A 123,406-nucleotide genomic window follows, 5' to 3' on the forward strand; every position below is an offset into this window, starting at 1 on the left:
GAAGGTCTTAAGGCTACAAAAGTCCTTGAAAAAAAGGCAGAGAGAAAAAGAAGGTGGATTAGATTTTTTACCAATACCCTAGGATGCCTTGTTCTATTTGAAGCTCACCTGGCAAGGTGGCAGAACCTCTGAGGTGCACACTGACTGTCCGCCTTGATGTGCTGAGGAAGTCGCCCATTTTTGCTGAAATGGGAGAGAGAGTGAATGAAACTTTTCAGTCTAGATGGGGTTGTGCATGTTCTAAGGGATCAGGAAGGGCCTATGCACCAGCCCATGACTGCCTGGTAGGTCCAGGAAGGGGCCAGCACATCACTGTAGACTTAAGACCTTCAGCAGGTTTAAGGACTGAGATAGGAACCCTTAAAACTGCTGAAGGTCTTAAGGCTACAAAAGTCCTTGAAAAAAAGGAGAGAGATAAAGAAGGTGGATTACATTTTTGACCAATCCCCTAGGGTGCCTTGGGCTATTTGAAGCTCACCTGGCAAGCTGGCATAAACCTCTTAGGTGCACACTGACTGTCTGCCTTGATGTGCTGAGGAAGCCGTCCATTTTTGCTGAAATGGGAGAGAGAGTGAATGATTTTTTCAGTCTAGATGGGGTTATGCATGGTTAAAGGGATCAGGAAGGGCCTATGCACCAGCCCATGATTTTCTGGAGGGTCCAGGAAGGGGCAACCCCATCATTGTAGACTTAAATCCTTCAGCAGGTTTAAGGGTTTCAATAGCGGCCCTTAAACCTGTTGAAGGTCTTAAGGCTACACAAGTCCTTTAAAAAAGGCAGAGAGAAAAAGAGAGTGGATTAGATTTTTGACCAATCCCCTTGGGTGCCTTGGGCTATTTGAAGCTCACCTGTCAAGCTGGCATAAACCTCTTAGGTGCACACTGACTGTTTGTCTCCACGCGCCGAGGAAGCTGCCCATTTTTGCTGAAATGGGAGAGAGAGTGAATAAAATTTTTAAGTCTAGATAGCGGGGTTGTACATGGTCAAAGGGATCAGGAAGGGCCTATGCACCAGCCCATGACTTTCTGGAGGGTCCAGGAAAGGGCAACCCCATCATTGTAGACTTAAAACCTTCAGCAGGTTTAAGGGTTTCAATAGCGGCACTTAAACCTGCTGAAGGTCTTAAGGCTACACAAGTCCTTCAAAAAAGGCAGAGAGAAAAAGAAGGTGGATTACATTTTTGACCAATCCCCTTGGGTGCCTTGGGCTATTTGAAGCTCACCTGGCAAGCTGGCAGAACCTCTGAGGTGCACACTGACCGTCCACCTTGACACGCTGAGGAAGCCGCCCATTTTTGCTGAAATGGGAGAGAGAGTCAAAGAAACTTTTCAGTCTAGATGGGGTTCGTGCATGGTCTAAGGGATCAGGAAGGGCCTATGCACCAGCCCATGACTGCCTGGTAGGTCCAGGAAGGGGACAGCACATCACTGTAGACTTAAGACCTTCAGCAGGTTTAAGGACTGAGATAGGAACCCTTAAACCTGCTGGAGGTCTTAAGGCTACACAAGTCCTTTAAAAAAGGCAGAGAGAAAAAGAAGGTGGATTACATTTTTGACCATCCCCTTGGGGGCCTTGGGCTATTTGAAGCTCACCTGGCAAGCTGGCATAAACCTCTTAGGTGCACACTGACTGTCTGCCTTGATGTGCTGAGGAAGCCGCCCATTTTTGCTGAAATGGGAGAGAGAGTGAATGATTTTTTCAGTCTAGATGGGGTTCGTGCATGGTCTAAGGGATCAGGAAGGGCCTATGCACCAGCCCATGACTGCCTGGTAGGTCCAGGAAGGGGCAAGCACATCACTGTAGACTTAAGACCTTCAGCAGGTTTAAGGACTGAGATAGGAACCCTTAAAACTGCTGAAGGTCTTAAGGCTACAAAAGTCCTTGAAAAAAAGGAGAGAGATAAAGAAGGTGGATTACATTTTTGACCAATCCCCTAGGGTGCCTTGGGCTATTTGAAGCTCACCTGGCAAGCTGGCATAAACCTCTTAGGTGCACACTGACTGTCTGCCTTGATGTGCTGAGGAAGCCGTCCATTTTTGCTGAAATGGGAGAGAGAGTGAATGATTTTTTCAGTCTAGATGGGGTTATGCATGGTCAAAGGGATCAGGAATGGCCTATGCACCAGCCCATGATTTTCTGGAGGGTCCAGGAAGGGGCAACCCCATCATTGTAGACTTAAAACCTTCAGCAGGTTTAAGGGTTTCAATAGCGGCCCTTAAACCTGCTGAAGGTCTTAAGGCTACACAAGTCCTTCATAAAAGGCAGAGAGAAAAAGAAGGTGGATTAGATTTTTGACCAATCCCCTAGGTGCCTTGGGCTATTTGAAGCTCACCTGGCAAGCTGGCATAAACCTCTTAGGTGCACACTGACCGTCCGCCTTGATGTGCCAAGGAAGCCGCCCATTTTTGCTGAAATGGGAGAGAGAGTGAATGATTTTTTCAGTCTAGATGGGGTTGTGCATAGTCAAAGGGATCAGGAAGGGCCTATGCACCAGCCCATGATTTTCTGGAGGGTCCAGGAAGGGGCAACCCCATCATTGTAGACTTAAAACCTTCAGCAGGTTTAAGGGTTTCAATAGCGGCACTTAAATCTCTTGAAGGTCTTAAAGCTACAAAAGTCCTTGAAAAAAAGGCAGAGAGAAAAAGAAGGTGGATTACATTTTTTGCCAATACCCTAGGGTGCCTTGTTCTATTTGAAGCTCACCTGGTAAGGTGGCAGAACCTCTGAGGTGCACACTGACCGTCCGCCTTGATGTGCTGAGGAAGCCGCCCATTTTTGCTGAAATGGGAGAGAGAGTCAATGAAACTTTTCAGTCTAAATGGGGTTCGTGCATGGTCTAAGGGATCAGGAAGGGCCTATGCACCAGCCCATGATTTTCTGGATGGTCCAGGAAGGGGCAACCCCATCATTGTAGACTTAAAACCTTCAGCAGGTTTAAGGGTTTCAATAGCGGCACTTAAACCTGCTGAAGGTCTTAAGGCTACAAAAGTCCTTGAAAAAAAGGAGAGAGAAAAAGAAGGTAGATTACATTTTTTACCAATCCCCTTGCTTGCCTTGGGCTATTTGAAGCTCACCTGGCAAGCTGGCAGAACCTCTGAGGTGCACACTGACCGTCCGCCTTGACACGCTGAGGAAGCCGCCCATTTTTGCTGAAATGGGAGAGAGAGTCAAAGAAACTTTTCAGTCTAGATGGGGTTCGTGCATGGTCTAAGGGATCAGGAAGGGCCTATGCACCAGCCCATGACTGCCTGGTAGGTCCAGGAAGGGGCCAGCACATCACTGTAGACTTAAAACCTTCAGCAGGTTTAAGGACTGAGATAGGAACCCTTAAACCTGCTGAAGGTCTTAAGGCTACAAAAGTCCTTGAAAAAAGGGAGAGAGAAAAAGAAGGTGGATTAGATTTTTGACCAATCCCCTTGGGTGCCTTGGGCTGTTTGAAGCTCACCTGGCAGGCTGGCAGAACCTCTGAGGTGCACACTGACCGTCCGCCTTGACGCTCCGAGGAAGACACCCATTTTGACTGAAATGGGAGAGAGAGTGAATGAAACTTTTCAGTCTAGATGGGGTTGTGCATGGTCAAAGGGATCAGGAGGGGGCCTATGCACCAGCCCATTTGACAGCCTAGAGGGTCCAGGAAGGGGCCACCCCACCATTGTAGACTTAAGACCTTCAGCAGGTTTAAGGGTTTCTATAGAAGCCCTTAAGCCTGCTGAAGGTCTTAAGTCTACACAAGTCCTTTAAAAAAGACAGAGAGAAAAAAAAGGTGGATTTGATTTCTGACCAATCCCCTTGGGTGCCTTGGGCTGTTTGAAAAATTACACCTTTACAAAAAATAGTAATTTTGACTGGGACCAAATTGATGTCAAATCATTTCAAGTTACTTAAGACTCAGAAAGTTCCAGTATAGACTTCTGCAATGATTAATACCAACAAATCTGTTTTTATTTCTGATGAAAATGTCAGATCATGATTAAGAAACTATTTTACCTGGGGTTTTTAACATCATGTTCTTCATACTTTTCGACAGATCTTCCATCTTGAGTAACATACAACTGCTCACATATGCAATTGAATGTTCAGCCTGTATTATCTGGAATAAGGGAAAATATCATTACTGATCATGTATTTCATCTCATTTTATTATTTGCCAAATGGTTCATTTACAAGTGTAAACTGAATATGAAAAAAAATATATCTAAACAAATTATATACAAATAGGGCACCATATCATATATTGTTTGGAGATAAAAGTTGTGTCACTTTCAATACCTGGAATTGTATTTCATACTTTTTACTTTATTTTAGCTATATATTGAGGACTGTAGTTAAGCAGTACAGAATGAATGAAAGTGTCTCAGAATCTCTGATCATATGGTTATTTTTTTCATCCAGAAAGAGGATTGCACATTCCTGAACCTCTGTCTCTCTGACACATGAGAATAAATTGAGAAAGGAAGCCGACTCAAGTCTAGAATGATTTGGCAAGTCTAAATTGCCTGAGCCCTGGGCCTGATTAACATTGTTCTAGGTGCCATTTGGATTTTATTTTATATATTTATATTACAAGCATGATAATTCTTTTTCTGGGACACCATGATAATCTAACCCCTACCAGGGTCTTGCAGTTGACCAACTTGTGCCACACACAGAGACTGTTTTGCTCCTGCGTATAACAAGTAGAGAAAGATGTATTGTATAAGTATGGAGCTTGGTGACAAGAGCATTTAACTGTGTTGGGTATGAAAGTAATAGCAAAGACAAGTCAATGTTTCGATCAGGGCTACTTTGGTACATCAATGAATGTTTCGGAGATACGCGAATTAAAGAGTCAACTGAACTCGCTTAACTTTCGATCTGCAATCGTAGGCTCGTAAATACAGGTCGTGTGATGCCCCTGCTTGTTGGTGAGGTCAGGGTTAGACTAGACATGAAACAATGAGTGCTTCTATGTTATTTAACGCCGCCGTCAGTACTATTCCAGCTATATGACTGCGGTATGTAAATAATCAAATCTGGACCAAACAACCCATGGACTGACATGAGCATCGATCCACGCAAAAACATCGACGATATACAGTAAATTGTGGCGCCTCATGCCGTGCCTTCGGATATATAAGAAGTGAAATCAGCAATTTTCTGCCAAGTTTAACTAAATACATTTCATGAAAATAAGGATATTACAAACAATAATCAAAGTATGCTTTGGTGGGACAAGATACGCTCAGTTCGATGCTTTCAACTTTTAAAAACACAGCTGTGGTATAAGGGAGACAACTCCTGAATAACTAAATCGTCTTCTGGCGATGTTTGCACGAGTCGGCATATGAATAACGAAGGAACATAATCGGGGGAACCGATCACAGGTTTCTGATGTGCCGAAGGGACGCAACTCTGCACAGCCAATCGCGGCGCGTTTAAAGGTTCTTCTGCACCAAATCAGAATCAGTTGTTCAACAAGCATTTTCGTTGCCTTCAGTGCAGATTGAATTATCTATCAGCTGTGATTGGATGATTTTGTGCGAGACTTATGGTTTTTAAATGTACATCCATCCAGTATTTAAAACTGACCACGTTTTTTTTCTATATTTAGTGCTGTCCTTTTTAACATGACATGTTTAATATAGGCCAACGATATTTTCAAGCATGTGACATTTGGTGCGGAACTCGGATGGTGTCAGGTCTTTGAGAGGCATTTATGATACACATGAGAAAGAAAATTTATGGATTGGCTTCCTTTGTTAGCTTCTACCCTTTCTACCCTTTGTTATTTTCCACCTTTTTTATGTTACATATTAATTTTGTTGTCCTTACATGTACATATATATGCTCTCTGCCTCATGGCATTCATTCACCTGACGAAGGAGTAAGCATATACTCAGAAACGTTGTTCCTCATAATAAAGAAGCTGACATCCACATATTCTCTTCCTTAGGTTGGTGTGTTCAGCTTCCTGCACTCGGAGAAGGAGCTGGCTAAGGTAGTCAGTCATGTTTATTTTTATTATTAAGGGCAGACAATGCACACACGTGCATGTAATAGCTGTTGAATGCTTAGTTATTTTGTTTTGTTATAACGTTACTGTAGAAGTCTAAGAGAAAACGTGCTTGTGTGTTACAACGACTGGGCCACCTGATACCCTATAATACGTCATCATTATTGCTGTTAAAATATGTCATAATATGACGTCATTCACGAGACCTTTAGCCGCCATGTTGTAAGGCCAAACCAGTGTACAAAAAAACAAACAGAATAAACAGTGATTACAAGCAACACAGATGTCTTTATTCCATATCAGCATTACACCACCTTTGCCCACGCATCTGGTGTTTCCTTCAAAGGGCGAAGTCCTTGCAACTTGTACCGTTCCCAAAGGAAACGCTGGACACTTTTCTTTACATTCACGTCATACCCGTGAAGATCCGGGTCTTCAGCAACCGGTCCCCGTCATAAGAGGCGTCTATGCTTGTAAGATGCGACGAATGGAACCGGGTGGTCAGGCTCGCTGACTTGGTTTATGCACATCATCGTATCCCATATGGGTAGATCGATGCTCATGAAGTCAATCACTAGACTGACTGCTCTGGACTAGACGTTATGTGGTTGAGTGCGCTGTTGAACAACAAACAAGACACAGAAATTCAGTCTCAAACACACACCCTCCCTCCCTCCCTCCCCTCCAAAAGTATACGACTTTAATATTGTTATTATATTTACTAAACTGCAAGAAGCAGCAATTTTAATCACCATTCATCAATCTTCACGCATTAACCTCACTCATCGATCTACACGCAATAACCTTACTCGTCGGTCTACACGCAATAACCTCACTCATCAATCTACACGCAATAACCTCACTCATCAATTTACACGCAATAACCTCACTCTTCAATATACACGCAGTAACCTCACACATGAATTTGTACGCAATAACATTACTCGTCGATCTACACGCAATAACCTCACTCATCAATCTACACGCAATAACCTCACTCATCAATCTACACGCAATAACCTCGCTCATCAATCTACACGCAATAACCTCACTCATCAATCTACACGCAAAAAAACTCAATCAATCTACACGCAATTACCTCACTCACCGATCGACACCCAATTACCTCACTCATCAATCTACATGCAATAACCTCACTCATCAATCTACACGCAATAACCTCACTCATCAATCTACACGCAATAACCTCGCTCATCAATCTACACGCAATAACCTCACTCATCAATCTACACGCAAAAAAACTCAATCAATCTACACGCAATTACCTCACTCACCGATCGACACCCAATTACCTCACTCATCAATCTACATGCAATAACCTCACTCATCAATCTACACGCAATAACCTCACTCATCAATCTACACGCAATAACCTCACTCATCAATCTACACGCACAAGAACTCACTAATCAATCTACACGCAATAACCTCACTCATCAATCTACACGCAATAACCTCACTCATCAATCTACACGCGATAACCTCACTCATCAATCTACATGCAATAACCTCACTCATCAATCTACAAGCAAAAAAACTCACTCATCAATCTACACGCAATTACCTCACACATCAATCTACATGCAATAACCTCACTCATCAATCTACACGCAATAACCTCACTCAGAAATCGCGAAAAAATACGCTCAACAATGACAAGCTTACAATCCAAAAGACTTTCACTTTATTGTCATCATAACATCATGTTGCTGATACGATTGTCAAGAAAGTTCATTCGAGGTATTTCATTTCGTACAACCATTAAGGCAAAACGTTAAGACGAATACAATATATTATAGTAATATATTAAGGTAAATACTGGAAGCAGCTAATCAACAATTTATGGTAACATTCGAATTGGAGGTATTTCCCAAAGTGTTGTTCGAGGCGGCACTTGTTTCGGATCTTCTTGCACTTTAAATGTCCCATGACGTCACCGGCACCAGATTCGTCTAGAACAACAGACTTGGCCTGTAAAACATCACAGACCATCACATGGGCAATTGAACAATATCTTCAAAATGTGAATTGGCAAAACTACCAGCCGTAAAAAAGGAACACTTCCCTCCAACAGACGCTTACAAGACATTGAAACAACGATACATGTTGTAAACATTTATCACATTACTCGATATAAAAATGACATATTATATTAACTTAATACTCACCGGAAGTATATTCTTCAGAGCTAGAATCATGGTTGGAAACAAATTTCACAGTGTCCTCTGAAATATGTTCGTAACATTTTACGGGTTTTTTAACGTTTTTTTGCGTTGATAATCAGGATAACAGATATAGTACTTGCACTTCGTAAAACTGATGAACACATATACCATGATTTTCCTTTCGTTTGTAAAAATAGATTTTAAAAATAATTCCTATCTTAAAATTTACCAAGTAATTTAAGGTCAATTCTGATTTTACGCCAACGCTCTCATCTGTTAGTGACTAATAGACTAAGTGTATAAACACAATTATAACAATTTCAGCAATTAAATCACTCTATTGCATTCAAATTAAAAACAAGCCAATACACCACGAGGGCGGGTGAAAGGTGCATCACCTCATGACATTGACTCGTGTAAGCACGTGAACCCTCAGGTTTGTGGTTTACGGTAATCCTCGGTATACCATAATCAGCCGTACAATGAAATTTTCAGCGTCATAAATCAAGTCTTTGTATTTGTTAACAATAACTGAATTTTACTTGTTTGCTTGTTGTTTAACGCCGCCATCAGCAATACTCCAGCTATATGACGGCGGTCTGTAAATAATCGAGTCTGAACCAGACAATCCAGTGACTGACATGAGCATCGAGCCACATAATTGAGTACAATAATATGCGAGCCTGTCCCCGATACAGTTAGTCGCCTCTTACGACAAGCATATGGGTTGCTGAAGACTTATCCTACCCGGATCTTCACGGGTCCTTGATTTAAGGGAATATGTCTGTCTCTTAGGAAAGATACACATATTTTCGTCGAGTGGCTGGTCTAGAAAAAGCATCATTAGTCGGGACAATCCCTTATTTCGTGTTGACATGTTCGACCATTCCCTTGAGGCATTTCCTAAGCTAATATCTCAATAGATTAAACCAGTTTCACAGTTCACTTACCCGCGTGTTTATCCCGACGTTTTAGTGGACGTGGAATAAAGTCGTCATCATTCGTCATCATTCCAAATAAGACGAAACGTTCTAAAAACGATCACCTTCCATTTCAAGGTTTTCCTCCCAAATTTCGGAACTTGAGACCTAAGTCTCTCGTCACACTCCTCAAACCCCAAAGGAGTTTCAATCCGGTGCTTGGGACAACACACCACCTTCTCCATATTTGGAACACATACTAACACGTGACCTCTTTTAGATCCCTTTTAATGCACGCTTTTCTCGTTTTTCTGCGTTTCGGCAAGCTTTCCTCTCTTTCGTTGTCTTCGGCACAACTTTTAAAGGGATTTGACATATTATCTTCAAAGGTTTCATTAAAATATTCGATTATTTAAAATCGTGTTTCGTCATGTTTGTTTTGACAAGAGTATAGGATGGACAATGAAACCTCGGTAATTCACGGCTCAGAAACACCTCAGCCTCGGTCATTCTCACCAACACACCAACATGACAACACGTTCACACCTGCCCGTTCAGTGGTATAAAGCGTCTTATTTGTTTGTTTGTTTGTTTGTTGTTTAACGCTGAACTCAGCAATATTCCAGCTATATGACGGTGGTCTTTAAATAATCGACCAGACAATCCAGGAATAGATATCATGAGCAACGATCCACATAATTGGGATACGATGACATGAATCAACCAAGTCAGCTGGACTGACTATACGATGCCGTTAGTCGTCTCTTGTGACAAGCAGAGGTTGCTGAAGACCTATTCTAGTCCGGTTGTTCACGGGACAGAGGCGTTTCTACGAGACTGGTTGGAGATATTGGTTGTTTCCATAGTCTGGTGAATCGATATCCGAGTACATGCTCTCTGTATCAGTTGTGAATTCTCCGTCCTGTGTATTTTGAGTGCGATAAATAGCAAGGCTAAAGAGTCTTACTTATACGTGTAAATAACCCCATAGCTCCCCATAAGGAACTTGTATTTCCAATGGACGATTGGTTGCTGCCAGCACAAGACATATAAATGTATGGCAGAACAATAATACCCGAAAGGTTTGGCACACATGCACTACTTGACACAGATAACGACACATGACATCTTTCCAAGAGGTGCTCGCTTTGAGAACGTTTGAGCCTCGAATAGGTGACGCGAGGGTCATTCTTCCGACGTGGGTTCTTGACGTATTGCACACTGGTAAATACAGGCGAGTGTAACGGGAGGTAACCGTCTGAACTTAGTGTCCCCCTTGTAAGGAATGACTAACAGGTAGCCAGCGCGTATCAGGGAAACAAGTGCGGGATTCTGAAGGTACAACGAGGCACGTGAATGAGGAGACCACATTGCATTGTCAGAACGCTGTTGTTTTAAAGGCGGACCTCACCTTTCCACACAATCGCTGCAAGGAAACCTGCGGCTGCTCGCTGCAGTCAGTCGATACGCAGGTCGAGTTTAATCAAACAGAATTACGTACCTTGGTCTTGTTTGTGTGGAACAAGGTCATGAAACTTCATGTACCTTGAATAATTGTACTCCAGTATTGATTGGTAGATGTTCGATATGATTAAACCTGTGGGATTCTGGGGTCCACCTATGTGTTCTCTGTCCATCGTGTTGTGACAGCATTATCCCTTTGTTGTCAACATCTACCTATGTTACCCCACTCATGTATCCAATTGTTGTTACTGTTAATCCCCCACCTACTAGATATATTCTCTACTTTGTCCCTCATTCAGTCTTGCTTGACAACGGTATAAGGATCTATACCGAAACGTCGCTTTTCACAGTATTAAAGAAGCTGTTATCCATAAAATTGTGTCTACCTGATCGAATCCTAAGTTTTGCCGTTATCGATGTCGAGGGATTTTACGTTCGTTTAACCATTTTCTCCGACATATCCGTTTTCTTATGTCAGACAAGCGATATCCATGAATACATGTTGTACGATACATGAGTGGTTACAGGTCTTGATCGGTTCCCAGATGAACTGTCGCATTGAGCTCAGCTGTCGCATACTGAGGAAAGTACAGGCGTACTGTTCCGGCCGCGTGTCAAGAACCACAACTCTTCACGGCCTCTGTGGCTCTTGTGTTGGGCTTGACAAAAGGAAATATACTGAACTGCAAAAGAAACGTCACCATGGATAGATATTATGAGAAACCTTCTTTGTCCAAACACTGTAAACATACTTTGAGACATATCAAAAAGATGACACTTGGCAAAACTGATAATCAAGGTTGAAATTAAAGTGTTAAATGTTCTTAAAGTGAAACACAACACTAGTCTCTGAGAAAAGGGCATCACAAGTCAGTATCTTGTGTGTCCGCCATGTGCATTGGTGACTGCTGCAAGGTCGATACATGGGATGGATGAGGCGGTTGATGAAGGCCGTAGGCACTTGAGCCCAAACTCTGAGGAACGCCTGACGCAGTTCAGCTGCAGTTTGTCGGCCTTGGCCGGACGTCATTCAGCCGTCTTTGAATCTCGTCCCACAGGTGCTCGAAGGGATTTAAATCGGGACTGAGGGCAGGTCACTGTATGGTTCTGATACCTTTCTGCAGGAGGATGTCTCTTGTTGCTCTCGCAGGGTGGGCACGGGCGTTATCATGCTGAAACTCGTGCTTGCGGCGACGTGCCAAATGAGGTATGGCGTGTGGTCTCTAGACTTGATCAAAGTACCGAGCTGCTGTGACACCATTGCCTCCCCCTGGACCGATGTTCTGTAAGACCACAGGGCCGACCCTCTGTGCAAGACCAATTCCACCCCACACCATGATGCTCGGACCACCCCACGGGTCTCTCTCAAAAACACAATAATGTTCCCCACGGCGCCGCCAGACTCTCTCTCTCTCTCTCTCTCTTTCTCTCTCTCTCTCTCTCTCTCTCTCTCTCTCTCTCTCTCTCTCTGCCATATGCTGTTGAGATACAGTAACGGCTGTCGTCTGAGAAGAGGACTCTTCTCCACTGCTGGTGGCGCCAATGCTGGTGCTGAGTTGCCCACTGAAGACGGTCCCGGCGATGACGTGGTGTCAGAATGGGTCCTCGGTGTAGCCTGTGACAGTGGAGGTGTCTGCTTGTCAATCGTCGACGCACGGTGTCCGCCCTAATGTGTCGCTGGCGTGTCTCCATGGTCTGTCGTGCAGTTTCTACAGCAGTAACAAACCGATCTTGAAGATGCTGTCGCACAATCTGACGATCCTGACGTCGGGTGGTGACCCTTGGTCTTCCACTATGTGGTCGGTCATCTGTAGTGTTGGTGGTCTCGTACCGTTCCTGGAGCCTGTATGTTGTCCAGCTTGCAATCGTCCAGGGGCTTGGTGTCGCTGATTTCTTGTCAATCTCGGCATGTGGTAGCAATTCAATAACGAATGAATGTAATCCGATCTGGATGGATTTTTATTGGGCAAGAAATGGGGCAACGTTTCAATCGTTTCAATCTATACATGTGCATCCGGTTACCATAGCCGTTGCCGGGATGCGTTTGGGCGATCGGTTATATTGTCATCTGTTACGTTTTTTTATCATCAAATTTCATTTTTCCGGACAAGGTAATGTTAAATTTTAGAAACTTTGACAAAAATTACCAAGATATTTAAACGAAATCCTTTCATGCAATGTTACTTGGGGTGACGTTATTTCGCGGTTCAGTATATTTCTCGGGAATCAACGCGTGATTTAAAATCCTGCGCGTTAGTCACATTTATTATTTCATTATAGATTTTTTTCAAATCTCCTACGTCACATGAAGCATTCTCCGTTATCAACAAAATGCCCGACTTGGTTGATGCATGTTCTCGTACCCTTTTTGCGATGATTGATGCTCATGTTGTCTCTATTATGTACAGACCGCCGTCATATAGCTGGAATATTGCTGAGTGCGGCGTTACACAGCAAAACAAACAGAAAAAAGTCATGCTTTACAACGGGAGGCCGAGTTTATTGCCCAGTAAAGCAAATATAGAAAAAATCCTACTCACTTTGGAGGAGAATGTGCTCGAGAAACAATGTTTTATTTAGCCTGACCGAAAGCCAACACGACACGTATGTGACAAAAATAACAGATTGTACACAATATGTCTTTGACAATAGTGATGAGTTTCATGAAATTGGCTCTATGTCTACCTGTACCACTTGTCAAGACCGGCCAAACCTGCGATTGATAGTAGGAGCAACATTCCATGCCGACAGGGTACTATGACACGCAATGAACAAAATCACCCAGCCTAATCACCCGATCCACTTAGTCGTTGGGAACCAAACCCAACCCGGAATCCCGACGGGGGACTTGTAAGACCCGGCATAATAGGAATGAGTGGCTGCCTTGTTCCTCCTATAACCTGCGACGTAAAACAACATTTACTCAGGGACCGGCAGTTCATGGCTTGACTATTGCAACCAAGGGGGAACACAATGTCCTGCAACCATCATGGTTTGAATGTATTATTCATTCGTTGATCTGAAGCTGCCACGATGGAAAACCATGATTCAAGATAGATATCGGATGTTGATTGAACGTCGACGTTTCAACAACATTGGAACAAACAAAAATCAATGCTATTTCAACATTAAAGCACAAAATTGATTCAACGTTATAGTGCCTGCTGGGTGATATCTTCATTAATGCACAAAGATGCTATTGTCAACTTGGATCTACCCCCCGATCATCATTGGGGGCTGAGAAACAAAATCATCTACTAAATTCCTCTCAGCCAGCATTGACAAGGAACCATTTTGGAACTGCATCCACCAGCTGATCACTGGATTGTCTGGTCCAGATTCAGTTGTTTACAGACCGCCGTCACATAGCTTGAATGAGTGCGGCAACAACAACAACAAAAATACATTAGCCATAACATACCCTTTTTTCAAAGTCTTGTCATATATATCTTCTGCTTTCGAAGATTTTACGTAGGTAACGGAATTAGCCGAGTGGACCCGAATATAAATGAGCTATGGTGGCTCATACTGCCCGTGCAGCACGAACGAAACGCGGAGGTTAGTATTAATTCAGTCAGACGGTGACCCGCCGAGGCACGTGGTAATGTCAGAGCACGAGAAGCATTAGCTCGTGCTATTCAGCGAGCAGCCAGCGGTCGAAGAAACGGCACATGACGAAAGTAAGTTTGCACAACCATGACCGCATGACCCACATACGTAGTGGAACTTGCACCTGGAATTCTACACGCGGGTGGCAGAGTTGGGGGGGCTTAATGAATTATTTCTGCATTAAGATGCGTCATTCATCCGATTTGTGTTAAATCAGTATATGATAGGGTCCTTGTTCTGGTTACATGGTCGCCTCAAGTGATTGACCTTAATGGTTGTGTGTCATCGAAGATGCTGTGGAGCGACCCAGATCTGCAGGTTGCCGTGATAGTAGAGCGACCCAGATCTGCAGGTTGCCGTGATAGTAGAGCGACCCAGATCTGCAGGTTGCCGTGATAGTAGAGCGACCCAGATCTGCAGGTTGCCGTGATAGTAGGGCGACCCAGATCTGCAGGTTGCCGTGATAGTAGAGCGACCCAGATTGGCCATCTGCAGGTTGCCGTGATAGTAGAGCGACACAGATTGGCCATCTACAGGTTGCCGTGATAGTAGAGCGACACAGATTGGCCATCTACAGGTTGCCGTGATAGTAGAGCGAGCCAGATTGGACATCTACAGGTTGCCGTGATAGTAGAGCAACACAGATTGGCCATCTACAGGTTGCCGTGATAGTAGAGCAACACAGATTGGCCATCTACAGGTTGCCGTGATAGTAGAGCGACACAGATAGGCCATCTACAGGTTGCCGTGATAGTAGAGCAACACAGATTGGCCATCTACAGGTTGCCGTGATAGTAGAGCGACACAGATCGGCTGTCTACAGGTTGCCGTGACAGAGCGACCCAGATAGGCCATCTACAGGTTGCCGTGATAGAGCGACCCAGATTGGCCATCTGCAGGTTGCCGTGATTGAGCGACACAGATTGGCCATCTACAGGTTACCGTGATTGAGCGACACAGATTGGCCATCTACAGGTTGCCGTGATTGAGCGACACAGATTGGCCATCTACAGGTTGCCGTGATAGTAGAGCAACACATATTGGCCATCTACAGGTTGCCGTGATAGTAGAGCAACACAGATAGGCCATCTACAGGTTGCCGTGATAGTAGAGCGACACAGATTGGCCATCTACAGGTTGCCGTGATAGAGCGACCCAGATTGGCCATCTACAGGTTGCCGTGATAGTAGAGCGAGCCAGATTGGCCATCTACAGGTTGCCGTGATAGTAGAGCAACACAGATTGGCCATCTACAGGTTGCCGTGATAGTATAGCGACCCAGATTGGCCATCTGCAGGTTGCCGTGATAGTAGAGCGAGCCAGATTGGCCATCTACAGGTTGCCGTGATAGTAGAGCGACACAGATTGGCCATCTACAGGTTGCCGTGATAGAGCGACACAGATTGACCATCTACAGGTTGCTGTGATAGAGCGACCCAGATTGGCCATCTACAGGTTGCCGTGATAGAGCGACACAGATAGGCCATCTACAGGTTGCCGTGATTGTAGAGCGACCCAGATAGGCCATCTACAGGTTGCTGTGATAGAGCGACCCAGACTGGCCATCTACAGGTTGCCGTGATAGAGCGACCCAGATTGGCCATCTACAGGTTGCCGTGATAGAGCGACCCAGATTGGCCATCTACAGGTTGCCGTGATAGAGCGACAAGGACACTGCCTCTCTTCTGGCTAATCAGTGGTTTATCTTGACCTGCTCAGAGGCCGACATTTGTCCAAAGCCTGCAATAAATGTCAGTAAAACTTCACAAGTTGGACTAATAAAACTGCCAAATCATGTAAACATATGAAATCAATGCAAGGCTGTAACATAATGGTAACATACCTCTGAAATAAGGAGAATAACTTCCTAAGAGGTCAAACTGTTGAACAAGTTAATGAAAGTTCCCCAATTTGCCTGCCAAGGGCACTTAGTTTGGAATCTTGGAATGCGTGTCATCATTCTGCAAAGGGATTAAACAACAAACAAACATGCCTTCTACCGGCCGCGTCAAACACAGATTTTTTAAAGATGGTACTTGTTGTTACCCTGCCTGGTGCTCGGCCTATTAAGGGGGCTGGTTCGCTCGGAGTCGGAAAACTGTGTTTGAGAGGGGTATCCGGCCTGGCATTTAGTTGATTAGCACTATAAAATCGACATTAGTCCAGACAAGGACACGCGCGCTCAACTCCCCTCATCCCTTTACCACCTTTCTCAGGGGCTTTCCTCCTACATTGAGCTGAAACGCCGTCATATTGATGAAGTACTGTCCAAAGTGGCGAAAAGCCCTGGACGCTGAATTCTTTATGTTAAGTTTGGTTCCTTTGCCGTGCCAGGATCCGCTGGTATAGGTTCGAATGCCCATGTTTAACGGGATTAGGATCTTTGGTTTGTCGTTGTTTCACCAAAGTGATACACATCAATGGCTGTTACAACTTCAGGATTTCGCCAAATTCAAAATGCCCCGTGATATTTCAGGAAACGAAATTTTGTTCAAATCAGCGCTAAAACCAACTAGCTGATCTAGCTGCAGAGTTAACTCTTGAACAACTATATGACCTTTAGCAATAATCCAGCCTTATCATGTCGGAGGACACCGTTAATGGGCTTAACACACTATCCATATAAGGAGTAGAACCCGGATCTGTGACGTAACGAGCGAACGCTTTAACCTCTTGGCGACTAGAAACGACCCACTAAATATTTCAGACAAAAGCATCGTTTCTTTGTTTACTCTCGACAATGTACATCTCAACAAAACGTGTTTATTAGGTTGTACATGTTTATTACACAACAGACACATCACGAACAATAACACACAAAAGTCAGGCGAAAAGGATTTCATCTCCTCCTACTATGGTATTCCCCATTGCACGCGTTACGTGTTTATTCGCTGCCATCTCACATATACCGCATACAAATTAACGTCGAGATATAATCAGGCGCTGTTGTCATGGTCGTGAGAAACAATACTGTAAAACTAATCTCAATGCAACGTTATTTTAACTACATCTTGATGTTAATTCTTTAAGATTTGTCGTCGTCGTTACACAATGTTCAGTGGACATTAGCATAGTGTGTGATGCTAGTTTAAAAGTGGTCACAACACTTCAAATCCAGACCATAAAATGGAGGTTGTATTGAATATGAATATGTACATGAGATCAGGTTTGTATGAGCAATTTCAGTGGTACACTCCAACATGTGTCATCAACAAATGGAGACTCTGGTCAACATATCGGGCAGGATACAAGATGTGAGCAGTTTCTTGTCATGCACATTGATGATATCACGACTGGTACTTTTTCCACATTTTGTCAAAGAACTTGTTACCTTATCAAACATCACCCTCGCAAACAATTGCAATATGTGACGTAGCGTTCAGCCTTTTCCTTTGTCAAATACCGGCAAATACCGGTTTGCAACAGTACAATCTAACCGATTTTGTACCTTTCACAACACCAACAAATCCCTTGTCCATTTGGACACTCCTGCGTTTCCATTTCTAATGTCAACATTTCTTGGTCAAACACCATGGAAACGGTACCACGATACTGACGTTGGTATCTTGTCGAGTACAAACAGTACCTTGATCGAGGACGAATCCTACCGGAGCCTTAAGACACATGGTACATTTCTATAAGGGAATAGACAGTCGAAGTTGAAGTGTAGTTTGTTCTTCTTGGTCCCGGGATGTGCTGAAGTCGTTGTGCGTTCAATTCTTTCGTTGTGGCGACTCACCAAGTCACTCACGATATGGAAGAGGCGATTCTCAGGAGCCACGTGGAGGCGGCGGAGAGTTTGGCCTTGGATTCACACACCGCCACAATGATGCTGCTCTTCGTCTTGCTGGCAATCAGGTACCGTCCACCATTGAAGGCGACAACCTGTTCTGGACATGCGCTCTTCAGACAATACGTACATCCGCTGGCACGAATTGTTTCTGGGGGTTGGTCGCTGTGAAAACACTGATTGATTGCCTGGAACGAGAGTATGAATGCTGTCGTTGGAAAATGATGGAATGAATAATTATGTTTAAAGGAGATCAATTGAATCAAAACTTCATGACATGTTAAATGGTCAAACAAAGTTCATCTTTACACACAAAAAAGTCGTATGTGATTTTATTGTTATCTGAAAGGAACTATGCAACTACCCTGATCCACAACCAGCGCGGACGCGTATCGAAATCCCGACTAACGGCTGAACTATAGCTGTGACGTCACAGTGGAGAGGCGCAGACTGTTTCCCTTTGTTTTCAGTGCATTAATCTCCACAACAATGAAGTGGTTTCCCGTTATTTTCGGAGTATGGAAGTTGTGGTATTGTGGGATCTACTGGTATGGGCTGCTTCATGACTACGTGACACTGCGAACTTCAGCTTTGAACCCACGAACAGCTCACCCTGATACGGCTAAGAGACACAACTCTGTTGTGTGACTTGACCTTCAATGGTATGCAAAATAAATGATTATCTGTGCATTATCGTAAAATTCATATCGAAACTCCAAACTACAACCTTAGCAGAAGAAAAACGCAGAACTGCCAGTTCTCATTCACTGCTGATGGAGAACGCACTTCCATATCACCCACGCACTCAATTCTAAATACAGACATGCCGCCCGAATTCCAAAACAGGGACAGCCTGTTCGCGGAGCTCTCTACACTAAGCGTTGGCATGTTGCAGCACCCCACTGTGCTAATTGCCCTGCAACCATGCATGGAGTCGAACAGCCAACTGACCGTTTGTGTACAAACTAGTGATGACTGTCGTGACGCCGAATACTCTTTCCCCCAACTAAATTAATGTATGTTTGTCTTTTTGAGTTCTATTTTCATTTCAACTATCACAGAAATGACTTTAGTGAGAGCGCAAGGAGGAAATTGGGTGTTGTTCCGTTAATATGCATTCTCGAACCAATCCGATTAAACAAACAAACGTAAATTCATCAAGGAAACATCTTCCTGGGGAGTCATGCTATGCCCAAGCATGTTCCAGTTGTGTGTTAGTGTGCCACGGCCTACTGGGCAAGAATGTGGTCCAGAGATTGCAGTGCACATGGGTCGCGTATTCATGTGTGTGCGGTACGTCAGGTGATATGGGGTTTAACGTTGCGTCCAAGATTATTGCACTCATACAGCGACGTGCATGCAGATATGTGTGGGTGTATGTGTCTGCTTGTACTAGTCCGAACTGATGCCAATATATACTGCTAGACCACTGAGAAACCATGCCGCAGTTTAACACGAATACCCAACTCAGACAAAGTACTGACTCCGAGCCGACGAGTCCTTGTTTTAGCCCCTTAATGCCGAGCGCCAGATAAGGTATCAACAGGTACTATCTAATAACGTAACGAACCCCGGACCTTTCGCTCTCCGGGCGGATGCTGTACCACAAGACCACGGAGGCGGTCCGTGTGAGATACGTATAACTGGGAACAAGTGCGTGAGTTGTTAGGTTCATTAAGAAACATGAAATAACGTGAAACTAAATCCGGCGCGTTTGTAACTTGATGTTCGGCTACTTTCTTTTCTCCATTTAAAAAAAAACTTCAAATAACTTTAATATACTGAAAAAACATAAATTGTCAGATATAAAACAAGTAAACCACTTCAGATTTATTTTCTGTTTCGATATCGAATACTTGACTGTGTATTTGTTTGTTTGTTTGTTTTTTAACACCGTACTCAGCAATATTCAAGTTATATGACGGCGGTCTGTAAATACTTGAGTCTGGAACAGCCAATCCATGGCCTGTGATTGGCATCATTAGCATCGATGGTATGCATCAACCAAGTCAGCGAGCCTGACCACCCGATCCCGCTAGTCGCCTCTTACGACAAGCATAGTCGCCAATTATGACAAGCATTGGGTGCTGAATACCTAATTTACCCTGGATCTTCACGGCCCTGTGTATTTGGATAATACATGCGTGTATTGTAAACGGTCAGAAAAAATAAGAAAATGTCAAGCTGACTCTGAACATAAACTAGTCAATCTCCTCCCATGTGGGGGAATCGAACACGAGCCATTGCTTTAACCATCAGTCTACCCAAACGCGCCTTACTTGTGTTCAGAGTGATATCTTATTTAAGAAACGTCACGCGTGTATCCTGTTTTAGACGGTGTGTTAGCTTTGTTTTTATAGGACACAAGACAGCAGGCGTATATTTCAAACCGTATATATCACTAGATTTCATGTCCTTGGTTGTGTAATCTATTAGCGGATTCAGACGTTAGAGGTCAGCTGGGTATATGCTGACAATGTACACTCATGTTTTGAAGTGCTGAGCTTTATGGACAGTGTATATTTATGCGCGACACCGATACTTTGACGTTTACTCAGTAAAAAAATAAATTGATCAACAAATTGGGCCTGTGTGAGTGAATGTTCTTTTATACCACAATGGGGTAATTTTGCAGTTTTCTGACGGCCACCTGTGCCATGTCGGGTTTGAAGCGGATAAACCAGTGGTTGATAAGTGGTGAGGTGAGGTGAGGTGAGGCGAGGCGAGGTGAGGTTTGATGGACTCTAACGTTGCCTTCGAGGTTATTGTACATGTATAACGAAGTACATGCATGTATGTGTTCTAGCCCGCACTAATTAGGTTTTATAGTAATACATCAAGGAGATGCCAAGCAGCAGACATTCAGACACAGTATAAAGTGTCTCCGAGGCGACAAATCCTTGTTTCATCCTCTTAAAGCAGAGAACCCGTGAAGATCCGAGAAAGAACAGTCTTCAGCAACCCATGCTTGCCGCAAAAGGCGACTTTGCCTTTCGAAAGAGGCAACTAATTGGATCGGGTGGTCAGACTGGCTGACTTGGTTGGTTCATGTCATCGAATCCCAATTGCGTGGATCGATGCTCATGATGTCAATCACTGCATTCTCTGGTCCAGACTCGATCATTTACAGCCCGCCGTCATATAGCTAGAATGTTGCTGAGTGCGGCGTTAAACATCAAACACACACAAAAGATACACACCATGATAGGTCGCTATTCTGAGTTGTTATAAATGGCAACATTTACCATCACTTCTTCATCTGTAAGATTGAATCCTTTGCTGCGGATTAATTTCGACCCAACATCCGGAATGATTGCCGCTTTTTTCAGCTCCATGATAGCCCCTCCTTGGGTGATTAACTTGATCCATTTCTTCCAAGATGGCGATCGGTTAGCGGTAGGATTGACACCAAAACCGAGCATACTTCTACACACAATGTCGATCTGAAACGAAACGAAATATGATTATATTTTATACATGTAAACGACTGGGAAATTAGCAGATTGAAGACAAATAATAATACATGTATGCGTCCAAACTTTAATAAATAAACACACAAATACAACCAACATAGAACTAAATCGAGCGGCGATTCGTCTACTACCACTGATCTAACCCAACTGTTGGCATTTTTGTTAGAAGCAGTATATTATTTGTTTGTTGTTTAACGCCGTACTTAGCGATATGCCAGCTATATGACGGAGGTTTAATAACAATTGAGTCTGGAACAGACAGTCCGGTGATAGACATCATGTGCATCGATCCACGCCATGCATCAACCACGTCAGCGAGAATGACCACCCGATCCCGTTAGTCGCCTCTTACGACAAGCATAGTCACCTTTTACAGCAAGCATTGGCTGCTGAAGACCTATACCATCCCGGATCTTCACGCGTCCAGTATATTTTTTCGTTCACTGATCCGCAGCATCATATCCTCCCGAATATCAAAGGGTCAGCGCTGACCATATGCATGTTGTGTTTAACTAACAACCTTCGGAATAGACAAGTTGGACGGTTTCCGAGGAAAATACTGTAAATATTGTTATCTGACAGGAAATACAATGTAACCATCTACGTTGTTTGTAAATTCATCCCAGCTCAAATATTTCAAAGTTTCCTCCTGTTCTTTTTTTGCCTTGTGTGAAGTGTTAAATATAAAATCCCTGTATTGAATCATGCTATATCTTGAAACTTTGTGTCAAAATATAATTTGTAGTATATGTAATAAAACATACATATTTACTATTATTGTATATAAGTATGTGTACCCGGATAGATATAAACATGAGTCGAACTAAACCATCCGTGCTTCAACAATAAGGAGAAAGTAGTAACCAACATTACGAATTATTTAGAAACAGATCTATAGTGATATTACCTGCGACACTTATCTCTGTGAACTTCACAATATCACGTCCCACCTGGACACCACGCCAGCGTTAACTCAATGACTTCACGGCACAGTTGCTTCAAACATGTTCCGCCTTTGAATTTAGGGAGTAATCATTTGATTTTCAGGCCCTTGTTTAAACTGAATTATATTTAAATATTCCTCGCATTGTAAAAAACCCTATTGCGCCCTTGAATTGCAGACGGTTTGTATTGAAATATTGAGAAGTCACAATTTAATTCATAACTGCTCTATTAAAACTGGAAAACTTCACACTGTAAACACGAAATAGATTTTGTCGTTACAGTTCGGTATGTTAAATCATTTGAAAAACAATCAGTGGAGCACCTGTTTATGTTGGAAACACTAATCATTAATGGGCTAATAAAATAAATGCTGATATCAAATTAGAAAACCACCCAAATCCCCATGAAAATTAGATAGTTGCTCCCTTTCAACTCCAAACATCCAGGTCACAGTGATTCAGTACGTGACATACTGAACGCACTGTCAGAGAAATAATCCGGGAAGTGTATGATTCATATGATCCAGGTCAACGTGACATTTACATCAAGGCTATAAGCAATAAATATAAATAGGCAAGAATGATCGCTACTCTTAGTTCAACTTTCATTGATTTTACGTCGTCGTGTAATTTGTGCATTGTATTTGAATTGATCGCGCGTGACGTCTCACTGCGGTTGGACGTGATACAAAGAGCGTAGTCACTCTAACCTTTGAATACCGTGACGCTAAACACGAGGAAGTGTTTGCAAACAGAAACGTGTTTAATGTCACTGAAGGTATGTGTATCTGTGTATGTTGTGTACATGTGCATGCACGTCTTCGTGCAGCACACTACCTGAACTCGATTAGCTGTCAGTAAAGAACACGAATAATTACGCACACAATGATTCATAATTTATTAGTTTATGTAAGTTAAGAAGTTTATGAAAGAGTGAATATAAAATGGGTAGAGCAAACCTATGATTATAGTGAATGTGTTATTGTTCTATACAGAGAGTGTCAGGTCAATATATTGCTAAGGGCTTTAATAACTCGCGAGGAAACTAAATCTAGAGTGCAAAGGACTTCCTCACCGAGACACCTGAAGCAATTGTCTGACGCTTCGATTTGACATGACCCGTGAAGATCCGGGTTAGAATAGGTCTGCAGCAACTCATTCTTTTCGTAAGAGGCGACTTTGCTTGCCGTAAGAAACGACTAACGTGATCGAGTGGTCAGGTTGACTTGGTTGATGAATGTCATGGTATCCCAATTGCGTAGATCAATGTTCATGATGTCAATCACTGGATTGTCTGATCCAGACTCGATTATTTACAGACCACCGTCATACAGCTGGAATATTGCTGAGAGCGACGTTAAACAACAAACAAACAAAATAAATCGATTTGACACATTGCTTTAACAATGTGATATGATGACGTAAGAAAACGAGAACATTTCAGCAAGCTGTTGAGCCTTCTACATCTGAGAACTATTAATCAAATGAATGCAGTAGTTTTGCAAACCATCTCAAGCTAACCTCAGCATGAATGCACATGTACCTTCACTCTTTCAGTGTTGTTCGTTATGCCAAAATTTGAATTATACCATCTTTGTATCAAACTAACGGAAAGACACCACTCCAGTCTGAATGAATAATACTACACAAACCAACTCAACTTTTCCCCCTATCTACTAAGTGAGTGAGGCTTGATGCCGCTTTAACAGTATTTCATCTTCACAGTGTACCAGTGTAATGCAAGAGGTGAGGTGAAATAGGGTTTAACGTCGATCCAAGATTATTGCACTAATAGCGACGTGCACGCACGTGTGTGTGTGTGTGTGCGTGTGTGTGTGTGTGTGTGTGGCTGCTTGCACTAGTGCGGACTGATGCCGATTTATAGTGCGAGCACACTCCGAGGTATTTCCTAAGCGATACAGGTCGTTGACCTTTACCAATGTGGGAGGAACGGATACGGTGCATAATACGAATTCTGATAATGATAATAATAATAAGAAGAATTCTCAATGCGCTAACTACCACGCAACAAAGCATGCTCAAAGCGCTAACAACACACATACATGTGTACACTCAAGTCGAAAGGCTACGCTGTCGGACCAAAAAGGACCCTAAAATATTAGGTAATGGGGCTGTTCTGAGGGAAATCGGAAGAATATTTCATTTCTCTGCAGTTATTTGCTTCCTCATCAATAACCCCAACCTGGACAAATCTTGGATTCAAACCCACAACCTGTGGATCCTGTTACTGCGACTGCTTGGCCACCATTTGCATCACACGTTTTGAAGTTTTGTGCCTTTTTCATGCTATTCTTCTGTTACAATACATCCTTGATTGGATGTGATGGACACTGTACTTTTGTGACCTGTGACATTTCTGATAACTAACTTCACCTTTTGAAATGATCCAACGGTAGTGTTTCAAAGCGACGCCGACCCCTACCCCACTCAGATGACCGATGAGGCAGTGGATTAACCTAGTAGTTAAAGCGTAGGCCTGTCACGCCGAAACCCTGGCTTCTATTCCCCAGATTGGCACAATGGCTGTAGCCATTTCTGGTGCCTTGATAATGCTAGAACATTTTAAAAAGAGTGTTAAGCTCAACTCACTCACTTACTAAACTTAACTAAACTACAAATAACGCTACGTAAATGGGTCATGTTGTCCAGTGATAATGTGATCGATAACACACCTGTCAAGCGTCATACGACCTTGAAAGAGCTATGGCCTTAACGCATGTTTCGTTTGTTGATAAGATTGGAGTCATGGTACAAGGTACAAATAACAACCGTCTTCGTTCACGAGGGCTTCACACAACCGTGTAACCTCTTGAGGGTCAAAGTGGTACACTGATGATACATATAAATACTTATCATTCCACAACTCCTCTTGGAGTTGTGCTCAGCTGAAGTTCCTCAATACATTGAGTATGGTTTAGCACGGCTTTTATAAATATTCAAGCAATATCACAGTCGGGGACACCAGAAATCAAACCCGTGCATACGGCGTGATGAGCGAACGCTTAACAGATTGTTTGAGGCATTGTACACATTTACAACTGTCATTATACAAGGCGATATTAGAGGCAAATCGCTCGAGTATTAAACGTATTCGGTCATCATCGAGGAGAAATTGATCTAATTGGCGGAAGATGCCCAAATAATAAGCCACATTAATAAATATGTGTATGTAAGTTCAGACCCACCACAAACTCACTCCGTGTCAAACTATACATGAATGTATACATAATCGGGGCGAACCGGGATTCGAACCAACGATCATAGGTTTCTGGCGTGCCCAAGGGACGCCTTAGACGACTGGGCCACCCGTCCCCCCAGCTAAGTATAATGCGACTACTCTATACCAAGGCAACATTTAATTCATGCAACGAAATGTGCTACATATGTCATTTTGATGTTTTAGTGCCAACGAGGAACCAGAAAATAATACCTTCCTCAATCAAGAAGTGCCGACTCGAACTAAGTGAGGACCTTCCGCGACTGAATCTCCACAGTAGTAACTAGTACTAGGTCAGACGACCGCGTCTGTGGTCTAGTGATAGAGCGTCCATCCGGAGAGCGGATCGATCCCCGACCGCGTCAAACCAAAAGACGTTAAAAGATGGTACTTGTTGTTACCCTACCTGGCACTCGGCTTTAAAAGGGGTTAAAACGACGACTGGTCGTCTCGGAGTCAGTATACTGTGTCTGAATGGGGTATTCATGTTAAAGTGCCGCATGGTTTCTCAGCGGGCTAGCACTATAAAAATCGGCATCAGTCCGGGCGAGTGCAAACAGCCACACACACACGTGCATGCACGTCGCAATATATGTGCAATAATCTTGGACGCGACGCTAAACCCCATTTCACCTAACATCTAACCGGTCAGACCAGTCGCTTTATGCTATTCAGCGCACGTTACCAACTTACTCGCTTAGCGTTGGGATTACTTTTCGCGGCTCACATTGCTCGGTTGAAATGTATATGTACAGAAAGAAATTCAGACCTTGGAAGACGGTTGGTAGGTTGCCAAGTAGATTGTGTATGGTACAACAAGATTATGGAATCCCGCAGCCAACCGTTTCCTTTACTGATACTGAAACCAACAATCCATCCGTCCTTGTGTGGAGACTGTTTGTTTGTTTGTCTGTTTGTTTGTTGTTTAACGCCGCACTCAACAATATTCCAGCTATATGACGGCGGTCTGTCAAATAATCGAGTCTGAACCAGACAATCCAGTGATTTACATCATGAGCATCGATCCACGCAATTGGGACCGATGACATGCATCAACCAAGTCAGCGAGCCTGGCCACCCGATCCCGTTAGTCGCCTTTTACGACAAGCATAGTCGCCTTTTACGGCAAGTATGGGTTACTGAAGACCTATTCTTCCCCGGAAACTTCACGGGTCGTGTGGAGACTGTGTTGAGGAAGACTGATATATGTGCCGAGGTGCTTTATTAAAGAATATTTTATATTAAAGAAACGTGAGAGAAAGAATTTGAAAGACAATGGGATTTTTCAAACAAAAGAATTTCTACAGGATTCTTGGTAGCTGAACACTTGAGTGAAACATGAACCTTTCAGGAACATATTGTGAAACATACACAATGATCTGTTGTACACATGCAATAACGTAAGGCAAAAAGCATGTATGTAGATCAACATGTCGTAACACATAACTTTAGTTGATAAGAATTAAAACAAGATAACGCTTAGTTTGAAATTGAAAGAAAGCGTTGAACTTAAACAGTATGGAATGTAGATTCATCATTATGACATAACTTGGTATGAGAGAAATATCAGGGACTGTTTAGAACAATGCATTATAACGGATATCAGGGACTATTTAGAATAATGCATTATAACGTATATCAGGGACTATTTAGAATAATGCATTATAACGTATATCAGGGACTATTTAGAATAATGCATTATAACGTATATCAGGGACTATTTAGAATAATGCATTATAACGTATTATAAGAAATGTCACTTTGACATAATGCACGTTTATTACGTGTAATAAACTACATAACTTACATCCAAATTTTACAGTATTTTTCAGTAATAGATATCATATAAAATGTCTTTACCTGTTTATTTTCCTTGTATATTAGCTTGTAAAGTTATATGGTGTACCCCTTCCCACTGCTCGTTTGCCTGATAGCGCTCGACGATAGAAGCTCGCCGCGTCTCAGCGCTCTGTATTTATAGTGCGAAGTGGGTCACGACTATTTTGGTTGACAGCCCAAGGCTTCTGGGTAAAAAGCTCACCGCTTGACGTCATAACCAAATGTGAACGTTCACCGGTTGACTATGACATTGTTCCAAGGACAATTGCTACTGTTAAAGTATAGGGATGTTGGAGACAAACCTCTGTATGACCCTGGATTTACCTTAATGAGAACCTTTAGTTATGCCCGAGGATGGGAGCTATAACATTTCACGGTGATTTAGGGGTGATATAAGTGGTAAGGACTTGGGGGACGAGTGTTTTTACAAGTAGGTTTTCATGACATAAACAGGGAGCAGCGTAACCTGTCAAGATAAGAGGTTTTGCTATATGTGTTGTACAACGACGAAATGTTTTGTGTAAGACAGATACTTCAACTATGTATATAGTATGTGTGGTTATGTCTACGACTGATACTGTAGCTATGTATAAAGTATGTGTCGTTATGTCTACGACTGATACTTCAGCTATGTATATAGTAAGTGTCGTTATGTCTACGACTGATACTGCAGCTATGTATATAGTAAGTGTCGTTATGTCTACGACTGATACTTCACCTATGTATATAGTATGTGTCGTTATGTGTACGACTGATACTTCAGCTATGTATATAGTATGTGTCGTTATGTCTACGACAGATACTGCAGCTATGTATAAAGTATGTGTCGTTATGTCTACGACAGATACTGCAGCTATGTATATAGTATGTGTCGTTATGTCTACGACTGATACTTCAGCTATGTATATAGTATGTGTCGTTATGTGTACGACTGATACTTCAGCTATGTATATAGTATGTGTCGTTATGTCTACGACAGATACTGCAGCTATGTATAAAGTATGTGTCGTTATGTCTACGACAGATACTGCAGCTATGTATATAGTAAGTGTCGTTATGTCTACGACTGATACTGCAGCTATGTATATAGTATGTGTCGTTATGTCTACGACTGATACTGCAGCTATGTATATAGTATGTGTCGTTATGTCTACGACTGATACTGCAGCTATGTATATAGTATGTGTCGTTATGTCTACGACTGATACTGCAGCTATGTATATAGTATGTGTCGTTATGTGTACAACTGATACTTCAGCTATGTATATAGTATGTGTCGTTATGTCTACGACTGATACTTCAGCTATGTATATAGTAAGTGTCGTTATGTGTACGACAGATACTGTAGCTATGTATATAGTATGTGTCGTTATGTCTACGACTAATACTTCAGCTATGTATATAGTATGTGTCGTTATGTCTACGACTAATACTTCAGCTATGTATATAGTAAGTGTCGTTATGTCTACGACTGATACTGCAGCTATGTATATAGTAAGTGTCGTTATGTGTACGACAGATACTGTAGCTATGTATATAGTATGTGTCGTTATGTCTACGACTAATACTTCAGCTATGTATATAGTATGTGTCGTTATGTCTACGACTAATACTTCAGCTATGTATATAGTATGTGTCGTTATGTCTACGACTGATACTTCAGCTATGTATAAAGTATGTGTCGTTATGTGTACGACTGATACTTCAGCTATGTATATAGTAAGTGTCGTTATGTCTACGACAGATACTTCAGCTATGTATATAGTAAGTGTCGTTATGTCTACGACTGATACTTCAGCTATGTATAAAGTATGTGTCGTTATGTGTACGACTGATACTTCAGCTATGTATATAGTATGTGTCGTTATGTCTACGACTGATACTTCACCTATGTATAAAGTATGTGTCGTTATGTCTACGACTGATACTGCAGCTATGTATATAGTAAGTGTCGTTATGTCTACGACTGATACTTCACCTATGTATATAGTATGTGTCGTTATGTGTACGACTGATACTTCAGCTATGTATATAGTATGTGTCGTTATGTCTACGACAGATACTGCAGCTATGTATAAAGTATGTGTCGTTATGTCTACGACAGATACTGCAGCTATGTATATAGTATGTGTCGTTATGTCTACGACTGATACTTCAGCTATGTATATAGTATGTGTCGTTATGTGTACGACTGATACTTCAGCTATGTATATAGTATGTGTCGTTATGTCTACGACAGATACTGCAGCTATGTATAAAGTATGTGTCGTTATGTCTACGACAGATACTGCAGCTATGTATATAGTAAGTGTCGTTATGTCTACGACTGATACTGCAGCTATGTATATAGTATGTGTCGTTATGTCTACGACTGATACTGCAGCTATGTATATAGTATGTGTCGTTATGTCTACGACTGATACTGCAGCTATGTATATAGTATGTGTCGTTATGTCTACGACTGATACTGCAGCTATGTATATAGTATGTGTCGTTATGTGTACAACTGATACTTCAGCTATGTATATAGTATGTGTCGTTATGTCTACGACTGATACTTCAGCTATGTATATAGTAAGTGTCGTTATGTGTACGACAGATACTGTAGCTATGTATATAGTATGTGTCGTTATGTCTACGACTAATACTTCAGCTATGTATATAGTATGTGTCGTTATGTCTACGACTAATACTTCAGCTATGTATATAGTAAGTTTCGTTATGTCTACGACTGATACTGCAGCTATGTATATAGTAAGTGTCGTTATGTGTACGACAGATACTGTAGCTATGTACATAGTATGTGTCGTTATGTCTACGACTAATACTTCAGCTATGTATATAGTATGTGTCGTTATGTCTACGACTGATACTTCAGCTATGTATAAAGTATGTGTCGTTATGTGTACGACTGATACTTCAGCTATGTATATAGTAAGTGTCGTTATGTCTACGACAGATACTTCAGCTATGTATATAGTAAGTGTCGTTATGTCTACGACTGATACTTCAGCTATGTATAAAGTATGTGTCGTTATGTGTACGACTGATACTTCAGCTATGTATATAGTATGTGTCGTTATGTCTACGACTGATACTTCACCTATGTATAAAGTATGTGTCGTTATGTCTACGACTGATACTGCAGCTATGTATATAGTAAGTGTGGTTATGTCTACGACTGGTACTGCAGCTATGTATATAGTATGTGTCGTTATGTCTACGACTGATACTTCAGCTATGTATATAGTATGTGTCGTTATGTCTACGACTGATACTTCAGCTATGTATATAGTATGTGTCGTTATGTCTACGACTGATACTTCAGCTATGTATATAGTATGTGTCGTTATGTGTACGACTGATACTTCAGCTATGTATATAGTATGTGTCGTTATGTGTACGACTGATACTTCAGCTATGTATATAGTATGTGTCGTTATGTCTACGACTGATACTGCAGCTATGTATATAGTATGTGTCGTTATGTCTACGACTGATACTTCACCTATGTATATAGTATGTGTGGTTATGTGTACGACTGATACTTCAGCTATGTATATAGTATGTGTCGTTATGTCTACGACTGATACTTCAGCTATGTATATAGTATGTGTCGTTATGTCTACGACTGATACTTCAGCTATGTATATAGTAAGTGTCGTTATGTGTACGACTGATACTTCAGCTATGTATATAGTATGTGTCGTTATGTCTACGACTGATACTTCAGCTATGTATATAGTATGTGTCGTTATGTCTACGACTGATACTTCAGCTATGTATATAGTATGTGTCGTTATGTGTACGACTGATACTTCAGCTATGTATATAGTATGTGTCGTTATGTCTACGACTGATACTGCAGCTATGTATATAGTATGTGTCGTTATGTCTACGACTGATACTTCACCTATGTATATAGTATGTGTGGTTATGTGTACGACTGATACTTCAGCTATGTATATAGTATGTGTCGTTATGTCTACGACTGATACTTCAGCTATGTATATAGTATGTGTCGTTATGTCTACGACTGATACTTCAGCTATGTATATAGTAAATGTCGTTATGTGTACGACTGATACTTCAGCTATGTATATAGTATGTGTCGTTATGTCTACGACTGATACTTCACCTATGTATATAGTATGTGTCGTTATGTGTACGACTGGTACTGCAGCGATATATATAGTATGTGTCGTTATGTGTACGACTGATACTTCAGCTATGTATATAGTAAGTGTCGTTATGTCTACGACTGATACTTCACCTATGTATATAGTAAGTGTCGTTATGTCTACGACTGATACTTCAGCTATGTATATAGTATGTGTCGTTATGTCTACGACTGATGCTTCAGCTATGTATATAGTATGTGTCGTTATGTCTACGACTGATACTTCACCTATGTATATAGTAAGTGTCGTTATGTCTACGACTGATACTTCAGCTATGTATATAGTATGTGTCGTTATGTCTACGACTGATACTTCACCTATGTATATAGTATGTGTGGTTATGTGTACGACTGATACTTCAGCTATGTATATAGTATGTGTCGTTATGTGTACGACTGATACTTCACCTATGTATATAGTAAGTGTCGTTATGTCTACGACTAATACTTCAGCTATGTATATAGTATGTGTCGTTATGTCTACGACTGATACTTCAGCTATGTATATAGTATGTGTCGTTATGTCTACGACAGATACTGCAGCTATGTATATAGTATGTGTCGTTATGTCTACGACTGATACTTCAGCTATGTATATAGTATGTGTCGTTATGTCTACGACTGATACTGCAGCTATGTATATAGTATGTGTCGTTATGTCTACGACTGATACTTCACCTATGTATATAGTATGTGTCGTTATGTCTACGACTGATACTGCAGCTATGTATATAGTATGTGTCGTTATGTCTACGACTGATACTTCAGCTATGTATATAGTATGTGTCGTTATGTGTACGACTAATACTTCAGCTATGTATATAGTATGTGTCGTTATGTCTACGACTGATACTGCAGCTATGTATATAGTATGTGTCGTTATGTCTACGACTGATACTTCAGCTATGTATATAGTAAGTGTCGTTATGTCTACGACTAATACTTCAGCTATGTATATAGTATGTGTCGTTATGTCTACGACTGATACTGCAGCTATGTATATAGTATGTGTCGTTATGTCTACGACTGATACTTCAGCTATGTATATAGTAAGTGTCGTTATGTCTACGACTAATACTTCAGCTATGTATATAGTATGTGTCGTTATGTCTACGACAGATACTGCAGCTATGTATATAGTAAGTGTCGTTATGTCTACGACTGATACTTCACCTATGTATATAGTATGTGTCGTTATGTCTACGACTGATACTGCAGCTATGTATATAGTATGTGTCGTTATGTCTACGACTGATACTTCAGCTATGTATATAGTATGTGTCGTTATGTGTACGACTAATACTTCAGCTATGTATATAGTATGTGTCGTTATGTCTACGACTGATACTGCAGCTATGTCTATAGTATGTGTCGTTATGTCTACGACTGATACTTCAGCTATGTATATAGTATGTGTCGTTATGTCTACGACTGATACTGCAGCTATGTCTATAGTATGTGTCGTTATGTCTACGACTGATACTTCAGCTATGTATATAGTAAGTGTCGTTATGTCTACGACTGATACTTCAGCTATGTATATAGTATGTGTCGTTATGTCTACGACTGATGCTTCAGCTATGTATATAGTATGTGTCGTTATGTCTACGACTGATACTTCACCTATGTATATAGTAAGTGTCGTTATGTCTACGACTGATACTTCAGCTATGTATATAGTATGTGTCGTTATGTGTACGACTAATACTTCAGCTATGTATATAGTATGTGTCGTTATGTCTACGACTGATACTGCAGCTATGTCTATAGTATGTGTCGTTATGTCTACGACTGATACTTCAGCTATGTATATAGTATGTGTCGTTATGTCTACGACTGATACTGCAGCTATGTCTATAGTATGTGTCGTTATGTCTACGACTGATACTTCAGCTATGTATATAGTAAGTGTCGTTATGTCTACGACTGATACTTCAGCTATGTATATAGTATGTGTCGTTATGTCTACGACTGATGCTTCAGCTATGTATATAGTATGTGTCGTTATGTCTACGACTGATACTTCACCTATGTATATAGTAAGTGTCGTTATGTCTACGACTGATACTTCAGCTATGTATATAGTATGTGTCGTTATGTCTACGACTGATACTTCACCTATGTATATAGTATGTGTGGTTATGTGTACGACTGATACTTCAGCTATGTATATAGTATGTGTCGTTATGTGTACGACTGATACTTCACCTATGTATATAGTAAGTGTCGTTATGTCTACGACTAATACTTCAGCTATGTATATAGTATGTGTCGTTATGTCTACGACTGATACTTCAGCTATGTATATAGTATGTGTCGTTATGTCTACGACAGATACTGCAGCTATGTATATAGTATGTGTCGTTATGTCTACGACTGATACTTCAGCTATGTATATAGTAAGTGTCGTTATGTCTACGACTGATACTTCAGCTATGTATATAGTATGTGTCGTTATGTCTACGACTGATACTTCACCTATGTATATAGTATGTGTCGTTATGTCTACGACTGATACTGCAGCTATGTATATAGTATGTGTCGTTATGTCTACGACTGATACTTCAGCTATGTATATAGTATGTGTCGTTATGTGTACGACTAATACTTCAGCTATGTATATAGTATGTGTCGTTATGTCTACGACTGATACTGCAGCTATGTCTATAGTATGTGTCGTTATGTCTACGACTGATACTTCAGCTATGTATATAGTATGTGTCGTTATGTCTACGACTGATACTGCAGCTATGTCTATAGTATGTGTCGTTATGTCTACGACTGATACTTCAGCTATGTATATAGTAAGTGTCGTTATGTCTACGACTGATACTTCAGCTATGTATATAGTATGTGTCGTTATGTCTACGACTGATGCTTCAGCTATGTATATAGTATGTGTCGTTATGTCTACGACTGATACTTCACCTATGTATATAGTAAGTGTCGTTATGTCTACGACTGATACTTCAGCTATGTATATAGTATGTGTCGTTATGTCTACGACTGATACTTCACCTATGTATATAGTATGTGTGGTTATGTGTACGACTGATACTTCAGCTATGTATATAGTATGTGTCGTTATGTGTACGACTGATACTTCACCTATGTATATAGTAAGTGTCGTTATGTCTACGACTAATACTTCAGCTATGTATATAGTATGTGTCGTTATGTCTACGACTGATACTTCAGCTATGTATATAGTATGTGTCGTTATGTCTACGACAGATACTGCAGCTATGTATATAGTATGTGTCGTTATGTCTACGACTGATACTTCAGCTATGTATATAGTAAGTGTCGTTATGTCTACGACTGATACTTCAGCTATGTATATAGTATGTGTCGTTATGTCTACGACTGATACTTCACCTATGTATATAGTATGTGTCGTTATGTCTACGACTGATACTTCAGCTATGTATATAGTAAGTGTCGTTATGTCTACGACTGATACTTCAGCTATGTATATAGTATGTGTCGTTATGTGTACGACTAATACTTCAGCTATGTATATAGTATGTGTCGTTATGTCTACGACTGATACTGCAGCTATGTATATAGTATGTGTCGTTATGTCTACGACTGATACTTCAGCTATGTATATAGTAAGTGTCGTTATGTCTATGACTAATACTTCAGCTATGTATATAGTATGTGTCGTTATGTCTACGACTGATACTTCAGCTAGGTATATAGTATGTGTCGCTATGTCTACGACAGATACTTCAGCTATGTATATAGTATGTGTCGTTATGTGTACGACTGATACTGCAGCTATGTATATAGTATGTGTCGTTATGTGTACGACTGATACTTCACCTATGTATATAGTATGTGTCGTTATGTGTACGACTGATACTTCAGCTATGTATATAGTATGTGTCGTTATGTGTACGACTGATACTTCAGCTATGTATATAGTATGTGTTGTTATGTCTACGACTGATACTGCAGCTATGTATATAGTATGTGTCGTTATGTCTACGACAGATACTTCACCTATGTATATAGTATGTGTCGTTATGTCTACGACAGATACTGCAGCTATGTATATAGTAAGTGTCGTTATGTGTACGACTGATACTGCAGCTATGTATATAGTATGTGTCGTTATGTGTACGACTGATACTGCAGCTATGTATATAGTAAGTGTCGTTATGTCTACGACTGATACTGCAGCTATGTATAAAGTATGTGTCGCTATGTCTACGACTGATACTGCAGCTATGTATATAGTATGTGTCGTTATGTCTACGACTGATACTGCAGCTATGTATATAGTATGTGTCGTTATGTCTACGACTGATACTGCAGCTATGTATATAGTATGTGTCGTTATGTCTACGACTGATACTGCAGCTATGTATATAGTAAGTGTCGTTATGTCTACGACTGATACTTCAGCTATGTATATAGTATGTGTCGTTATGTCTACGACTGATACTTCAGCTATGTATATAGTATGTGTCGTTATGTGTACGACTAATACTTCAGCTATGTATATAGTATGTGTCGTTATGTCTACGACTGATACTTCAGCTATGTATATAGTATGTGTTGTTATGTGTACGACAGATACTGCAGCTATGTATATAGTATGTGTCGTTATGTGTACGACTGATACTTCAGCTATGTATATAGTATGTGTCGTTATGTGTACGACTGATACTTCAGCTATGTATATAGTATGTGTCGTTATGTGTACGAGGGGTGGATGAAACGTTCTGAGACAGTACCGTAAACTACGTTTATAACGAACACGCTTATAACGAACTTACCGATATAACGAACTTATTTTTTAGTCCCGGCCATTTGTTGTATATATGTTGTATATATGCTTATAACGAACTACGGTTATTACGAACTAAAATCAGTGGTCCCTTTGAGTTCGTTATAACCGTCGTTTACTGTATATGTAAATATATAGTACACTCTTTTGCGTTTTAAGTACAATACGTTCCATGCATAAAGGCAGCATTTGAACCAAATTAGCATATATGTTGTCTACAGGCATCAAAGTGTTTTATTGATGAAAGGACAACAGTGGCTACCGCGCTGTCATCAAGTTTCTCCTACTGAAGGGCTAACCACAACAGCCAGCCACGCGGTGTAAACTTTACGGGAGTACGCTCCTTCCTTTGCCACTGTCAAGAGGGTTCAAGAGGAGAAGAGAATCAGTTAAGATGCCGATCTAAAATTATCTGCACCCCAGGTTCCAAGCCCTAAGACAAAAACGGTCCACTTCCATCACCTATACAAAGCCTGCTCCATCACCTATACAAAACCTGCTCTATCACCTATACAAAGCCTGCTCCATCACCTATACAAAACCTGCTCTATCACCTATACAAAGCCTGCTCCATCACCTATACAAAACCTGCTCTATCACCTATACAAAGCCTGCTCCATCACCTATACAAAACCTGCTCCATCACCTATACAAAGCGTGCTCCATCATCTATACAAAACCTGCTCCATCACCTATACAAAGCCTGCTCCATCACCTACCGGTGGGCTGCGTTCCGAGATGGACTTCATCATGCCAATCTGCTGACGCAATGGCGCGAGAATATCAATGCAAAACCTGTAGGTAAACTCACTAAAGATGTGTTGTCCATGTGGTACATCTGTGTTTGACATGTTCTTTGACCCAGTTAAGGTCCAGGGAAATGAAATCCTTCCTGTGCAGACACATGCAGCTGATTCTTTCTGTGTTAGTAAACCATATTATGTACAGATAGCTTGCATACATGTCTGAAAGTTTGCGTAATGACCCCGATATACACCTCCTTGTATTGTGATGTTGACCCAGCAACGAGAGCTTTCATTATCCGATATAGTTTCCCAAGTGCTGGGTCAGGAGGCGTGGACGTAACCCAGGGAGAAGGGCCTGGGGCGATGTAACTTGAAGATATACATTTAAGGACTGCACAGTGTTTGTGCAAACCCTAATGATAGCTACTTCTATCCATTCCAGGTTAGGAGGAGCCACAGTGTTGCATTCATAACCGAGATACTAGTGTTGCCTCCCTTTAGTTCAGCCTTTGGACATTCCGGGTCAGAATAGGACCCAAGGGACGAGTCGCAAGAGCTATTTAGAATGGGGATCTGTTTGTCATGCTCGGGGATATGTCGGGGATTGCTGTGGCTTCGAATTCTAACATTCATTTACTTACGATGACAGATGGTGATTGAAAGACATCTTTTATACAACTTCACGACCGTTGGACCGCAATCTCATTAAAATCATATCTAAGTTCTCGCTGCCGCTAAGCAAAGATCTGAGGATTTCCCATTACGGGTCACGTCAGACCGACCTTGGGCGAACTTTGACCGACCACTGAAACGACTAACAAGAAGTCGACATCAGCCAATTAGAAAGCAGCTTTCTCGAGCTTTACGGCACTCTTCAACCTGGCGACCTCCATTTCAGACTACGCTTGAAAAAAATGTTGACACAGGTGAACAAACGAACATTCGAGAGTGTCTAATATATGGTTGCGATTTTTGGCAGTGCTTCCCACGTTCTGTGGAACGCCTCCTCCGTTCAAATGTTTATCCCACGGGCCGTAACTGTCGTTCGGAATAACCCGTGTTAATTTTCGAGGTTGCATGATTAAAAAACACATTCCGACTTCACTTTCATGATCTGGTAAGCGACGCCTTGATTGGTCGGATGAAAGGTCGTTCTGACGTGACTAAGATCTAATTTTAATGAGATTGGATGGACCGTGAATGAATGATCCCAGCCATGTTGTCTCCAAACGTTGCTCATAGAATTTTGATACGACATTAACCTGCTTCTCTTTCTGACCTGTAGCATAATGCAGATGTGAAGCTCGCGTGAAGCTCACATGTAGCTCGCATGTAACTAACTGCACGGTTTTAGATCTCATGTAGCTGGAGTGGTCAGACTCGGTGACTTGATTGGTTGCGCGTCATCGTATCCCAAATGCGTGGTGAGATGAGGTGAAATGGGTTAAACGTCGAATCCAAGATTATTGCACTTATATAGTGACATGCATGCACGTGTGTGTGTGTGTGTGTGTGCGTGCGTGCATGCGTGCCTGCGTGCGCGCGTGTGTGCGTGTGTGTGCGTGCGTGCGTGTGACTTTGTAGTGCTAACCTTCTGAGATAACAAAATTGAAGCAACTCAGACACGTTTACTGACTCCGAGTCGACCTTAATGGCATGCACCAGGCAGGGTAACAACAAGTACCGTCTTATAATCTTTTGAGGATCAAACCCCTGACCTTCCGCTCTCCAAGATGCGTGGATCGATGCTTATGATGTCAATAACTGGATTGTCTGGTCCTGATTCTATAGTTTACAGAACGCCATATAGCTGGGATAGTGTTGAGCGTGGCGGTAACAAGAACTAAACAAATGCTATTCTGTACCACACCTGTAGTGGAGTTAAGTAGATCTCTTGCGGCTCAAACTGGTTGAAAATGTCACATTTGCCCGTTACTGAAGTTGAATATGCAGCACTACTTGGTTTGATGTATAACATACAGTCCGTTGTTTCGCATTTTTGATGATTTGATACTTTGGTGTTGCTGCGTTTTGCATATCCCAGTGGAGCTACTTTTGTGTGAATGGTCACAACAATGTAGCTCTAAAACGTGCTCTGAGAATTCCGATAGGACTTTAAACCTGTTAGTCATCCGCTGCGAAAAGCCTGGTGGCCTTTTACGACAAGCATGGGTTGCTGAAGACCTTTTCTAATCCGAATTTTCACGTGCACTTTGTTTCTTGAGCTCTATGGAATAATTGTAGATGTAACTTACTGCCACATCAGCATGCTACACATCTGACCCAGTTTGCTGAGGGGCCACAATTTGCTTGCAGAGTTGCCTGCTTCGATTCACCTATCGGGGTTCGAATCCCATATTTACCCTGATTACAATTCCAGGTTTGTCTGCCCCAAACCGATGAGTGTAGCTGCTAATAAAGTCGTGAATGTCGACGACCTGCATCGTCTTGGAGATATTTCATGCATGTCCACCAATGAAAATGTCATCGTTAGAAATACAGTTTCATCTATCTTTCCCCAAATTCAGCGCACCAAGCGACTATGTCACGTGCAGGTTTTGTTTGGGCGATACTCAACAATATAAATAAACTTCAGTGAACCCTCATTGTTTGCTTGTTGGTGGATTGGTTAACGTCACTCTCAGTACTATTGCAACTATACCACAGTGGCTTGTAAATAGTATGTGATATTTACGATTATGAGCACAGTCCTCGCCGTCTGGGTATGATGACGTCGGTCCTGACCACCCGACCCATTTAGTTGGCTTGGTCACCCAAAATACAAACATGTATTGGGACTCGAACTCTGATTTTCGGTGAGACGAGCTATACTTAAAAACTAGGATTTCCTGTTGGGTTCTTTCAAATTTGTTATTGTAAGTATGAATAATAATTGTCATGGAAGCTATTTGTACAAGACGTGTTCGGTTACAATCAGGTCAAACAACAGCCCGTCAGTTTACTGTCCCTTGTCCGAAGATTACAGTGCATGAATGCCATAGTAACGACGACATTATTTACTTTGTGTCTCAGATCTTCTCGTGATCATTAATTGTCCTACACACGAACTTGTGTCGAGGAATGCGGCCAGTGGGGTAATTGACAATACACCTGCTCTCAACACTGACCTGCTGTGGACATGTCGGTCAACACGTGACCAGGGTGCAGGGTTTCGAGACATCACGTGTATCCTCGTCATTTTTCAACAAAATCGGAGTCGAATACAAAATTCATATAAATTGTAAACAATTAAAAGTCTAAATGTCCTAAGATATAAGGTATCACTTGAAATGTTTGATGGTTGTTTAACGCCGATTTCAGCAATATTCCAGGTATTTGACAGCGTCTGTAAATAATCGAGTCTGGACCAGACAACCCAGTGAAACAGGAGTATACACACGCGGTAACTTCCCCCTGCACCTAGTCTGCAGATTCTTAATGTAATATTCCATGTTTTAGGTTGATTGTACCTGCACTTGGTTCTTCATTGAAGATACCGTGTCATGTTCATTCATGTTTTCATGGAATGTTTTGTCGAAAGTAACTCTGACCTGCTGCCGACATATCGGTCAACACCTGACCAGGGTGCTGGGGTTCGAGAAATCACGTGTATACTCGTCAGCAGGCGAGACTATGTAAACACGTATAACGGTACATATTGACCTATAGTCAGAATGCTATCATTCGGTCAGCAGGAATTAATCGTCAATAAATGAATCGGCAAATATGTTTGTATGTAAACGTCGCACCAGGTAACACGCCGACGATGGGCCACCTTATCGAATAATCTAGTTCATTATATCAAATAAAATAATTCATTATATCGAATAAATAATTCGTGATCCATGCCTGCCGTAAGAAGCGACTATGCTTGTCGTAAGAGGCGACTAACAGGATCGGGTGGTCAGGCTCGGTGACTTGGTTGATGCATGCCATCGTATCCCAGTTGCGTTGATCGATGATCATGCTGTCTATCACTGGATTATCTGGTCACTGATTATCTATCACTCGATTATTTACAGAACGCCGTCAAAGAGCTTGAATATTGCTGAGTGCGGCGTTAAAACAACAAACAAACAAAATTTAGCATAAATAGCATATTTATTTAAAAAAAGGCCCCAAAGCGATTTATTTATTGGGGCGTCTTGGTTATGTGGAGGCAAACCTGGCCCGTAAGTCATTCATTCCACCCAGTATTAGTCTCTTAGATTATTATCTGTTTAATACTAGAATTATACCTATATTTTGAAATACGTTCCTTGTCGTCACTATTTGTGTTCAGTGTTTAATTCTCCACATGTGTTTACCCTTGGTTATTTTAGTAAGTGTCTTATTTCTTATTATCCCCTCCGCTCCGCTCCGCTCCACTCCTCTCCACTCCACTCCGCTCCACTCCTCTCCACTCCACTCCACTCCACTCCACTCCGCTCCGCTCCGCTCCGCTCCACCACTCCACTCCGCTCCACTCCTCTCCACTCCACTCCGCTCCGCTCCGCTCCACTCCACCACTCAACTCCGCTCCGCTCCGCTCCACTCCACTCCACTCCACTCCACTCCACTCCACTCCACTCCACTCCACCACTCCACTCCGCTCCACTACTCCACTCCACTCCACTCCACTACTCCACTCCGCTCCGCTCCGCTCCACTCCACCACTCCACTCCGCTCCACTCCACCACTCCACTCCGCTCCACTACTCCACTCCACTCCGCTCCACTCCTCTCCACTCCACTCCGCTCCGCTCCTCTCCACTCCACTCCGCTCCGCTCCTCTCCACTCCACTCCGCTCCGCTCCGCTCCACTCCACTCCGCTCCACTCCTCTCCACTCCACTCCACTCCACTCCGCTCCGCTCCTCTCCACTCCACACCTCTCCACTCCACTCCTCTCCACTCCACTCCACTCCACCACTCCACTCCGCTCCACTCCACCACTCCACTCCGCTCCACTCCTCTCCACTCCGCTCCACTCCACTCCGCTCCACTCCTCTCCGCTCCACTCCGCTCCACTCCTCTCCACTCCGCTCCTCTCCACTCCACTCCGCTCCGCTCCGCTCCGCTCCTCTCCACTCCACTCCGCTCCGCTCCGCTCCGCTCCACCACTCCACTCCGCTCCACTCCACCACTCCACTCCGCTCCACTCCTCTCCACTCCACTCCACTCCTCTCCACTCCACTCCGCTCCGCTCCGCTCCACTCCTCTCCACTCCACTCCACCACTCCACTACTCCACTCCGCTCCGCTCCGCTCCACTCCACCACTCCACTCCGCTCCACTCCACCACTCCACTCCGCTCCACTACTCCACTCCACTCCGCTCCACTCCTCTCCACTCCACTCCGCTCCGCTCCACTCCGCTCCACTCCTCTCCACTCCACTCCGCTCCGCTCCTCTCCTCTCCACTCCACTCCTCTCCTCTCCACTCCGCTCCGCTCCGCTCCACTCCACTCCGCTCCGCTCCGCTCCACTCCGCTCCGCTCCACTCCACTCCACTCCACTCCTCTCCACTCCACTCCGCTCCACTCCTCTCCACTCCACTCCACTCCACTCCGCTCCGCTCCACTCCGCTCCGCTCCACTCCACTCCACTCCACTCCTCTCCACTCCCCTCCGCTCCACTCCTCTCCACTCCACTCCACTCCACTCCGCTCCGCTCCACTCCGCTCCGCTCCACTCCACTCCACTCCTCTCCACTCCACTCCGCTCCACTCCTCTCCACTCCACTCCGCTCCGCTCCGCTCCACTCCACCACTCCACTCCGCTCCACTACTCCACTCCACTCCACTCCACTCCGCTCCACTCCACTCCACTCCACTCCACTCCACTCCGCTCCGCTCCACTCCGCTCCGCTCCACTCCACTCCACTCCACTCCTCTCCACTCCCCTCCGCTCCACTCCTCTCCACTCCACTCCACTCCACTCCGCTCCGCTCCACTCCGCTCCGCTCCACTCCACTCCACTCCTCTCCACTCCACTCCGCTCCACTCCTCTCCACTCCACTCCGCTCCGCTCCGCTCCACTCCACCACTCCACTCCGCTCCACTACTCCACTCCACTCCACTCCACTCCGCTCCACTCCACTCCACTCCACTCCACTCCACTCCACTCCACTCCACTCCACTCCACTCCACTCCACTCCACTCCACTCATCTCATCTCATCTTACACCGGCTTTATAGTGCTAGCCCACTGAGATACCATGCCGCAGTTTGACCGTGATAACTCCCCTGAGACACAGTATACGTTTATTTGAAAAGAACAGGTACTTGCGCCAGTTCAGTTACATGCCTTAGCTTTTTCCCCTTAACACCGAGTGCAAGGCAGTGTAACAACAAGTACAATCCTTTAACGTCTTTTTATGCCAAGTGATCAGACGCTCTATCCACTAGATCACAGAGGCCGTCTATCGTCAATAGAAGAAACATACATGCTCAGTTTTGTTTGTTTGTTTGTTTGTTTGTTGTCTAACGAAGCACTCAGCAAGACTGCTGATTTATGACGACGGTCTGTAAATAACCAAGTCTGGACCAGAACATCCAGTGATTGATATCATGAGCATCGATCATCATTGGGATACGATGACATGCATCAACCAAGTCAGCGAGCCTGACCACCCGATCCCGTTAGTCGCCTCTTACGACAAGCATGATCGCCTCGCACGTTATGTATAGTCGCCTCTTACGACAAGCATGGACGCCTCTTACGACATGTATAGTCGCCTCTTACGACAAGCATGATCGCCTCTTACGACATGTAAAGTCGCCGCTTACGACAAGCATGGACGCCTCTTACGACAAGCATGGGTTGCTGAAGACTCATTATTTCTACCTGGATCTTCACGTGTGATTTAATTGGAGGAAAGAAAGAACAATTAGAACTAACAAAAGTCAAAATAAGCATAATATATATGTAGGTCAACAGACATGCCCACATATCTTCCCTATAACACAATGATACAAGCAGACCTGACTGTAATGACTGAGTTAGGGTTAAAACGTAACGTTGCAGCCATATACGAGAACAAATCGTGGAAATAAAAACATTAATGTCAATATATTGATACGGAATAACTTGCCATATTGATAATAACTAGTGAAGCGTTATTAGCAGACACGGTGGTACATGGATGTCAAAGATAGAAGCTGTGTCAATTATACCATTCACAAGAAGTTAAAGAACATCCGATTCTTTCATATTACTATAGTTACCATGCATGGCAGGTGAGCTAAAATAGATTCATGGCAATAACTCTGACATTTTAGTTTCATCATGTAATTTAGTGTATGGTTAGTTTGTACTGTTTTTCGCAATATCACAAATGTCCTTCGCGTTTTGACCATGCTCTGTTTATTCTGACGATGATCTCCTCAGTCCTGAGCCAATAACGCTGAAACCAATGATGGTAGCTAAATGTTGTTCAAGAGGTTCGAATCCAAATTTCAGTACGGGGGCCACAGCTGCCATATGTATATAACCTTCTTTTGAACTGTTTTTGTTTGTTCGTTAAATATTTAGTGTTAGCTTTTGGTCCTCAGTATTTATGCAGAAAATGTTTGAATATCAACGCTGACAGCAAGTTTTATTGTGGCTATCTTTGTTGACATCAAAAACTGTTAAGGTATCCAGGTGCACAAAGTTTTCTAAATAGTGTGTACACCGTCACGTATTGACTTCGCTGCTACAGACGATGGAATGTGTATTTCACCTCGTTATATTTCATTACATTATCAGTTAACCTGTTAATAAGTAGACATCCGAAGGGATTAGAACTTGTCTCCAGACACTTATGCTTGTCATAAGAGGCTACGAAAAAGATCGTGTGGCCAGACTCGGTGATTTGGTTGACTGCGCATATAATCGTTTCAATCACTGCATTGCCTGGCCCAGGACAATGTGTGCAGCCCGCCATCATAGAGCTGGAATATTGCTTTGTGCGGTGTTGGACAACAAACTAACCAAACAAAACCATATCAATAAACATAACCGTATTTGTTTGTTGTTTACTCTAAAGACACACTATTTTAATTTGTTGGTTGCTTTACGCCACAGTTATCAATATTTATTTTGGTGTTTTAGGCTACAATCATCAATATTTGTTTGAATGTTTTACACTGAAGTCATCAATATCTATTTGATGTTTCACGCTGCAGTCATCAATATTTATTTGGGGGTATTACGCTGCAGTCATCGATATTTATTTTGATGTTTTACGCTGAAGTCATCGATATATCTATTTGATGTTTCAAAATTTATTTGGGTGTTTTTCGTTGAAGTCAGTATTTATTTGGGTGTATTCCGCTGCAGTTATCGATATCTATTTGGGTGTATTACGCTGCAGTCATCGATATCTATTTGGTAGTATTATGCTGCAGTCATAGATATGTATTTGGTAGTATTACGCTGCAGTCATCAATATTTATTTGCGAGTATTACGCTGCAGTTATCGATATTTATTTGCGAGTATTACGCTGCAGTCATCAATATTTATTTGCGAGTATTACGCTGCACTCATCAATATTTTATGTATGTTTACCGCTGCTTTCCATCTATATCAGAGCGGGCTGTAAAGACCAGTCTGACCATTCTGACCACATCGATCCCCACTGTCCTTGCATCTAACGAAGCATGGGGTACTGGGGATCCACCACCCAGAATATAAAATAGTCGGTCTCTTCATACGCTACACTGACAATTACCGAACAAGTTCCTGTATTAGATATTGATGTAGCTGATAGTATATATCCGCTTGTTTTCAAGGTTATGCAATCATGTTGACAAATTCCTACGTATTGCACCTAGCTTATTATATTAGATTTACGCCATGTACAGATTGTGCTTAAGAGATATCATCATTGTTACTTCCAAGGGTCAAACACCCTGTTTTCAAAACCCAGTTCAAAGGTACATTTGTCAGCACAATCGCGTGCCTTTTGGGTTTCGCCTAGGTAGTCGACATCTGAGCCCTACACCCCCTGCGGCTTCTGGAAGTAGTGTTAGGGAAACTGTAGCTAGGATTATACAAGGAAGCTTTCGGTTTCATATGCCATATAGTGTTAGAAGACGTGTCGAAAATTAAGTCAACGACGGACGGTCGGCAACCGGACGGACAGCACAACATGAAATAAACTCGCTTTACATCAAGTCAGATAAGATGAAAACAATTTTCCAAACATCATCATAAAAATACCAACCAGTTAAGTGCGGGGTACTGATGGCCCGGTCACCTGACCCCTGACGTCACTCCATTGTTCCCGCTGACAGTTTCCTGACCTACTTTCATCAATGCAAACTTTAAGCTCATGCATTCATTCATTCAAAGCGCTTAGTGCTCAGTCACACATTCAGGATTTTTACTGCCGTCCTTGATAGGACCATTCCCGATTAATATTGTCAAAAGTCAGATCAAGATCCTGCGATTCGTGGCGGGAAATTCACAAATTTGTAAAAACATTTATTTAATCACGACAACAATCAGATATTGTTGTATTCCGCTAGGTACAAAACAACGGAATCTGTCCCGACAGCGTCCCGATTCTCCCAATTGCGATCCGACAGAGATGGGCAGTGACTGGACAGTGAACCGACAAAGACGGTTCGCATTCGGCAAAATCTGGACGCAATCGACAAGAAACGGCAACGAACAATTTCTCCAAATCATGCCCGTTCATCCCGACAGCGTCCAGATCCACAGGACATCGTCCAGACAACACAGGGCATTGTTACGATTTTGATCCGATGCAGCAGAATCTGTCTCGAATAGTCACGATTGTAAGCCGACTAGACAAAATCGGCTGAGTTTCCCGAATGGTACGGGACGCACCATACTGTCGGGAGTGCTTGGCCGACCTCTGTGGACCTTTCCCGATCCGTAGGACTCTGTTACGAACGTAAACGACTGCTTCAGACAATGATAGGATATTCCAGATCGTTGAGGATAGTAATCCGACTTTTTCACTTTTCGTGACGTTGCGCTCCAACGGGGGCCATAATCGGCACTGGGTGAACGCAGCCTTACTGAATGGTTCAAATGCGGACGGATATTGAAGCAAAAATTTAAAGAGTGCAGTAAATTTGTTTTTAAGTTATTTATTGAAGTGTTTTAACTCCGATTACTCTGTATTTTTTACTTTAATGCTGTATTCTAAGTCAGATAACATATAGTCAGGAAACTTCCTTGCCTCGGGAAGATGGGATACAGTAGATCCTCAGCAACGTGTGCTGGTCGTCAGGGGCGACTAAACTGAACGGGGGAACTGGCTCGGTGATTTGGTTGACTTGTGTGTCGTCGCTCTTAGACGGCATGACACGTTGCTCATGCTATCAATCACTGGCTTACTGCTGTAATATTGCGGCATTAAACAACAAACAAACAAATGTTAGGAAAATGACATCCAGATTTGTACCAGAATCCTCACCGACTCTTGGCGTGGCGCTGGAAGGACGGTACACGGTATAGGTAGAACGATTGTATGAAACGGCGCGACATCCTGGCGATAGACTGCATGTCACGCCACACTCCAGGAGGAAACAACATGTGTGTGTCCCAAAACATCCAAACTCTCTTCAGTGTCCATTCATACATAAACCCTCCTGCACATGCAGCCTGTACCCCAAACATCAGATAACCACAGACTGTAATTTGCTGCATCGTAGACAGCGTCCTGCACATGCAGCCTGTACCCCAAACATCAGATAACCACAGACTGTAATTTGCTGCATCGTAGACAGCGTCCTGCACATGCAGCCTGTACCCCAAACATCAGATAACCACAGACTATAATGGGCTGCATCGTAGACAGCGTCCTGCACATGCAGCCTGTACCCCAAACATCAGATAACCACAGACTGTAATTTGCTGCATCGTAGACAGCGTCCTGCACATGCAGCCTGTACCCCAAACATCAGATAACCACAGACTATAATGGGCTGCATCGTAGACAGCGTCCTGCACATGCAGCCTGTACCCCAAACATCAGATAACCACAGACTATAATGGGCTGCATCGTAGACAGCGTCCTGCACATGCAGCCTGTACCCCAAACATAAGATAACCACTGACTATATTGGGCTGCATCGTAGACAGCGTCTTGCACATGCAGCCTGTACCCCAAACATCAGATAACCACTGACTATAATGAGCTGCATCGTAGACAGCGTCCTGCACATGCAGCCTGTACCCCAAACATCAGATAACCACAGACTATAATGGGCTGCATCGTAGACAGCGTCTTGCACATGCAGCCTGTACCCCAAACATAAGATAACCACTGACTATATTGGGCTGCATCGTAGACAGCGTCTTGCACATGCAGCCTGTACCCCAAACATCAGATAACCACTGACTATAATGAGCTGCATCGTAGACAGCGTCCTGCACATGCAGCCTGTACCCCAAACATAAGATAACCACTGACTATATTGGGCTGCATCGTAGACAGCGTCTTGCACATGCAGCCTGTACCCCAAACATCAGATAACCACAGACTATAATGAGCTGCATCGTAGACAGCGTCCTGCACATGCAGCCAGTACCCCAAACATCAGATAACCACAGACTGTAATTTGCTGCATCGTAGACAGCGTCCTGCACATGCAGCCTGTACCCCAAACATCAGATAACCACTGAAAAGTCCAGTTTCCACCCTTGCCGAACTAGGCTGGAACGACCGTAGCGCCACCGGTGGTTATTACGAGTTATGTTCCTTCTAAGCCTCTCCTATGGGCCTATCAGATTCCACCTCTCGTATCACTTGCATTTGTTTCAATCAAAATGGTGGCGCCCAGTCAAAACGATCTGACTGATAATCAAGATCTATATTGTGATAAAACGGTTCTTACATATCGAAGTGCATAAAATCACGTGAGCACCTTGATTAAAAACATGAAAAGACTTGGGAAATATCTATTGACAACGAGTTGGCGGTGCACATGCTTTGCAAATCCTGCAATAGACAGAAATCTGCACGACATTTTACAAACCGGATTTCGATTTCGGTGCGCGATTTTTGGACTATGCATAGACTCGTTAGCCCAGCCAAAATGTAACTCCATAATACCAGCCTAGTTCGGCAAGGGTGGAAACTGGACTTTCATAGCCAGTTAACTCACTTGCCTCGGGAAGATGATTTCCCTCGACTGCAGTGTAGTACATGAAGCTAGCCTGGCCAACGTTAGTTTGTATGTTGACTGATTCAGTCAATGACCAGTTAAAAAATCGAGGGAGGGAGGCGGGGGCGGGGGTTAATGACCCTTGAGTTATCTATCGTACAAATTCAACTTGATTTAAGTTAAACCCACTTTCACCTCACCTCTTATATACTGTAATATGAGATATCTATGCGATACATCTCAAAGTGCAACGAAGAACGAAGCGTTCTATTATTCTATCATGGCGTCATTTCTGGAGATTCGACGTCATATATTGGACGACATTATTTTAATTTTTAGAGGGAAGTGCCTATTGAGTTGTTCTCCATAGATGTAGCTGGGCTACGCTGACAAACGCAGTGGCCAAACGGTCGCATCCGCAATTGGGCGGGATAAGACAATCGGTATTAGGAAAAAAAAGGTTCAGATCATCGACGTGAGGATTGTGACAAAATTAGGGATATACCAAACTTAACCCACCTGTTCCTAAAATGGATTTGTCGGACATTGCCGAGATCGGATTCTATATGTGTAGGGAGTCATCATTAGTAAAGCTAAGGTAACTGTTTTTTAAGCCTGCACATTTTATAAACATCCTTAAAGAGGCAGTACATATTTTTTTATATCCAATGGTTCATTCTCCTTCGTCTTTTATTTCTTAAAAATGAAAAATGTATAACTAGGTGTATAGAAGGGCATATTTACAAGGTCAGCATACACCATTTGCTCGCTTCACCCACCTTTTCTCAACCCTACCTAATCCAAGTGAAAGGCTTATAAAAGAACTCGAAACACTGTATTATCGTTTTATCTGAAAATATAAACCAGACAAAATCAGAAGAAATATTATGCTGAAACCTTATGAAGAGTGCCTGATATTAAAAATGCAATCAATGCTCAAAAGATATCTTGGAATAAACGTTTGTTCCATTCACATCCACACTCTGAACTTACCACTCTTTTGAGTAATAATATATAACTCCAACACAAACTGATTTTCTGCAAAAACTGCATTTCTATGTTTCGGTGTATTAAATAAAGTATCCAACAATATAATATCCCGAAAATACATTCAAAGATGAAAACTTGATCTTGGCCTTAACATAGGCCAAAGGATTGGCAAACGATTTAGCACCCACAGATAGAATGTGTCCTCAAAACAAAAATGGTTCCAATACAGTATCATTCTTAGAATTGAATTATACCAACAAACGAGTTACTGTACAAAATGGGACATAAAGAATCATTTCTTTGCATTTTTTGCAAACGAGAAAAACAAACCTTAGTGCACATGTTCTTTGAGTGCAAAATTGTCAAACATATCTGGAACAACCTTGCAAAATGGATTAAAGACAAAACTGGAATAGAACCAGAATTTTCAAAATTGACAATCTTATTAGGATATCAACAAAAACGAAATGAGTGAGTGAGTGAGTATATTAACTGTAACAAAGCAAAACATATTCAAATCAAACATTTCTGACTCCAAACTACATTTCCCACACATCAAACAAGAAATAACCGATTCATATTACATCGTCAGAAATATATAATATTCCCAATGTAAATACACAGAGTTAATGACACGTTGGTCTCTCTGTCACAACCTATTCGTGTTAACCCATGAACTTGCACAATCCAACAATATGACACTGGAATAGTTTTTGTTTGTTATCATCTGTAGATATACTTTGAAACGTCAATTTACAAATCAATAGCGTGTGTCCACCTCTGGTTACGCGCGGCCTGCCACTCCGAGGATGGTCTCTGATTGCATTCGTCTGTTGCCAACGTTGCCATAAACACCAAATGGTGTTTCTGTGGACGTTAAATGTTCTTGCAACATCACGTTTACTCGATCCTGCTTCAAGCATACAAAGGCTTGCCGACGCTCATTTTCAGACAGGCGTGGCATTTCGTAATGTTGAATAATTGCGTAATTTTGTTGTTTTTCTGAGTGGTTGTTGTCAGAACGATGCTAAACAATGCATATGGAATCCCGTTAACGTACATGTTTTTATGCCCATTCTTGGGTAGTGAAACGTTACTTGTTTGAAAATTACTCTAAAATATTGGTGTCACAGGAACTTTTGTTGTTGAGTATATGTTCTGTAAACTTATTGTTTGTGTACTCCAAAAAGAAATAATATCATAAAAAAGATGAATTATTTCAATATAAGAAACATACAGTGTGAATCGTGAAACCAATCAATAAAGTGTCCCACGGTCGACAGAATAGATTTACGCATTTTTTATTATTTTAGATATACGAGATTTAAAATATAATGATTTTTTATTACAAATTCAATTAAATATTTTGGTTCAAAGTTCACAATCTAAAACCAATCTCTAAGTTCCGCCCTACCATGAAAGGACAGCTGAGTCAATTCACACTTCAAAATAAATATTGCCTCCAGATCAAATAGTTACTCCCAGTTTACCCTGTAGATGTAAAAGTCGGTCCTTTATCTTTGGTATAAGAATATTGCTGAATTTTATAAAGGTAAAATCCTGACTCCATGGAGGATACATTTTGGGGTCTTTACTCGCCCGGTAGTGATGCATTAGAGCGACTTTTGGACTAACAACATACATCTTCCTACCAGGGAGGAACTTTTCCATTTCGTGAACATGAATCAGGTTCACGACCTCGGGTTTCACGAGAATTTTTGATCTGTCGCCAGGCTTATTGATGCAAGACCTGTAGGTATGCAGAAATGCATGCATTTTGAATTTCTTCGCATCTTTCTTTTCAGGGAACTTGACTTTTGTCTCACTTTCATAGATTGGGAAGAATGCATTTTGGAACATGAGGGCCCCATACACATTTTGAGGATCAGGTTTTTTTGCATTCAGTAGTCTGTCAGCCAGAGCTACTAACGAAATATGTTTCTTGGGCACAACAATTTCATCAACATCTGCAAGGAGGACGTACTTGGCTACCCCAAGCTGAGAGAAGACACAGTCATGGATACTCGCCATCTGACCCCAGTAGTGGATCTGGTCTGGGGGGAAGGGAAGCTTCCAGTTCCTCATCTCCACAATGCCTTCCCTCTCATAGTGCAGCAGGACTTTGTTGACTTCTTCTGGTATGCTGTAGTTGTAGATGAGGAACTTGTCTGTCCCGAGGTATCTGCTGGTCTCCAGTGCTGTGACAAGTGTGTTGACGTCAGTGAAGTTTCCATGCAGGGCAGGGTAACAGTGGGTTAGGCGGTTATAGGGGGGTCCGGGATAGTTGACAGGGAGGATGTTGAGGGGGGAGGACATCCGGGCAGTGAGGACAGAGATGAACGCCGGGTAGGAGCCGTGAGGTACTGGGCAGTGAACAAATCCACATCGATTACTGAAAGGAGAAATCAAAGAAGACGGCATAGGATTTATTTTGTTTTATTTGTTTGTTGCCTCACGCCGCACTCCGCAATGTTACAACACTATGGCAGCGGTCTGTAAAAGTCTAAGTAGTAATAAAAGTACAAGTATATAACAACTGTATAACTGAGTCCCCTATTGAAACATATAATATACTGAACAACATTGAAAACGCACCAGCATGAAAATGGATGTATTTTTATTTTTATTTTATGAAAATATATAAGTGAATGAGTAATATACGACGTTCTGGACGACGCATGAAGAAAAACAGCTCGTCAAAACACATTCCTAATTTTTTTGTGAGAGAAATCGCCAAAACGCAACAAAATGCGTGCACATCATGGAAAACGTGTTTTGTTTCACGGGAAGGATGCAGAATAGGGATATAAAAGACAGACTTTTAAAAGACACATCACTTGTTGCTGCAGACGTAAAGGATACTGGCACAAGAAATGCCAAGATTAACAGCAGAGGAACGTGAACGTGCCTTGTCCAAGTTGGTACGTCAAGTAGAGTGGCTGCACAACGGTTTCAATGCCATCATTCAACAGTCCTCAGGCTACTGAGCAGATACCAGCAGACAAGAACCACCAGAGATCGACCACGTCCGGGTCAACGTCGTGTAACTACACCACGTCAGGATCGCCATATTGTTCGTCGGCATCTTCGTGATCGTACACTTCCTGCTACCAGGACAGCAAAGACCAGTTAGACCTAGGTGCAGCTCCACCAGCAAGAATGAGTGAGTGAGTGAGTGAGTTTGGTTTTACGCCATTTTTAGCAATATTCCAGCAATATAACGGCTGGGGACACCAGAAATGGGCTTCACACATAGTACCCATGTCGGGAATCGAACCCGGGTCTTCAGCGTGGCGAGCGAACGCTTTAACCACATGGCTACCCGACCGCCCCCCACCAGCAAGAAAGCGTGTGTACAAGGAGATTGACAGTCGACTTTCCAGACTGAAGGATCAGCTATCCCAGGTTGTCAAGACACTACCCCAGTTCGTGGATGCTGTTGGCAAACTTCTGAAGATGGATTAAGGTTGTGTCAGTGTGACAACCTCGATGTGAACTGTGATATTAACTTTAACTGAACTCTAAGCGGCGAATAAGTTAAAACAATGGGTTTAAGGGATGGATGAATTAAAATATTGAATGAAATAAAGTAAAAGAGGGTATCAAGCATCTTGAGTCATTTCTTTTGTCTATAATAAGACAAGTCCATTTTCATGATAGGGGTTAATTACCTGATTAACATGTGCAACCAGGTATGACATTGCTGTTTAAGGTTTCTCAAATAATATTCAATCCAATGTTTCATTACCTACGTCATCAACCAAGCAGTATATTCGTACACTATAGCTACATACGTGTCTGTGTATTCGTGCAGCTTTCTAATAACTTGGATCACTTATGAAACTATAAATAGATTTATACTCACTTGTAAGTACCCCATCTACTTGGAGGGATGTGTTGGAAATGACCTTGAACCCAATAACCTTTGTGTGACCTTGTTCTCTTCAATACGCAAACGAAAGAAACAGGGTGGAATGGTTCCGGAACGAGGATAAGTGTTCGCACTGACGAGTGAGTATTTTCGTATATTGCAGAATATATAAAGATTCGGACGTCCACTTGCTGAAACTCGCTTTGGTAAGGCCTCCTAGGTGGAAACCTGTTTTCAAGTCCGCCCTCTCCTAAAACGGCATAAAAACGACTCTTATTGAGGAATAGTTGACCTGAACTGTTATCAGTTTGCTGGAGCATCTGAGGAAGTCGTTCATTGCGTCGTGTGGTCGGCGTGGGTGTGTTTCTGTACAAAAGAGACGCTTCTTGTTTTGAATGGATCACTGAATTGATTGCACCCTTTTGCACAGTCGCGATGATGTCCTCAGTAGTTTTCTCGTGGTCTCTGGAAGTCAGTGCAAGAAGCATCCTTACCCTCGGGATAAATTCGGTATAATTATAATAAATCAGTAGGCTGACAAGACAAGTGCCTAGGATGAACACCGCCATTACTTTAACCTGGTTCATTTTCCTCATCTTCTCTAATTTTCCCTGTATATAACAAAAGGAAACAAGAATATATTTCTTAACAGAGAGCAAACCTACTTAGATAAGAATGAAGAACCCATAGCTTTCAATTTTTTCACGATAATCTGTTGGGGACCAACTTGAGAGTTCACTGATCATTTGCCCTGTGTCAGTATACCAAGGTAACAGCTATGATTTGAAACGACAAAAATGTAAGAGAAGGTAATTATTCAAATTAAATTCGGCAATATTATTTTTTTTCTGCTTTTATAAGTTTATTTTTACTCAGATCGCGAAATCACTAGTGAATCGTTATTTTCTAAATTAATATGTTTGGAACGTATTTACTTACCAAATGTCTAAACAGATTTGAATATCTGTATGGTATAGGAATTCCTTGTCGGGTACGTAGGGGAGGCCTTTACGAATGTGATTGTCGTTGGACAGCAAAGTTGTCCAAAGTTACGGTGTACTATTCCAGCTATATATGAGATTGCATGTTGAAAAATACCCTAATATGACAAGCATGTGTTGCTGAAGACTTATTCTACGCCGGATCTTCACGGGTATGGATATTTGAAGTCAGCCAGAGGCACATGATTGTGTGTTTATTATACAGGTTTCTGATTTTAAGTTGTGCAATTATACATATCTTTTCGGTACTGCACTATTTTCGTTTGCCCACCAACATGGAGGACACAAAAAAACCACCGATGTGACGATTGATTTCGGCGATTTTGCAGATGGAAATTTCACATCTGTTTTCCAGGATGGGATGTCAAGATCTTTAAACGTTAGGAAATATATTACAAGTTTATGACGTTTCTGTGTACCTTCTTGTATCGATAGTAAATCAACAAAGTCAATACGAATTGGAAAATCTATGACTATTCATAGAATAGAAAAGGTCAATAAAATTCAGTGATTGCACGTAACTCCAATTGAATAGATCTGTATAAAAAGTATTTATCTGGAAACTTAACAATGTGTTTCTCGGCATGTTGACAAAAGTAAAACAACTTGGCCTTGACATCAATATCGCATCCTATCATGAGGCCATTTCTCGTGGGGATATGTCCATAAATTGGGGAATGTCAGTCTGTAGATACACCAGCCAATCCTCAGCGCAAAGAATGGTTTGCCATCACATTGGCGTTTGTTCGCCGGGGTTGCGAAAATCAAAGATAATTATTTCTGAATCCGTTTATGGTTGAAACTGACGATGTGAGGGTAGATCTCAATACAATGATATATATTCTCTGAAGCTACACAAAAATCATCCAGGGGGGTACATGACACAGGCAGCCGAAACCACGCCTATATACCACGCCTATATACCACCAGTACATCCTCGTGCCCTGTGGCACCCCTTTCGGAAATATTATTCGAAAATACACCTCTCAAATCCAGCTTTCTTTCAACATCATCGCGAACTTGCCAGTGATTCCGATTCCATTTGGTACACTTTGAAGCCACTAGGTCACAACACACTTTTAAAATCTACAGAATCGCAGTTGAGCACAATTTACACCAATCGCAGTTGAGCACAATTTACACCAATCGCAGTTGAGCACAATTTACACCAATCGCAGTTGAGCACAATTTACACCAACGTTAACCACCGTGTAAGAGCCACCACGGTGACCCTTCTGTCGCATGCGCGTGAAAATAATAAAATGGGCACAAAAATCTAAATTCGTACAACACCGACTCTTCGTCAGGTCAATAGCGCCTCCACTCTCACAGGTTTCTTAAATAACTACTAATTGTACTGACTGTGTGGCTGACAATTACAAATAAATCCACTCTGCCCTCACGCCGATCACAAATTAATCCTATTAGCGCCAATATTCAACCAAGTGTTAGCCAAACAACTGTAGTACAGCTATAAAAAGGGAGATAGGTAAAAACAACACTTTGACAAGATATGGACGCAGAGCGTCGACTGTCAATTTTGTCGGCTCCGATCAATTAACACCTGAGTCAATTAACTCCACACTCTTATTGGTGGATGATCTCGGCTCAATAAACAAAGGGGAAATAAACACCGAGAGCTTATCCCTAAAATCAGTCACTTCGACTACAAAAATAGACGAGTTCGCCTCTTTTAGAAATAGTCTCTATCGACTTAAGTTTCTGTCACTCGACTGAACAAGGAAATTATAAAGTTCCCAAATAATTAGTTAATCACGGGAAGGTTGGTTACCCACGTATTGATAGAATAACTGAGTATTAGAAACACTAGTTACTAAGAGTTTAGAAATCTCGGGAAAGTTCGTTATGCACGGATTCCTAGCAAAACTCAGTATTTCAAACCCTTGTTTCTACGTTGTAGTTCAGTACAAGCAGTCTAAGTCTAAGAATATAGATCGACGGAGCCCCGAACCCACTTACTGACGAAGCATGAGTTTCGAACGTGACCTCTCCAGTAGCGAGACAATCGTGAACGATTTAACAAAGCCTGGAGGGTGATGATGATGATGATGATGATGATGATGATGATGATTTAACGAGCCCTTCCTCATGTACCGATTTCGCACTGGAGGGTGAAGACACGAGATCGAGAAAGTCTATAAATACCCCTGGCAATGACCTCATGTTACCATTCATACATGAGAAATGTCTGAAGTTTTGACAACTTTGGAGATATAAATTGCGAAACAATAATATTGTGAGGGAACTAGCCAAGCGGGATCAGTTGCTTGTAGACCTCTGCGGCTTGGAACCTTTTCCACAAATCAAACAGCTGGATTTGGCTGAAATATGTCCGAATTGTTACCTTGTTTCGTTTTGTCGCTGTGTGTATATCGGACTGCACTTCGTAACTGACTGTCAACGTCTCTTAGACCAGGCTTAGAGTAGCTTCCCTTTGATAATGCAGGCGTCACACTGCCCCGAACTTGGCACCAGATGGCCATACGAATATGGAATTTTGAATTTTGCGCGAAGATGGCCCCGAACTTGGTCAACAGCCAATTAACAGCCGAAGCAAGTACGATGCCTACAGAAGGTCACGCGATGGCACCCGAACCACACACGAAGGCAACACGATGACACCCGAACCACACACGAAGGCAACACGATGGGACCCGAACCACACATGAAGGCAACACGATGGGACCCGAACCACACATGAAGGCAACACGATGACACCCGAACCACACACGAAGGCAACACGATGGGACCCGAACCACACATGAAGGCAAAACGATGGGACCCGAACCACACACGAGGGCAACACGATGGGACCCGAACCACACATGAAGGCAACACGATGACACCCGAACCACACACGAAGGCAACACGATGGGACCCGAACCACACATGAAGGCAACACGAATATGTGAATTTTTATAGTAGTTTATACCCCCAGACACATGAAGGCCACACGATGGCTACACGACGTCGTATTGAGAGTACGATGCGTTCGAACTAGGTCATAATAATCAGAGACAGTTCCAGAAACATAATCAGAGACAGTTCCAGAAAAAATCCGAAAAAATCACACAGAAACTTGAGATTCCATATAATAAAAATTGTCACTGATATTTTTCAGACTTTGTTCTTTTTCTTGGTCCTTTATCCTCACTTTACAATGCAAGTTATTCTAATTTATATGTTAAAGTAGCATGGGACTTTACATTATGGAAACTTGAGATTTTTAAACTATCTACATGTTGGGCCTTTAATTTATTAAAAAGTGGAAAAAAGAACAAGTATTTTCAATCAGAATTTCAAAAACAAAACAACAGTTTGCTTTAAGTTACAACGCAATGTGTGAAAATAATTTGTCCATCATCACAATGTTACTGTCTCTGTATTCTTTTTACTGTACAGTAACTGGTTGTTGGTGGTGGCTGGAATCTCAGTCTGATGAGATAGTGAAGGATCACACAAGTTGTGATGATATTTCTGCATGTCTCTGGCCTCTGGTTCATGGTCCTCACTCGGAACTATACTACAGGCATTCTCCACTACACGCCTGGCTCTGGAGAGTCTGTAGTTAAATATTCTCTCATGTTTCTGATTGAAAAGATCCCAAAAGCATTATCCCCTTCCATGGAGTATGGGACAGGAACGTCTTCACCAGGTAGAGACTTCTCTTCAGGGAGATTGAAAATGTTGTTCGGACTCTCCAGGCCTTCCTTCAGTTCTGACCCATTGCAGATACTGGCATCTTTGTTGGAACCATCAGAGCCGACATCAGTTCAGAGAACCCTAACTTGTCTGCGTCCTCCAGGGCCATGCGGACAATGGAGAAGAAGCCCTTGTAGTTTCTGTACACAGAGCCAGTATTCCAAGGACAGGTGACTGCCACATGCATTCCATCCAGAGCAGCATAGCACTGTGGAAATTGCCAATTCTTCTCAAACTGCTCAGCAATGGCGACCCACTCTTCAGTTGTAGGACACTGGATCTCTCAGCAAACTCGGTTTTGATGACATCGCAGACTTCATTAATGACGAGGGAGATGGTGTTTGGAGCAACTCTGAAGTTGTAGGACATGCTTGGATAATTGTCAACGCAGGCCAGGTGTCGTAGAGGGATGGACAGCTTGAGACCAGGAAGAGGAGGTGCTGGACCTGTAAGAGCTGCTCATCACGTTCCCTGAAGTGCATCAAAAGAAGCAATGCTGCTGGCTTCTTTTTCCTGGTTGTCTCATCATCAAAGTATGCCATTCTTTAGGAACTGAATTGTGATTAATTGTGACTGAAGCTTTGGGAGTTACACACGCCTCTGCTCTGTAGAGTTGGTCTGGAATGACTGAGGAAGATGCTCTGAGGTTGGCCTTTTGTATGTCCACGTTACCATGACACATGGGAAACGCTTGAGCTACTCAATTTCGACTGTCTCCGCCAACACCGTGGTCCCATGTCGATGTCATCGTACTATAATACGATGGCTACACGACACCTTGCGAGGGCTTCACGTAGTCGTGTTGCCTTCCTTAAACAATCGGGCAGCTTCTTGTTTCCTTCGTATTGTCTTCGTGAGGCGAAAAATGGCCGATGGCACCGATAATCACACGAAGGAAAAACGAGGATGACACGATTTGACGCCCTCACGAATGGCCCGGTGGTTTTACGATCAGAGCCGAACTTGAACATTTCCTTTATCGTGTATCCATCTGATGTCAATTTCGGGACAGTGTGACGCCTGCATAAAGGGCAGGTACTCTAGCGGACAGATCGACGGATTGCCGCGAAAGGCCAGGAGAAACAATTTGTGTGGGCAACTGTTGATCGCGTGAGGAAGGAAAATGTCATCCTCTGTACCAGAGGAGGAACAACATTTACATATTCTGTTCTTTAAGGGAGCTTTCGCCTCGAAAAGCGACGCAATTCTATTTCCATAGGAGTGCCACATCTTAATGTAGCCAATGAACTGCGCAAAGTACATAATGAGAAACAATTAGCGTAGTTTTAAATAACCTTTATGTTCTAAGTTTATTACCATTTGTGACAACAGCATCGTTCCACAGTTGACTGTACCAGTTTTCACGATCTATGATTTCAAGTCTATTCTGATCTAAAAAGAAGCACTACGTGGTGGATAGATACGAGAAATTTGAAATTTATCATTTATTCACTGTCTTACTGCTACTGCTAACTTCTCATTTATCCACTGTCTTACTGCTACTACTATACTACTCATTTATCCACTGTCTTACTGCTACTGTTACTACTAGACTACTCATTTATCCATTGTCTTACTGCTACTGCTACTTATAGACTACTCATTTATCCATTGTCTTACTGCTACTGCTACTGCTAGACTACTCATTTATCCACTGTCTTACTGCTACTGCTACTACTATACAACTCATTTATCCACTGTCTTACTGCTACTGCTACTTATAGACTTCTCATTTATCCATTGTCTTACTGCTACTGCTACTGCTAGACTACTCATTTATCCATTGTCTTACTGCTACTACTATACTACTCATTTATCCACTGTCTTACAGCTACTGCTACTATTAGACTACTCATTTATCCACTGTCTTACTGCTACTGCTACTTATAGACTACTCATTTATCCATTGTCTTACTGCTACTGCTACTGCTAGACTACTCATTTATCCATTGTCTTACTGCTACTACTATACTACTCATTTATCCACTGTCTTACTGCTACTACTATACTACTCATTTATCCACTGTCTTACTGCTACTGCTACTTATAGACTACTCATTTATCCATTCTCTTACTGCTACTGCTACTGCTAGACTACTCATTTATCCACTGTCTTACTGCTACTGCTACTTATAGACTACTCATTTATCCATTGTCTTACTGCTACTGCTACTGCTAGACTACTCATTTATCCAATGTCTTACTAATACTGCAACTACCACTAGACTACTTATTTATCCACTATCTTACTGCTACTGCTACTACTAGACTACTCATTTCTCAACTGTCTTACTGCTCCTGCTCCTGCTACTACTAGACTACTCATTTATCCACTGTCTTACTAATACTGCTACTACCACTAGACTACTTATTTATCCACTATCTTACTGCTACTGCTACTACTGCTAGACTACTCATGTATCCACTGTCTTACTTCTACTGCTACTGCTAGACTACCCATTTATCCATTGTCTTACTAATACTGCTACTACCACTAGACAACTTATTTATCCATTCTCTTACTGCTACTGCTACTACTAGACTACTCATTTATCCATTGTCTTACTAATACTGCTACTACCACTAGACAACTTATTTATCCACTATCTTACTGCTATTGCTACTACTAGACTACTCATTTATCCACTGTCCTGCTGCTACTGCTACAACTAGACTACTCATTTATCCATTCTCTTACTGCTACTGCTACTGCTAGACTACTCATTTATCCACTATCTTACTGCTACTGCTACAACTAGACTACTCATTTATCCATTCTCTTACTGCTACTGCTACAACTAGACTACTCATTTATCCATTCTCTTACTGCTACTGCTACTACTGCTAGACTACTCATTTATCCACTGTCCTGCTGCTACTGCTACTACTAGACTACTCATTTATCCACTGTCTTACTGCTACTGCTACTACTAGACTACTCATTTATCCGTTGCCTTACTAATACTGCTACTATCACTAGACTACTCATTTATCCACTGTCTTACTGCTACTGCTACTACTAGACTACTCATTTATCCATTGTCTTACTGCTACTGCTACTACTAGACTACTCATTTATCCACTGTTTACTGCTACTACTGCTAGACTACTCATGTATCCACTGTCTTACTTCTACTGCTACTGCTAGACTACCCATTTATCCATTGTCTTACTAATACTGCTACTACCACTAGACAACTTATTTATCCACTATCTTACTGCTATTGCTACTACTAGACTACTCATTTATCCACTGTCCTGCTGCTACTGCTACAACTAGACTACTCATTTATCTATTGTCTTACTGCTACTGCTACTACTAGACTACTCATTTATCCGTTGCCTTACTAATACTGCTACTATCACTAGACTACTCATTTATCCATTGTCTTACTGCTACTGCTACTACTAGACTACTCATTTATCCACTGTCTTACTGCTACTGCTACTACTAGACTACTCATTTATCCGTTGTCTTACTAATACTGCTACTACCACTAGACTACTCATTTATCCACTGTCTTACTGCTACTGCTACTACTAGACTACTCATTTATCCATTGTCTTACTGCTACTGCTACTACTAGACTACTCATTTATCCACTGTTTACTGCTACTACTGCTAGACTACTCATGTATCCACTGTCTTACTTCTACTGCTACTGCTAGACTACTCATTTATCCATTGTCTTACTGCTACTGCTACTACTAGACTACTCATTTATTCACTGTCTTACTGCTACTGCTACTACTAGACTACTCATTTATCCATTGTCTTACTGCTACTGCTACTACTGCTAGACTACTCATGTATCCACTGTCTTACTTCTACTGCTACTGCTAGACTACTCATTTATCCATTGTCTTACTGCTACTGCTACCACTAGACTACTCATTTATCCACTGTCTTACTGCTACTGCTACTACTAGACTACTCATTTATCCATTGTCTTACTGCTACTGCTACTACTAGACTACTCATTTATCCATTGTCTTACTGCTACTGCTACTACTACTAGACTACTCATTTATCCACTGTTTACTGCTACTACTGCTATACTACTCATTTATCCACTGTCTTACTGCTACTGCTACTAATAGACTACTCATTTATCCACTGTTTACTGCTACTACTGCTAGACTACTCGTTTATCCACTGTCTTACTGCTACTGCTACTACTACTCATTTATCCACTGTTTACTGCTACTACTGCTAGACTACTCATTTATCCACTGTCTTACTGCTACTGCTACTACTAGACTACTCATTTATCCACTGTTTACTGCTACTACTGCTATACTACTCATTTATCCACTGTCTTACTGCTACTACTGCTAGACTACTCATTTATCCACTGTCTTACTGCTACTACTGCTATACTACTCATTTATCCACTGTCTTACTGCTACTGCTACTACTAGACTACTCATTTATCCATTGTCTTACTGCTACTGCTGCTACTAATCATTTATCCACTGTCTTACTGCTACTGCTTCTGCTACTGCTACTACTAATCATTTATCCACTGTCTTACCGCTACCGTTACTGCTACTACTAGACTAATCCTTTATCCACTGTCTTACTGCTACTGCTACTACTAGACTACTCATTTATCCATTGTCTTACTGCTACTGCTGCTACTAATCATTTATCCACTGTCTTACTGCTACTGCTTCTGCTACTGCCACTACTAATCATTTATCCACTGTCTTACTGCTACTGCTACTGCTACAACTAGAGTAATCATTTATCCACTGTCTTACCGCTACTGCTATTGCTACTACTAGATTTCTCATTTATCCATTGTCTAACTGCTACTGCAACTGCTAGATATAAGGCATCACTTGAAATGTTTGTTTGTTTGTTTTATGCCACAAACAGCAATATTCCAGCTATATGACGGCGGTCTGTAAATAATGGAGTCGATATGTAAATAGATGCCATATGTCGCAAGGTCGATATCACACATTATACACTTTTCTTAATATATGGATTAAGCGAAACCGGTCTGTTTTACACAACAATGAGCGATATAATACATATGTATTGAATAATATTTACGTCAAATTGCTAAGTTAAGGAATGGGACATTCACTTCAACCTGCAAGAGGTCACGTGTCCTGACATCAGTATTGACAAAGCCCAATGTTCGATAAGGTGAGTTGAGGTGTCATGGGTTTCAACGTTGTGTTCAATATTACCGCACTTATACAGCTAACAGTGCGTGACTGACTGAGACCACATGGTTCAATTCATTTTAATTACCCTTTTTAATCGAATTCGGAGTCAAATAGCCCTACAGCTAAGCGCGACAGCGGTTTTTGTTCGACCAAATCAATGGATCGTTTAACGTTCAACGTGTCCCATGCTTTAAAACTCTTGCAGAAAGGTTTTTACAAAATTGTTTTATATTAAGTAAGGTGATATCGAAAACAAAATTGTCACATGGAATGCTTGAAATATTCAGGCCGTTGAGAGACAAGAAATTGTCTGCCACAAAAATACTTTGTTGCAAGATGTTGTTTTTTCAAAAGAATATTTAGGTCCATAGTTTTAATTAAATCTAAATATTGTAAAATTTACGGTACATCTCTAAATGTATCCATGTGACATTTAAACATGCTGATATTGTAACGTATATATTGTTTTGTGTCCACGAACACACGATCACAGATTTCTGGCGTGCACAAGGGACGCAAATCTGCACAGCGAATTGCGGCGCCTTAGACGACTGGGCCACCCGTGCCACCTGACGATCCATGACGTCCCGGGGGTGTTCTATGGAGAACATGTCTGAGGAGCGAAGCAGCTGTTGTAGAGATGGTAGGACAATCGGACGAAGAATGTCATCCATGTAACGCTGAGCTGTCAAATTTCCGTTACGATGACTAATGATGTTTTCTCCTGCCCACAAATTCCTACCCACACCATCCCGCCCCTTCCACCACACGACACGACCTCCTGAACGCACCATGCTGCCTTTCGTTTTCCTGTTCGGAGGTAAACACACTGTCTTCCATCAGCTCTGAACAGACAGAACGTTTTTCATCACATCCCGGACCCATCTCAATGATATGTTTGACGATGTTGTTGCGCTGTCAATAACTTTCCTCTGCAAAGTATTTAAGCCCTGATCCCCTGAGCCCTTAGTCGCTTAGCCAATGTCTGTCGGCTAACCACATGCCCCGTTGACGTCACTGTCAGGAATCGATCCCGGAGATGCAAAGTATTTGTCCGTTAGTACCGCTCTTCATTGGGTGTCGTTAGCCTGGGTCTGCCTGTTCTTGGCCTGTCTGATGTCTGTCCTGTCTGTCTGTTTCGTTGTATCAGGTCAATTACAGCAACACGGAAGCAACCAAAAGTTCTAGCAATGTGGGCATGGGTAGCTCCCATCTGTATCGTAGGCAGGGCCCGGGCCCGTCGTTCGATGTCAGTCGTGGCATTTCTGTGGTGTGTTTTTTAATCAGTGTTGAGTGTCCGTGTCATTTATATACCTTTTCGGCTGCCCGTTTGTCACTTTTCCGCATTTTCTTAAAAAATGAAAATGAAACGTGCCGTGGACATGTATCACTTTCTCCATAGAACATTGTTGTGTTCGGACGACGTCTTTTGAACTGATTTAGTTTGAATTTGTGTTTTTGATTTTTTGCAAATTTCATTTTGTAAGTGGTAAAATTGCTTATGGCTGTCAGTTTATCATACATCTATTCATATATGTATGGTAATTTACAAACGTCGATAGATTTGTTTGAATAAACTGAACTGATAGTGTCCACGTGGTATCATGTGAAAGCCTAATGGTACCCTTTTGGTAGCATTAATTTCTCGTTATTTCAATTATTTTATCAAAATTTCGAGTTCAATCTCGTTGTTTCCAGCTTTTTCTCGTTGCTTCGATTTATTTTTCGTTATTTCGATTATTTTCTCGCTATTTCAGGTCGGGGGTATATAGTTATACCAAGGTTCCGTCCGTCCGTCCGAAAACTTTGTCCACGCGATTTCTCTTAAACTATTCAGTGGATTCATCTAAAACTTAGTACATATAATCTGTGTCATATGGAGGGGTGCAGTCAAAGAAAAGAAATGTTTTTATTAATTTTCCATTTTTTTATGATTTGTTCAGACCCTAACCCTATCCATTTTCTAATGAAACAGAGTGACTTCCGTCAGGCATCTCACACAGAGCGTGATGGACTGGTTCTACAGCCACCTCTACAAACTCAGGCTGAGCGTGATGGACTGGTTCTACAGCCACCTCTACAAACTCAGGCTGAGCGTGATGGACCGGTTCTACAGCCACCTCTACAAACTCAGGCTGTATCTGGAGATGGGAACTGTCAGCAAGTCATGTATTTTATGAATATCATAGCTTGATGATAGTTTTAACCTAAAATTTGTGGATTAACAATACATTGGCAAATATCAGATGTAAACTGCATTCATGTTTTTTTTCTTCTCTATATTGTGGTACTCTTTTTTACAATAACAGGGTAAATGTATAAAAGTTTAACAATCAGGGGTATTTGTAGGCTCGATCCGGTTAGATTTTTACTAATTCATATTAGTACTGAGAAAATAGCTTACATGACTAAAGCAGAGTTGACACTGAAAAGGTTGAAGTTGGGGGAATTAGTAAGCTCTGCTTACTTTTTCACTTTTTCAGTTATTTGACTGAAACTTGGTATTTCTATGCGAGCCACAGGGCCACGCCTGGCACTATTTGTAAGCTATTTAATTTGAAACTACTGACACACTAGGCGGGTCGGGGGTATTAGTGAGCCACGCTCATTTTTGGCCTTGTTAATATTAAATATAGTCTAATATTTAATCAACTTCTCTTACCTTCTCTTCAGCTGGGTTGTCAACAAGCGAATGATACGGAGGAACAATGTCTGTGCAGGCCGTAACCGTGAATGGATGCCACATGTTGCCAATTCGATATCATGCATTCTATACAACCATTAATGTCTGTATCAAGAGAAATTGGAAATCATCAGTCCAACATAAGGTATTGAAGTTGATGAGCATTAATTTTGCTGAGAAAGTTTTGGGTTTTTTGCAGTCAATATAGCTTCAATCGCTCCTAAATGAGCCGTCTCTACAAAAGATGTTAAATTGTGCATCATCCTGGTTTACTCGATGAAAACTGTGTGTGAATTTTTACAAACCTTCAATTGTTAATTTTAGAAATTCTAACTGTTCTTTGTCTACTTCTATAGAAAATTCTCCTCTGTACAAATACTTACGTTTGTGGCTTAATGGATATCTTGACATGAATTGTACCGCATAAGAAGTTGCTAAATCTGCTAATCGGTCTATTTTCACGATAACTGTAAAATTAGAAAGTTTTTGTGGTATGCCCTATGGTGTTCTTAAAAAGCTCTAAGACAGTCTTGTACAGCCAGTTGTGTTTCAGTGAGGCAATATGGGGTACTCTAGACTATAGCTGTATCAACACAGTGCAAAACCGAACCTGTAGAATTTATTTTGGCAAGACCACCCGACTTGGCCACAAGTGTTTGTTTGTTTTTGTTTAACGCCGCACTAAGCAATATTCCAACTACATTGCATATGACAGCAGTCTGTAAATAATTGAGTCTGGACGAGACAATCCAGTGATTGACTTAACAAGCATCGATCTTCCCAATCGGGATACGATGACATGCATCAACCAAGTCAGCGAGCCTGACCGCCTCTTTCGACAAGCATAGTGGCCTTTTACGGCTAGGGGTTGCTGGATTGTCTGGTCCAGACTCGATTATTTACTCGAGTGTCATACAGCTGGAATATTGCTGAGTGCGGCGTTATACAACAAACAAAGACAAGTCTATTTGCACGTGTTGATATTGATATCACAAACATGTCGATTAGCATCGACAGTATAAAGGGTGAAGTGTTACAAAGGACACTAACAAGAGGCCCATAGAGCCTGTATCGCCCACCTGAATATTTACGCAATCATGACAAAATATACATTTGCATTGTGCATGCATATAATACTGCAAATATTTCATAATTTTCACTCTGCTTGCATTTAAAATGGGCGAATGGCAAATCTGACAGCATGAACAAGATAAAAATGTAGCAGAAAGATCTGAACCGTTTCCATTTCATGATCCAGGATAAATCCTATTAAAGGTATTATTCCCTTCAAAACAAACAAATGTACACAATGTGTCTGTTTATTATTGGGTGGGAATAACAGTCGTTTGCATGTTATGGTCAAGGTTCTTAGTCCTTTGGGAGTGCCGGACAGATGAACACATGGCAGCATATGTGCATTCCTCTAATTATACTCTTCACTGTACAACTGTACATATACTCTTAACTGGTTATACGGTGGGGATCTAAACTGTGTCCAAGTTATAAACTCTTTTTGGTCCCGCCCCTCACTCCCCGGGGGAGGGGGCAATGTTAGCCCCTCCATTTGTACTATTGTCAATTCCCACCACCTGAAAATACTTCCAACCAAATATGGTTGATGTCCATCTGTTACATACAGAGAAAAAGTCATTCAAAACAATATTGCCAAATTTAAATGTATAAAGAAATGTAGCCAAATTACCCCTATTTCGCCCCGCCCCTAAGCCCCTTGGGAGGTGATCATCCCTTCTATTTGTACAATTTTAAATTCTCACCACCGGAGAATGCTTCCAAACATATATGGTTGATATCTATCTCTTAGTTCCAGAGAAGAAGTCGTTTAAAGCAATAACGCCAAATTACCCCTATTTGGTCCCGCCCCTCAGCCCCTTGCGGGGTCAGCCCTACCATTTGTACAAATTTGAATCCACACCACCGGAGAATACTTCCAACCAAATATGGTTAATATCTATCTCTTAGTTCCAGAGAAGAATTGGCCCCGGCCCTAAGCCCCTTTGGGGGTCATCCCCTCCATTTGTACCATTTTCAATCCTCACCACCTAGGGATGCTTCCAACCAAATATGGTTGACATCTATTGCTTAGTTCCAGAGAAGAAGTCGTTTAAAGCATTAACTCCAAATTACCCCAATTTGGCCCCGCCATCGGACCCGGTGAGCTAGTAAATTGTATGGTAACTTGTGCCAAGACAATGGCAAGACACTTATCTTCTTTTTAAAAATGTATCTTTTACCGATGAATATAGAAAACACATGTCCTCGAGGGAAAACCAAGGTATTTTAGCAAAGTTTCGATGTGATACCCTTCTGCTTGAATGTTAACTTGGCCGTTATAACCGCCACACATCCCCTGTAGAAAATAGTTTATGAAAAAATTGTAATTTTAACGCTGTTGAAGACGACTAACCCTTTTTAGTTACGTGCCCATTTTAATGGGATTTAAGATATGATCTACACTGGCAATTTTACACAGGATGAGGCACATGTTTCTTACACTATAAAACAGTCTTTTAATGTTCTAAGGGACGTCTGTGTCTGTGATGGCACTGTGCCAAAGTCAGTACCGGGTGTTACCACCACGAGCATCGATCACAGCTCTGCACCGCCTGGGCGTGGACTGTATGAGTCGTCGAATCTGGCGTTGTGGAATCCTTCTCCACTCATCCTGCAATGCATGGTTCAGCTGTTGAAGCGTCTGTGGTTGAGGCTGTCGGCGTCGTACACGTCTGTATAGCAGATCCCACAAATGTTTGATAGGGTTTAGGTCAGGCGATTTGGAGGGCCATGGCAGCACAGTAACATTGCTGTGGGCAAGATAATCCATGGTAACACGTGCAGTATGCGGTCTTGCGTTGTCTTGCTGGAACATCTCTCTTCTGACGTCAATGGCGGGAATAAGGTGACGTTGAAGGATTTCATCACGGTAGCAGCAGTTAAATTTCCCTGCACGTGCACCATTCACGGATATGCCTGCCCACATCATGACACTTCCACCGCCGTATCGGTCGACTTCATGAAAACAGTGTCGAGTGAAGCGTTCATTTCTCCGTCTGTAGACGCGCATCCTACCATCATGGCGATACAGTATGAACCGCGACTCATCACTGAACTATATCCTTCTCCACTGCACTAGGGTCCATGGTCGAACATTACTGCTCCATTGCAGACGTGCACGACGATGATGTTGCCGCAGAACGGGCGCTGAATATGGTCTCATTGGGCGTATCCCATGCTGTCTTAGACGATTTCTGATGGGTTGCGCTGAGACTCTACGAAGACCAGGAACATTGTTAGCTGTGTATGCTGCACTGATTGTCCGGTTGCGAAGATGCAAAACCCGGATGAAGCGGTCCTGCGCCGCAGTTGTGACCCTGGGTCTTCCACTTCTCGGTCGATCTCTTTTAGAGTTGTGGAGTCTGTAGCGCTGCCACAGACGAGAAATGGTACTCGCCTCACGTTAAACTTTTCTCTCTATGCAGGCTCAAGATACATTTTCTTATGTCATGATTTACGATCTATTTTCATAATCTGTTGCCGCAACACTTTGCAAAAATGTATTAACATAAACGTCTGTAACAAGCCCAGTACATCCATCTCAACTTGCTGAGGTAAACCCAGACATCAGTACGTACAGAACTAAATAGTAAGAAGATGGTATTTGTTGTTACCCTGCCTGGCGCTCGACATTCAGGGCCAAAACAAGAACAGGTCGGCTCGGAGTCAGTATACCGTGTCGGAGTGGGGTTTTCATGTCAAGCTGAGCCATGGTTTTCAGTGGTCCTAGCACTATAAAAATCGGCATTAGTCCTGACTGGTAAAGGCAGCTTTATAAGTGCAATAATCTTGGACCCCATTTCACCTCACCTCACAGAATGCAAACGCGGAATGCTTAAAAGCGAAGGAAGAGCTCGTAAAATACACAAACTACTCCAGCAGTTCACGTTAGCGAATGTGTTGTCCTTGAACTGGTAAACAGAATACCGTGGAAAGTTGTATCGCCAAAATTATAAATATATTTATAGGAGAAGTGTTTGTTTGTTTGTTTGTTTATTTGTTTAACGCCGCACTCAGCAATATTCCAGCTACATGACGGCGGTCTGTAAATAATCGAGTCTGGACCAGGCAATGCAGTGATTGATATCATGAGCATAGATCCATGCATTTGGTATACGATGACATGCACCAACCAAGTCAGCGAGCCTGACCTCCTGGTCCCGTTAGTCGCCTCTTACGACAAGCATAGTCGCTTCATAAAACAAGCATGGTTTACTTAAGACCAAATCTAACCCGGATCTTCACGGGTCGACCTTGTAAACGAGCTACTGTGCACAGGCCAATGCTGGGCAGGCAATGGCGGTGTCACAAACAGGTGCAGTGCTTCCTTAAAGTAAGGAGTACGAACCGTCGCCAAGAAACCTAACGTGAGGAATTGTGCCACGTTTGAAATGCAGAAAAGGTAAACACTGGTAACTAATGACTGCGAGAAGTGACTATGTTTCTAAATCGGCAAATAATTAACTGTATGCAAAATACACTTTCACGTGAGCACGTTAATCCTTAACTGAAGCAATAATACCAACAAATATACTTGCTGGATTACCATAGGTTAAATAAAAATGACAACAGACAAGCACATATTCGTTATTGCATTGCATTGTTCACTATTGTGAAAAAACACTGTTACACTTCTATTCTATAACATTCTGAAATATCATCAAGTAATTATAGTTTGTGACTGACTGATAGATACATAGCATTTTCAGTTGATTCTAAAAGAATATGGTTGGCCAAATATGAAAATGTCTGACAGTGTGTATTTTTCTAATATTAGCGATCTCACTCAAACAGCTGGTATTTTATCAATTTCATAAACATGTCTATGTTTACGAAGTATATAAAAATATAAACAGGTCATGTCTTAAACATATATGTTATACGACTTTATTCATTGACTTAAACAAGAACAAATATTTTGTAAACAACCAACACATGCCGGTAAATCCTGAGTGTGCGCGTGGACGGAAGGCGATGTCCCATATGCCGAAGACCGGCTCTGTGGTCTAGTGGTAGAGCGTCCGCCCGAGTAGCGGAGGGTTCGACGTTCGATCCCCAGCCGCTTCATGCCAAAAGACGTTAAGAGATGGTTCTTGTTGTTACCCTGCCCGAGACTCGGCTCGGAGTCAGTATACCGTGTCTGAGTGGGGTTTTCATGTTATACTGAGGCGTGGCATCTCAGTGGACCTAACACTATAGAAATCGGCATTGCTCTGGACTAGTACAAGCAGACACACACACACACACGCACGCACGCACGCACGCACGCACGCACGCACGCGCGCATGCAAGTTGCTATGTAAGTGCAATAATCTTGGCCGCGACGTCAAACCCCACCTCACCTCATCTCACCATATGCCGAAACCAGGACGGATAACCAGGTTGTAAGCCTGTGTTTAAGTATGGGAGCTACGACCACCTTAGCGCTAAGATCGCTTTGTGGAACTGGGTCCTCACACTGGACCATATATTGCACTAAAATATAATATTGATTATATTCTTACACCGTGTGCTCACCGGTTTTTACGTTGGTACCTCCTTAAGCGCAACAATTATTCAAGTCAATTCAATGGAATAACATTCATTCGTAAGATTGGTATTGTTTTCAACTATGTGGCTTATTTTTCAAAGTCACACTCAAACTTAAATAGGTTTTGCATATTTTTGTATTTCGATTAACGATCAGCTATATTGTTTATATGACTTAAATTATTTTTGTATTTCAGTACATGTACTAACAGGAAATAGACGTCGAATAAGAGGCTATTGGAGGCATACCGCGGTGTTTGAGATCGACTTTGCAAACATCGTGGCATTAGTGTATACAATAAGTGCTTCTTTCGTACACTCGAAAACAATGGCGTGCTATCTGATCTTTCAAAATTCTACGACTTAATAAATGGCAAACGGTTATTGAGATATGAATGAAGTAATAGTGTAAAATGTGTAATGAAAAATATCAATAACATGTGCATTTATAATGCTCCAAATTCCGTTCACCAAGCGGATACTCTTAGCATTAGAATTACCCCGGTCATAGGATCATTGTGCATTTGATTTGCATCTAGCTCCCTGGGGAGTATGCAAGTCACGGTGCGTGATGATGAGTGACGTGGCGTTATTGCTTATCGGACATGCTCGAAGTTTGTTTGTTTGTTTGTTTGTTGATTAACGCCGCATTCGGCAATATTCCAGCGGTCCTTAAATAATCGAGTCTGGATCAGACAATCCAGTGATTGACATCGCGCATTGATCTACGCAGTTTGGAGACGATGACATGCATCAACCAAGTCAGCGAGACTGACCACCCGATACAGTTAGTCGCATCTCACGACAAGCATGGGTTGCTGAAGACCAATTCAAACCCGGATCTTCACTAAATGTACGTAACGGCGCGACATCTATTGTGATATATATGACGATATAGTTAGACATCGACTGGTTGATGAAATAGTTTAACATGGAATGATGGAATAACAGATATCTGTGATGAAATAGTTTAACATGGAATGGTGGAATAACAGATATCTGTGATGAAATAGTTTAACATGGAATGATGGAATAACAGATATCTGTGATGAAATAGTTTAACATGGAATGATGGAATAACAGATACGTGTAATGAAATAGTTAAACATGGAATGATGGAATAACAGATATCTGTGATGAAATAGTTAAACATGGAATGATGGAATAACAGATATCTGTGATGAAATTGTTAAACATGGAATGATGGAATAACAGATATCTGTGATGAAATTGTTAAACATGGAATGGTGGAATAACAGATATCTGTGATGAAATAGTTAAACATGGAATGATGGAATAACAGATATCTGTGATGAAATTGTTAAACATGGAATGGTGGAATAACAGATATCTGTGATGAAATAGTTAAACATGGAATGATGGAATAACAGATATCTGTGATGAAATAGTTTAACATGGAATGATGGAATAACAGATATCTGTGATGAAATAGTTTAACATGGAATGATGGAATAACAGATACGTGTAATGAAATAGTTTAACATGGAATGATGGAATAACAGATATCTGTGATGAAATAGTTTAACATGGAATGATGGAATAACAGATATCTGTGATGAAATAGTTAAACATGGAATGATGGAATAACAGATATCTGTGATGAAATTGTTAAACATGGAATGGTGGAATAACAGATATCTGTGATGAAATAGTTAAACATGGAATGATGGAATAACAGATATCTGTGATGAAATAGTTTAACATGGAATGATGGAATAACAGATATCTGTGATGAAATAGTTTAACATGGAATGATGGAATAACAGATACGTGTAATGAAATAGTTAAACACAGAGTGATAGACAGACAGATGTTTGTGACGAAATACTTTAAAACTGAGTGATAAATTTTACAAATACGTACATATTATGAGGTTGACATGAAGTTATAGATTAACATTTATGTATAACGTAATCGTTTAACATTGAGTGAGAGATTAACAGATACGTGTGGCGTAATACTGAATGACAAGACACAATATTGTTTCATACCATGACGTACAATTCGATGGCCCGATATCATGTATTAGCAAAAGAATGGCGAAATATTCGAATGTCTTCAAGTTGCAGCTGTAAGAGTGACAGGTACATACACGGGAAAATATCTTGAAGTCGATTGATAAATGACAAGATGAAATTATTGACAAAATTACCGTGGTGTCATGTTATATGTGTTTGTGTGTTGTTAAACGCCGCACTCAGCAATATTACAGCCATAATCATGTTATGATACGCAATAGGACAACTCAGATCCATGCGTTTCTAAGATTGGATCAATGACCCACTCCACTTGGATTAAAGGATGTCAGCCTTCATCTGGTGGTACACAAAACAATTCCCTTTTTTCTGAGTTGTCTCCAAATGTCATATCTAAAAAAACATACATAAAAGCGGTACTTCACCCGAGTTTTTTAAGCAGTCCAAGCAAGTTTAACCCAAATAAATCAAAATCATGTTTGTTTTTCTGTTACCAACACATATTTAAAGCCTACACCCCCAGGTCTTACTTTATCATTTGCCAACAAATATGTATCCCTTTTTCAATTGAAAGTAAATTTTGAATAAGGATTCCAGATCGAAGAGGATCGAATGGTTGTTGAAAACAGGATAGCGGCCCGTGAAACAACTACTGGGATTCTGTTCGACCAGACACGCTTATTCAAAGTTAACAAATACTTGTATTTATTTGAAGGTGTGAGCGCTTTCAACAATATTCCAGTTATATCACGGCGTATCAGCTTAATGTGGAAAGCCCGAAGTGATGCAGGTCTCAGACGTTTACCACTTTGGTGAAACCCACGAGCAGGGGTATGGTGCTGACAAACCTGGAAACACAATCGGGGCGAACCGGGATTCGAACAATCATAGTTTTCTGGCATGCCCAAGGGACTCAACTCTGTACTGCCAATTTGAAAGTGATCGAGGAATAGGCATTTAGGTTTTTAAACAATTATATTATTTGCAGCCAATCGCAGATGTAGAAATGCGTTGGAAATGCTACAGAGTACCTTGGCACATTGTCAGAGTGTCGATCCGTACCCCCAGTTGTTACATGCCGGACGGCTGATATTATAACGGTAACGCTATTTTTCAGGGTATTATCATTTGCAGAAGCCCGAGGTCTTCCATTAAGTGCCCGAGGGAGGAGGGCAGTTGAAAAGAGCGAGGACTTCTGCAAATGATAATGCCCTGAAAAATAGCGTTACCGTTATTAAAGCTAAAATGGATAGAATTTGTTATCAAATAAAAATAAATGACAATAACAATGACACATGGCACTAATAGTCGTAGCCTGTAGAAGCCTCTAAAGAAGCAACCCCATTAAGACCGATTCCAATATCAGCCTTTCATGGTGTATATTGAACTAAAGATATATCAAAAGATATTGTTTCAAAAACATGAACAAAACAATCGTGTTTGACAAGGTGTGACAAAACAACGATTTGGTAATTACTGTTGTCACAGACAAGGAACACAACCATAATAAACACATCCAATTCCTTGCCAATATTCGTAGTATGGCACTGGGGAACACCCCTTTCATGGCACCAACGGTGGTCGGTAGATTAAACTGGTCTCAGCTGACGGACGTTCTGTCTCAAATGCGGTCACAAGAGGAGGTTATCAGAGTAATTCTGTGCTATCTTGGGACTCCTTGAGGTAAGCCAAAACGTTGTCATGACCCCCTTTCCCTGGAACAATAACATTGAATAAGAAGTGGTGAAGGAGAAACAGAAGCGTCACGAAGATGAGGGATCAACTGAAAGGATTTCGAATTACATGCTTCTAAATTTGCAACTCGGCCTTCACTTTCCGTCCTTTCCTCCCACTCACACATCTGGTCACACCTTACAGTGTTCACTTGTTCACTTCAGGACCGATTGTATCCAGATGCGATATATTTGCAGCCAAAGCAACAAAACCAGATATTTTTTATTTAAAACTATGAAAAAAGGACACAGTTTTTAAATGAAAATCTTGTCAATGTGCATATTTTAGGGACTTGCCTTTCATAATTGGGAGGGAGGGGGTCATTGTCTAACATGTATTCGGGTGGGACCATGGCAAAATGTAACATAAAATGGTGGTGTATGTGTGTGTGTGTGTGTTGGGAGTGGTGTGTGTGTGTGCGGGGGGGGGGGGGGGGTGGTGGAGTGTGGGGGGGGTGTGTGGTGGTGGTGGGAGTGGTGTGTGTGTGGGGCTGGGTAGGGTGGTGAGGGGAGTGGTGTGTGTGTGTGTGTGTGGTGGGGTCGTGGGAGTGGTGTGTGTGTGTGTGGTGGGAGTGTGTGTGTGTGTGTGTGGTGGGAGTGGTGTGTGTGTGGGTGGGGGGTGGTGGGAGTGTTGTTTTCGTGTGTGTGTGTGTGTGGTGGGAGTGTGTGTGTGGTGGTGGGAGTGGTGTGTGGTGGGAGTGGTGTGTGTGTGTGTGTGTGTGGTGGGAGTGGGGGTCGGGGGGGGGGGGTCGTGGGAGTGGGTGTAAAATGACAACTCCTTATAGATTAATCATATAATTACCTTTACTTCAAGAGACCCTCTTAGTGTGATGTTGAAGCCTCCGTGAACTAGCAAGGCTTTCTGGGTTGACTCTGTAATCTGGATGTGAAGGGCTGGAAGAAAGTTGCAACATTTTCGTTCAGCAATGGTCGAAGGAAAATGCACTGAAATATTGGGGTATATAAATCAGGAAAAGGCAAGCTTTCGTTACCTTTCTGGATACCTTCTAATGTCAGATCCGGAAAGTTTCTGGGATGTATACATTCAAAACACATTTATATAATCTTAATTCAAGAGGACATATTTAACAAAGCCACAAAATAACATAGTTATATTTTGAACGGTGATTGTTGTATTTTAAAACAAGGTAATTTTACAATATGTTTGCATAAACTATGATAAATCCAGCGAAAGAAATTCATTTTATCGACATGTTTTGCGAAGAAGGTTAACTGACCAATATTCGATCACCAATAAAAATGAGCCGCCACTTTCAAATTGTTAGAAAATGTAACTATCAAGTCAATATCGTCAAACTGCGATGCAGGATCTGACACGGCGCCGAGCAGAAACAAGTCAGTCGTCTAATGGCGCGCACAGTAATCAGACGCCATGTTGCCTGCAATGCGTGTGCTAACGCCACTCTTGTCTGACGTGGCTGACGTTGGCTAATCTGTCGTCCCAGGTGGTCCTACAGATGTTCTATTGGAGACATGTCAGGAGATTTTGCCGACCAAGAAAGAATGTTCACGTTGTTGGCGTTGCAAAATGCTCCGGTAATGCGGACTATATGAGGCGTGGCGTTATCTTGCTGGAATAACGTTCGCGGGTGACTTTGAAGAAATGGCAGTACAACACTTCACTATATGCAGCGTGCAGCGGTAAGATTGCCATCAATAACAACCAGATCCGTCTTCATGTCTCCACAATTTCCACCCAGACCATCACACTGCCACCACTGTATGGTTCAATTTCCTGCACGCAACGACGTGCCGTCCGTTCCCTGGCAGCCGATAAATACGCACCCCGCCCACTGCTTGAGAAGAAACCTGCTCTCATCACTGAACAGTACACTGCGCCAATTTCCCTGCTGCTGTCGCTCGACATTCTTCACCGACCTCATTCTCGGACCTCGATGTCCGCGCGTTAACGTCATGCCCTTGAACGGTCGGTAGACTCTCAAGCCAGACTGACGAAATGGTCTGGACACAGTCTTTCTGATGATGGGATATGGGTTATGCCTTTTTCCGAACAATAGGGGCAATTTCACACCCAGCACGTGCATCTTTCGCATGTCAGTAATAGGAATGAATAAGTTGCGTTGAGGCGATATATTAATCTGTGTTTAAAGGTATTTTGACATTGGTTGAAAATATATTGAAAAAACGTTTCATATGACTTTGAGTTTATTTGGTTTATATATATCATTTGTTTGTTGTTTTACGCCGCAGTCAGCAATACTCCAGCTATATGACGGTGGTCTGTAAATAATCGAGTCTTGACCAGACAATATCCAGTGACTGATATCGTGAGCATCGATCCAGGCAATCGGAATACGATTACATGCATCAACCAAGTCAGAGAGCCTGACCACCCGATCCCGATAGCTACCTCTTACAACAAGCATGGCCGCCTCTTACAGCCAGCATTTGGGTGATTAATATCACAATAGAATAACAAATTGTGATTAAATTGAGAAACTGTATCAACTGTTACTTTGTATTCCTGACAAATGTATTAACACCCGCGGGCCCATTAAGCATAATTATGTATAGTTATGAAGATAAATTCCAAAACTGGACATTCTTTAAAAATAAATTAATCTGGATGGCAAAGTAGATCATGTTTTATTCTGTATATCGAAAAACGAGAGAAAGAATTTCAACCCGGTTCGAAGACTAACGGTGTAACTTTTGCAGCGAAGAACCAATTCCAGTAGATATTCAAACATTGCCAGTCAGAGTTTGCCATTTATGCCAATATTGAAAGATTGCTTTTAAAGGCAACAAATGGGAAGGAATACAGCGAAAGACTGCAGAATGTCGACCAGAGAGAAACGTACATGCAACTCAAAACCCTGGGGGTGAAACTATTCAACACTAAAACATCTACGAGGGCTGGTCAAAAAGAAATTAAACTAAGAATAACCTATATCTTGATGATGCCATATAAACTGTTAAATATGGAGGACAGTACCTATATCATCTAACTGATTCAGTTGTTTGCGAATCCGCATGACTGGCTTGTGAACCGCGAGCGACACACTTCATACCTGCATTGTCTAACGACGTTCGTATGGTATGATGCACTAGATACGACGGCTGGTCAAAAAGATCTGAGCCTGACTAACTTTCAACTACGGGCCATAACAAAGCGAACTAGTTAATGTAGGACATTGTTTGAGTAGTTCATTCCAAGTGCATTTGGTCTCTTGAGGCCGTTTGTATATTTGTGACAGCCAGTTGAATGTGACAGGGGACACAGAAATGGAAAAGAACGAGTTCCGAGCAGTCATCAAGTTTTTGACTTTGGAGAAAAGTACTTCCCAAGACGTTCATAACCGCATGTTACAAGTGTATGGGGATAAGTGCCCCAGCTATTCCACTGTTAAGCGTTAGGCATCTCTGTTTAAGGCAAGGAGAACACGCCTTGATGATGGTCTTGACGTCGCTCAACGTGAAGATTCAATGGAGATAGAAAAACTTCTACTGACGGACAGACATTTTACCATGCATTGGTGAACTTGAGGAAGGTCTAAGCCATGGATCCATTGAACTTTGACTCATAAACATTTTTCAAATGAATAAGATATCTGCTCGTTGGGTGCCAAATTTTCTAAATTCTGATCTTTAGGAAAAAAGAACTGACATTGCAAGAGAAAATTTACCGCTAATTGAAGAGGATGGCGTTAAATTCAAAAAGAGATTAGTAACGGATGATCAAACATGGGTCTACCACTATGATACCGAGTCAAAACGTCAATCCATGGAAAAGCACCATTCCACTTCTCAGGCAACAAAGAAATATTCAGGATCAATGAAGAAAGTTATGACAGTGGTATTCTGGGATGCAAAGGGTTGATTGTTGATTACTTAGAAAGTTAAAAGACGATTACCGATGCCTACTATGCTGATGTGCTTCATCGCCTGATAGATTCTATCAAAGAAAAGCGGCGAGGAACGGTGACTGCTGGAATTCTACTATATCATGACAATGCCTCTTCTCACACCTCTCGACATGCAAAGGTGACCGTGCGACAATGTGGGTTCGAAGAGCTTCCTACCCTCCATATTCGCAAGACCTGATACCAAGTGATTTCCACCTGTTTCCTAAACTGAAAGAACACATTCGTGGAAAGCGCCATGACGACAACGATGACCTCAAAGCTGCCATGAATGATATTTCAAGTTGGTTTCAGAAAACATATCCCTGACTGGAATTGAAACGCTTCACTATCGATATGAGACGTGTATTGAAAAGCAGGGAGTTTATGTTAAAAAATATAGTTAAAATTAAAAACACTTTCACGGTTGTTGGGTTTGTTAGGTTTAGAACTCTTTGACCAGCCCTCGTACTGATCTGTCAGTCAGCTGGTAACACGCATCTGAAACTAAACGTGCAATGTCATTCACCTGTGTGGGAGGAGTAGAGAACTACTTGAGATCTACACTGGGTCAAGGCCGCCTGAACAATGTGGACGGCTGCACGTTAATCGAGACTTAGCAGATGGGCATGATGGACGAATGAATTTCCCACCGGATATGAACACTACTGAATAGCTGTGTTTGGAAGATCCCCCCCCCCCCCCCCCCTTCCCCCACATACTCTGAGAAACGCTCCTACAGACTTGATTACAACATTGAATAATAAAAACAGCTTTGAGCATATTTGAACTGTTCCAGATCAATAAATAACACCTTGTTCAGCCTGAAGCAATCGTTTCATCTTGAAGGTCAGGTTCCTTAGTGCGTACAAATATCAGCACTGAAGACGTACACTGAAGATAGAATCTCGATCTATGAATCTGTTTCAGTTACGCGAGGAGTATTTGCCAAGGATCTGTGCTTTGTGAGTAAATGCCAAGGTTCGAGCCACCATTGGGATCAGAAATCCTCTAAACCATATCCCATTATTTGTGTGTGCGTGTGTGTATATATATGTGTATGTGTGTGTGTGCCTGTGTGTGTGTGTGTGTGTGTGTGTGTGTGTGTGTTCATACAGTTTGGCCCTCGCTCTAGTCATGAGTCGCAAGACGTTCATAAAGTTTGGCCCTAACTCCATGATTGGTTGGTGTGTTGTTTAACGCTGCACTCAGCAATATTCCAGCTATATGACGGCGGTCTGTGAATAATCGAATCTGGACCAGGCAATCCAGTGATTGAAATCATGAGCATCAATCTATGCAATGGGAATAGATGAGTGAAAAAATATTGGTCTACACACAGTGATACAAAATTGTATAACATTTAACTAAAGTTGATGGTCTTTCCAACAGTATCTAAATTCCGCAAATGCAAAAGGTGTATGCACTGCTATTTTAAGCGTTAAGACAAAATTGATGGAAGTGATTGTGATATTCGAATGAGGTACATTTGGCGACGTGAGTTACCAAAAAGCAGCAGCAGCAGCAGAACAGCCAGGGGCTACTATGTTTCCCGCAGCGAAATACTGAGTTTCTGCTGAAAAGCAGACATTAATTAACTTAACGCACTTCACATCCTCTCTTCATCCCGAGGCAAGGGAATTAACTGACTTAAATAGTCCAGTTCCCGACCTTGCCGAACAAGGCTGCATTTATGGAGTTCTATTTTGTTTGGACTAATGAGTCTATGAACAGTCCAAGCAAAATCGCGTAACGAAATCGACTTCTGGTTCGTAAACTGTCGTGCAGACTTCGGTCAATTGCAGGATTTACAAAGCACGTGTACAGCAAACACGGCGTCTCCAATTTCCAAATCGTTTCATGCATTTTTGGTATATGCCACATTTAATACTTGAATTAGGAAGCTCAAGAAGTGTTGAGTGGGCTATATTTAATACAAGGACCGATAACTTTCGTAGGGGAAAGAAGGAAATATTATTGTTTTTACAGTACGATTATAAATAGTATCTAGATGAAATGAAAGAGAAAATGACATAAATATGAAACACATTGACTTAAGTGTCCAATGTATAAACTGTTCATGTGCACTATAAAACATACATCTTCGTCTCCCCTTGTATTCCGCACTAGGCTGACTGACTAAGACCCATGTTCAACATATTTGTGTATGGCTATCCATATATACAACATTTTCTTTCAAAATTTGGTTCATAAAAATTCGACCTTAAAGTTGTTTTTACGCCTTGGTATATAAATGTAAGTTTAAAGCATGGTATATTTCAAGTAATGTTTCAGAATTCATCCAATTTTCAAAAGGAAAGTTTGAAATAGACTGATCATTGATAATGGTAACTTATGTAAAAGGAAAAGCGGAATATTAACCAGTGTTTTAGCACTGACCTACGAAACTCAAACAAGCACAATCGATAAACCTAGGTGGGACTAGCTATAGCACAGCGAACTGGTATATGATTGTAAATTACTATATATTATTAAGACAATGAAAATAACACCAATCTAAAGAAACACAAACATGCATTCCCTTTGATCTCAGACAATATATTTTTTATAATAAATTCTAATTTAGAATAGATGATACCAAATGAATTAAATATGACTAAATAAGTATGTTAATAACATGGCAATTGTCGACCTATTTGATAATATAAATAACGGAGGGTACAAAAACAAATAATGAATACTTGATCTATTTAAAACATCGAAACAAAATCACTTTATTGTGTTTAGTTATTTTTATGCTATTAATTGAACCATTCGATTCATTTCATTCCCGTACTCGATATTATATGTATATTAGTGTCTTATCGCACATTGAAACAGATTGAAAAGTATAAATTTCTGTGTTAACATATATCAAAATATTTTTTCAAAACATGGCTAAATTCGAACGGTGTTAGTCAAGAGATAGACGGTCTCATTTACTCGTCGTTCGCCGTGGAAATATTCCGAATCGTGATGTACTAGATCTACGTTCTAGTTCAGATCAGTGCAGTCAAAGAGAATATTATGATATGTTGAAATTGAAACCACGTGTCCATTATGCGACCACGACATTAGATCAGCTGTGTCATACACGTCACAAGTCCCGAAGTCGAACCACGCGCACCTGCCCAGACGACAATTTCACAGCGGCCGGGAAAATAACGACCGTCTAAAATTAAAAAAATTGCAGATCGTACCATCATTTAACGAAAAAGAGAAAGTATTTACTCATTGCTGACATTTCAGATAACATATCAAATAAAAGTTGAAGTCTTGCAATAAATTATCATACGATAATCGAAAGTATTGTCTACATCAACAATTTGTAAATCTAATATTAATTAGATCTTATATCCATGGCAGAATGCTGGAAATACGAACACACTTTGAAATCTCCTTTTACGACAAAACGTGAAACAATGAAAGTAATTCATTCACATGGTCAGGTTGTGTGATCAATCACACGTGACTCTTAGTCATTTTCTATATATAAAAAAGCAGCATTTATTTGTCGAAACGCTCTAGCATGTAGGAGAACTAGAAGACAAGAAATCGCGGCACAGCTTTGATGCCAACGTGCCCTGTCGATCACTTCGGACCTAAACTGACCATTCAATGTTTACGTGTTGATCGTGAACTTTCTGCCTAAAGTAATGTTCATAGGTATCTGTTCATTTCTTAGATTTGAATATGTTCTGTAAATTAGCATCATAAACAGAACGACAATCTGCACTGTCGATTCGTCTCAAATGCCTTGCTAAATCACCATGGCCACACAGTCGATAAAAATATCCAATGCTTGAACAAAAACTTCCGTTGCGGACTAAACGTCAGTTGTCTCACGCCAATAACCGTACAGTGGGGGAAAGTAGATATTTCTGGCCAGTGTGATTGGATTTCTTTTTTTTCAAATTGGCTGTCTCATATCATTAAAGTAATGTGTATGTAATAGAGTTTAACGTTAACGTTATTTAACGCTGCACAGCAACATTCCAGCTTTATGACGGCGGTCTGTAAATAATCGAATCTGGACCAGACAATCCAGTGATTGAAATCATGAGCATCAATCTATGCAATGGTAATAGATGAGTGAAAAAATATTGGTTACCCAAAGAAAAATGTAAAAACCCAATTAAAATAGAAACCTTAGAGTAAAAACTCAATTGGTCTATAAGTAACCTAGAGTTCTGCAAATTGTAATCGTTCCACTTCCTCTTCGTAAGGTATTATCAAGCCCAAACAAGGCGGGTGGGGTCGAAAGTTGATTATAGTTCCGCCGACGCCACCTCGTGCGGAGGTGTCCTTAGATCTTTACGTTGAGAGGTAGTGTAACACTGTAAAACACTTTAATCGTTCCTTCCTAGGCAAGCGCGCCATGAAATTACTGAAATATGTCACAACTAAATTCACCCACTCACTTTGTATAAGCCCAAGCCATGTACTTACGCAAACTGGTTGATTCCATTCTGGACGCTGTGTTGACGGTGTCCCCGAACAGGCAGTATCTGGGCATCTTCGTACCGACCACGCCGGCCACCACTGGCCCTGGTGGAACAGGAGAAATGTTATAAGGGCTTGGAAAGGCATTTAGAAGTGATACACACAAGGAAGAGAATATATGGATGTCAATTTCTTTATTATGAGTCTCACAACGTTTCGGAGTATATGCTTACTCCTCCATCAGGTGAATGAATGCCATGAGACAGAGAGCATATATATGTACATGTAAGTACAACAAAATTAATGAGATAACAAAGGGTGGAAAATAACAAAGGGTAGGAACTAACAAGGGAAGCCAACAGATTCTTGTTAATTTAGTCCCGATCTCATGAATCGAGGGACTCTGCTGTTGTTACCGGGAGCGCCAAATGGACGGATTACCCATCAGTCAGTGTGGTGAACGTGATTGCGTACCGTTTTATGGCAAAATCGTAGAGAAATTGGTTAAAGACGACAATCTCATAACTCTAAACAATGGCAGTCACACACGTTATGACCATGTCCACAACACATGGAGTTTTTAACTGGGACTGAACATTGATATGAATAGGTACATTTTAACAGTCATTCAATGGAATGCACAAATACGGTAATGAAATTGATGAGCGGTACTCCTTTGTTCTCGTTTTATTTGCCTGGTACCGGGAGTGCCAAATCCCCAGTTAATGAACCGTGTCTGAGCCTTCCCTGGTCCCGGGAACGCAAAGGGGGTTTTCCTCCTAAATATCTAATTTGGCGCTCCCGGGCCGACACCAGTTCAATGACCCGGTGCCACACATCGACACATTCTAGCCAGACAATGGTGAAGCTGGGGGGATCACTGATGGTCTCGTGTGATGTTTTCAGATGAGTCCAGATTCATTCTGGTGACGTGACGTGATAGATTTGGGTGTGGGTCTGTAATGAAATGGGGCGGGATCACGCCACTGAATATTTGACATGAACGAATCACTGGACAGTACTACTGATAACATCCGTGCCACGTTCATTACTGAATCCTAACCCTGCTCCATGGAGCACAGCTGGGACATGATCGGACGACGAGTGGTCAACGCCAAAGGTCACTCGCTACGCTAACCACACGGGACCAGACGCTGCAAAAGAAGGACGTTGGACAAAACTCCTTCCAATAATGTATGGGAGGTTAATTTGGACCATGCCACGCCGTATAAACGAATGTTTGACACGTATGGGCATGACCCATTATTGATCAAGTCATGTCAAACGTTCATGTTTGACAACACACCCCAGTCGTCTTTCTTGGTTGTTGCCGTTGAGTCTATACACAGCCAACATGTTCAGCTGCTTGTCATGTTACACCTCGTCCTTCATCTTCCTTTCTTCATCCATTACCATCACTCGATACCTCTTTGTAATTCTGTAATCAACTGTTATTTCAGAATATCTCCTATTTTTTAGAGTATATGTAAAATACAAAATACATTAATAGGCATTGTGAACGGAACTTCAGATAAAAACCATTGTTACACATCCTGCTCAATACAAGAGCAATTATCCCAAGCTATATATCACGTCTCGCCATTAGTAGTGCTTTTCCGTCATTTTCCCTCCACCTCTGCCATCCGATTGCTTTTTTGTTAAGTAGATTTTCATGTTGATAAGCCTTAGGAAGCCAACTCTTATCAATGGAGAGGGCACGAAAGCATAGGTGATAATGGACTTCATGGTATGGGAGAGTACACTATCATTAATTGTTAAGTAGTTATTGACTAACAAATAGTTTACATGCCTTATCTGATGGCTCACTGAAGCATCAACCATGGCAACAATTTTAATTGGCATAATATTCGATTTTTTATTCTAATATTTGAAATAATCGGGTTTTAGTCTCAGATAGCCTGGAGTGGAGATCCTCGGTACGTCCGCACATTGCCTGTGTTTCAGTTACACCACGGCGGGAAATGTGGATAACCTCCGCGGCATGGAGATTTATTCTAACGAAACATAATGTACCATTTCATAGCAAAGTTTAAACGAAATCACAGTACATCACATTAAATATTCTTTACCTGTTATCGAATACAATAAATTGTCCCAGAAATGCTTGAAACAAATAATTATGCTTCATATAGTTTTGAAGATGTGTTTTCTAAAATATATTTAGGCACGTGGTTTTAGTTAAACATATATCGATATAGTGTTTTGCAGCTGCAGCTGAAGATAATATCTAGCCCCCAACATACAGAACCCAAGTTCCACAGGCCCCGAATGATCGGCCCCTAATGGCTGACCGAAATCAGTCATAGTTCACACACGTGGGACGTAATATCGAAAGATGACAATAAAGTTCGTATTGGTTAAACGAACGCGTATAACAACTTTCTGATAGTTGCACAAACATGTTCATTGGTCATTTGAAGTTTTATGTTGTTATTTGTTGTTTAACGCCGCACTCAGCAATATTCCAGCTATATGACAACGGTTTGTAAATAATCGAGTACGGACCAGACAATCCAGTGATTGACATCATGAGCATCGATCCACGCAATAAGGATTCAATGACATGCATCAACCAAGTCAGCGAGCCTGACAACCCGATCCCGTTTGACGCCCCTTACGACAAGCATAGTCACCTTTCACGGCAAGCATGGGTTGCTGAAGACCTTTTCTATCCCGGATCATCACGGGTAGAAGTTCTATGACGTCTCACCTCTGCATTGTTCATATTTTGATTCAATTTCATTATCAGCACAACAGACTGAATACAATAAATACTTTTATTTCCTAAAGTATAAAGGCTCATATATAGAATACGCACTTTAAAACACATCTGCGACGTCACTCTTTGTTTAAAAGATCATTATTTTTCACGAATAGACTAGGCTGTCGATTTTTAGCCTTCGTCAAACCACATTAAACAAATATAACAACTTAAAACAGATAACAATACGATTGTCAGATTAATTCTGATAACGAATGCGATCTCCGAATCAACGAAATTCCTCCTCTGAACAACCCAGGAACAGCTGCCAGTCAATACGCTACATTGTTTTAGGTGGTGAGCGCCTAAATTATGATCATGCTGGAAAACAGCCTTTTTGAATTTGTGATCACATTTGCATGACATCAATAAAACATTGACTTGGTCTGATAAGCCCATTCCGAAGAATTATTACTACCCTCGTAAATGTAGCCATCGACGGCCCACTCCATTCCATCGATGGCGCTGCTTAATGCCAAAAGAAGGCGACGATTATTGTACTAAGATACGAGATGTCGGTCAATCACGATGTTGTTGTAGTTACAACACTGATGTTTACAAAAAGGGAATTTCGTTGTGAAGAAACTGAACCACGTTTCACTTTAAGAGTTCCAGTCGCACTTACCATTCACGCCAAATTCACACTTCACACGATCACAGGGAGAAAGCGCTGTCCATGCAAAGCCAGATGTTGCTGGACAGTAAAAATTGTGATTTCACCCGAGCGCATGGAACATGGTTAAGGCAGGTTTTTGGTATTTTCACTTGATACTTTGAACTAAAACTAACTTGCATCATGCAGCGGAGCGCTTAATCACAAAATAGCTCTTCTAAAAGTTATCTCCATTTTACGATTCTGACTACATTATATTATATCTGTTTGTGTATTCCAGCTATATGACGGCGGTCGACTTTAGTATAAGCCTTTGTTTATAAACGACTATCAAATAGTGATGACACCAGGTGTTCGCGGAAAGGTGGGCATATCCTGCTTTACCTGTGGCACCCGTTACAGACGTGTACAAAGGAAAGTCAAGTTTTCACCTGAAAAAGATGCATCTGACATTATCTTTGTCACTGATGCGTCAAATTTGCAAATGTCCTCTACCATCAAACTTTGTGAAATCTTTGCTGCGGCCTTGAATGTTTTAATGTTTCAAACGTTGTGTGTCCCTCTTCGTAGAAAGAGCATGTTCGATTGTACCTACGAGGTTGTGAAATGTAGACACCAAATACTGGATCTGCTCAAATATTGCTGACATCAAGGGAACGTGGAAGTCATCCCTCTTGTCATACTGTCTTGGGGATAGTTTTTGCCATTCTGAATCTTTATGTATAGATCATCTAAATATGAAACAGATGAGTAGTTTTACAGGTCTCTTTTATTTCTATTTCAGGTGGGTAAATCAGTGGCTATTTCACCATTCTTGAAAGATATCCGATTATCAACACACCGTAAGCTTAACCCGTGAAGATCCGGATTAGATCTGTCAGCAACTAATGCTGGGGACTAACGGGATCAGGTGGTCAGACTCGCTGACAAGGGTGATGCATAAATAATAGTTGCGTAAATAATAACAATTACTGGATTGTTTGGATCGTAACTGAACTTGGATCTTTCTGGGATTGTAGAAATTCAACCTTTGAGTTTTTCAGAATCCACATGATATTAATTCCGCATGACTCAAATACTTTCTGTGATTCGCGGTGTTTCCAGACTTTCTTCCTCCGTTACCCTACCCAGTATGTGACATTATTTGATATGTCACATATACCAAGCTCTTCACGCGTCTGTAGTACCAATTTGACAAAATTCATATTCTTTCAGAACCACGGACCTCGAGGCTGTCCTGTGTGGCACTTAGCACAGGTCCCTTCGCTTTAACACCCACGTAAAAAGGAAAAAGGATTTAATCTTTGAAACATGGAAGGCAGAAACAAGGTATAACTGAGATTTTGTTAAACTACAACAACCAAGATTATATACTGAACCGCCAAAGAAACGTCACCCCAATTAACATTGCATGGAAAGTTTTCATATAAATATCTGGGTAATTTGTCAAAGTTTCTAACAATTTAACATTACCTTGTCCGGAAAAAATGAAATTTGGTGATAAAAAACCTCAAAGCAGATGACAATAAAACCGATCGCCCAAACGCATCACGGCAACGGCCATGATAACCCAATGAACGTGAGTTCCGTGCAAATTGAAATGCACATGCGTTCCCCCATTTCTTGCCCTATAAAAATCCACCCAGATCGGATAACATTCATTTGTTATTGAATTGCTACCACATGCCAAAATTGACAAGAAATCAAAGACACAAAGCCCCCGGACGCCTGCAAGCTGGACAAAACCGCTCGGCAAGTAGCAAATGCATTTCAAGTCCACGTAAGGACCATATACGGGCTCCAGCAACGGTACCAGACCACCAACACTACATATAACCGACCACGTAGTGGATGACCAAGGGTCACCACCCGACGTCAGGATCGTCCAATTGTGCGACAGCATCTTCAAGATCGCTTTGTTACTGCTGCAGAAACTGCTCGACAGACCAAGGGGACCGTGCGGACACCGTGCGTCGACAATTGGCGAGCAGACACCTCCACTGTCACAGGCAACACCGAGGACCCATTCTGACACCACGTCATCGCTGGGACCGTCTTCAGTTGGCAACACAGCACCAGCAATGGCGCCACCTGCAGTGGAGAAGTGTCCTCTTCTCAGACGATAACCGTTACTGTATCTCAATAGCAGATGGCAGAGAGAGTCTGGCGAGGCCGTGGGGAACGTTATTCGGATGCTTGTGTTGTTGAGATAGAGTCGGGGGGTGGTCCGAGCATCATGGTGTGGGGTGGAATTGGTCTTGCACAGAGGGTCGGCCCTTTGGTCTTCCAGAACATCGGTCCTGGGAGAGGCAACGATGTCACAGCAGCTCGGTACATTGATCAAGTCTTGATACCACACGCCATACCTCATGTGGAACGTCGCCGCAACCACGAGTTTCAGCATGACAACGCCCGTGCCCACACTGCAAGAGCAACAAGAGACTTCCTCCAGCAGAATGGCATTAGAACCATGCAGTGGCCTGCCTTCAGTTCCGATTTAAATCCCTTTGAGCACTTGTGGGACGAGACTCAAAGACGGCTGAATGACGTCCGACCAAGGCCGACAACTGCAGCTGAACTGCAACAGGCGTTCCTCAGAGTGTGGGATCAAGTGCCTCTGGTCTTCATCAACGGCCTCATCCATTCCATTTATCGACTTTACAAGGCAGTCACCAATGCACATGGCGGACACACAAGATACTGACTCGTGATGCCATTTTCTCAGAGACTAGTGTTGTGTTTCACTTTAAGAACATTTGACACTTTAATTTCAACCTTGATTATCAGTTTTGCCAAGTGTCATCTTTTTAATATGTCTCAAAGTATGTTTACAGTGTTTGGACAAATAAGGTTTCTCATATATCTATTCATGGTGTCGTTTCTTTTGCGGTTTAGTATATTAAAAAATCAACAACGGAGACAGTGTTGAACCAACTACCATCAATTCGTACGTTTTTTGTTTTGCTAAATATATACATCAAAGAAAGGTGATACATTGATACAATAAAGTTAAAATTGACACAAAAGTGGCCTGGTATGAAGTGGTTATGTTGTGTTTACCCTGGAAAAAAAAGCACTTTGTTTTCGACTCGTCGCTATCGATAATACAAAAAAGAAATATTGAAATTATTATTGAGTGCTGTATATAAATGCTGTAACGATTGTGGTCCGGAAGCCTTTGGTGCATGATTTAAGTTAGATTTAGTTCAAATTATTAGGTAAAAGGGCTAAAATCTTGCCTTAACCATGTTACTTGTGCCTGGTTGAAATCACATGTTTTACTGTCCAGCGAGAATATGATAGTTGCTACTGTAATAAGGTTAAAATGCATATAAAAACATTAGAACATTGTAACAAAATTGTAACAAATTAAACCTTTGATAGCTTCAATGATGTAGTTGCATAAAGTTCGTGACAGAAGCTTGGAGATAGAAGGGAATTGATAGAAAAAGGATATTTCACATGTATCATAGGATTGTTTCCAGGCATTTCATATTTATTATCGCACTGGTTCCACATTATCGGCGATTAGTTAATAAATCAGCAGAAAGGTAGAATCCGGCAATCAATAGAAAATCAATAGAGAGATGCTCAATCGGGCACGTAGGCTTCGCTATATTTCCGATTACGATACACATACGTTCATGGTCAGATCGAACTTTTAACGAATCAAATTGAGGTATTATCACATGTGACAAAGAAAGGTCAAGACTCAATAACCCTAAAAAGATACGTTGAGCACCTGACTGAGAATTGCGGCCTTTCTTGTTGACTGGGACATGGTCAGCTAGTCTTATTTAGAAGTTGTATTTTGAAGATGGAGTGGAGCATTATTAAAAGTATGTGAGTATAAACCGTGTTAATCAATGGGAGCAAGGGTCGGCACATGAATGCTGATAGAGACAGTTCGGAGTAAGGGCCGATCGATCAAGCACTTAAAATGATTTAAATGACCATGGGCTGACCAGGAATGTCGGAGAGTCATGGCTTACCTTGTCCATGACGGCACGGAACGACAATACGTTAGGTTACTTTAGTAGGGGCCAGTCAACCCCAAAACACAGTTACGACATCACCTACCAACATTTGGTTTGGCAAGGACAGCGCTTTGCCCCTGTGACAATATACACATATAAACGCCAACTCCGTGAGTAAATCGAGACATCAGTAGCCTCACAATGAAAATCGTTCAGAATTACTTCGCACCTTATCTTTCAATATAATATCCTTTAACTTCTATTATCCCTGCCCAAAAGAAGTCATCATCTTGAACCGCAGTCATCCGTCGTACTTGGTAGAGTTCTGCCATGCGGGACTGAATGCGGGAAGAGGTGCTAGGCGGCGTCTGCACATTGCCCTGAAGGAGAGGCACACCTGGACGGAGATTGCGCGAAGCTTTTCCTTGATCACTGCCCTCAATTTCGAATGATTGTCTGACCTCGTTATCCATCATGATAATCTCATTTTAACTGTCAAAGAGAACCTGAGCTATGATTTTGCAAACTCGCAGCCCTGCTCTTGCTACTACTGTCGTAGGGGTGAGGCCAAATGTCACAGTTTGCTCTGAAATTTCGACTCGAGACGAAAGTGATGGACTAACGTCTTATCGTGTGAAGATCCAGGGTAGAATATATCTACTGCAACCCATGCTTGTCTCCCCGTGAAGATCCAGGGTAGAATATGTCTTCTGCAACCCATGCTTGTCTCCCAGTGAAGATCCAGGGTAGAATATGTCTACTGCAACCATAGCTTGTCTCCCCGTGAAGATCCAGGGTAGAATATGTCTACTGCAACCCATGCTTGCCGTAAAAGGCGATTATACTTGTAAGAATCGACTGACGGGATCGGGTGGTAAGGCTCGCTGACTTGGTTGATGCATGTCATCGTATCCCAATTCCGTAGATCGATGCTCATGATATCAATCACTGGATTATCTGGTCCAGACTCGATTATTCACGAACCGCCGTTATATATCCGGAATATTGCTGGCGTTAAACAAAAAAAAAACAAAAAAAATATATCCTGGCTTACATTTCAAGAAAATGTATCGTTCATACGCTTCCGAATGTCAGTTTCAGTCACGTGACCGTCCTGTGTGTGCCAAGCAGATATAGATCATACATGATAAAGTTTAGAATGCTATCATAATCAAATACGTAGATTTATTTTAGATAACTTTCCAAAATATTATTAAATCCGTATTATTCGTAACTTGATAAAAAACATATCTACCTTGTTTTAATACCAGAGGCACCTTTTTAAGTATTATCACTGTGGGTATGTTGCGAAAATTTCGCCTTACAAGGGGGCGCTAACTTTCAGCCGTGTGCAATCGCACCAATCGCTTGCAAGCTATGTACAGCAATTCGCCTTACAAGGGGGCGCTAACTTTCAGCCGTGTGCAATCGCACCAATCGCTTGCAAGCTATGTACAGCAATTCGCCTTACAAGAGGGCGCTAACTTTCAGCCGTGTGCAATCGCACCAATCGCTTGCAAGCTATGTACAGCAATTCGCCTTACAAGGGGGCGCTAACTTTCAGCCGTGTGCAATCGCACCAATCGCTTGCAAGCTATGTACAGCATTTCGCCTTACAAGGGGGCGCTAACTTTCAGCCGTGTGCAATCGCACCAATCGCTTGCAAGCTATGTACAGCAATTCGCCTTACAAGAGGGCGCTAACTTTCAGCCGTGTGCAATCGCACCAATCGCTTGCAAGCTATGTACAGCAATTCGCCTTACAAGAGGGCGCTAACTTTCAGCCGTGTGCAATCGCACCAATCGCTTGCAAGCTATGTACAGCAATTCGCCTTACAAGGGGGCGCTAACTTTCAGCCGTGTGCAATCGCACCAATCGCTTGCAAGCTATGTACAGCAATTCGCCTTACAAGGGGGCGCTAACTTTCAGCCGTGTGCAATCGCACCAATCGCTTGCAAGCTATGTACAGCAATTCGCCTTACAAGGGGGCGCTAACTTTCAGCCGTGTGCAATCGCACCAATCGCTTGCAAGCTATGTACAGCAATTCGCCTTACAAGGGGGCGCTAACCTTCAGCCGTGTGCAATCGCACCAATCGCTTGCAAGCTATGTACAGCAATTCGCCTTACAAGGGGGCGCTAACTTTCAGCCGTGTGCAATCGCACCAATCGCTTGCAAGCTATGTACAGCAATTCGCCTTACAAGGGGGCGCTAACTTTCAGCCGTGTGCAATCGCACCAATCGCTTGCAAGCTATGTACAGCAATTCGCCTTACAAGGGGGCGCTAACCTTCAGCCGTGTGCAATCGCACCAATCGCTTGCAAGCTATGTACAGCAATTCGCCTTACAAGGGGGCGCTAACTTTCAGCCGGGTACAATCGCACCAATCGCTGGCTGAGGTTGCTTCGTTCTCAAAGCAAAATGGCGGCTGACGGAAATTTTAGTTTGACAGCGGAACAAGAACTTCTTGACTGGATCCACATCTTTAGACTAGTCAACAAATGTCATATGAATTCAAATTCTTCGGCTCGTCATCGAGCCACTGCTATTACGTCCTTCATTTGGACAAGGCAACCACGTGGTAGTGGCGCGGCCATTCTGGAAGAGTGCGCAAGCATTTGGGGGTGTTGCAGACCCGGTATGAGTGATTAAATAGCTTATTCTGAGCGATTCGTGGCTTGCAACGCAGGCACCCTGTATGTAAAAGGAAGAATGTTTCCACAGCAGGTGCAATTCAAAAATAACATACCGTTTTCAGTTTCAACAAAATCAGTAAATGCGCCATCATATCACTGAAGTTTTGGATTCATCACGTGGTTTTCTGGTTTGTTTAAAGGCCACTGTCGCATGGCAGGTGTACGCCTGGGCGGCGTCGGGCACCAAATAAACACTACCCATGAGGGTAGGACATGCTCACCATTCATTGTGTTAACTTTATATTGTGGGTGAATCTCGAAATTAACACTCGCATCGTGGAATTCATACATTTCGCGATAGGTTAGAAATACCTGTTACCTAGACACTGGCGTAAGTGAATATGACATATTGAAAGCATTACCATTTGCAAACTCAGAGGCGCCAGGTTCGCGACTCCCAACAAGAGAAACAATAATTATTAAATGGAGAAGATAAATGCGATTCGTTTTACCAGAATTCAAACCTATCCGAAGTCGTAATGTTTCCTCCGGAAGATGTGGGATGCTGAGCCTCGATATGGTGTCAAGTAAATCCAAAGCGAGGCAGGCTACTTCTGCAGCATGCCTGTCCCCGTTTCTCATAGGAAGTCCGGAAACCACCATATACGCATCTCCTGAAATACAGAATGTTGGAAATATTGTGTATATTTATAGATATTAGGTTCCAACTACGTCTTGCGTGCCATTATTGAAAGAACATAAGAACTAAGATAACCATTTGACCATTTGACAATATGATACTCTCTCTGCCTCCTCGATTCCCCAATGTGTAAAGCAAAGTTTCTGGTGTCCCCCGCCGTAATATTGCTGGAATAGTGCTAAAAGCAGCGTAAAACCATACTAACTATATAAACAGCGGATAGCGTTTCTATGATATATATTTCTGGTATATACCCCAACTTTCTCAATCGCTCACTCTCCCTGACCATGAATCAGATGATATATGCTTTCCCGTTGAGGTTGGCAATTATACTACAACATAGAAAAACATGAAGAGGGTATTAACTACTGAATTAATTTTGGAATAACTCTCGATTTAGTGAGTATGTGAGTGAGTGATTGAGTTGAACCGCTTTGAACTGTAAATTGGAGTTTTATCACGTCGTATCAGCATAACATGGTTGGACAGATTAAGCCAATAAACACATTAGAAAGTAGGGGTAAAGTGTTTTATAATCGGGATGAAACAGGGATTTTTACCCACGAGCAGCGGATCATAAATTGAGCAACCACTGTGCAGCCAGTATCCCTTTGGGTCTAAGTGGGCGGTGGGGTAGCCTAGTGGTTAAAGCATTGGCTCCTGACGCCAAAGACCCGGGTTCGATTCCCCACATGGGTACAGTGTGTGAAAAGCTCATTTTCCAGTGTCCCCCGTCGTGTTATTGCTGGAATATTGCTAAAAGCGGCGTTAAACCATACTCACTCAATTGGTGCTTAGTGCACTGATAATTTAGCAACCGAAGGGTTTAACCATTCCAACACTCATACCTATTGTTTCCACCTTGTAGACGTCATACAACTCAAGCTGCTTGTCAAAGGCTTGGTACAACATGTTCAGCATATCCACCACCTGCATAGGACTGCTCTTGGACGATATCACCGTGAATCCAACAATATCCGAGAAATAGATCGTCACATTACCGTACGACTCCGGTTCAATAGGTTCATGGTTTATCATTTTCTTTGCAACCGTCACCGGAAGTAGTTCATACAGGAGAGTCTGACTGCGCCTGCGCTCTTTGTCCAAGTCTCGTGTTTTCTCGCGGAGCGTTGTGGCGTAGTCTTGTATGCGACATGTGAGTCGATATATGCAGAAAACAACGAATGGAGTCAACAAAATGGCAAACACCATCACGAGAATCATTCCCGTTAAAGCTTCATGTAATTCGTTTATTTGCTGTTCAAGAAGAAAAATAATCTTCGATGCCAAAGAGTCTTGGATCTTCTTCAGAACATCGATGTATGATGTCATATTTCCAAACCACCACGAACCCTCTGCAACTGATGCGAAGCTTTCGTTGTTCAGGGCAATTCTCTCTCGGTTTTCCGTAATAATCTTTGCCACGTCACTATCTGAATAATTCTTAGCAAGAACATCTTTGGGAAGACTGTCATACTCTGAGCAAAGTGTAAGATAGGAGACGCCAAGCGTTTTTCTTGACATATAACCAAGAAGTTCAACCTTTCTGAAACCACCTGAAATGGAACACAATGCACATTTTTTAATCAAACCTATTCATAATATTAACGGTTTGAAGAGTATTTCCGGCGTAAGCCTTGGCGTTGTAACTGATGCTTCACAAATGTGAATTTGAGAAAAATCTCCGTGTAATGAGGTTAACTGTTTTCCGTAATATGATTTCAGTCAACTGACAAACAAGACATTCAAGTGGGTTTTGAATGACTTAAATCAAATTTATCAGGACTGCCAATTTGCCAAGGCCTATTAAATCTGAAACATGTATAAGTTATGTAGCTGGACTGTATTTGACTAAAGCTAAACACCACATTGGACCAACAACGAATAAATGCATAGTAGTCTTTAAACATGGTAGCTGGGTGAACCGAACTAACTTAACATAACAACTGAATTCAACTAAACTATAACTTAACTTTACTGAAATGACACCTGGTGTTGTTATTAATATGGATTTTTGTTAAGTTGATTTTATTTTACCAGGGTGTCATTTTGATGGACGTGAGATACCTTGCACGTGTGAATAAATACAAGCGACAACATCATTTCTATAATCATAGGAAATCTGTACTTAAATTGTCAATTGTGTTATATGTACTTTATGAATCACTATCAAACAGTTGGGATTCCAGGTGATAGTAATCTGCCCCAACGGCGGCACCAGTCACAAACTCATGCAAAGGGAAGTCAATTGTTCGCCTGAAAATTCAATGGGAACAATGTTACAAGTCCAAATAAGGAATTGCATCAACATTCTTGTCACTGATGCGTCAAATTTTAATATACCCTCCACATCGCCAATATTAGACTTTTGGAATGTTTTACTGCTACCTTGAAAATCGTAATCCTGATCAACAACTTTGGATCAAGATTCGCACGACGCTCTTTAAAATCTGTGTCGAAAGGGCATGCTTTATTGTTCCTCAAAAGTTATGAAATGTATACACCAAAGGCTGGAGCTGCTGGAATATTACTCGACTTTAAGGAAAGTTTACTATTTGAAAGATGAGGTCGTTCCTCTTGTCCTACAGTCTTGTGGAAAGTTTTTGTCACTCTGAGTCTTCATCGATGGATCTAGACATGAAACAGATGAGTACGTTATACTTGTCCCAGATGGGTAGATCATTGAAAGGAAATTGGCTATTTGGCCATTTTTTAAGAAATAAACGAGTGGGAGTGGATTATTGTACAATAAAACACTGCAGGGTGTATAAACCATGAGCCCCAAGTGGTTTATGCTCCCTGCAGTGTTTTATTGTTCAATAAACAACGACCACGAGTCATATATTTCTTATATGAGATATCAACATTAGGTTCATCCTTTTTGAGGATGTTGATGAAATGTGCAAGCTTTAAATATTGTTACCTTAATTTTAGTAATAATGACTCCCTGAATAGAATCCGACCTCGACAATGTCGGACAAGTCCATTTTATGAACAGGTGGGTTAAGTTTGGTATTTCCCGCATATTCTCACACTCCTGACGTCGATTATCTGTACTTTGTCTCCCAATACTGATTGATATATCTCTCCCTCTTTTGGGTGCGATCGTTGGGCCACTGCGTTTATCTGCGTATCCCAGCTACATCTACGGGAAACTCACCAGACACTTCCCTTTCAAATAAAACGTCGTCCAATTTACGACGTCATCAAAGATGCGAGGACATGTTCGAATCTCCAGATGTGACGTCATGATAGAACAATGTTTTATCGTGAAAAAAACCACGTGCACGCTTATTTCTCTTTGTGATTTATCAGGTATATATCTTATTTTGGACAATATCATATCAGCTATACTTCTTTGCCAATTTCCATTGTTTTGATTTTGCAAATCCGAGCGAAAATTCCAATTTATATTCATAAAGAGACAGATCAGCAAGAAGGAGTGCAACAATTGGTGCTTATGAAGGATGCCTTTTTAGTTTAAATGTCTTATACCCAAATTCCACATGTCATTCAACGAGGACGTCCCCTCGATTGGAGTTTAATTTTCACTGAATTAACTCATCTTTACTGTATTCAAGTGACGGGCTATTATTATCTTCACTGAGTTAACTCATCTTTACTGTATCCAAGTGACGGGCTATTATTATCTTCACTGAGTTAACTCATCTTTACTGTATTCAAGTGACGGGCTATTATTATCTTCACTGAGTTCTTGGGATGCTCTACGATTTGATCTTCACTGAGATCACGTGATGGGCTACTATACGATCTTCATTGTGCTCAGGTGATGCGCTACTATTATATTCATCGAGTTCACGTGATGGGAAACTATGATCTTCATAGGGTGTTTACGATGAAGGCGATGGGCCCTGTGATTAATTGTTCGCTCGTCATCAAGAGGATAAGGTGTGATTCCCCGCATTGGTAGATGAAGTCTGGTGCCCAGCGCCTTGATCTGTCCGGAATACTGCTACAGCGGCGTAAAACCTTTCTCACTCACTCTCGAGCAGGCTTACAATGATCGTCACTTAGTTCATGCGATTACCCAGTATGATCTTCACTGAGTTTATGTCATGTCTTTATCGCAATTGCATTCATACAGTTGCCCTCCAATTCTCTCTCGCAACAGGTCCCACGAAGAACCTGAGAGCACTTTACATCGACAGAAGAGCTGAACATCTAAGACAGCCAGGTATTGTTTGTCTCTGAACATCTAAGATAGCCAGGTATTATTTGTCTTTGAACATCTAAGATAGCCAGGTATTGTTTGTCTTTGAACATCTAAGATAGCCAGCTTATAAATATTGTTTGTCTCTGAACATCTAAGATAGCCAGGTATTGTTTGTCTCTGAACATCTAAGATAGCCAGGTATTGTTTGTCTCTGAACATCTAAGATAGCCAGATATTGTTTGTCTCTGAACATCTAAGATAGCCAGGTATTGTTTGTCTCTGAACATCTACGATAGCCAGGTATTGTTTGGGACTTGCGTAGCTCATGATCCCTTCCGTTTGCAAAGAGTTGAATGAATAACAGGACTTCTGTTTCACACATCTTCCCGAGGCAAGGGAGTTAACTGACCATAAACGTTCATTTTCCACCCTTGTCGAACTAGGCCGGAATTTCTGGGCTCTATCGTAGCGCCAACAGTCCCTCCTACTGACCAATCAGATTCCATATGTTATATCACTTGCATTTGATTTAAATGACATGGCGTAGCCCAGTGAATACGACCTGATCGATAATCAAGATCTCATGATAAAACGGATCTTACTTTGCGAAGTGAATCAAATCACGTGAGCACCTTGAACATGAACAGATTTCTCAAATATCCTTTGACACTAAGTTGTCGCTTCACATGCTTTACAAATCCTATAATCAGTCGAAATCTCCACGGCAATTAACGAGCAGGATGTCGGTTTCGTTACGCGATTTTGATTGGACTATGCATAGACTCGTTACTCCAGCCAAAATACAACTTCATAATTGCAGCCTAGTTCGGCAAGGGTGGAAACTGGACTTTTATAGTCAGTTAACTCCCTTGCCTCATAATGCGTTCACTATCCTCCGTCAAGTAACTACCCCAGAGGCCTGATGACAAACACGTGTTTGATTGTGTTTGTCGAAAGTTGAAGTTGATTTCCATATGTCTGATTCATACACACCAACGTTGATCAACACAACACTATTCAGCCATTCCATGCATCCTTGACCAAGGTGACAATGATCATAGTTTACATTATGAATACATTCAGGTTTATAAGTTTAGCTTGATCTGTTAAAATGTGGATCGCGGATAGCCCAGTCGTCCAAGGCGCCGAAATTCAAACAAGAGTTACGTCCCTTGGTGTACCAGAATCCTATTTGCACACATTGTACTGAGGTAATAAACTCCTGACACTAACGTCATGTGTGTTAACTACTATCATTACTATCATTGTCAAGTTGACTACATAAAGCAGATATTTGTTGTTTGCGTCCAAGATTATTGCAGTCATGTCGCGACGTGCGTGCATGTGTGTGTGTATGTGCGCGCGAGTGTGTGAGCGTGCGCGCGAGTGTGTGAGCGTGCGTGCTTGCGTGGCTGCCTTGCTTGTTGTACTGGTACAGACTAATGCCGAGTTTATAGTGCAAGCCCACAGAGATACCATGCCGCAGTTTAACATGAATACCCCACTCAGACACAGTATACTGACTCCGAGCCGACCAGTCCTTGTTTCAGTTCCTTAATGTCGAGCGCCAAACACGGTAACAACAAGTGCAATCTCTTAATGTCTTTTGGTATGACGCGGCCGGGGATCGAACCCCGGACCTGATCTTACAGAGGGACATACAACTTATCACACAACACTTTAGCTTTCTCAAAGTCAATTAAGAACTGACTTTCACTTTGTGCGGGTTCATTGGAGTATAAACCTTTATAGAGTGAGGGCCAAACTGTGTGAATGTCAAGACTAAAGGGTCTAAATAATCAGAAACACCGCTTCTGTGTGTACTCGTGCCACGGAATCCCCAGGAGTGTGTAAACAGCCCGTCATTTCAAGAACACGGTCTCATGTACATGTAAAACGTATGTACGTCAAATTGTGTCGTTCATACACTTATGAACGTCAATTTCGTGCTCATTTGACCGGCCTCTCGTCCAGTGGAAAAGCCGGATATCGTTTAAATTTCACATTAAAAAGTAGTATCAGTTATGCGAACCTGGTTGACCTGAATGTCCAGACATGTCGTCCTTTGCTCATCTCTGGGTACATAATGGGAACACGTGGGTTTGGAATACAGATGTACCCCGATATGATTCGTGTAAGCATGAATAAAGTGGTCAACATTTCCGATCTGCTTCTTTATTGACTTCCCCTTAAACTGGCACACCGTGAAACAGCTGGATATCTTTCATAATGGCGTTCTACCAAACTCTCTCACTCACACAATGACACATATACCAGGACGGTACATATCAACAAACAATGGTGTATCTTGGCCCTCAGGGGAAGAGCTAAAGGGTACCTCTACCGTTGTTTCACTGCTCCACATGATAAGGTTATATCGTCATTATGTTACGTGTGAGCAGAAAATTTTGCAATTTATATTTGTTTTTTGATGACTGAAAACACCGAGCGCGGTTTTGGCCAGATGTATGTGCCGCTGGTTGTTGTAAATTACCACGGCACAATTGATCGTTCGAGAAGTTTCGGGATGGGGGAGTTTCTAGAAGGCGGACCGCACATATACAAGAGCGAAAAGATGGCGATTTGAGGCCTTTGTCGACCTGTCTCATCAACTTGTCAAGTGTTGACTGGATACCTGTCTGAAAACACAGAGTTCAAGTCAGTTTCAAGAACTGATGTTCAAGATATTCAACATTAACAAAATTTTGGACATCCGTGAGTGCATTAGCTTTAGGTCCAGGGTCTGCTGCTTGTTTCTATTGCCCCGTATTTGACCCATTGAGTTACATATTTGAGTGTAAACCTAAAACTGTGTGTTTCAATATATTATATAATTGATTATTCATTAATCTTGCAAGTGTGATTCACTGCAATTCACTGGTAGTGGTAGAATAGGTCTCCAGTACCCCATGCCTGCCATAAAAAAAAAGGCGACTATGCTTGTCGTTAGAGTAGACTAACGGGATCGGTTGGTCAGGTTCGCTGACTTGGTTGATGCATGTGATCGTATCCCAATTGCGTGGATCGATGCTCATGATGTCAATCATTGGATTGTCTCGATTACTTACAGACCGCCGTCATATAGCTGGAATATTGCTGGTCGCGGCAACAACAAACAAACAAACAAACTTACTATTTTACAATTTTGTTCTGTAACAGTACCTACTAGTGTCTAGGATAACGTTTGCGTTCAAGATGGAAATCACCTTGTATTATTACACTGAACTGGTATTTCCATAATGAACTCCGTTTTTAAGAGATTTCTTATGATTAAGGAATGTTCCTTGCCGGTTTTATTTTACGGCCATGTGGTTGAATCCTGCCTTTCGTTTAACCCTTGACACGTGTAAAGGATATTGAAAAAGTTTGATGTATACTGAACATAAATTTTGCATTTCTCACATCTCACCTTTGGCGAAAAATGTTGATCCCAATGCCCGTTCGATGCCCGCTTCGTCTTTACTTAGCAGTAACATATGATATGAAACAAGCGTTCTCCACAGGTCGCCGGTGCTGGATTTCTGCACGCTTCGCCCAGCCCAGCTGATCATGACAGCATTCACCCAAGTGTAGAAGTCGATGGATTCGGTCACGTTGACGTTGCCCGCGTCTATTCTTTCTCTGAACGCATTGACGTGTTTGTGGAAAATGTCAAGACTCTTGAAGTGTTCGAGTGACGACGAAGGCCACTGTGATAAGGAGTTGATGACATTGTCGGAGTTTACTCTGGCTCTGTGCAGACCTGGAAGCGAAACCAAGAGTCTCAGCGTCATTCATACCCGAACCTCTGTCAAATGAACAAAGTCGATATACATGAAAACGGAATTGGGATTGTTGGGATATTCTTTGATACGTGAGTAACTTGTGTTTTGCGCCTCTTTAAGCGATGGTTTCTGGATTCCTCTTTACTGCGTTATATACACTACAACAATTGATTGGTACTACGTCAATAAAATGAAACCATGTCCACTATATTTTAAGATTGAAAATCAAGCATGTGAAGGTTTTACGCCTCTTTTCACATATTGTACATCTTAAAATACATTTATTGTGGCATGAATACCAATGTGACACTGCAAGCACGAAAACGTCGTTTTGTACGTATTAATTGGTGAGCGTCCTGAAAGTGTCGACTTTTTTAAGCGTAAAATAAATAAAATTACTGCTCCCAGCATAAGATGTCTTTCTAAATAGCAAGGGGCGGTCGGGTAGCCTAGTGGTTAAGGTGTTCACTCGTCACGCCGAAGACACGGGTTCGATTCCCGACATGGGTAAAATGTGTGAAGCCCATTTCTGGTGTCCCCCGCCGTGATATTGCTGGAATATTGCTAAAAGCGGCGTAAAACCATACTCACTAACTCTAAATAGCAAATATTAACACACACAAAAATAATGAAAAAGCTGTATCGATTTTTTAGAATATAATTAAGAGAAACATACGCGATTTCATAGCTTTGGACCATTTGTTTTGTACGTAGACTTCTGTGTCACTAACGCGTATCAGCTTTAGTTGTCACATGTAAGATTGTGTTTCCCCCACTGTTTAAGGTAATTAAATCGATTGTTCAATTCTACAAACAAATTGAACTTGAGCCCCATTTAGAACACTGCAAGATAAAAAAAAAACATCCATGAACAACAGTTGTGAAACCAGTTGGTTATTTTATATAATAGATACCCTCAAGCAGTATATACATTTATAAGTATAAAAATTCAAATAAAAAGCGAGGAAGGAAAAACGAAACCTCACTTTTGGCAACAGATTAATACTATGACCTCACGAAAATGACACCAGATGTGGCAAAAAAACTTACAAAACTAAATTGGCACTAATAGAGAATGTATGTTAGATGTTTTCTCGAAATGGACCCCTGTCAATACCACCGCTGCAAGATACACATTAGGAACGATTTGCGTCATTCAAATGCAAAATCAGTTTCGAATTCCAATAAATTCGTTGTGAGCAGGTGTGGCGTCTACAGTATTGTAGAAATGGTTTATAATATAATGTCTGATGTCAGAGAAATGACGCACATTAGCTGAAGCTTGCTGTTGTAAAGTATAATGATCTCACTCCAATTGCTTGACTATGCCCAACTCATGTCGCGATAGAGATTGGGTTTAAGTTGCTTGCACAAGGTCACCAAAGCATGCCACGGAATCAACCAATACTGTCACTGTAGCTCAGATGGCAAGACAAGGACTTGTATTTCTGCTTCAATTTAGGTTTTGTCAAAACATATAATTACCCCCATTTTTGACATAAGTCCAGATGTATATTGGAGGTTTTTTAACGTATGTTTTGGCCCAACAGCCAATATAACCATTGGCAGAGTGATACCTCTTTAATCTAGACGACAGTAGTCCCAGTGAGAATTGTCCTGTATAACAAATGTTACTGTCAGTCATAATCCTGATGGTTTGGGGTTCCAGATTAACAGGATCCGGACCAGCGAGGTTTCAGTGTATATAAAACACAAACTTGCCAACACCCCATTAATGACAACAAAAGCAATTAGTGTACAGATCCACGAATAGCTAACAAAATGCAAAATGTTACAACTCAGAAGTGATGCTTACGATAGCAACCGTATTGATAACACCTTTAATAATACCATTAGGCTTCCATGGAGAATAATCTTTGTCTTCTTAGCAAATATGACTGGATAAACATTGATACATATTCTCACGAGATGAATCCATATATCAATGCCACGTTATTTGAATAGCACAGCTAACACTCAACTCGTATATATAGATGAGAAGTTCCTTGGAGTTCATTATTGAATATTAGTTTCAAGAAAAAGATGTCCTTTGTTACGCCTGTTTGGTGAAGCCTGTTCTTGGTTGGACATTGACACTATGGGTAGGAACTGCAGATCAATGCTATGTTTATTCTTCCAATGATTTTACAGTTATAAATATATCCACACAATAAAGTAATGCATTGCCTTATGTTCCTTATCACTGGTCGTTATATTAAATAATTGATTAGGTTGGGGGTGACCATTAAAATGACATTTTGTAGGAAGAAAGGATACTGCATTAGTTATTCATAGTAGGCAGGCATTTTCAGAATATATAGAGGATATTTAAGGACGGACGTCGATTCTAACCACCCAACTAGATGACATAAATGGCATATTTGATAATCGTCTCATTTATTAACAATTCAGGCTGTTGTTGCGTGATTTTTCGACTTTTGACTAGTCGAGCCGAAATCCTTTTATGACCACGCCACGTCCAATACGTTAATGAGAATTCGCACACTATATTGTAAACAGTTTCAAACTTGAAGACCCACAATAAAATAAATCTTACACCTATTATGAAGAAAAACGTATTTCGAATTTGTTGGAATATTATTTCATATCCTTCAAAAGCACACCAAATTACTATTACTATTACGACAGACCCGTGAAGATCGGGCAGAATAGGTCTTCAGCAACCCATGCTTGCTGTAAAAGGCGGCTTTGCTTGTAGGAGGCCACTAATGGGATCGGGTGGTCAGGCTCGCTGACTTGGTTGATGCATGTCATCGTATCCCATTTGCGTGGATTGATGCTCACGATATCAGACCCGATTATTTCCAGACCGCCGTCATATAGCTGGAATATTGCTGACTGCAGCGTTAAACAACAAACAAACTATTACGACGGTTGACAGTGCGTAGGTATACTCGTTTCGAAACAAGGACAGCCGCCATTTTCACACAGCTGATCAACTGATTGTCAACATTAATCCTGTATCATCAACAGTACTCAACAGGTGGCCGAGAAGGAGGCACGTGTGGAAACAACCTAACAGACACAACAAAGCCACGTTTAAAGGACTTATGAATTTTATATCCTAGTAATTACCCACCACTAAAATTGTAATAACTCCCCAAAACACCATGTCTGCGTTCCGTACACAAGAAGTGATATGCGTAGTAACACAAGTGATCGGTGAATGGAATGTCGACCGTGTAAACCATTTGATAAAATCCTGGCGCGCAGAAAAAAAACCCTGGTCAAAGTTCGCGAAAGGTCGTTCTGACGTGACCTATAATGGGATGTCCTCAGCGGAAGCAGAACTTGTATCCGATAGATAGAAGCAATCTAGGCATGTAATTAATCCTGTTTTGTTATTTAAAGCAGTAATTGTTTATTGTTAAACAAGTTTATCTCTGCAGCCGTTGAAATATGCAGCTTCTCACCGACTCGTCTCGCATCAAAACACGGGGCTGTGTACTCGCGGGCAGATGACCACGGAGTACGCTGATCACTGTGTCGGATTAACGAGAATTTCGGTAATTCGTTGCAAATTAGGCGTTTCGGAATCGGGGTGCGAGACTGTCGGGTTAACGGGTCTAAATAGCACTGATTTAATCGGTTCCCATCATTAGTGTCGGATAAAGCCGATTGTCGGATTAACGAGACTTGACTATATTAAAATAACAACGATAGTAACTTTTTGAAGTACAATAATTGTTTACGCAACATTTTAAATTCATGAGTGTATTTTTATACAATTAAACAGTATTTTAAGTACTTATTTAACAATCTGAAGATCTGTCGCCCGTTATCTTAGTCTGGTAGTGTTCTCGCCACAGTTCATAGAGACATTCGTCGTAGAGTGAGCAAAGCGGGCATGTTTGATTTAATAACAACGAGAACAAGACAAGATAACAGCTGCATGAACTAGAGTTATCAGGAACATTCAGTACACACTTAATGAACCACATTGCTGTTTATGCGTAGGCTAAATTTCATCCGAAGACGAATCGCTGATCGTAGAGGGAATCTGGGTCAAGGACGGAAGTGCGAAGGAAGCCACAGCCACAGAGCTAACACGGGGATCCTGCTCATGTCTTGATGTTGTTTGGTGGATACAGTGACGGAAGAGTTGACAGAAGCAACGTTTTTTTGTTTCCAGACTGTTGCATAATGTGTGCAGGTGCGATGATGTTGTCGTTTAGTGTTAGAAGCATGGTCTTACGGGCTGTATAGTTAGTCAGACGTCGGTCAGCGGACAAGTTTGCATGCTGGGCCATGTTTAACATGTTGCCTCCAAGTTTATTTTTCCCATCGGCTGAGGCTAAAACCAAGTCTCACCAACATGGGGAAACCCCTCAGTGTGCGAAGCCAAATAGAAGCGGGGCGCTCAGAAGAGGAGAAGTCCGATAGGCGCAAGATGTTGTACGTTTTGTAGATCGCAATGCGACATCGGTCGGGGTCATTGGGCGCAGACCATGCGCGAAGAGCAATTTTTCGAACATCAGTTGGATTGCAAAACATTCCAGCAACATTCTAGATTCCATGTGGGGAATCAAACCCGGGTCTTCGGCATGGCGGACAGAACGAAGACCGAAAAGTGTTAAGCATGGAGTCCTGAGTACCCGCATCAAGTGGACAGGTTTCCCAAAGTTTGTTTATTTTCAGTTTGCGTCATTGCTAAAGCAGCTTTCGGTAAGATTCCTTTACCTTCACATTTTTTTTATAATTTTGCCATAAACACCTCACGTGCTTTTTGCAAATTCTGCATCAAGTAGGGTTCATTTTGGATTGTCAAGTCGTCTCAAATAGCGATCGATACTCGGCCGAAATCCCCTCAAAGTGGGTTCATATTCATCCCCGCTTGGTTTCTTTGCATGCATGAAATGTTGGGACAGAACTGGTTCAGTTCTACTGGGGGTATAGTTTTAATAGATCTGGTTTCCTTCAAACAATGTACATGTAATGTCTGGCCGTTTTCACATCATATTTGGTTTTCTTGGCCGGGTTCTTGTTTTCATTTTTGAACAGATTCTAGTAATCGTCAATTTCCTTCTTCCCTCATACCCAATGCATTCTCAAATGTCACAGTGTCTAGTTCAATATCATCTTCTCCAAATAGCGACATGTGTAAAGTTTTCCATGTTTACAACTGTAAAACTCTTTTGTATCATTTAATTTTAAAATACAGGCTTCATTTGGTAAACGTTTTTTTCTCGTTTTCATGCAATTGGTAGTTTTCTAAACTTATGAATGAAACATTATGAATACAATAGATGCAAAACGTCCCGGAAAGGTCAAAGTTCATGGTCTCAGCCAATCAAAATACGGGAATGTCATAATGATAAGTTATTTTACCCCTTTAAAGGTACCATATGGGCCATAAAAGTGTTTTTTATATATGGCCATTCCAACAACTTCAGGAGCTGATTATTTCGTTGCTATTAACATTGAGTGAGTGAGTGAGTGTTTACGTTTTTAGCAATATTCCAGCAATATCACGGCGGGGGACACCAGAAATGGGCGCTTTAAACACTGACAGTGGTTCCTGTCATCAGGCGTGTCAAGACGATCATTGATGAGAAGTAAAGAAAAACAGACACGCAACAAAGAGAAAATAAATCTTTGATTGGGGAGTCTAATCTTTGTTCAGATTAAGTAGCCATTCCATTCAGTAAAAAAGCGAGGTATTTGTCTTGGCAAATATGGTTTATATTTCAACCAATAAATACATTATTTCATCCTTGTGGTGTTTGTATCTTCTTTTTAACAACGTATAAGGTACAATCAATAGGATAACTACAGGCCACGTATCAAGGCTCCACACTGCAGTAATGTGAAGTCAATTCTTGTCAAGTTTAATCTCATGAATCACAACAGGTGATACAGACATGGATATATTCAGTGAGAAAGCGTAAAAAAGTAATAGTAATAGTAATAATAGTATAAGATATATACATAATATGCGTGTGCATACACAGATATACAAATATCTACTATTTACGTAATTTATACAATTTCATTGTCAGGTTTATAAGGATAGGCATATAATGTATTGACATTAGTTATGTATATTTTGAATTAAAGGGTATTAGCTGTAGTATTTTGGAAGATATTGACATTTATGTTTGGGAAATATAACAAATAACTCGTCACCTATTACAAGATTACATAAAGTACAGATTCTATGTTCTCTATGTACACTGTACCATCAACCAGTTTCTATTGGGAGATGGTGATTATCTAGCTGTATCGAGTTCAACATAATCTAAGGTTTACAGGCAGTGATGATAGGAATGGCTCAATGATATGTAACTGCTTTAAGTTAGTATAATAAAACCTTTTGAAGATGACGTCAACTCTTGTCTCCAAACTTGATCATACTGATCTATCAGAGTTGTTTTAACTTTATGCTTCAACCATGAAATGCTAGTAACCCACTGAGAGAGCCATACATAATTTAACCCCGTGCTCTCCAGTATATTTTTTATACAAGTTAAAAGTGGGAATTATAATTACTGTTACATTGATGCATCTTTATTACACATAAGCGCGTTTACTGCATGCACCAGCTTATGTGGTGATAGTAAAATGTTACTCCAATGTAAAACAATTCTAGTTTTATGATAATTTCTAGTGGGTATCCCTCTAAGCTCATCGTAAAGCTTGGAGTTGATTGCCCAACTGTAAGCATACGCTTGCAATATTTCAAATGAATTCTTTCAATCATAACTGACTTTTCAAAGTCCCACATTTCAAGGACACATAATGATATTGGTTGAATGATGTGGATAAACAAATGTCATTGACAGTCGACGAACATTTCCAACTGTCGAATCTTTGTGAAAACGACAAACATGGCAAACAAAATGAGTACTTTTGTTTTGCTTAAATTTATCTCAAGTTTCAAACATTTAATGAATTTGAAGATGTTTATCCGTTTCTGCCATTAGTACTGTATCGTCAACATGTAAAAATAGGGGCGATGGGGTGCCTAGCGGTTTAAGAATAAATATCACCAAGGGCCTTTAATACATGTATACTGAACAACAAAAGTTCCTGTGACATTGAATAAGATTTAATGCAAAGTTATGTTATTTACCAAATCTGAAACAATTTCGGTTTGCAACAGATAAAAGACTTCTGTACGTGTTCAAATGGTTTAATTTGCCATACTAACTTCAGAAAATGCGTGATTTCATAAAAAAAAACCACGAACATGCCAAAATGTCAATTTACAAATCAATAGCGTGTGTTCACCTCTGGTTGCGATGCAAGCAACGCATCTTCGTCTCATGGAATGGACCAGGCGTCGCTAAAAGTCCTGTGGGATATATGTCCATATCTGCTGGAGCCTGTTTCGGAGTGTCTGTGGAACACGTTGTTGACGTCGAAGGCGCCGATCCATCTCATCCCACATGTGCTCGATTGGTGAGAGATCAGGAAAGTGCCCCGGCCAGGGGATGACATTCACGTTGTTTTGTTGAAGAGAATCCTGAACAAGTCGAGCCATATGAGGCCGGGCGTTGTCATGTTGAAAGGTAATGCCTGGGCCATGACGACGCCAAAACGGTAGAACAACAGGGCCGATGATCTCGTCGCGGTACCGCTGTCCATTGAGATTTCCCTCTACCACTATCAAACGGGTCCCCTGTCTTGCTGTAATCCCACCCCATACCATAACGCTGCCGCCCTCGAACTGATCTTCTTCCATGACACAATTATTGACGTAACGTTCACCTCGACGTCGGTACGCTCGAATCCGTCCATTGCTGTGGCTGAGGTGAAAACTCGTCAGTGAACTTGTCCCCACTGCATGGCCGTCCAGCGTAGACGCTGTCTGCACCACTGTAGACGTACTTGACGGTGGTTTCCTGTCAAAATGGGACGTCTGGCGTGTCTTCTGGCGACAATCCCTGCACATCTGAGGCGACGACGTACGCTTTGTGAAGATATTCGTCGAAGCCCAAGGATGCTTCTTGCAGTCACTGGAATCGATTTCGTAGGTGTGTTGATCGAATCCAGTTGTCTTGTCGATTATTGGTTACGCGTGGCCTGCCACTCCGAGGATGGTCTCTGACTGCATTCGTCTGTTGCCAACTTGGCCAAAAACACTGAATGGTGTTTCTGTGGACCTTAAATTGTCTTGCAACATCACGTTGACTCGATCCTGCTTCAAACATACCAATGGCTCGCAGACGCCCATTTTCGGACAGGCGTGGCATTTCGTAATGTTGAATAATTGCGTAATTCTTTTTTTCTGAGTGGTTGTTGTCAGCACGATGCTAAACAATGCATATGGAATACCGTTGACGCACATTTTTTTATACCCATTCTTGGGCAGTGAAATGTATGGGGCTTGCATAAAAGTCAACTTTTGCATAGAATGCATGCTTTTCTGTAGCAGTTGCGTTTTTGTGACTTGAATCCATACATGTACTACAATATTGAAAACCAAACTTTACTTGTTTGAAAAATACACTAAAATATTGGTGTCACAGGAACTTTTGTTGTTGAGTATATATTATCTGATGTTGAAAAGCCTTTCCAGGATCCCGCTTCGTTAAGACCTTGGAGAATACAACTGGAGGTGTTTTCTAATTATAGAAGTGAAAAGCTTATCTAGATAGCATGCAAGGGTTGTGCCTCTGTAGTTTTCTGGTTCTTTTGGAATGGGGGCGATCGGGTAGCCTAGTGGTTAAAGCGTTCGCTCGTCACGCCGAAGACTCGGGTTCGATTCCCGGCATGGGTACAATGTGTGAAGCCCATTTCTGGTGTCCCCCGCCGTGATATCGCTGGAATATTGCAAAACCATACTCACTCACTCAATCTTTTGGATTGCCTCCGGCATCGGGTGAGACATGGTTATATAGTTTTACATACAATGGCAGTAGTAGACAAGCTTACGCTTTGTTATTCTCATTACAATTACCACCCAAACCACAGGCTTTGTTTAATCGTCTTAAATCACCCATATTGACGTTTTCTCTCAAGATAAAGTTTTCACACACACACACACACACACACATGCATACACAAACAAACGCACGCGTATTTTCAGTGTACTGATTAACATAAAACTACAATGTTCAATGTACAAATGAAAAGATTGGATCAAAATCATTAAGGATGAGATGATTGAAAAGCAGTAATACTTTAGCAGGTTGTCAACCGCACTATAACCTTTACAGGTGAGCTTTACCAACGCGTCCATTTGCGGTTTGCTTACATAGTTCTATCAATTTGAACCCATAATTATTTTGTCTCTGTGTCCATTGAACAATCTTCCATTGGTATGCTGTTTGGGGGCATGGAAATGCACAACGAAATTCACATGATCTCCGTGCATTCAAACTGCGCTCTCACCTCTCAGTGCATTGATCAGCACAAAGTGCAATTAGACTCTGAAGTCTTAACGCATTGTTAAACAACAGATCACTGCATGCTATCTTAATATGAGAGGGGAGGCCGAAGTGATGCTTTTGTGAAACGAACGCTCACAGGCAAGGCAGGGCAAGGCAAAAGATAATAATGAGGGCAATATCTGTGATTCGAACGCACCATATTTAGACACTGGACGCTACTCTGCAAAACCTTCTTTGACAACTGTGATTCTCGAGACCTTTCAGCCTCAAGGAGGTTTTTCATACACATTTACGTGTTATCCGACCGGGTACCCATTTGCGATGAACCGATATTAATCTGTTTCATTTTAGACTCTTGTCGGACAGACTTCCTAAATGCTATTAGAACAAAATACAGTTTTTAAAAGAATTAATCATGATATAATTAAGTGCGTAAAACAAAATGTCAACTCTGAGATATCTAGTGGAGACTACGTCGGTTTACATAGTCCCATATTAGAGTATTAGTAGCGCTGGCGATGGCCTGGTGTTTAAAGCGTTTTCTGATAAAAAAAGGGCAACGCACTAACTTACTAAATAAGTCTGTACACATATACATTTTGGTACAACCCTATCCTTTCAGGGACATAAAACCTCCCGTGCAGGGATCTTACCTTGGAAAATAGTGGTATCCCCGTTGCTACTTATGTATAGAGCTGATATGCCCCTCTCGATCTGTAGCAAATGCACGACATTGCCCGTCTCCGTGCTGAACAGAATCTGGTTCCGTAGGTCCTCCATTTTAGCAACGTGACTGGAGCTGTTGTAGACGTTGATGAGGTTCTGGATGATCATAACTACGACTGGCATCAACGCCACCGACATGATAAGGGCAGCGTTATTACGCCGACCCTGGGAAGAGTCCAGGTTACCGCACTGATACCATTTAAGGGAAACGGGTATCTTTTCATTCTTTTCCCCGGGAGCTTCAGTTGCGTCAAAAAATTGAGACATCTTTAATTCAGGATAGTTCTAGGCAGTGTCTGTCAGATGCAGCTCATGTGCACACGTTTGTTTCGTGGTATTATAGAATATTACAATGCCGCGAATCGTGGCATAGAACAAAGACTTTTTCCAAAACCACTGCCGTTCTTTGTCAAAGTCTGTTCCGTTTCAAAATCTATAACATCGGGATTATAAGAAGACAGCTGATGAGGATGTTCGTTGCTTCCTATTGAGACAATGTATCCACTATAATTCACAGTACCATTCACCAACCAAGAGGAAGCTTATTTCACATTCAACTTACTCCCAACAAATTCTTGAAATCCCATTGTCGGTACAACCGAGATGTGTATTGAGGCAGCCAGTATACAGTTACCGCGACAGTGACTCTACAAACAGCCGTCTAAAAGCTTACAAAATTATCGCCTTTGGGTGTTGTGACTGGGAGAAAACGTCCGAGGCCTCTTATACCACGCCAACAGATCGATAAACTGTAGTCGGGTCTATTGGAAGCGCTAATCCAGACTCCCAGTCACATGGGCCCTGCATGTGTTATTGTCAAACAATCGACCTGAGCGGCATTTCTGTCAGGATCGTTGCGTATAGTTCTGATGCCTCTTTCCGGAAGCATGAGATAAGTATTAACTGGAATTGGAAATATGGACCGAAAAACATTTTCAGTATTTTTCTAAAAAAATAATTCGCTATAAAACTTTTGTTTGGCTATAGATATATTTGTCTTGTCTTTTGTTATGGCAATGGCGATATGACGGATTTTATGCTTAATTTTGAAAGGGTTTTTTAAGTTTGAAAAGTGCCATTTGAAATTTATTTTTTAAAACATTTTCGACATGAAAACGTCATGCTAGCGTTTGGTACTGAAACAGTTTACGCCAACAGTTTTTTTTTCTCAGAGAATCTCATTTGTTGACGGGGCTTGAAAGTTTGAGGACGATAGCACATCATGCACATACATAGCGAAATCAGAGAAAAGTAGTTCAGCTCCCCCACAGAGACAAATGTATGTCTGGAAGCAGTGAAGCATAACATAATCATGTGTTTATGAATTACTATGAAGTAATGATGAGGGTATAAGGGATCTATTCTCCCACTGACAAACGTAAGGTTAACTTGGGCTATGTTACTTTCATTGACTCAGAAAGAGCGTGGGACATTTTGCAGCCTGTCTTGTTCGTGTCGGGGTATAAGGGATCTATTCTTCCACTGCGAAATGTATTTCCCTTTGAGGCGGGATTGCAGGATTACGATGGGCACATGGGGTTTTATGTATCCCGCGTTAGGATTTACACCACGAGCCAAACCCCATGTTCCCCCAGTGATCCTGCTACAACAAATCTATCTTTCCAAAATGTTTTGATATGACATTGAAAAAGAAAATTAAAACAAATTCAAAATTGATAAAAGACAGCTTTTCGATTGATCCGAGGTTAACTTGTGCTACTTCACGTGACTTTCATTGACTGGGGAAAATCGTACGGGTTTTATGCTTCGAAGTGGGGTATAAGGGATTTATTCTGCCTCTCAGACATTCACGTCCATTCTTCTTCCTGGCGGGGTATAAGGGATTTATTCTCCCGCTGAGAATTATATTTCCCTCCAAGGCGAGATACGTAGTATGTTATCAAGATGACGTGAGCCAATCAGATATCATCATTCACTCTGACACGGACGTATGATAATTGGAAGTGTCCTTCGCTAGCATATGTCTGCCATGAAACGTTTTGAATGCTGTAACCCTGATCAAACAACTTGTGTGCAAGAGTCACATGACGCTCTTTCAAGCAATTTCTGGGACAATTTATGTGTTTCGATAAAATCCCAGCCGAGCTCACTATCATTTTGTCATTCTGAGACAAGCATTGATCTGCATGCCTGTTTTTATAGATTTGAAACTGTGATCTCTTGAGACAAGCTTATTGTGAGCGATAACCCGTACTTCTGGTACCCACATCGAGCTGTGATATTGACTCAAATGGTAAAGCATCCAGCAAGCCTGGAAGTCAAGTGTGGTATAAGAGTGAGTGTGAGAGAGTGAGAAGCTATTTTGTATTTTCACAGGCATTTAGCAAACAGAGCCATTATTAATACTTGTCGACATTTAAACAGCCAGGTAAATATAACAATCAATTAAAATTTAAAAAATATTAACAAATGATTAACAATGAATAAAAAATACCAAAATCATTATTCCATAGATTAAGTCTTGATCATTAATTAAAAAACATTTTGTAGACCACAAACAACCCCGACTAGACCATCTCACTAGTGAGTGAGTGAGTGAGTGAGTATGATTTTATGCCGCTTTTAGCAATATTCCAGCAATATCACGGCGGGGGACACCAGTAATGAGCTTCACACATTGTACCCATGTCGGGAATCGAGCCCGGGTCTTCGGCGTGACGAGCGAACGCTTTAACCACTAGGCTACCCGACCGCCCAGACCATCTCACTAAGATCCATTGGGGCGTCAATACCTCTGCTTGATTTCTGCCTGCTATCACTTCGGGCAAGAGCGGTCGTTTGTACTTGTTTACCCTACAACCATAACATAACAACATGCACATCATAATCAAAGTAGATTATGATCAGATATAAAGGCTTATTAGTAGGTTTAGTTTTCTTTGTTTTCTGGTTGCATCTACTGACTTTATTCCTATAAAGATATGGATGTACACGCGTGATTCTTTGATCAACAATTCGTCTCCTTCTAAAAGAAATGGCGTGACATGTTTTATCTGAACCATACAGAACACGTGCACATTGCTTTAAACTTTCATGTTATTTTGCCCAATGTTCTTATGAACCTGAATAGCATATCCAAAGTATGAATCCTCAAGATATACTGAACCGCAAATGAAACGTCACCCCAAGTTACATTGCATGAAAAGTTGTCATTTAAATATCTAGGTAATTTTTGTCAAAGTTTCTAGAATTTCACATTACCTTGTCCGGAAAAATGAAATTTCATGTTAAAAAACAAAGCAGATGACAATAAAACGATCGCCCAAACGCATCATGGCAACGGCCATGGTAACAAGATGCACGTGAGTTCCGTGCAAATTGAAATGCACATGCGTTCCCCCATTTCTTGCCCTAAAAAAATCCACCAAAATCGGATAACATTCATTCGTTATTGAATTGCTACCACATGCCAAGAAATCAGCGACACCAAGCCCCTGGACGATTGAAGCTGGATACACCGCCCGGCAAGTAGCCAATGTATTTCATGTCCACATAAGGACCATATACAGGCTCCAGCAACGTTACCAGACCACCAACACTACAGATGACTGACCACGTAGTGGAAGACCAAGGGTCACCACCCGACGTCAGGATCGTCAGATTGTGCGACAGCATCTTAAAGATCGCTTTGCCACTGCTGCGGAAACTGCTGGACAGACCATGGGGACACACCAGCGACACATTAGTGCAGACACCATGCGACGATGATTGACGAGCTGACACGTTATTCTGATGCTTGTGTTGTTGAGAGAGACTCGTGCGGTGGTCCGACCATCATGGTGTGGGGTGGAATTGGTCTTGCAAAGAGAGTCGGCCCTGTGGTCTTACAGAACATCGGCCCAGGGAGAGGCAATGGTGTCACAACAACTCGGTACATTGATCAAGTCTTGAGACCACACGCCATACCTCATGTGGCATGTCGCCGCAAAAACGAGTTTCAGCATGATAACGCCCGTGCCCACACTGCAAGAGCAACAAGAAACTTCCGCCAGAAGAATGGCATTAGAACCATTCAGTGGCCTGCCCTTAGTCCCGATTTAAATCCCACTGAGCACCTGTGGGACGAGATTCAAAGACGGCTGAGTGACGTCGGACCAAGGCCGATAACTGCAGCTGAACTCCAGCAGGCGTTCCTCAGAGTGTGGGCTCAAGTGCCTATGGTCTTCATCAACGGCCTCATCCATTCCATGTATCGACGTTGCACGGCAGTCATCAATGCACATGGCGGACACACGAGATACTCACTTGTGATGCCATTATCTCAGAGACTAGTGTTGTGTTTCAACCTTGATGATCAGGTCTGCCAAGTGTCATCTTTTTAATATGTCTCCAGTATGTTTACAGTGTTTGGACAAATAAGGCTTCTCATATATATATCCATGGTGACGTTTCTTTTGCGTTTCAGTATATTTTGTTGACATGAAGCCTCAATTTGCAATGTGGAGGCATATCTAAATGAATATTCAAATTCAGAATTTCTTAAATAGATACATGTCGCAGGCAAACTTCCCCTCAAAACGTTGTCACTATCCTCATGGATTTAACAATATGAGTACGCCGGTTGTACAACGTTACAGACGAACCCACACGTTGCAAAACGCGTGCAGGTGTATCGATTCGACTAATAGATTCAACGGTCAACATATAAATCAGTTGTTGTGCTAGGTAATGTAAACCCCTGCTGCTTTGAAGCTAAAACGTCCTGCCCGTTAATGCCCCCGCACTTGCCCTGCCCCGACTGCTGAGCCAAGCGGAAACCCAACCTCATACCAATATAGCGCCATGAGCTCGTTGACGATCCAACCACCCATAAACCCATTTCATTTCATTTATTACTACTGTAAATATATTTCAGCTTAGTCACTTCGGTGAGTGGCGATACTACATAGTACTGCTATTGGTCTCTCTGTTGTCCATCTTGTAATTAGCATTAAGTTTGCCTTCAGACGCTATTGGTTTGAAATATTTACATCAATAACATACATTCAACATTGTAGTATCAAAAGGAAGTTTAATCAGGCGATCGTGTTGAATTCAGGAAACTGATGACAGACAACGTGTATCAAATCTAATGTTTGCGAATAGGGCAATGCAATGTACACCGACTCTTTTCGTCGAAAAATTAGTCATCGCTTTCGGGAAATATGATCTTTAAATGTTTCATTAATGCATTCCACATTTTTGAAGTAATGGGCACATGAGGAGAGGTAGGGTCTTTACACGCTTTATGCAATATCACAGCTATTGCCAGCTCTTTGGCGTGACGGGCCACCCCACCCCACCACACCCCAACTCATCCCACCCATCCACACACCATAAAGAAATAATACTAAAAACCAGGACATTTTAATCCATAATTAGGTTGATTCTTTTAACTGACGGGTTTCAAAACGATCGTTCCCGATTCGACCTACTTAGTTTCTAGCTTGTCCATATCGGTGGGTTTCACCAAAGTGGTCACATGTGTGCACGGCTGTGTTCATTAGACCTATGACTATGTGTTTGGCCTCATCATGTTTCTAGATTTGTCTGCACCATGCCTCTGCTCTTGCGTTTCGCAAACCTGGTAAACGTCTAAGACCTGCATCGGACATTATTTTCGTCAAGGATGCGTCAAATTTGGAAATGTCCTCTACATGTCTTCCATAACATGTTTTGAAATGTTTACTGAGGCCTCGCATGTTGTAAACTTGATCAAATAACTTCTGACCTTGAGTATGACGCCCTTTAAAATCTTGGTGGAAAGAGGACATTTTGAAACTGTGTGAGATGAAAATGTTGATCTGTTGCAAAGTATTAGCAGTTTAAATATATTTCAGATAGTTTCCTGGATCAAATTAAGACTTCCCTCGAACAAGATATCTCATCAGATACCATCTTTATAAACAGAATGTCCTAGTAATGAATATGCACTGAAAGTTCCGTGAACGTGCTCGTGATACTTCCGGATCTGAAAAATGTAATGACAAAACGAAAGACAGATTTAACCAGGGTCAGATGACCTACAATGTATGTTAATGATGATTTTTAAAACACATGTTTTATCCACCCCATGAATTGATCAGTATTGGATCCAGGACACGAGTCTTTAGCATGTGGCTTGACATCACTCAATAACTGTCCCGGTACCGAAACAATTTCAGATCAACCTGCCCCAGTTTCTGGTCCATACTAAGCTTCAAATATCAGTGTATCATTTCAGCAGGCTTAGAATATCATCTACAGATAAGCATGTTACTTACATGGCGTCAGTCGGGTCACTCTTCAAGGCTAAAAAAATTCTTCAGTGATCAGGCTTTATTTTATTGTTATGCTTACTGTGTAATAGGTAAGCTGTAAAGTAGAGTAATAAATAGAAGCATGCGCCCCTTCATTCCAGAAATATCTATACAGATGACGACAGTTTTGCTGTCCAGCTTTATGTAACGCGAGGATCGATGACATTTGAGATGATTCATCTACTTTTTCCATCTCTGCGTAACCGTTGACTAAAGTATCGAAGTGTCCTAGGTTGTCACCCAGCAAAGAGCTTGTGAAGCCCGTAACTATTTCCAATTCTTACTCTATGCCCGATGGTATGTTGTCCAAGTCAAGTCAAGGTCTATTGTTCTTATCCATGCCATATGGAAATTTTGAACCACGTCTGTGTGTAATTTGGGTTATCATGAATCCCTACACCGATTATCATCACAGAGTTCGGATTAACAAGCAAGTGGTGTTAGATTAATGGAATCAACTTTGCTTAAACAACCAATATGAACCCCTCTTTACCTAAGCTTGGTGCTTGGCAAAATAACTCTCAACGTGGTGTGGCTGCAGCTATAGACGAAGCGATCTTCAATATTTATAAAAAACTTCCGTAGTTGCTGTTAAGAAGTGTAAACAAAGAGCTAAAGAACGCGAGGTCCTTATAGCCATCCGCTGTTTCGTGTGATTTGGCTTGATAATGGAATAGGGATCAAGACAATGATGTTTAATTATCCTTTGATATACAAACTAGACGCGGATAGCTGCAAGATGAGGTGAAATGGGGTTTAACGTCGCCTTCCAAATGATCGCTCTACCTTCTAGAGCACGGAGACGGTCAAATCTCCCCCTCCCCCCCGACAATACCAATCCAATTTGCAACGTAACTGGTGTGTTCCGAATGCATTACAAACTTGCATACATTACTTAAAAAACAATATTTTTTCTTGCTATAATTGTTTTTATTGTTTCACTTTTTTAATCTTGAGAGAATGAAACAAGATAATGTCTTATATAACTGATGTTTGTTAAACGCTCAATTTATAAGGAAGACTAATATAAAAAATCAACCTGGCTCAAGGTTGATGAAAAACATGTTTGTTACGGGACGGCATACTGAATTGAATCGATTGATTCAGCCGCGCGTCCTTGTTACGTAAAGAAATCGTTTATAATAATTATGTTATAAGCATTCAGGTCCTATTATACAACTGACATGAACACGAGAAGGATCAAAAGGCATGAACTACATACCTAGATTATCATAGGTGCACATACTTTCATGCTGATTCGTTTATTAACACAATGCTTATAACGCAGCGCTAATGGAGCAATGTCTCCATTAAGCATCGAGGAGCAGATGCATAAAACTTCCGAACATAAGGATAAAGCACGTGATTAATTTTATTTGAAGAACTAATGACTTCAAATGGTAAAGAGTGCAAGTCCACCTTTCTCGTTATTCTAAGATCCATTTCTGCACAGTAAAATACGCTCTCCGAAAACCAAGATGAATTTGAAGACGGCAGATGGTGACAGAAATATATCGAGATATCGAGTAGGGAAGCGTAGGGATTCCAGAGAGCTACTTGCTACCGGAATAAAAGCTCAAGTTCATACAACTCTCGCTTGTCGCTTGTTCACTGGCCAACTCAATCTGTTTATTATAGAGTGCTTTAAAACAGATTTTATTCAATCTATGGCCAACATAAAACGTTGTGTGTGGCTGGATTAATTCAGATGATACAAAAACAAATCGTCAATGCGTTATATGTCAAGTAAAAATTAGTAAATTACAGCATTACGACGGGTAAATAGGAGTAGAACCGCAATGTTCTATAAACTGTTACTTTGTTCCATACATACTAATATCGTTGCGTGACGTCATACTACATCAATGGCGTGTCCCTGAAAGTTAGAAATTGGGGGAATTACGTACATACCCATCGAATTGCTGAAAGCATCCTATGAAATAGAAATAATGACGATCTATTATAGACGAGCGTGTATCAATATGTTAAAACCATAAAAAGTTTCATTGATGCTGTTATGCAAAACAGTCATCAAAGTAAGGCCAAAGGAATGGCTGAAAAGTTCTGCGCCAAGCTACGGCGCATAGCGTTGATGGAGTTGGTTGCTGATTATTTTCAACATAATCCCCTCCGAAGTTTGTGTCGATATGCATTAAAAGAATGATTGCACTAGAGTCTCCCCATCCTCGCGTGCTGTGTCAACATCTTTGACATGTGCATCTGATACGACCATTCCTGACTGGAGTGACCTCAAGATAGGCTTGGTGAGCTCGACAGGGAGTATAACCTTCCTTATGACAAGACGAGTAATCTGATATGCATGTCGGGATGATTGCAATATATTTGAATTTTGACCCTTGTTTGGCCTTTGGTGACCCTTCCCCGAAATGTCCGGGATTTTCAGAGGGGCAGAATACATCAGAGAACTCAAAACCACTTTCAAACCTTTGTTTCTATGATTTGGTCACGAGACCTACAGGTTGGTCCTTGACTATCTGTCGCTCATTCGGTCCTACAAGTTTGCGGGCCAGTCTTCTAATTTCCGGCCGCCTCGGTGGATCTCAACCTCATCCTCCGCATTTGACTTCAGCAGGATATAAACCATTTGTTGGCAAGAATTTTGAGTTGATCTCCTTCAAGACAATTTTTCTCCTGGACCTTGTGACTGCTGCTCCGGATGTTAACATGCATCAGTTTGAGAGGCTGCAGGATGGGAAACTTTTCTTGGCCTTCTCTGGGATCTTATCATGAAAACATCAGCTTCGGGGACACCAGATTGTTTGTTTACCATCTCGTGAGGCGCTCCCGGAAGAGCATGTTCACCCCACTTTCTAAGGCGGCCACAACGGAAGTTTCCCTTCTGCGATCTCATTTTGGCTTTGCTCGACCTTCCAACAGGCTACACTTTTGCAAGATTGCCTCCTCCCATCATGCCCACATCCTCACGAGACCCGCGCCCTCGTCGCTTCCATGGCCTTGCACAGCAACTGCACCCTCTACGCCATTATAGATGGGTGCTTCTGGGAGTCAGACACGGTCTTCGCTTCGAACTATCTCTGTGACATCCCGGCCATCAGTAACAGACGTCAAGAGTCTTCACCAGTTGAGTCCCTTGGTCCTGGCACAGCAGCTGTCGACTGCACACCAACGCAGATAGTCAATCCCTGTTCCCGCTCCGGTTTTTCGTATTACGTATCGTGCATATACAAAATAAATCATGGGACTTTAGCTCCTGTGTTTATTTTATTTTATTGGTTGATTTACCAGACTGAGTATCCGATCGGAGGGTGGATTATCTCGTCAGCGGAAACTCGTCACTTTATGGTTCTGTCTTCAACATCGAAGTCGCCGCTAGCCGCGGCCGTTTCGGGGGTGTCCCAAATCCTTACCTGCTCACCGCTGCTTAATGCATGATTTCTTGGGGATATTGTCTATCGTTCCTCTTCTCGTCTCAGCATGCTTCAAACCTCAGGCGGTTTGATAGTTTTGACGATGGGTTAAAGAGATACCGAGGAACAGGCGGCCCTTTTGTCCATGGGAGATTGTGTTGCGTCCTGTCTTATAGAATCGATTAGCTGGAGACCCATTCCGGATCGATTATATGTCGTATCGATTGTTGTTTACAGATACGCGGACGTTCATGTAACGATGTCATACACGTAACACATGTTGTACCTGATTTCATGCTGCGATGTCCGACTAACGTACATGTATAGGGATTGTTCTGATGTGTTTTCCCGCTAACAATTTCTTGCTTATGCAGTGTTATAGAATCTTTATTTCATTGTTAAGCACTCTCTTCCTCGTGTATGTCTAACGGATATAGCCATAGTCTACTACAGGCTAGACTATCTGCGCCCCACCATCCAACCGTGGGATAGCGTGAGATAGGATAAGTTTTAAAATGTGTAAGTTTTACAATACAGTAAACTACGGTTATAACGAACACGCCAATAATGAACTGACCGATATAACGAACTTTTTTTTTAGTC

At 41.7% G+C, this 123,406-nt stretch overlaps 4 protein-coding genes across 5 annotated transcripts; all 4 read right to left on the bottom strand.

Moving 5' to 3' along the window:
• Nucleotides 1–16,950: 16,950 nt before the first annotated feature.
• LOC139471738 (uncharacterized) lies at nt 16,951–27,546 on the bottom strand. 2 transcript variants are annotated; one of them, XM_071254218.1, is made up of 3 exons: nt 27,477–27,546; nt 21,207–21,404; nt 16,951–18,149 (listed from the first exon to the last, which is right to left on the bottom strand). In XM_071254218.1, exons 2-3 carry the CDS (start codon nt 21,381–21,383, stop codon nt 17,919–17,921), a joined length of 408 nt encoding a protein of 135 aa, XP_071110319.1. In that variant the 5' UTR covers nt 21,384–21,404; nt 27,477–27,546; the 3' UTR covers nt 16,951–17,918. The 2 variants fall into 2 exon arrangements, with proteins under 2 accessions (XP_071110319.1, XP_071110320.1); XM_071254219.1 differs by lacking the exon at nt 27,477–27,546 and adding an exon at nt 22,342–22,423.
• Nucleotides 27,547–41,509: 13,963 nt separating this feature from the next.
• Nucleotides 41,510–43,324, bottom strand: LOC139471890 (sperm acrosomal protein FSA-ACR.1-like). The gene is made up of 5 exons (XM_071254401.1): nt 43,271–43,324; nt 42,980–43,133; nt 42,714–42,857; nt 42,153–42,317; nt 41,510–41,775 (listed from the first exon to the last, which is right to left on the bottom strand). The coding sequence occupies exons 1-5, from the start codon at nt 43,322–43,324 to the stop codon at nt 41,510–41,512; spliced, it is 783 nt and encodes a 260-aa protein (XP_071110502.1).
• Nucleotides 43,325–51,655: 8,331 nt separating this feature from the next.
• On the bottom strand, nt 51,656–54,738 carry LOC139471807 (uncharacterized). The gene is made up of 2 exons (XM_071254297.1): nt 54,137–54,738; nt 51,656–52,663 (listed from the first exon to the last, which is right to left on the bottom strand). Exons 1-2 carry the CDS (start codon nt 54,736–54,738, stop codon nt 51,739–51,741), a joined length of 1,527 nt encoding a protein of 508 aa, XP_071110398.1. The 3' UTR covers nt 51,656–51,738.
• A 21,221-nt stretch (nt 54,739–75,959) lies between these two features.
• On the bottom strand, nt 75,960–113,382 carry LOC139471851 (uncharacterized). The gene is made up of 7 exons (XM_071254348.1): nt 113,043–113,382; nt 102,679–103,011; nt 95,944–96,651; nt 94,908–95,069; nt 84,395–84,493; nt 76,864–76,955; nt 75,960–76,043 (listed from the first exon to the last, which is right to left on the bottom strand). Exons 1-7 carry the CDS (start codon nt 113,380–113,382, stop codon nt 75,960–75,962), a joined length of 1,818 nt encoding a protein of 605 aa, XP_071110449.1.
• Nucleotides 113,383–123,406: the final 10,024 nt, after the last annotated feature.

Source organism: Haliotis cracherodii, unplaced genomic scaffold (assembly GCF_022045235.1).
Source record: "Haliotis cracherodii isolate W230 unplaced genomic scaffold, xgHalCrac1.p SCAF_23, whole genome shotgun sequence".
Lineage (NCBI taxonomy): Eukaryota > Metazoa > Mollusca > Gastropoda > Lepetellida > Haliotidae > Haliotis > Haliotis cracherodii.

Bases quoted from the DNA above. Each gene is read 5' to 3' on its own strand.
- LOC139471807 (XM_071254297.1), bottom strand. From the start codon at position 54,738: ATGAGGAAAATGAACCAGGTTAAAGTAATGGCGGTGTTCATCCTAGGC. The intron at 52,664-54,136 runs GTGAGTATAAAT...TTCTCCTTTCAG, and splicing joins AGTAGATGGGGTACTTACAA to TAATCGATGTGGATTTGTTC.
- LOC139471890 (XM_071254401.1), bottom strand. From the start codon at position 43,324: ATGAGTGGAGTGGAGTGGAGTGGAGTGGAGTGGAGTGGAGTGGAGTGG. The intron at 43,134-43,270 runs GTGGAGTGGAGT...AGTGGAGAGGAG, and splicing joins GTGGAGTGGAGTGGAGTGGA to TGGAGTGGAGTGGAGCGGAG. The intron at 41,776-42,152 runs GTGGAGTGGAGC...GGAGTGGAGTAG, and splicing joins GCGGAGAGGAGTGGAGCGGA to TGGAGCGGAGTGGAGTGGTG.
- LOC139471738 (XM_071254218.1), bottom strand. From the start codon at position 21,383: ATGCTCGGTTTTGGTGTCAATCCTACCGCTAACCGATCGCCATCTTGG. The intron at 18,150-21,206 runs GTAAATGTTGCC...CTCTCGTTCCAG, and splicing joins TTACAGATGAAGAAGTGATG to GCAATCAATCAGTGTTTTCA.
- LOC139471851 (XM_071254348.1), bottom strand. From the start codon at position 113,382: ATGTCTCAATTTTTTGACGCAACTGAAGCTCCCGGGGAAAAGAATGAA. The intron at 96,652-102,678 runs GTGAGATGTGAG...GTTCCATTTCAG, and splicing joins ATCAACATTTTTCGCCAAAG to GTGGTTTCAGAAAGGTTGAA. The intron at 76,044-76,863 runs GTAATTATATGA...TTATTGTTCCAG, and splicing joins GAGGGTCTCTTGAAGTAAAG to GGAAAGGGGGTCATGACAAC.